At 39.5% G+C, this 128,107-nt stretch overlaps 2 protein-coding genes and 1 long non-coding RNA gene across 16 annotated transcripts; 1 reads left to right on the top strand and 2 right to left on the bottom strand.

Moving 5' to 3' along the window:
• Window positions 1-8,143: 8,143 nt before the first annotated feature.
• Window positions 8,144-91,080, top strand: IPCEF1 (interaction protein for cytohesin exchange factors 1). 12 transcript variants are annotated; one of them, XM_084513132.1, is made up of 13 exons: window positions 31,112-31,195; window positions 40,918-41,166; window positions 45,656-45,704; window positions 48,644-48,746; window positions 49,950-49,986; window positions 50,654-50,823; window positions 59,721-59,794; window positions 62,301-62,372; window positions 65,657-65,718; window positions 68,912-69,000; window positions 74,099-74,456; window positions 83,474-83,664; window positions 87,254-91,080. In XM_084513132.1, exons 6-13 carry the CDS (start codon window positions 50,665-50,667, stop codon window positions 87,452-87,454), a joined length of 1,206 nt encoding a protein of 401 aa, XP_084369258.1. In that variant the 5' UTR covers window positions 31,112-31,195; window positions 40,918-41,166; window positions 45,656-45,704; window positions 48,644-48,746; window positions 49,950-49,986; window positions 50,654-50,664; the 3' UTR covers window positions 87,455-91,080. The 12 variants fall into 12 exon arrangements, with proteins under 12 accessions (XP_084369253.1, XP_084369255.1, XP_084369252.1 ...); XM_084513127.1 differs by lacking the exons at window positions 31,112-31,195; window positions 48,644-48,746 and adding an exon at window positions 8,144-8,178; XM_084513126.1 differs by lacking the exons at window positions 31,112-31,195; window positions 48,644-48,746 and adding an exon at window positions 15,961-16,880.
• A 6,263-nt stretch (window positions 91,081-97,343) lies between these two features.
• Window positions 97,344-98,324, bottom strand: LOC311435283. The gene is made up of 2 exons (XR_014692025.1): window positions 97,608-98,324; window positions 97,344-97,562 (listed from the first exon to the last, which is right to left on the bottom strand). It is a non-coding gene; the product is annotated as an uncharacterized lncRNA (long non-coding RNA).
• Window positions 98,325-104,523: 6,199 nt separating this feature from the next.
• On the bottom strand, window positions 104,524-126,152 carry OPRM1 (opioid receptor mu 1). Of its 3 annotated transcripts, none has more exons than XM_084513236.1 (4): window positions 125,773-126,152; window positions 112,844-113,196; window positions 111,413-111,933; window positions 104,524-106,119 (listed from the first exon to the last, which is right to left on the bottom strand). In XM_084513236.1, exons 1-4 carry the CDS (start codon window positions 126,111-126,113, stop codon window positions 106,081-106,083), a joined length of 1,254 nt encoding a protein of 417 aa, XP_084369362.1. In that variant the 5' UTR covers window positions 126,114-126,152; the 3' UTR covers window positions 104,524-106,080. The 3 variants fall into 3 exon arrangements, with proteins under 3 accessions (XP_084369362.1, XP_084369363.1, XP_084369364.1); XM_084513237.1 differs by lacking the exon at window positions 125,773-126,152 and adding an exon at window positions 114,808-114,920; XM_084513238.1 differs by lacking the exon at window positions 125,773-126,152 and adding an exon at window positions 114,744-114,807.
• Window positions 126,153-128,107: the final 1,955 nt, after the last annotated feature.

Genomic DNA, 128,107 nt, shown 5'->3' with positions numbered 1-128,107 from the left:
TTGTAATATAGTCTATCCCCAAATTGGCTGAACTGTTTGAAATATGTGATGCTCGTTCAGTTCAGAAACTGTGACTTAGGCATGTTATCTAAATGAAGCTCTAAAACGGGCTTTTTGTTCATCTTTAATGTTGCGTTCTCCATGGTTTAAAAATGACTGGGGAATGATACACTTTGGTATACGTGTTTGTGCATGTTGATGTGGAGGAAACCATAGTTCTACTTGATTTCTTTGGGTCCCGCCATTATGTTTTTAAGACAGCGAAAACTCAGACGTTTGATTCCTTTGTTCAGTTAGGTTCTCTTGCAGATTGATTTAAGAGCAGTGAAAGGAGCTTGCCCTAATTTAACAGGTAGATTTCAATCAATTCAGCTATGAGGAAAGAGGAATTTGTAAAACATTTAGAGTGACACTTCTCAAAATGTCTTGTTTCCTTAAATACAAGCTTAAAAGATGGCAGCAAACAGAAAAGAAAAACCTAAACAGTGTCCTCTCTGTGCTCCAGTGTCATAACCATGCTGAGTTAAAGTACTGAATGTGACCTTTTGCCAATCGTCAAGGGTATCCAGCAGTTGATAGCAGGTTCTCTAGCACAAGGAACCGCACTTAATCTCTTGAAGGGCTTTCTGGCAGCTGCTCTGCCTATGTAAGGCACACCAAAACTTTTCTCCTCCACCTTGTGGAATCTCTTACTATCTGGGGTGGTTGTATGTGTCTCTGAGAGGAGATTGCTGAGCCAGGATTTTTCTTAGTCAGGTATGTACAAATAGTGTCCAAATAATTTCTTTACGCAAGAAGGAAGCATGTAGCTCTAATTTCCTTTTATTTTTTTTTTTTTTTGTTACAAAATTATCATAATACCAGAAACGTTTTTTCCAAGAGAAGTGAAGGAGTAGATGGTGGAATCAGGCTCTAATACAAAGACAGTCGGTGTTGTGAAGAGAATAAGTGTGCTGTTGCTACTGGATGATAATTCAAGTGATTGAATCAGCTGCTTCAGATGCATAGTGTCAGCTAATAAAGTCTTGTGTTTTGTTTCAAAGAGACATCGAAGCCCCTTACTACCAAATGAGAGGGAAAATACAAACATCAGTGTAGGAAGACAAAATAAAATGCAAGGAACTAATAGAAAGCAAGTTTTAGTATTCTATGAAGAGCACTCTACTTCAGATGGTTTACTTTCCTATGTGACCTGTCTTCCATAGCCAAGAATAAAGATTAAAATACCCAATCTTTTCCATTTCTGTTCACAACTTGAAATAATGAGAAGCTGATGTTCATGTAACAGCATAGCACCAATCATTTACCATTACCATATAGAAGTGCTGCTGTTGGTTGAGAGAACAGTTTAAAAAAGCAGCAAAGACCCATGGCAGCGACTGTCATAATGTTCCTGAGTGTGATTATTTTTCTTCTTCATAGTAGTGGTTCCTATTAATTATTAGAATAACTTTTTCTACCCACCTATTCTGCTCTACATCTTTGTATCATGTTAACTTAAAAGTGAGGCAAAATATCTGAAAACTCTCGAATCCAAAAGACGGTTACACTGTCTTTGTCCAAGAGAACTAGCTTGAAAGATAGTGATCACTTCTTACTCTGTATAGTGAATATAGAGGGTGCACTGTAATTTTGGAGGGGAAAAATAAAAGGCACAGAGCTAAGAATAATTGCTGGCTTAATCTCAGAAAAATGTAGGCAACAAGTTAGGAACTGTTATTGTGCAGAAACTTGGCTTGTCTCTTGGTATTGAAGGTACATGCATCTGTTATATTAAAAAAAAAAAAAAAAAAAAAAAAAAAGCTGTGCCTAGGTTGACTTTCCTAATGAGCACAACATGATTATGCAGATATCCTGCCATGGTACAGTACCCCACAGTACTCTAGTCTGAGTGCAATAGCTTGGTGGCCAGATGACGTGACTTGTTGGAAAAGATCACAATGGACACAGAAATGAAAATGACTAATTGGTATTTTTGCATATGTGTATAGTGATGTTTCAGGAATGTATACCTCAAAAATATTGTGTGGGCTTCTATTTTAGCCTGCAGAATACTTGCAAGCCAATATCCTGGGTGTTTCGTACATAAACACTGCAAGAAAATATTATTCTAGATACTGATGTGCAAGAGGAAATAAAATATAAAAAAAGAATACTAATGGCTTGTAGATAAATAATTAAAAACATTCTACGTAATCTGGGTGTACATTGAGCTGAAAGAAGGAAAAAAAACCCTAAAACTTTCCAAACCAGGAAACAGATGGTGAAGTTGATTAGCTTTATCGATGGAAAGGGCAAAGAATTTTCATTTTATGAAAATAATTCGTCTAAATCTTACTTCCTTTGTTATCACAGGTTGACAGCAGATAGTCTTCACGAACTGCTCTGTACATGCACTCACATCCTCAATAGACCAAGTTAAACTTCTCATCAGACTGTAACTCAGACCTTGATGCTAAATCCAGCTTAAACTTTTTCTGTAGGATTTACTTTCTCAGGAGTTTTTCAATATTCATTGATTTTCTGAGTTTCTTATGATCTGGGCAGAAAAACTTGTATGCAGAGCTGTCTCTGCAAGCACAGGATTGATGTCATGCAAGGGGGTGGGTGCTGGCTTTGCTCCCTGTGCTTGTGATTTATGCAGTTCGCCAAGTATATCGCACCCTCCCAGCTACCACCGTAAGTCCTTGTGCACCATCATGACGTAAGTCAGAGCACGACTTGAAAAGGCTTATGCCCAAATGGAAGGAAGTACTGGATCATTTGGAGTAAACTGATTTTGTCCTGCTGTACAACTGAGAAGAACATGACTTCTTTCTTCTCTTTAGTCTGAATTTTCCTTTGCACTTCTATGCATGTGGAGCACCTGTTCCTAAGATTTGGGTCATCACATAAACATACTTTTGCTGTCTTGTGGGCAATAAGGTTTTATAAAGGACAGGGGCTCTTAAGAAAGTCTTGAACTAAAATGTAGAAAGAGCAGTCTAAAAAGACTAGGTTTAGAGAATGAAGAAAGGAGCAAGGTTAAGCTGAATGCGTAGGTCCGTGTTCTTGTCAAACACCCTGTCAGCAGCATGGCAGTAGCTCCACGGAGAAAACAACCCACACAAGTGCTCCATGCCCATTTGTTTCTACTGCTACATTTGTGTGGTGGTGGAGTATGAAACAAGGGCAGTCACTCAGCATAGTTATATATAGCTATGCACAGTGCTTGAGCTGTAAGATGCATGACATAAGCAGTCAAGAGCCACTGTCAAAATATAATTTTCCCCAATTCTGCTGCCTACGCTGCTGCTGTTTTAGTTTAAAATAGTAACCCTTGTCTATCCTCTTACCTACACAATGTGGGTCCAGATCCCTTGGAAATGTGTAGCCAACAGTTTTTTTCTTCTTCTGTGACAGGCAGTGACTGCTGGCAGCTTTGTGTCACTTTTTGCTGGGCCTCGCATAATGGTCCAAAAGATTAGCTAGTTTGGGTTTCTCTGGAGTCAGTCCAGAAGCATAAAGTCAAATTTGAAAACCATATTGCCGGGCTGATATCAGTTAAAGAGTTGTTTGTTTTATACATACTAAATATGAAACAGGCAGGAGTTGTCTGTTGCATGTGCTTTGCCAGTAGGAAGAAAAATGAGAATAACATATTCTGTGAAGGAAAAAATGAGACCCTTGGGTGTCCTCCAGTTCCTGCTGGTGGGAGAAATGTGTTTGTTTTAGCACAATGTGGAGTGGATGTAAACATTTCTTCTTAAACCTCCTTGTGTGGCCACCTCAGTCATTGCTCAGGATAATGTAAGCCACTGACTTTCCCCCTTAAGTGGAATTAATCTAATGTATTGTTTTGGGAGAGGGCAAAGATATAGGTGCTTACATGTTTTGTTAAACTGGGGTTGGAATTGGAAGAATTAACCACAGGAGAAATGAGATACAGTGCTAATTTTCAGGGAAAATCCCCAAGGTCAGTTTATGACTAAAATTCCTGCTTGCTCCTCAGCCTCTGGTGAGGATGAGAGCTCCTGGGCATGATGGCAGCTAGACAGACACCAAGGAAGGGGAAATAATCAGCTTCAATGCACAGTGCCACTGTAACAAGCAAATAACCCATTTTGCTCGTTTTTCCTGCTGTAAGCGTAGCCCTCCCCCATGATGGATGGGTTAGAGGGGGAACTGCTGGGCCCAACATGCAGAGCAAGCTTGAAGAAGGCCCGAGGTGGCAGCAGGCCATGCTTGCCGCTGGCACTCAGTCTACTGCCTTTGGAGCTACTCTGGCAGTGCCCTTGCAGGTAATGAGCCTCAGACCCTTGTGACCTGCCCTTAGAGGCTTTTTCATTTGGGAAATATTTACTAAGAGACAGAAAATGCTGCAGTCTAAACTGATATGTGCATTTAATGTCTTTTCCAAGTAACTGCATGCTTCTCAGTGCTACTTATTAACATGTTTCCCTCATCTATCTCCCATTAGCTGTTTCCAGTGCAAATATTTCTAAAAAGAAATCCTCACATGTTTCCAATGTAAGTTAATAATAGTCACAAATGGGGCGTAAAGCTTTATGTGTAAACAGGGAAAAAAGCAAACCCAAAGAAACCCCTTTTTCTCTGTTATGGATAATAACCTCATAAATAATGAGTAAAAATGAAACCTAGGCTACTTGCCCTGCTGAAGATGATCAACCAAACATTAGTGGCTGCGTCTTGGATGACTGTTTTTATTGAATGGCCAGTGGTTCAGATGTGGTAGGTTCTTGCAGAGCAATTTTAGAGTTTTAAATGTTCCTTCACAGAACTTGAACACAGTCTTAGGCATAACATGGCTCTAGTTGAGACTCTGTCCGAAGCCCCCTGAATGTCCCATTGAAGATGCAGAAGTTTTTGAAATATTCTGGCATGGGTCTTCACCATTTGTGTTTTGGTGGGAGGTTGTGTACCTGAGGATGATAGCAGATCTCCAAAATTTGTTTCCCTTCCATCTTCCTGTTTGCCCTCTCCTCCCTAACTTAAAGCCAAGGGACTTTCCAGGAATTTAGTGCACAAACAAATAGCTATAAAACTTTTAATACTTACAGCATGATCTAGCTTGTTTCATTGTCCAAGCTCTCCAGTAAAAATAGCTCTGCCTGCAAGCTATTGGTTCATCTAAGAATTCTTCTCTGCTTATTTAGCTGCCAGCTTCAGCTTCACTTTGAAGCTGCTTAGACCACCCCAAGCAGTAGTTGGCCCTTGAACTGCAAGCACGCAGCTCTCTTACTGCTGGACGGGAAGAAAGGCCTGCTTTTTCTTCCAGTTTTGAATTTCTTAACCCTGGATTTGCAGGTCCTGTTGGGAAGATGGGTGTGGACCTGCCCCACAGACTCCCTCCCTTTTCCAGCCTGTTCCTCCCCTGCTGCCTGTTAATTTACTTGGCAGCACAGAGAGAAGAAAAGGCAAGTAGGAGCCTACCAGCTTACAGCAGCAGCCCCTCTCTCCTGCTGCTGCTCAGCAGCTGAGCAATGGACCTGGCTCAGCTCCCAAAATACAAATCTAGAAAGCTTTCGGTTGCAGAAGAAACAGGAAGCACAAACATTTAGGATCGAGCCCATCTAATTATTTCCCAGTGGGGGGAACGCTTGCCTGGGATGCTGCCAGAGTATGGCTGGGCATTAACCCTTGAAGAGGCAGGCCACTGGTGAGCTCAGTGCTCTCTGCTGGCATGTGGGGGCTGCTCTTGAAGCAGCTCTGTGGCATTTAAAGGAATGGGTTTGTCTTTTTTACTAGCAGCATCTGCTCTGAGAGCTTCCTGCTGCCCTGTGGTCAAGTAGGGGATTTCCTTCCTGCCCTGGTGCTGCTGTTTTGTGAGCTGGCAGCAAGGTGGGCCTCACACCCTGCTAGCAGTAAGAAAGAAGTGATGGGTGTGATAAGCTGGGTCATACAAAAGGTTTTAAGAAAAAGTAGAAAGGCGTTTACTGAAGGTATGGAAGCTGGGGTTGGATAAGTGAGACGCTGAAAAATAAGGCATTGAGGCAGACACCAGGGGGTACTCACTTATGGGTGAAAATTACACAGGAAAATTACTTGAGTTGCTTCTGACTGAAGTTTGCTGTCGTGCTTTTGATGGATATGGTTTGTGTGAGGGAATCCTCCAGTAGGATGTGGAAGAGGCTCAAGTTTCAACATCGTGGCTTATTTCCCTAGTGGTTGACCAAAAGAGGGAGTATGATGGGAAGCTGTGATGAAAAAGTACTATTACTACCAAGAAATGGCAGGGGAAAAAAAAAAAAAAAAAAAAAAAAAAGTTATCAGAATTCTGAAGTTCAGTAATCCTGAAGCAGCTCTTGTGACTGACGTGTGAAATCTCCCTGAGTTCGTTCCTGTGACTGTGAATTTCTCATCAAGTTTCCAATGAAATATTTGACACGTTTTCAAAATTTTGGGCACCCTCTGGTCTCACACAGTGCTTGCTGCTCATATAGCTGGGTGAGATCAGAGATGTTTGGGGGAGGGTGGGTGAGTCTGGTAGTGTTGACTCAGGGCAGGAGCTGCAAAATGAGAGTGGCACCAGCCTGACTAGTTAGATACGAGCTCTTCAGGTTGCACGCACATTAATGTAATATCCTAAAATGAAGTGAAAATTGGTTATAAAGAAAATAAAAAATAGAATTGTGGGTTACAAGCCATTGGAGGAAGAAGAGATACTACCTAAGTGTGTTTCTCTGATGGCTTTCTGGTGCTCTTACCTACCTTGTATTCTTAAGACAATATCCTATACGGTGCCCTCACAGAAAAGAACACATGAGGTGACCCCAAAGGCTTCCTTTTGCTGATGAAAACACCAGGCCAAGTAGCATTTCTGCTCTTTTCTTCTGGGTCTTGAGCTACTTCCAGTGACGACCAGTCTGTTCAATCTTTTGTCACCTTCTCCCTTGCTTGAAGTGCGGTGTCATGGGTGTTGCACGTGCACTCGTGGGTACACTCAGAAGCAATTGCGTGCTTGCCTAGATGGCTTCGGTTGGCTGCCCCTGCTGAGCCCCTGGGGCTGTTACTGCATTGTCACGCTTCTGCCCCTGTGGAAGGCAGTGTTGTGTTCAACATACTCGTGCTGCTTTTGTTCTCCAGGATAAATAAGTGTTTCTCCTGGTAAATAAATAGGGCTCGTCTGGCAGGAGGTTCTTTCCAAGGCAGCATTAGGACTGATTCTTCTTTTTACTTTTTGTGTCAAATCTGTTTGGTTTAATGGTTTCACTTTTAATCTGTTTGGCTCTTGACTTATGACTGCAGGGGTGAAATAAAAATAGGATCTTGTTGATGAAGAGGAATCAAGTGAACTTTTGAACAAATGAGAAAAGGAAATTAGAGAAGTAAAAACAGGCACTATTTCTTCATCTTTGGGCATTGTTAAAACAAAAATACACTAAGTAAACGTGTATGCACTTTGCATTTGTGTGTTCTTTTGCTCTTAGCCTACTGTCTGGAATTTTTAAATATAATTCTCCTACAAGTTACTAGACAATGAGAGCATCTTGAACTTTCAAAACCTAGCTGCAAGTAACCCTGTGGAACACTTGAGAACAAGCAGCTGCTTATTGTGTCGTGGTATCTGGGAGAGCAGGGTGCTTGCAACATCTGGCTTTTCTGTTCCTTCCCAGCCCTCCCACTCTAAAACCAATGCACATCACATCAGGTGGCTTTCAAAATGATGAGCTTGCCACTAGATCCTCTTTTCAATGCCCTGTTCAATGCAACTTTTGAGAACAATTTAAAATGGATATTTAAAGTCCAGAGATAGTGGAGTGTATAGGCACAGGTGGATCTAGTTATTAATAGGCTTGAGAACTGGAACTGCGTTGTAAGATAACAGATACTGCTGCCTTTCAGATGAAAAGTTCTTCTGATAGAAGTTTTGTTGATATGTACTTGGACTGTTAATTACGTGCTTGATTCAGATATGCACAAGGCACCGTTTGTGTGCATCTTCAGCAAAGTTCACGTGGAAAAACTGAATCATCCAAGTCATCTGAATGATGCACACTATTCGGTGGTTGTTTTTCTTCAGCAGGCAGCTGGTGATCTCTCTTCCTGTATTCATGGGGCGGCTGGAGGGGGGGCGGTAAGAAAAGGAAGAGGGGAAGGAGTCTCCGGGGTGGGGGGAGCCCTTTTCATTCATATGTGCAAACTTAATGATTTTCCTGAGCGATCTCTAGACTTGTGGTAAGTTAAAACTATATTCAGAGGATTGAAGAGGCAATGTATGTTACAACTAAGTTATAAAGTGTTTTTGTTTTAAAGTAAATAGTTTTTATACTTTTTTTTTTTTTTTTTTTTTTTTTTTTTTTTTTTTTTTTCAGGCACGATTTGCTTAGCGTAGGTTATGTTTCAAGCAGTGCTTTCTGGGGAGGACATGGGAGTTGTGCTAGGGCTGGGGATGCTTTGGTCTGGATAGATTTTATATCTCCTGCTCCCCTCTCAAAGTCAGGAGATTTGGAGTTTCTTGGCCACCAGCCAGGAAATGGAAGCTTGACCTCTTCCTTGTGCTGACCATGCTATAAACTTAACACTGCGTTGTAAATGTTTACTATCTAAGCTCAGGGGTAGTGAAGGGTTGTTTAATACAGGAGAAACTAATGAGAAATGATCATACATTATTAATGAGATACAAACACACAGATAATTGTGTTGGTTTGGGGGGTAGGAGGGGGAGGACAGTAGTTTACAGACATTCTCCATCCTATTCATAAAACAGTTTTAGCTTTCCAACTGATAGGATACATCTAGTTTTCATGAGATATTTTGTTGACATTGGCAAGCAAGCTGTTTTTTTTTTTTTTTTTTAAATGCTCTATCCCTTTCTTACACTCTGTGTTCCTTATTTAGATCACATGCATTTTGTAGCCTGCAATACCTTAAAGTTGTAGTGTCCAGAGCACACTGGGTCCATGATTTAATTGGCTTCTAGGCACTGTGGTACTAAGCAATAATAATACAATTAAAAAGGCCTAAAGGGCAGAAGTAAGTGCCTTGGTTTGGAATGGAAAAAGCAATGCAGAAATGCTTTGCTCAGAGATCTTCCTGGCTGTTACATAGTCTTAAGACTGATTTGATGTCAGAAGAACAAATATGATGAGGATTTCTGTAAATAAATAAAAATGACAGGAGACAATAGGCTTAAATTACAGTATGGAGCAAAAAGACAGTAGAAAAATCTGTCTACCAGGAGAGTTAAGCACTGGTTTAGAGAGCTGAAGTAAGCTGTGGCATCTCCATTGCTTGTTGTCTTTAAGAACAGGTTAGGCATCTCTCTGTCAGCAATAGTCAAGTCTAATTGATCCTGATGGGCGGGACAGACTTAATGATCTCCTGAAGTCTCTTTCTAGCCTTATGAATTTGCAGAGGCTCTATGTAATTGCATCCTGGTACAGTTCAGCAAGAACTTTCAGGGCATTCTGGATAAAAGCCACCATATGCACATCAAATCACTATAACTGTAGTAAGTTTTGAGGTTTAAAGGAGCATGAGACAACGGAGCAAATGTATTTGAAGATTTAGCTCAGTGGCATGAACAAGAAAAAAGGCCAGGAAACGGTTGCATATATGATCAATACTTTTGCAGTTTTGCAGTTTTCTAGAATAAAAATGTCATCTGCAGTTGCCACTGTTGTTAATTTGGGGAAAACAAACAAACAAAACAAACAACAGCAACATTCAAATTTAATTTGAAAGATTGCTTCCCCCTCCACACCCTAAACAAGATGAAAGTATTATAGACAACTCTATTCTGCCAGTAAGAGCATATTAATAGTTTTTCTTTAAAACCAAACAAAATTAAAATATAAAATAATAGATTTTATAGATCTGTTCTTTTAATATTCATTTGAGAGAACTGAAATGACTTTTTTCCATTGCTATTTCAATCCTTAATTTTTTGAAAAGAAAACTTGCAGAGTTACAGAGAAAGCTCAGCACTTATGGAAGTAGCTTGTTTCTGTGTATGGTAAGTTCCTTGTTCCAACAAACTGAGAAGCAATCACTTTCATGTTCTATCAGCCAACGGGTGGCTTAGGGGTGCAGGATGTGTGGGGTGATGCAGTGATGGTGTTATACTGAGAAATGAATTCCCTGTACAGTGCAAAATGCCAATGGCCAGAGTCTTCAGAAAGCAGCACCAGATGTCCTGTATATTTTGGCATGAGAGTCTGTCAAAAGCTCCAAAGAGAAGGAAGTGAAAGAACGGTGGCAAGTCTCCTGCAAGCAGTTTTAGAGATGTGGGACTTCATTTGCACATGAGTGCGACAGCTTTCTTCAGCAAAAAGCATGGGATGGACTGTCTTATCTGTCTCTCAGAGGAATGAGCCATCTGCTTTCCAGTGTCACTGAATGCTGTCTTCATCTCCTCTGTGGACCATTCATTTTTTCCATAAGTACTATGCATGCTTCTTCAGGCCTGTGACTATTACCCTCACTGCGACCCAATGCACATGGGAAGGCATCAGTTATTTCAGGGAGCAATAGCTCCCTGAGTTTGTGCATCAGATTCCAAGATACGTTCTTGGGCAAGTTTTCAGATAACCCATTTTATATGCAGTTAAAGTGCTTTGAAGTTGTAAGGTGCCATGTTGCTGACAAACACTGATTAGTCATGCAAATAAGTGAAAGTATTTTAATTAGACCAATTTCAACATGACCTGTACTGTGGAAAAGAAACTATATAAAAATATTAAATAGGTAACTTATTAGTGGGTACAACCTTTGATTTAAGGGTGTTGCATTTAAATTTTTTTTTTTGGGGGGGGGGGGAGGAGGAGTAACATACGTAGCAAGGTAGTAATACAAGAGAATAATAATCTGATAAATTAAAAACAAAACAACACAGCAGTAACTAATAACCTCCATTTTTCAAAATCTGTAGAAAACCCCATATGAGATATTTTTGGCTTCTCCTCTCTACTTGAGCCATGCTACAACTCAGGCTACCTTGGAGATGTTCTGACATGTATTTCCTGAAATGGGGCAGCTTTGTCAGCTGGTTTGAGTCTACCTACACGTCCTATGGTGCCATAATGGTTTTGTGGTAGGATTTACTACCACTTTTCTGCCAGGACCCTTATTTCTTGCAAGGTCTTTTTGTGGATGCTCTGCCAGCTTTCTACTGAGAGTAACAGAAAGTGGCATGAATTTTGACACAAGGCTTTCTGGTGCTACATAGGACATACATGTAAAACATTGCTAAGTTATTTTATATAAATTCACAGCCACTTTTACATCTGTATACAATTATGTGTCAGGTGAGCAGAAATGGAGGACCAGAATCAAGGCATTTGTATTATGCTGCAGATGTCGGGGAAGCTTTGGAGAGTTAGATCTTGTTAGATGTTCTTGAATGTTCCTATCCTTTTACTTCCCTAGGAAAGCAGGATCAGGCACCCCTGATAGAGAATGGAGAAGAGCATCAGAATATTGTCATTGATATATGTGTTCATTACCTTTGACGATATATCTGGGCAATGTAAGTGATGAATGTGTAATAGACTGTGGGAATACATTAATGAAGTTATTCTTAGTCTTTTTGTTTCTGGTGCCAGAGTTTGTTTAAAATAGAGTGTGCCAGAGTTCCATTAACCTCCAATTAAAAATCAGGAGAAGGAACAGTTCGCCTCATGGTTTATCAACACCACGTAGTGCCTCAATTTACCGTCTGCCAGTTAGTCACAACGCCCACAATCTATTTAATTTATGAATAAAATGCAAAGGATGGATGTAAAGTGAATCTTCCAGTCAGGCTTTCTGGTTTCAGTGGAACTTGCTGAGCTTTGTATGAGCGCATTTACATGTGTACGTTTGTGGGTATATGTTTGTATACCCATGTGTTTTTGAATCCTACCCAAATTTAAACTACCCTTCTGCAAGATTTCTCAGAGATGGAGTTGCAGGACTTGTTGGCTCTGTCTCTGAGTCACTGTTTCACCCTTTCTACAACCCCTCCCAGACAGCTTGGATTTGTAAAGTCGAAGCACAGGTCTGCCAGTTGCCACATTTCCCTATCATTGCAGCAAGTCCCCTCAACAAGAAAAGGAAAAAAGCCAGGCTCATGTGAAATCTGTTGATGCAGCTCATGTGTAACTTGTGATTTTATGCCTATATGAAAGGTCTGTTTCTCTTGTTTTTTATTTATTTATTTATTTATTTATTTTTATTTTTATTTTTATTTTTCCTCCCTTTAAACTGAGAATATACAACAATATTTTTTTTTCAGTCATTGAGATTATGATGTCTTCTAGGAATTTTGAAAGAATATATTTCATGCCTGTCTACACAAAGTTCAGTGCAAAACATCTTGTTAATCATTGCTATTCTTTTTCTAGTGTAAGGCTTGCACTCCAAATGCAGCTGTGTCTCTCTGCTTTTAAAAAGAGGTCAAATTGACATTTCAAGTTGGGCTTCAAAAAAAGTGTTGTGACTTCATGACCTTTCTAAAACTGATATTCTTTGCCTTTTAGATAAAAACTTTCACTTGAAGGAATTTACAACAAATTTTCCTCTCAATCCTTCACGCTTAGGTCCTGGCTCGGTTCCAGACTGTAGAAACTAGACTTGTAATTGCCATATTTACAAGGTAGGGTTTCTTTTTTTCCCCCTTGTTTGCTTAACTTGACAGATTGTAGACTATCAGGCGCCACTTAACCTTTTTAAAAAATGTTTTGTTTCAATTCCTTTTGTCTGAAAGATCCATTTATCCTCTCAAGAAATCCTCATCAGAATGAATAGAAAAAGTTGATGATTATGGATTAAAATTATAATACTTGAGTGAGTCAAGTTATGGGTTTACAAGAATGGGGTAAACTAGACAGAGCAGTGTTCTGATTTATTAGCAGCAATCTTGACTTAAAATTCCTGTTTATTTTTCCCATGAATTTTCAGATTTTGATAAAACTAGGGTAAAATGATGTTCTGAATTTCCATGCCAAGCTTAAAACAAGTCTCAGATATGGTAAATATTTAATGGAACAAAACCCTTACCCCAAATGGGTCCTTGTTTGAGTATGCCATGGGAGATAGTTGGTGGGTGAGAGATGGTCTCATCCAGAGTTTGGCTATAGAAAAACTCCTGAGTGAGTTGGTTGTCCTCCCGTGTCCATGGGTCTTTGCTGGGGTCCTCCAACCCTGGGAAATGGCTGCAGCAGTTGCCAGACCCTGGCTGCGAGTGTGGAGATGAAGCAGGAATGGTCACAGACTGTCAGAGGCTGGGGCTGGCAGGGACCTCTGGAGGTCCAACCCCAACTCAAGCAAGGACACCCCAAGCAGGCTGCCCAGTACCATATCCAGGATCTCCAAGGAGGGAGACCCCACAATCTCTCTGGGCAACCTGTGCCAGTGCTCAGCCTCCTGCACTGTTGAAAAGTGCTTCCTCATGTTCAGAGGGAACTTCCTGTGTCCACTGTGTCTTTTTCTGATACTGGACGCCACTGAAAAGAGCCTGGTTCTGTCTTCATTGCACCCTCCCTTCAGGTATTTATATACATTGATAGGATCTCCCTGAACCTGCACTTGTCTAGGCTAAACATTCCCAGCTCTCTCAGCATTACCTCACAGGAGAGGTGCTTCAGTCCCTTGATCATCTTTGTGGCCCTGCTCTTTGCCAGGGTAGGAACTGGGCTGCGGCTGTGAGGAGCTGGAGCATTTGTGGGGTTATTCAGTAACCTTGGGTGTGATGCTGTGCCAGGAACACTGGCTGTTGCTGAAGATCCCTGATGAGGGCAGTAGATAGAGCAATGAGGATACTCCACAGCAAAGCATGTTTGATGTCTCCACAGTTCCTCCATGCAGCACTGTCATCATGTGAGGCGAAAGCCAGCGCAGCAGTGTGATGGTTGAAACTCACGCCTCCTCATTCTCTGAGATCAGCACTGGGTGATCTTCCCAGCACTGCTGCCCTCAGGCACTGTGCCTGTGGTGCTGGGCTGGAGTCCCAGCAGGCCCGAGAAGGGTCTTTCTCTTGGAAGCGATGCTCTTTTTTTGGTGTTTGCCTGCTGGAGCCCCCTCACCCTGCCTCCTTTGGAGACCATATGAGGATGTCGGAGGTCCAGATGGAAAAATCTAGTGCTTTTATGCAAATGGCAGCATCTTGTGTTTGTAGCCCTGGCAGATACCCTATGTCAGTCCCTGTCGGTTGAGGCCAAGATGGGAGTTATGTGAGCATGCAGAAAGTGACCACTTAAGTATGCATTACTTATATAGCATACTTTCATATCACTTCCTATAACTTCATTTCAAATGGATCCATGCAAGAAGCTATCCCTCATCCAGAATTTCTGACCGTGTTTTGTTGCTGTTTTATTTATTTATTTATTTATTTTTTCAAATATCACTGTGTGAGCAGATGGTGTTTGCTGTCTCACCGATTGGGCAATTAGGGCTTTATCTACAACTCTGCTGTAAGAAGGCACAATAACAGTTATTGAGCTAGTTCGGCTTTTGAGCAAGTGGTGACTAGTGCTGCTTGGATTTTCTGGTCTGCTCAGCCCTCTCTTGTATTTTATCTCAAATAGATTGCATGAAGTTTCTGAATCTTATAAACTGACTTGTTGTTTGTAACTGTTTAACAAGCAGGTCATACATAAAGGCCTAGTTTACGAGTCCTTCAGAAACTGTTTGCTTCTTTTGTTTTCTTTTTTTTTTTTTTTTTTTTTTTTTTTTTTTGTGGTGTTTGACTGCCTGGCTAAGCTCGGTGGGTATCTCTCTGCTCCCTGACAAACTTCTGCAGTGGGAGAAAGATGAGTTATTGTTCCCTGTGGATGAATGCGTATATTCATACAAAGCACAGACCCTCCAGTCATGCACATCAATACAAATCCATTCAAGATGATAATAAAAATGAAAAAGGAACATAACCATGTAAAGTTGAATAGATCATCTGTAAATCTGGATAATAGTAAGGCTTGTGGAATCTCCTTAATTTAGGCCCTAGTCCTGCAAGCGTTTGTCAGCGTGTGAATACATTTATATAGCACTGTTTACTTCTAGAGGACTGCTAGAGTTCATAAGATTAGTCCAAAGGCAATATCCAAAGTAATTTTGTTAAATCTCATGTATTTTCAATATGTTTAATGTGTTGATGCCTTCAGGCTCTGGTCACATATATTCTGTGTTTCCTAGGAAGGGGAAGGCTATCCCAGAGGTGAATAACTGTTGACTGGGAGCTAATGTTTTAAAAACTGTGAAGCAGTCGAGAGCTAACCATGGCTCTTTATGCTCCCATTCATGGTTGAAAGTTTGACTGACCTTTGACACTCTGGGTGCATGTAGCTTGGTTGGGATAGGTAACTTTATAAAGAAGTGTCTTTGGGCTTGCCATCAGGAATAATTCACAGGATTATTTTTGGCCTTATCCACAAACTAAAACAACCAAGTTAAAGAGCCTTTGGACTTAACTGTTAAAAGCACTTAAGTAGGCAAGATCAAAATCAATAGATTTTTTTTTCTTTTTGGAAAAAAAAGTATGTTTATGGTATGAGAAAATAAATATAATGATAGCAAACTTTGTTAGTTACTTATAACTATACTCCTTTTTGATACATTGAAGACCTGTAAGTGTGGTCTCTCAGTAAGAAACTGACTGAGCAGAAGAATGATGCTCACTCCTGTACCACCATCACTGTTGAACCGGATGAAATATAGGAGTCTTTAGGGGATAGTCTTGTGCTTTATCACATACATGTGTATTATCAGCATTTGTGTCTGAGTTGATTCACTGCCAGTGAAAAATAATGTACAGCTGAATTGTAATGGAAGCTTGGATACAACAAATATCAAGAGAAAGGAGAAAATGAAAACAGGAAGTCTAAGCTTCAGCTTTTCTATATATAGCAAACACCTCAAGGGTAAGCACATACTGTTTTGTATAAGTACATTTAAAATGTGTTTTGTAGGCACATATTTTCAATGTGCTGTCATGATTAGAAACACATGTAGACTGAAAAATTATGTGAGCTATGCAGAGCCTTTGCCCATGCACATAAGTAAAAGCTATGTACATGGTATATGTGTGTAAATATTTAGTTGGAGGAACAGCACCATGAGAACTCCTCTGCAATGATCCACAAGTCAGGAAGCCACAAATTATAGGTCTGAAATTTACCACCCTGACATGTCTACCTAAATAAAACCAACTGGAAAGATAGGAGGGATGAAAAATGCATTTACAAATAGCATTCGATTAGAGAAGAGGAAAAATGCTAAGCCATTTTCTTGGCTCTAATCAGAAGGCAGGATGGTTATTATAGACAGAAGCTTAGAGACTTCAGCTAAACGTCTTCCCAGCTTTAAGTCTTGATTTTTGTTTACATGCACGCTCACATTCAGGGCTTTAAGCACTCCCCTTCACGTAATCATTATTTTGATAGAGGCCAAGAGGGGGCATGGTTGGGTTTGTTTTTCTCCCTTCCAGGCACATTGCTATCATCTAACTCTCTCTTTATCTTCGCCAGGTATTTGGGCTGGGATGATGTCATCTTCTCTATCTATCTAGTATCTACCATGATGAGGCCTTGATCTGGCTGAGGGTGTTGGCTGTTTGATGAACGCTGAATTGGGAAGCAGTCACAGGAAACCTGAATTTCTATTGCAGTCTGCAACACTTGAGCTAGAGTAAATACAACTGATACTTGTAAAACCACCGAGACAACTGCTAGTTGTCACAAGGCCTTATACAGGCATCCGTACGTCAGTCCTCTTCCAGTCCTCCCACCCTTAACCTATGCCAGAGCAAACTCCTAGTGCAAACTCCCTGCTAATCTGTTACATTTGCAACTTGGACTGGGCTGCTTCTGGGCTGCTCTGGGCTCAGAAAAAGGGGCTGCCTGGGACACTCAATTGCTTCTCAGATCCAGGATTTCCTGGAGCTGGAGGAAGGACAGCAGGTAAAATTCAATCCTTTAAACTGAAGAGTAGGAAAGGGCATGTCACTAGGTATGAAGAGAGAAAGCACAGCACCGTCTCTGTCTGTCTGGAGTTGTCTTTTCTTTCTGCCTCTCTGAAGAGAATTGCTGAGCAGAGGTATAATTGCCTCTGGTGTGGAGCATCCCCAGGCGGTAGAGGAAGTCTGGCTCTCACCTCATCTCCCAGCCGGGTCTGGGAGCTTTGCAGCACGACTGGTAAGAACAGAGCAAGGACCGCTGCTCTTCCTCATGCAGGCTTCTTGGGCTTCATCCGTGTCCTCTGCTTCATCAGCTCAGAGGATGTAAGGGGAGAGGAGAAAGGAAAGTGCTACGTGAGTTGGGGAAACTCTCTTATTATCCAGCAGTGCCTGAAATTGCTAAATGGGTGGCAGTGGTGGGAAAAACGCAAGTGTTTTCCTGAGATAGCATGTTGTGAAACTAGAATTTGAACACACAGGTTGGGCTGTGTCACCTGGCTTCTCTGGAAAGGAAACATGAGGAGATTATTCTGTAAATACTTGAAAGTGGGAGGCTTGGTGTGGGGAACTCTCTTGTTAAAGAAGAAGAATTCTCTAGGTTTAGGAAGGTTAGACCTGTCCTTGGGCTCTGCTGTCAGGGGTTGTAAGTGGACACAGCATAAAACCCTAAGGAAAATGACTGTCAAGAATGTGTCTGCATTAATGTTGTTACATGGCAGCTCCTGGGAATTGGAGCACAGGAAGCAGCTGGACCAGAGGGGTTTCTGTGAGAAGGTGCCTTCTGGTCTCACAACATGAGCTGAATTCTGTCCAATTGCAGCTGTGGTGTTGCCATGAGCTTTACTAACTTAAAATCAGGAGAGCTTGGTCAGCAATTACTAATTTTTGCGTCTTTTTAGTTCCTCCAGTTGAAAGGTTAACTGCTGCTATTAATGAGGTAGATTGACTGTGACTGGGGTCTGATAACAAATACTTGCTTTGTGTGGTATCTGGGGACTGTAATCCAACAGCTGGGCAGCCCGAGTTCTTTACACTGTTTAGGAGCTTTATGCCTGCTCTTCTCATAATGTTTCCATGTGCAGGAGAGAACTGCTGTTGCTTTCTCTGGGTGATACAGGGAACTGAGATAGAGGCCAGCTGAGTTTGCTCACCACTTCAAAGCAAATTTGGGTATGGAAGCTCTTGAATCGTAAACCAGTGCTCTTCTACAGCTGGGCTGTCTTCCCTGCTGTCAATCCAGTAACTGTTCGGTGGCTGATGTTCATTCAGGAGTACATGGTGGTGGCAGCTACCAGCTGTTTGGTCATTGAAATGACCTCTGCTTGACAGGGTTCCCATGCCTGCAGATAATTCATCAGAATTGTACTTAATGAAGGACACTAAAAACCTAGGTCTGCAAGTTAACACAGAAAAATAATAAATAAATAAATAAATAAATAAATTGGTTGGATATTTCTCTGTCCAGAATGACTTCTAATTTTCAGCTAAGATTTTAATTCACTATTTCAGTCTGTTAGTGATTCAATTTTCTTTTTGTGGTAAGAGAAATGGTTAGGGTCTAAATCTTATTTCTGTTTAATTCCTGAATTAGAATGCTTTCAGTTCTCCTTACTGGAGAAGGGGAAAGAAATGGTTTGATCTGTGGTACAGAAAAGTTGTGTAGAGAGGTTCAATATTTGTGGTTTGCGATGCTTCCACTGCGTGGATATAGCGCATGGTCTCTCTGAGGATTAGATATGCTTACAGTTGCCTTCTGCTGCTGCAGAGGCTGAGTCTGCAGGACTAGGAGAGGGAGTCTCTTCTGGCTTGTAATCACCAAAACAACCTTTTTGTCTTCTACAGCTTTTGGAAGGGTCTTTGACTTGTATGTGGCACTTCTTTCAAAATGACTTTCTTCTTATTACTGAGAAGGCTTTTAGCTGTATGTAGTGTTGGTTCCTTTTGCTTTTCCCATGTAGATCAGGACTGGGAAAAGGCATCTAAATATTTAATCTGACTACTATTCATGGGATCTAAAACTGTCTATAACTAGCGCTGTTTGAATTCTTTGTATAACCATAAACTCTAACATTTTACACAACTGAATACTGTTCCAGCATAACCGGCTTCTACTGTGCTTTGGTTACATGGATCTGATGGACTTGTGCACAGAAACTAGATGTCTCGCTAGGGTCTGTGCCTGTCCTTATCTTTGCTCAGAGCACCAGAGGTTTAAGGCAGCCTCCCACTGAAACCACAGCTTTCCACAGCATGAGCACCGCTTGCAAGCATAGGTCCCTGCTGTCCTTCTGTCTCTGCTCCAGGAGGTCACTTTACAAGCTGTCATGTCCCGAGAGTGACATCCTTTAAAGTAGCACTTCATCCAGCCGTAACACAGTGGCTAGTACAGGACGTGTGCTGTTGATATAAATCTTCCACAGTCCAGAGAGTAGTTAATAGTTAAATGCTCTATGGCTGGAGGAGGCCGGGTCATATGCCGGTTCAACATTTTTATGTGGGCTTAGGCTAGAGAGAAATCTCGAACTGCTGCAGTTGAGTATTTCTGGCAGATAGCCTAAGGGAAGGGGTGGAAAGACTTTTGTAAAAACACTGCTGCACAAATGTATGCTTAATATGTGCATGCAAACATTTTATTAAACAAGGAGCTTTGCATAGCAGGAGAGGCAAGCAGCTGTTCTGCGTGCGGCTGTGGCACGGTGCTGCTTCCCCTGCCCTCTCCTGCCAGGCAGCCCCAGACAGAGCCCTGCTGCTGCAGGACGTTGTTGTTCTTGTTTATTATTGTTATTAATTGTCCAGTTGAGGATTTCTGAGAGAGCAAACATCAGCACTAAATCAATGGGGATTTTCATTCTGAGGATGCTCTCAATTTTATATGGACAGTTTAAGAAGAAGTGCTTATCAAGAAGAAAGAAAACACACTGATAAAATTTGAATTCCAGATGTCAGAAACAACTGCAAAAAAAGGAGGGTTAGGGAAAGTACCAAAGAAAGTATCACATCTCTCATCTTCATCGGGTTAAACAAGTATGGATCTATTACTGTAGACACTATAAATGACACATTCCTGAAACAATTAAGGCAACCCATATGATGTGAGTTTTCAGGGTGTATAACAACAATGCATGGTGGTGATATAACATGTAAGAACCATATTTTTAATAGAAATTACAGTAACCCCAAATTCATTATCCATCTGGTAGTTAAGAAAGAAAACAAAGTAACTTTAAAGAAGTGGAGCTAAATTATCTGAACAACTTTCTTGAGAGAAAAATAAGAGGAGGAACTAAAAGGATAAACTGCTTGAGGTGGCATCAAGACTGCTTAAACATGCCATTATTACAAGCTAGGAATAAATGCTTATCGTCTATCAAGGAAGATTTAAAAAAATACCAATAATAAAATGAAAAAGACTGTATGTGTAAAGAGCAAATTACAAGAGTCTATTAGAAATAACAAGGCAACCTTCCAAAAATGAAAATCATATTCACTAGAGTTAAATGGAAAAGAGCACAAATCCCAGTAATTAAAGTTTTTTAGTCAAAGTCTTTTTGGTTTGCTTGATAAAATAGTAAAAATGGACTAGGAAAAAAAATAATCAAAATCCTGTCAGACCATTAGAAACAAAAAAGAGAAAGATATTGAGTAGTTTGAGTAGTTAAAAAAAATAAATTTAAAAGGTGGTGGTTGGGGGAAAAGAGATGACAAGGCCATAAGAAACAATGCTAAATGAGCCCTTGTACTAAATTTTTCTAGAAGAGTGCCTTTTTGTGTGGGAGAAATCTCTGGAACTGTCTCAAACTGAAATACTACCAGAGGATCTTTTAGAACAGAAGTAAAAAAGGCTGATGGAGCACCAGGACTTGGCAGCATTCATGCAGAGTTCTAAATCAAGTGGGAAAAGAAAATACTAAATTACATATTATGGTATGTAATTTATTTGCTTAATTAGTTGCAGGGTGCCAAAGGAATGGAAAGTAGCAAACTAATAGCCAGCTGTATTTACACATATCAAGGGAGAGTAATCCTAGTGTTATTTTTTGGGGAGTAAAGAAGACATTCCTCACAAACCTGGAATTCCTTGGATTTGTGAGTGAAGTGAAGGTCCATCCAGTTGACAGAGGATGTGATGCCACAGGTGGGTTAATATGGATTAGGAGTGCACTTAATGAAGCATCTGGTCATCTTATCATCTGATTATCCCCACTCTCCTTGCCATGGTTCACACAGTAGACCGATACCATATCACACAAAATTAGTGCCCTTTGAATAAAATTAAACCAGATGTGTTGCAGGACTGCAGTGCTAATTACTCCATGAGACTATGGCTATTCATCTACAATACTCATCAGATGCTTGGCACCACCTGTTTCGCCCTACAGATTCACTGGCCTATTGCCCTGCTTGCTTATGTACACATAAATACAGTGGACTTGGATTTCTAGAAATCTTTTGGCAGAGCTAGTGTCAAAGGCTTGTGATGGCTTGGCAGCCACAAGACAAGAGAAGTGTCTTATCATGGGTTAGCAGCTAATTAAAAGATGGGGAACAAAGGACAGAAACCAGATATGGAAAAGAGGAGCTAGAGTTTCACTGCATTGGGTCTCCTCAGTTTGAAAAAGAGGAGGTAATATGATAAAGGTCTGCCAGTTATGACTGGCACAAAGATCATTACAGGGCAATGAATGCTCGCTTTTTACATTCAAAAATTAGCATGCACCATAAAATTAAAAAAAAAAAAAAAAAAAAAAAGAAGAAAAAAGAAAATTTGAACAAAAAATAAGTACATTTTCATACATCACGCAATTAAATTGGGAGGCTTGGTATGGATTTTGTTTTGGTAAAAGCAGAAATCTGTTCAAAAAGAAAGAAGGTAAAATTAGCAGAAAGAGTAGGTGTTGAGAGCTAACATGCACAATGAAGCTGTGCCAAACTTCTTTCAGGGTGTCCCCAAACTGTTGAAGGCCAAATGTCCCCATAGCGGTCCTCCCTACACATTTTCTGTGTTCCTTTGTTCTCTACTTTGTCACCTGCTGTTGGCAACTGTCACAGACAGAGTTTGGGATGATTTTGATTTTGATTCAATTCAGAGGACAAAAGAAAAAAGAAAAAAGAAAAAAAAAAAAAACAAAAAAAAAAAAACACGAAAACAAAACAAAACAAAACACATTTTTATTTCCTTTCCAAACTTGGCATGTAAGCAATTCAGAAAAGAAGAAAACAACAAAAACAAAACATACACATGTACCCCACAAAAACAAAACACCACAAGATCTATTTTCTTCAGTTTGTTATAGAAGATACAGGTACTTCACCTCTTCATCTGGCACCCAGATTATCCATAATTCTGTTCACATTAGCAGTCTTGGACCAAGCACCTGAGACAGAAAGTGTTCAGAATGAAATCTGCGTGCGTACCTTCTTCTCAAACAACATCGCATTATCTTGCAATGGTCCAGGAAGCTTGTTTTAATTGTGGAGATCCTGCTGATGTTGTAAAGACCTGTCCAAGGGCCTCTCTGCCTTCCTGCACTGCCTGTAATAATCTTCCATACAGAGTCCTGCTGTCGTGTCCAAGGACTAAGAGGAACAAGAACACCCAGAGGGTACCTGGGTACCTTCTGACTGCGGAGAGCACAAGGGGCTTTGTGGCTGGGGTTACAACTGTTTGAAGCAGGCAGTACATACACAGCAAGGGAATTACTTTGAAATGATGGCACTGGGGAAAACACACAGAGCTGAATTTGGCACACCAGGTATGAGGGTGTCCTGGCAAGCAGAGACTGCCTAAGGGGCAACGGAAAGCTCCTCAAGAGATACTGTGATCCTCCACAGTTCAAAGACCCTTTGAACTCTTCAGCAAAGAAGTGGTGCAGGCTCCTGGAGAAAAGATGTGTGGCAAAGCAGGAATCTGTAGTAGGGGCTTGTGTAATCACATGCTTAATATATAGTTTCTCGCTTTCCCGTTTCCCCTTTTTCTATAATCATTCAGCTCTTGTCCCCATCATCTCTTTTCTGATTAGACCAGAAACTCCTATACAACAGGAGCTACTGGAACCAAAATACGTAATGTGAGCCTGAAGTGTTTGCTGCAATGCTGCTAGGCCCAAAGCCTTACATGAGGAGATGTTTGGGCCTCAGCAGCTGCTGCTGGTGGTGGAACGACTCTGTAAGAGTGGGGTGGTGGGATGGGGGAGCTCTGAGCCCTGCTGGGGTATGGGGTGTATGGGAACACCATTGAGTCACCCTGGCTGTGGGGGTGGAGAGCTGCAGGTGGGCTCCTTGCTTCATTTCCAATGTCTTGCATTGCTGCTTTTGGAGGAGCTTGCCCTAAGAACGATTACTTCTGGTTTAAAAGGAAAATAAACTTCTGCTCGTGGTGATAAGCTTAAAAGTTAATGAGCTGGCTGTAGTGCAGATTACATTGTCCCTTTAATCAAGGAAGATCTGGAGGGCTTTTCTGAGAGCTGCTTACGCAGTTGCCCCCTATTCCTAAGCAAAAACCAGTGGGATATTCTTGGTGTGCCTGCAGAGGAAGCTTTCTGTGCTTTTGCACAGGCTTGCTATCATTAGCAATGCAGAAGTGTTGGGAGGGTTGTAATACAAGTTTTTTTTTTTTTTTTTTTTTTTTTTTTTTTTTCCCCTCCTTGTTTGTTTTGTTTAACTGGGGTACAATCCAGTCATAACATTTCACTTTCCTCATCTATAGCTTAACACAGAGCTGTCTTCCTCGATGTTTGGAGATCTTGAGATGTAATATCAAGGTGAAGTGCCATGTTGAGAGACATGTGAACCTAGAGAAAAATGGCTTGTTAAAAAAGAACAGACTCCCACCTACATGTGTATCTCTTGAAACCTAGTGCTTAGGTACTAGCATAGGAAGCCTACCTGAAATAGAAAGATTTTAACCACTGGACCAAAATAACTCAAACGTTTTAAAAGATGTATCACAAAATACTTACATCACTTTATCTCTCTCCCTTATCTCACCTTATTATGGCTGGCTGTTGATGATGCAAAATGCAAATAGGGTGGGAGAGTGGAGGACGGGTACAAGTCATAGCTAGGTAGAAAGAGTGGCCAGAGAGCATCCTGTGCCTTCCTTGGGCTGACGCCTTGCTGGTCTGGGGATGAGTGCTGCGGGGGAGCAGAAGAGAGGAAGTAGCAAACGTGGCTGCTCTGCAACCTCAGCAGAAAATGCTGGTGAGAAACAACAAGCAGGCAGCTGAGGTCTGTGCTCTTCCCAGTGAACATATCAGCGTTGCTACGTGAACCCCTTTGCTTGGAGGTCTGGGAGCTCAGCGGCAGGCTGTTCACATCCAAGGCACCCGCACGAAGGAAACAAGCTGGGAGGGAATTTGATTTGGGGAAATTCAATTGGTCTCGATGATAGAGATGATGTGTATATGTCTAGTGATGGTACCACTTTTTAAAAGCCATTACTTGAGAAATAGATGTGCAAACAAAAAGACAGCAGTAGGTCAGCCTTTTCTTGCTGCTGTTTCATAAATGGACTTTTTCAAGTTAAATATTCTTGAAGGCAATAATTAAGCTCTGTATTTCAGATGACTGTTTAAGGTACAGTATCTGAATTTAAATGCAACTCAGGTGACTCTAAAGGATGATTGAATTCAGTGCACTCTGAGTGAGTTGCATACAAGGTGATGTCGTGGTTCCGCTCGAGTGGGCAGCCGAGCTCCACCACAGCCGCTCTCTCACTCCCCCTCCTCAAAGAGGAATGGGGAGAAAATATGTGAAAAGGGCTCAAGGATTGAGATAAGGACGAGAAAATCACACAATAATTATTGTAACGGGCAAAACAGACTCGGCATAAGGAGATAGTAAGATTTATTGCCTATTACTAACAAGCGAGAGAAGTGAGAAAACAAAGAAAAAAAAGCAAACCAAAAGCACCTTCCCCCCCATCCACCCTCTTCCACCTCCTCCCCCCGAGCGGCGCAGGGGAACGGGGGAATGGGGGTTATGGTCAGTCTACAGCACTTCTCTGCTGCTCCTTCTTGGTCACTCTCGTCCCCTGTGCTGTGGGGTCCCACCCACGGGATGCAGTCCTTGATGAACTGATCCAGCGTGGGCTTCCCACAGGCAGCAGCTCTTTCAGAACTGCTCCAGATATGGGTCTGTACCACGGGGTCCATCCCTCAGGAGAAAACTGCTCCAACCTGGCTCCCCTAAGGGCAGCAGCTCCTGCCGGGTCACCTGCTCCTGCGTGGGCTCCTCTCCACGGGCTACAGGTCCGGCCCGGAATCTGCTCTGGCAGGGGTCTTCCACAGGCGGCAGCCTCCATCGGTGCAGGGCCACCTGCTCCACCGTGGTCTCCTCCATGGGCTGCAGCGTGGAACCCTGCTCCACCGTGGTACTCCATGGGCTGCAGGGGGACATCCTGCTTCACCATGGTCCTCACCACAGGCCGCAGGGGACTTCTGCTCCGGCGCCTGGAGCACCTCTCCCCCTCCCTCTACACTGACCTTGGCATGTGCAAGGCTGTTCTCTCACTCCCTTGACTCTCCCGGCTGCTGTCTGGCGCAGCGTTTTTTTCCCTGTCTTAAATATGCTCTCACAGAGGCGCAAAACAACATTGCTTATTGGCTCAGCTCTGAAAACAATGGGGCCCTTCCCAAACATGGGGCAGCTTCTAGATCTTTCTCACAGAAACCACCCCTATGGCTCCCTGCTACCAAAACCTTGCCACGTAAACCCACTACAGGCGATTTTTTGATGATGATTCAATTCATCAATTTTTGATGAATTGTCGATATTGATGATACAAATCAACAGGTAGCTTAACTTTTTATCTATCTATTTGTCTTACGTTTGGGACAAGACATCCTTCTGGGCTCTTTGCAGGTAACTAGGTTGGCTGCCCTGGAAAGCCCGGGTATGACTTTAGAACTATTTGAAAAAATAAATTTGAGATATGTGAAAATATTTTTTTTCAAAAGAGTTTCAAACATTTAAAAATGTATGCAGCTCAAGATATATGCCAGTATCATTCTTTTTTAATTTGCATTATTTTTTCTTTTAGAATCACCCTGTTTGAAATAGACTGTCAAATGAGAATGCAAAAAATATGGTGTGTATTTTATTTTTTTATTTTTCCCATTTACGTTACAACCAGCATTACAACTAGCAGCTCCCCTCTTCTCCCAAACACTGTTTTTTTCTAATATGAAAAGTTGTATAAAGATCAGTGTTCCTTTTCCTGTCTGAAAAAAAAAAAAAAAAAAAAAAAAAAAAAAAAAAAAAGTTTGAAAAACTTTAATTTTGGATCACTTGGCAAAAATAGCTGAAATGTGAAAAAAGTGAAAGAGAATGATGTATTGGCCTAAGAGAAAAGAAAAGGAATATAGTTTTGAAGGTGTATAATCTCAGGTAATTGCCAGCTCTTACACAGTGATATTTTGTGGTTGGATTTTAGCATAGATTTTTACAAATGTGCACAAATACACAGGCACTCCTAAGCATATGTTTTTATTGATCTATCTCCTGCTCTTTGAAAACACACAGGGTATTTCTACGTCTCTCTTGTCTTTTAATACCTATACTGCAGTTCTCTGGATGACCTCTGCTAGTCAGAGGTAGGTTGGATCAAACAGGGAACCAGACTCATTGCACCACCACGGGAGCTCAGGAGGTCTCGCTCCAGCTGAGAGCTCAGACCAGGTTACTCAGGGCTTTGTCCTGCCAGAGCTTGCACAACTCTGAGACTGCACAGCCTCTCTGGGTAGCTGTCCTGATGTCTTCATGGGGAAATTGCTTTTCTTTGTATCTGGACTGAAGCTCTCCTATTTAAAGTTCTGCCTTTGTCCTCTCCTTCTCCTGCAGTGCTCTATTGTGAAGAACCTGTCTCCATCGCCTTGCTGACTCCCTCTTAGGTGCTTGGGGTCTGCTCTTAGGTGACCCTTGAAGCTCTTCCTCACCCAGGCTAGACAAATTCTTTCTCTCAGCTTCTTCTTGCAAGACAACTCAACCATCATGATGGCTCCTCCTGAGCTTGTTCCAGTTTGTCAATGCCTTTCCTATTTTTTGAGGGTTCCCAAACTGGAAGCAATATTTAGATGTATTTCAAACTGAACAAAGGGGGATAATCATGTCCCTCAATCTCCTGGCTGTGCTCCTATCAGTACCAGCCCAGGATGCCGATGGCCTTCTCACAAGCCCACCAGGCTTCCAGTGTATCAGGAACACCCAGTTCCTGTCATTTGGTTAATGACGAAATTGTCTGTGTGGAAAGTTATGGTGGAAAGTCAGTGCAGGGTCTCTGACAGATCAGTGCTTTTTGAATGCATGCAGCTGCAACAAACAGCTGTAGCATTAATACAACTGGAGCTGCAAAAGGCTTTTTATCAAAGATGAAAGGAAAGTGGTGGCATAAAGTTGTGCAAGAAATGACTTCGAAGCAAATAGTGGGATTTAGGATTCTGTGCATATGTTAAACTCCTTGATTAGTATAGTGCTGCAATAAAACCACTGTCTAATGTTTAACTTTGGCAACCATTTGTTTTCAAGTCACTTAGGCAATTCTCTGGTCACTTTATAGATGTTCTGTTTTTCTTTGCAAATAACACTGTCATTAAAAAGATGGCTAATATACTGCCCTCCTGTGAAATGTTTATTTTGGGGAACTCCAGAATCTTTAGAGGTATTAATAAGTGAAGTTTTGTAATTTTCCTCTGATGTGAGTAGTTGCTGTGTACATCCTATAAAAGGGTGAAAGTAAAGCTGTGGAAGTGGTGGGTCAAAAACCAAGTGGTGAGTCAGTGCCAGAGCTGAGGCTGGAGCCTCTGAAGGCTTATCTCATTCCCCCTCAGAAGCAGCCAGTCCTGTGGAGGCCACCGGCATTTTATTCTCAAAGTAAGAGGTGAAAACTCGGCTAATTTCCCCTGCAATTTTGCAAATTGTACCCACGTGATGTTGACTAGATCCCAGGGAGGGAGGGACACAAAGCTGAAGCGATGTGTATGAAATCCCACCACTTGCTCAACACAGGGGTGTTTGAGGGCTGGCTAGCTCTCACTGTGTTGTGAAACAACTTAAAACAGAAAGCAAACCTCATAGGAAGCTGGAACATCTTTACTGCTTAGGAGGAAAACTTTTTCGGTAGTGGGAGTCAGTAGCTTTCTATCATAAATGTTAAGTGCCAGCAACTACTGGTTTGCATGTAACAGTCGGGTATGGCAAATATGAATCATACTGGTTGACAGAGACTCATCTCATCCCACTTGTGGTCTCTGAAGCCTGTGGCAGAAATCACACAACCAACAGAATTTTTTTTTTTTGATAAGCGATAAGTAATCTGCTTTCAGTGGCTTTCCCATACCTTTTTGTACATTCATCAGGTACTTATTTGGCTGAATAGGCAAAGAAAGGCTAAAACGATACCTCATTTTCCTACCTGGTAAAAAACAAACTCAGAGCAAATTTGAGTACACATGGTATCTGATGGGATTCCATTACAAATAATCCGTGACCTGGGCCACTTTTTTTTTTTTTTTTTTTTTTTTTTTTTTTTTCTGATTCCTGTGACAACTGCTGCTCTGCTCAAGGAGAAAATAGAGATGCCATGTCTCAAATCATTTTCTTATGCTGTGAAATTTGCCATGTATATTTCAACCTAATGTTCCTGGAAATTACTTTATTTACTGCTTTCTGTACACAGTGATTCACTATTTGCTCTGCTTCATAAAGTAATTTCAATTCTGCCCAAACTTTCGCAGTCAATTTATTGCAGCAGTGAGTTCCAAATACTGTGCTAAAATTCACTACCTTCTGTCCATTTTGTTCATCACCTTTCATTATTTGTTCCTTCCTCCTCCAGTTTTTGTTTTATACGACTAAGAGATTTATTTCCCTATCTAAACCATAATTTTAAATATTTATGTTCAAATTTATGTACAATCCCCTATCAGATATTCCATGTTACAAAGCATTGTTATTTTTTAAATTTATGTTGATACAAAAGATTTTTTCTCCCCCCTGGCAATTCTTGATCAGTCTTCTCACTCTTCATTCTTCACTATTACTTAGTCTCAGAATGTTCTTCCCATTCTTTCTTGGTGGTGATTATTTTACAGAATATTCTACACAAAGCTGTGTCATTGATTCACACAAAAGCATTCTTACACCCATGATATTATTCACCATTCCCTTCCTTATTTGTCTGAACATTCTGTTCTTTTTTTTTTTTTTTTTTTTTTTTTTTTTGACTACAGCTGCACATTAAGCAGAAGCTGTCTTTGAACATGTTGTACACCTTCTCTTTTATGTTGATGTTTGCAGCAGCAGAGCCATTAAGTTAATCAGTTGAGTATTTTCCACTTCAGATGCTATTAATGGAAATCTAACAACAAAGGTTCATGCACTTACCTTTGTCTTACCGTGTATCTTCAAATGATACATTGGAGAGAAATTTTTAGAATCATCACCTTAGATGTAATGTGTTAGAAAAGGTGGAAAATAAGAGAGAAAATGACATTAAAAAAGTTTATTAGTATGTTGTGAAGTGTTCACTAGTGCTCCCCATAGCTGATGCAAAGTTCCATATGCACATAATGCAAATACCAGTCTCCAAAATGCAATGCGTAGACAGATGACAGCTAAAAGGTAATTTCTAATACTTTATTTATTTTTATTATTTATTTATTTTTTATTCTTTTTAAGAAAGATGAAAAAAAGAAAGATCTTGCAACTGTAATGGAAGCTTTCCTCAGACTTGTGTGCTTGAGGGTGATTTCTGCATTGGCTGGATGCTGTTGGGGATGCAATGGTTATCTCCTGGCTACAGAGGTACAAGCTCTAAGGTGGATGGTCAATGAGTTCATTGTTCTGGTACATCTTTATCTCACAAAAGATTCATTTTCACAGCAAAATATCTTCATCTGGCTGCACTGATGTACTGAAAGCAATGCGTTGTTGCTCAGTGTGAACTAGGCTTTCAAGTTAGTCCCTATAGGCTGACATGACTCATTTGTTTTCTATGTACCTATGCTTCTGCCAAGACTACTAGAAAGCCTTATAATTATAACAACTGGCATTCCTGGCATAAGCAAAACCCAAATTAAATTTCTTCCGGGTGTCCTACAGGTGGCACTGTAATTTCAGCGTCATGCATAGTAATGCAGTCAGATCTCTGGATGGTTCCTGTACCTCCCTGGGGACCCTGGAATTTCCCTGCCACAGCAGAGGGAGATCTAAGGAAACACAGGATCATCCCTAGACAGCACAACTCCATGCTGCTTTGAAGAAACATGTCTGTAATATACCAGTGAGTAAAAAATTTCAAAGCACAAAACAATCTGCCTCATTTTTAAGTGTCCGTCACTTTGAAGAAGAGAGAGATTTGAGTGTGTGCTCTGTTCTATGCAATATGTGGAATAAGTAAAGAATTGTGTAGAGAGTGCAAATATTTTTTTTATACTATAGTTAATTGTTGATTCATTCTCAAAGCCTACATGCCTGTGAATGAAACTGTTGAATGCACAGGGCAAAAAAAGTACACAAAGATGTAATTTTTATTTCTTTTTTGTTGAATAGGGCTGTTGATTTTGATTTATCAAAATCAAACAGTTATTCAAAAAGGGAAATGAAGTTTTTTTAGTCAAAAAATGGGAAATAAAGATTGTTAATGTGACCAAGGTGCAGACCTTGCTGTCAGCCTCATTCCTGCTTGGGATTCTGTTTCCTGGGACACACCTTGTAGGTGACCCAGAAAAAACAAACCGGTTGTGCTTCATGCCCCATTCTTCCTGTTGTCCCGAGGGCTTCACTCAGCATGGCAGGGCTTGGGCTGCCCGGAGTCCTCCTGCACTACCGGGTACATGGTTAGACCCCTGAGGACCAAGGAGACCAAGGCTGAAGGGGCATCCTGGGGAGTGGGTCTGCAACTGAGACTATACCGAGGCTTGCGCAGTGGGATTTGTTGCAGGGCACCTATACTGTGATTGCTCCTGTCTCCCACCATCACATTTTCTCAGAATTATTCAATACAAGTTTTTTAAACCACGTTCCATTTGTGAAACAAAAATTAAAAAACAAGCTGAGAATATTTCTAATTTTTTATGTCCATCCTCCATCCTATTCCTACCTACCTCGGTTCCAGTATTAATGGCTCTGGCAGGCATGGCTTTTAGCACTTACTTTGATGCCTGGCTTGTGGTTTGCATAGTTATGACTTGTAAAAGACACACCAGTTTCCTCTTGGGCAATTTAAGCTTTGCAACCAATTTCTGTAAGAGTTTCCTCTCTGCTCTGCAAGGTATAGGAGTTGACAGGACAAGTGTAGCTCTTCGTCAGAATTCCGTGCTGGTAAGGCTGTGGCTTCTTTCTTTCCTTTTAAGTGACAGATGTAGGTGTTTCTGTCTGGTGATATCTATTTTCTTTCTTTTCAGTCTTTTTTTTTAAACAAACAAACAATGGTTTTAGTTGATGAGAAGTGACACTTGGTATGATAAAGGAAGTTCACACTGGCACATAACTGCTATTTTTTTCTACATAACAGTGTAAAAGATCTTATGCTTCCCTTTTTCCTCCATTTTGTTTAAAAAATGCAAATGTGTTACTTAGAAATTATGAATTCATTAGAAATAATGAGGCTTGTTTGTGGAGTGAGGACATGTCGGCATGTATGTAAACAATTTGTATTCTGAACGAGTTCAATTCAGTTATGTTTCAGAAAGATCCAGTCAAGGACAGGGTGACAGTGTAGGTACATGCATCAGGTAAATCAGATCTTTGTGAAGAGAGGCATATAATATGGAAATAGAAGCAGTTCCTTTACTGATGTAGGGTTTTGAAAATGTACAAATCTAGGATCATGTAAAAAGTATTTAATGTGCAGTATGGGGGTAGAATGTAATGTCTTGTGGTGACAGCACTGGGTAGACTGATTTCTGTTTTTAATATGAAAAGAATTTTGGAATACATTAATTTTAATGTTTTTCTCATAGATATGAAGTTTTATTGGTAGAGACACAGCAAAAGTACAATGTGAATGGGCTCATCCTCACCTTGAAAAATAGGACACCTGGAATTACAGTCTTCTGTCTTTTGTCCTGAAATACAAAATTCAAAACACCGACTACATTTCTGGACTCAGGTTTTCTTCCAGCGAAAGCTGAGATTAACAGCTTGTTTAATCATTTTCTTACCCACTGGCTTCCAGTAAGTCCTTTTTGGGCAGTAGGGCAATACCTTTCTTTACTGGGGGCAGTTATATTAATTGAAGTTCTTGGAAGGCTCATTATCTCTGCTCAGGGACTGCAATTCAGGTCAATAGGATTTTCTTGTCTGCTAGTTATGCCAATCTTCAATGATTTGAGACAATTCCTAAAGGGGAGAGAAATTGCTTGGTTCCTTCCCATGAATATCTTTTCTCTACCTTCCCCTGTGGTGACATTTTTACACTTTTTGGAGGCAAAAATTGCCTCTGTGGGAAGGAGAGGCTTCCACAGTGCCCCTCTCTTGGTACTGACTGGTGAAACAGCTGCACACCATTTAAGCAGGTGCCCAGGCCGTGGTATGTCTGGGGCTATGTGCCTCAGGTCAGGGATTTTGAAGCTTTCTGCTTTCAAATGCTTCATCACTTTGACCTTGCCCACTTGCTGCCTCACTGCCACCTCTGAGAGAGCAGTTCACTCCTTAAAGCAGGGAGAGTGGGTACTCCCAGACGGTGCTCCAACAGCTGCTTTCCACTTGCAAGTCAGCCTGATTTCATAGGTAGGAAAGGTGAAATGGCACATTAAAGTGTATACTGTCAGCAAATGCATGCTCCAGGACTGTATCAGCATGGGATACTGAAAGAAATAGGGTGACGGCCATTTATGCTGGGCTGCTAATGTTTTCATGAACTTCTTGTACAAGCTGTCTGCTGTTTGTTCCCATGCATACTGGGAGATCTGACTTATTGTGGGACTGTCAAGTGGCCAGAAAGCAGCATGTGCTTCTCACTTTTGAATGTGTTTCCACAAATGGGTGCAGCACCCTGCTTCTGCATGCTCCAGGCATGCTCTCTGCTAGCATTAGTGCATTTGCCACAAGGCTGCTGGGGAACGCATTGAACTGGCAAGGACTGAAAAGCTTCAGTGATGATTAAGATACTCTGCTCTATTTCATCCTGGTTAATTCCAGATATCAAAGTGTTCCCACCTGCCCCCCAGATCCATCTCTTTCGTGCTCTTGTATGTGTTCTAGCTAAAAAAATACTGTCATGGTTGTGGGTGAATGAGGTGAGGATTTGTTTGGGTAGAGATACAGTGGTAACACACCAAGAAACTGTACAGACGGAAGTGTTGTCCACTCCCTCTGTTAAATGGCGTGGCCATGCAGCCAGCTGTGAATCAGCGTGCCATGTGGAGGTCCCAGCATATTCTCTGTTGTTGGCTCTGGAGGTAGGAGCAGTGACCCAGAGCGTGTCACGGAGGGCCATGCTGCTACATAACAGGTGAATAGTTTTCAATTGTTTCATTTTTGTGCCTGGAGATGTATTCAGGGGATCATTCACTCATCTGCTAATGTAGCTGGTACTATTTATGGGCCAATGTGGCTGGTACTATTTACAGGCCTAGAAAATGGGCCCTCCCTGCCTGCCGCATCACTTACTGCTAATGAAATCATGCTGCGTGTGGTTACACAATTACTGAACAGGGAGACAGGCACTGAAGTAATATTTATTACCTATTTCTGCATCTCAATTTCCCTCTTGGCTAAGATATATTTCTGTCTTTTAAGGAATTTTCTGAAAAGCAATGCATGCAATTAAAGGCATAGCTCACCTTGCTGTTGTTCTCAACGTACCTATATATGTGTGTATTGCGTTTATGCCTTAGTGACATGCATTTCTAAAAATATTTCCCTTCTGCAGCCTCCTCTACCCTCTAATTGTTCACTTCTCTTTCCTATCATCAAGTTTCAGCCTGGCTGCCCTCCAGTGTCTGCTTCTTTTGCTTTTGCTGTGGGGCATCTCTGGCATTAGCCCCATGAATAAACCGAATTCTTCTGCTACGATGAGTGTGTCTGCCCTCCTTGAGCTCCATCCCCTGCCTCTGGCATAGCCAAGTCATGCTTTCTCTGTGGAGATACCTTCAGTTATCCCCGTGCTTGTCTCTTTCATCTCCGAACAGGTCTTTCTGATTGCTTCTAAGGGGAAAAAATCAACGAAGTGACATGGCTTTGCCCAACCAACAAGTGTCCCTTCTTTAACTGCTACTTCTGCAGATACAGCTTCCTCATCTGGGTAGAGCTCACCTTACTTACCTTCCTTTTCCCCAGATCCTCCTCTAGTCTTTCTCCCTTTCCTCAACTAGCATGTTTTTTTTTTTTTTTTTTTTTTTTTCTTCTGTTAAATGCAATAAATCAAGAAAAGCCTCTGCTCTCTGCCATAATTTAATCCTTGATTTTGTCTGAAAATCTCTTCTTAAAATCTGATTTTCTGTGATTCTGTCTGCCAGTGGTTCTCCACCTGTTTTCTGAGACACTTAAAAATTGCCTTTCAGAAGATCCTTGGTACACCCCAAAATGCTGTCTTTGCTCTACTAAAAGATCCTGTCCTCTGATTCATTTTTCCTCTGCACTTCATGCCTGCATTATTTCATTCACAAACATCAGTTCAGCTTCTCCATCTACAAAGGGAGGATCTACTCCTGTAACACAGATTTTATCTATCTATTTATCCATCTATGGATAAATATGTATCTATGTATGTATGTATCTATCTGTCTATCTATTTATTTTCCTGACCAAATGTAGGATTTGTCCTGTATCTCTGATATGTTTTGGCTCAGCCTTTAGGTGGAATCAGCAAGATTAATTGTTGCCTTTCATAAGTCATCTTATGTCACTACTGACAGTTAAACTGTGGTCCAAGTGCCTTTTTCAATTCTCTACATCTTTGCTTCCAAGCTATGTTTATATTTTGCACATGCTTTCAAATGTCTTCATTCTCCATACACACAAATAAAGTGTCATCTAAGTTGTCATTATTTCATGTCCCATTTATTGAAATCTACAATTATCTGGCCTTGACAAAGGCAATTTCACCTCCTCATATCAATTCAGAAAATCACTATAAAGGTAATTTTCTTACCCTGCTGTTTTGTTGAAATCTCTGCCTATCTACACTTCTGGGCAGTGTCAAACATAACTGAGCTTTAACTGTCATTTTGTATTCTCTGACATCTTCCCTCCCTCTCTTATAACACTTTCATATGTTTTGCAGTCTCCTAAAAATATCTCATTATTTTTCTAAGTCACATTAACTTTGATACTGTCTGAGATCCAACAGATGATTCTGGTGACTGTTTCACCATTATTTTGGGCTCCCATCTACATCCTCCTGTTGTAGCCTGCCTTAAACTGGAAACTGTCAGGAGCAGAGTTACCTTCTCTTTTTTAATTTTTTTCATGTTCCTACAGTATGTCACACATGGTCTATTACAATGGAAATAAATAAATTGCAATCTCCATTGCTAATACTTCAGAAAAGTTCCTATAACAATATTATGTGTGATAAAGCTGTGAATCATTTTACATATATCTCTGCTTTGGTACATTGTGTAGCTGCTTTGTTATCCTCATTCCTTCTTGCAAGGTCTCAGGAGAACTCATGTTCTTACTCGTTGGTGTATCCAAGTCTATGAGTTTCTTCTAGGAATAGCTGCTGGGTACAAGCACCATCAAATACCGCACCAGCTGAGTCATATTAATTGTGCTTATTTTCTCTTAATCTAAAGCAAATGCAACTGCTAGGCAATTCAGTTTAGCTTAAATCTCTTCCATAGTTAGTATGTCTCACCTGACACCGAGTAACTTGCTTGAGTGTCTGAGCTTTCTTTATCTTCCTAATACAGTCAAATTATTTGTGTGGATCTCACAAAGTTCAAGGAGAGTGGAAATGATGTCAAATCATCAGGTTTTCTCAGAAAGCAACAGTGTGAAGATGTTTGCAGCAAGTAGGAATCTGCACTTCCAAAATTTGTTGTTGAACATCTCTTCATTTAAGAGCAATTAGGGAATTGAGAGGGGAAGGAAAGGGGGTGGCATTGAGAAGCAGAAAGTATTATTATTATGATTATGTATTAGCAATTTAGTGCACTAGAGAGGTTCTTTTCAGGTGTGATTTTTGCCTTGTGTCTCCACCTGGGATCTTGTGGATTGTACCCAAATGCACAGTGGATGCACTTAAAGCACTTTCCCTCCTGCAGAGGCTAAAATTGAAAACATACCCTAAAGTGACGCATAGCATATGCAGTTGCAGGGGAATGCAAGACTCTCCATAAGCTGTCTGTCTTCTGGATATGTTGTTTGTGCCTGGCATAAACTGAGTTGCCAGTGAAGATGCGTTGTGGAGATGCAGTTCTAAAACAGTGGATGACAGCATGCTCCTACTTTGGTCCATTACATTGCTGTATGCTATATTCTGTTGCATTATATTTGGGCCCTATATTGCTGTCTGCAGATGTGCAAGGACATTGGGCACTCAGTTAAAATCTGTACCATTGCTCCACTGTTTCTCACCCCTTCTTTTGCTTTTAATGAAGTCATACAGTATGAAAATATGGGCTACATGTGCAACACTTTACAAAATGTGCCAAAAACTTGACTGACATCCAGTCTGAACAGCTGTTTGACCTACTGACCTGCCTTACAAAGCCCTGTGGAGTTTCAGCCTTGGCTACCTTGAATTCAACTTTCCAGAATTCCTTTGTTGTAATATTTGTGATCAGCTGGCTTTCTTCTGCTAAAAGCTGGGATTTAAATCTTGAAGTGGCAGACACTTAAGATAAAAAAAAAAAAAAAAAAAAAAAAAAAGGAAAGAGTAAAGTCTTCTCTTTGGAGTAGTCTTATTTATTTATTTATTTATTTATTTATTTATTTATTTTGGAGGAATAATTATTATTCCTTTCTTAAATCTCAACAAATCACATACTGATGGTCAAAACTTTATCCACTTCGTGAGAGGTGGGTTTCTTGTGCTAACCTTCTTATGGGTTTGTCTGTATCTCATATTAATGCTCAATTGTATGTGAATTATAAAATTCCATGTAAAGACTGCAATAGGTTTTGAAATTATGTCCTTTAAACTAGGACATAATGAGCTTTAGCAATTATATGGTTTGATTTCACTTTGTGTTTTGTCACCTCATATTGGGGTACAGGTTTCAACAAAAGGAAAGATAAATGGGGGAATAAAAAGTAAATAAGCATGTGAGAAAATATAAAAGTGAAATTATTATTTTTTTTTCTAGTTAGTCATTTAGTCATTAGATTGTTCATCTTATCTGTGTTTTTAGATAAAACAACTCCCCTCATTTTTTCCCTGTAAGAAGGAAAGACTTTTATTTCAAAGCTGTATATTTTCTTAATAAATTATGTTGCATTTTGTTTTTTAAGATTTCTGGTTTTGGGCAGGAAGCTTATTTTATTCCATTTTATTTTATTTACTTTATTTTTGTATTTTATTTAATGAAAACATTGTATTCTCTGAGACTCTCCATGGAAAAGAAGTACAAACTAGGACTAATGATGACTTAAGATGAGAATTTTTCTACAAAGTTCATAATAAAACTCTTGCACTGGCTGATAGGATTTAAGTTTGTCATCTTGGTGTGTTAAAGCCACTTAAGTGCAATGGTTATCTTGCTTACATTTAGACTTTCTTCAACTCTCATCCCCCAAAAATTAGTGTACTTTTCGATGTTAAGTAACGAACAATAACAGGTCTCCTCCAGAAAGACAAGGTGTTCACTGGTGTTTTAAAGGACTTCCACATTCATATGCTCCTTCAGAGCTATGTGAGTTTGCTGAGGTGTTTCTGGTTGTGCAGGTGTGCCCAAAAAGCTCCACCACTCCTCATGGGGTAGTAACTCAGTCGTGGTCTACCAATGATGCACATACAGGAGTTGTATCCAAATCTTTTGGCACTCTTTGAATCTTTCAAATCATTTCAATGTTTTAAACAGGGGAGGAGGATTATAACCTCGTTGGGCTTGATAATGATTGCAAAAGGCATGAGAAGCTATTTAGCTGCCAACAGAAACAGGATGTGTTGCAGCACTTGAGGAAAGCACAAGAGATCAGCTAGGAAGACAAATACACACCATTGCTTCCCCGTGTCAGAAAAAATGTGTGCTGAAAGTTGTGTCATCAAGTGAATTGATTTAAATGGAGACAATTTAAATTACGGGTGTTTCAAATCCTTGTATTAGCCTCAGACTCTTTAACTGGTATAAATTATAGCTCTGCTGCAATGGGAAATCCAGAGCGCAGGGTAGCTTTTCTCCAGGCATTTACTGCTCATTAATTCATTCTACCATGGGTGTTTTGTTGCCAATATGGCACATGGCATGAGAGGGAAAACTCGAGTAACAATTACAAATAATTTATTGAAAGAGGATCATAAAAGTAAGATTAACTATGCAGGCTGCAATTACCGTGAGCTATAAACTGCCATGAAATAGTTGATAATATTAATTTTATTTTACATTTATTAAAATTTGTTATCACTGAAAAGTCTGTTCGTTTTTTTGGCTGTTTACTTTTCTTCCATAAAACTTGAAAGATATACGCATAGGAATTAGGTTAAAAAATGGAGGTACTTTACATCAGAATACACTGATCCAAATATAAAAGGATATAAACAGCAGGCGACTAGTTCATTAGAAAAACAGAGAGAGAGAATCTCTCCTTAGAAGGAGAGAGATAGAGACTTAAAATTGTTCAAAATATTGGGACAGACACAGCATGGTGGAACTTAGAGGGAAAATGTTTCACGAAATACAGCTTATGACATAAAGTCCAGGTCTTCTGAGAAAACATGGAAATTGTTCTTGCAAAAGAGAAAGTTAATTTTTCAGTTTTCTGTAAACAGTTCTGCCACACTACCTTCTCCTTTAGAGAAATGCTCACTGCTTTGTTTCCAGATTTCACTGCAATGAAGACAATGAAGACAACCCCTCAGAAAAGGAGTTACTCACTTTTTTAAGTTTCAGAAAGCAAGTGTCTAATGTAGTCAGAATCTACATATGCAGGAGTAGCAAATTGTCATTTTTAATGATTTATTTCTGTGTGCAGATTTTTGGCAAAGGCTGTAGTGTTTAAAAAACAAGGATCACAGTAAATCCTGGATGCTACGGGTACTGATGGTTGCAGAAAAGCATTGTAACAATCCTTTGCAACCAGGAACAGTTTTTTTTTTTGTAAATTTTATTTCAGCTTCCAGGGCTAGTTGGTTACACTACCCATCTTGGACAAAATTATTTCTCATGCTTGTGGGAGGATATCTTCTAGCAGATATTTCTTGCCGTGATCTTTTTGTGTAGTATAGCAGGCTTTTTCCTCTTGCTCATTGCAAACATAAAGTAAAAAAGGGGCTGGTGCAGCCAAGTACTGCAGTGGTGAGACTTGAGTACCATGTGCATACTTTGTGTACTGTGAAGGGTGGAAGGAACATAAATTATTCAGTGCTTCCAACCATTTAATGAAAAATCAAACAGGACTCCTAAGAACTCTGTTTTTGGTGAACTTTGAACATTAAGTGGGAATCTTTGATGGAAGAAGCAGCAACTGTCCCAGCTTTCGTGCTTCGTCCTTGCTAATCATCAGCATAACGATTTTGCTTTACTTTTAAAAAGCTGTTCTCTTGATGTTTCTCTAGAAATGTGAATGCTGGCCTTTGTTTAGAGCTGTCAGTGTAGTGAACGTTGCCTGGGTGGAAGGAAGGAGAGAATTCACACCTAATATGCAGAGAGTGCAAATATTAACAACTTTCTGTGGCCTTTTGTTCTTAAACATGGGAGCCAAAAGTGTGCTCCCGTTATCTTGATGTATTGCACTGCAGTTGTGGCCAGCCATAACGGGACTGAATGTTCTCATTGTACCTCTCGTCAGGGTGGGTCATATTGCTCAGGTAGCTCTCTGGTGTTTGGGAATAGGAGAAAATTCCATTCACAGTGCCTGGAGAGAGGATGGCTCTAAGCATAGGAGGGGCTGGTTGGCTTATGCTCTGTTTTAGCTTCATGACCTTAAATCAGAAAACTGGCTGAGTGTGGTACTCTGATAGTACCTGAGTGAGGCTGTGCCTTTCTCAGGAAGCCCTGCAGAGCATCACAGCAGGAGCAGCTGCAGATGTCCTATCCAGTGCTCCTCTCCAAAGCTGGTTTACATTCCTATGGTGACTGTGTGTGTCCCACTGTCCCACTGTGTCCCACTGTGTGTGCTGGGGGGAGGGCCCCAAAGATGGTTTGTCCTTGGGGTGGCGTGGGGCAGAGGTGAAAGCCAGGGTGTGCCAGGCAGCCTCCCTGCCTGTCCCTGGTAGAAGGATGCTGAGGGGATGCATGATAGGGGATGCATGATAGGGGAGCCCAAGGGAACTGGTCAGCTCCACTTGGAAGGTTTATTTTTATTTTTTAAATTAAACTTATTTTTAGCAAATTTGGTTAATTTGGATGAAAATACATTTTATTTTTTCTTTGGTCCTCTGAATCTTGTCCTATTCAGAAAGAGAGCTATTGCTTGCTTTCCTTTAGACCAGTATCTCAGGAGGGTCTATAGGCTCTGGGCTTTTTCTTTTCCTGCCTCCTCTCTATGTTTCATTTTCTGGGCTAACAGGGAATTGTGCATCTTTGGAACACAGCAAAACACCTGGGAAGTGCTCCCCTAGGTTTGAAGCATTTCTTTTCCCCCTAACTGCACTGACTTTTCATCCATTTCTGCAGCCACCTTCTCAGCCTTGCTTGCTTTTATTTGCCTGCCACAGTGAAGGAGACAACTAGGAGGCCACAGTAATTCCAGCACTGTACTTGAGGCTTTTGAAAAATCCCCACTTTTAACTTGGGATTTTGTTGGCCTTCAAAGTGCAGAATAGCACTAAGAATCAGCACAACACTATGAGGAGTCTGCATGCAAATTCAAGTTTGGAGCAGAGGCACTTAGCTAAGCATACCATTTTATTATTTTTTATTTTATGTTTGCCATTGAGACCCCAGAGGCAGCTGGAACATCTCTCTTCTGTTGAACTTCTCCTTTCTTTCCAGCCTCTCTCCTCCGGAAGGTAGCGAGTGTGGGCTCCTGCAGCTGCTTTCGCGGAGCTGTCGGCGCCTGTCACCCGCCACTCCTGGGCTGCCTGGCTGGACCTGGCTGGACTGACTCCCTGGCTGTGATCCCAGCAGAGCGATGTCTCCAGACCCTTTCTGTCTCCGAGGCGGGAGCAGTGAACTTTGTTCCAGTTTTTCCTGGCCCTCTCCCAAACGGAGCCAGAAGTTGTCTTTTTGAATTGCTTGCAGGTGAGGGGATTGAATCGTTTCAAATGCCTTTGAAAATAAGGTTATAACCGATGGGGTTATAATGTGGCAGATGGATTTGCTTGCTGGTAGGCCTGCTATAAGAATTATTGTGGCTATTCAAAGGCTAATTTCTATTTAGTATGCTAAATTTATCCATTGTGGCCAAAGCTTAAGGTATTCTCTGGCAATTATGACTTATATTTTAATGCTTGTACTTTAATAGACTTGATGTTTTCAATCTCAGAGGTGAATTTTATCTGCATTTGGGAATGTGGAGTAATGGAGACCAAGGCGAGTGGAACATAACTGTGGTGACATGGTCCATGAGCTTTTGTGAAAAGAGCATCCATGTCTGTTTGTCATTGCCCCATGGCACAGCACCAGCCCACTACTTGACTTACCTGGTGAGATGGCAAATGAGAGAAAACCTGCAGGTCATGAATCAAATTGTACGAGTAGGACAGTTGATTTAGGTAGTTAATTAACCAGTTAAATAACTGACCAGATCTGATTAATTAGTAGCTAATGGTAAGGTTCTGTCAGATTAAATTGATCTCTAGTAACCCAAAGGACAATTATTAGCTTATAATCACTGTCATTATTTTTTCCCCTGCATTGTTACAACAACCCCTGTTAGAGGTAATGGGATAATTTAGGACTGTTACATAAGGCTGTCTCCTTGACACAGGACAGTGCTTCAAGCACAGCTATAATGTGGGGCAATGCTATTCCTAATGCTTGCAAGTGAGATCCATGATTAAGTAATCATTGATTTTTCTAGGCAAATTTTTGTAACCCTATTGCTAATTTCATATTGCCTGTCAATTCATTGCCCATTGAAGTGCAAATAGTGGCACACAACAGAAAAAGCCAACGGAGATATCAAAGCTGGTGACCAACATGAGGAATGGAGACAGAAGGAAGGCAAAGAGTTTCTTTTCCAGGTTGTCTTACAGCCTTGACTTGGTACTTGGTAAAACAGAAATTTTCTGAATAGTTTGTATCAATGCCATCTGAACAGGATCTGAGCTACACACATTACGGGTGTTTCTGCAATACAAATGATTTGAGTCACGTCACATATCTCAAATATTTTGCTCAGAAGCAGAAGGCATATGCCCACTTTGGATGGCATCTGAGGGATGCTTGGAAGGCATGTGTGGCAGGCTTATACCAATGTCATTGCAACCAGCGTGACAGTGTCAGGCCATGTAGATTTTGACTTCTACAAGAGTATTATTATTAATGGATTAAGATATATATATTTTCCAATGAAAATCATTGTCTCCTACCACCCCCCACCTTTAACATTACCTTTCATCTTTAACAGAGATATTTCTATTTATTTCAGAAAAGATGATGCAGTCAAATGGAAACGATTGCAAGATATTTCTGATAAGTCACTTGCCGTGTTTCCACATTTGTTGCATCAGCTATTACTCATGTACCTACTTGTTAATTATTCTTGAAAGCACGGGAGTGAAGCGGTACAAATAAAGATATGCAAAGTGATGTTTATGGTTCAGTTGTTGAATCAAAACATAGCAAAACAAAAACCTCAGAAATTTGAATTGGAAATCTTATACCTGAAACCACTTTTGACATAATTATTCGATTCAGACTGAAATTAAATGAATTGGTTTTGACACCTCTAAGAAAAGACAAATAAAAGTAGGTTTACAAACTGGTAATCTAAAACCATCTCATTTGCTTTTATCCAATAGATTTGTTGTAGTTTATATTCCAGGCTATGAGAGATTAAAGTTTGTTCTCTCCTTTATAAAGCCATTTGAACTGGGAGAGGTTCCACTGTATTTTATTTTCCCTCTCTCTTTGTTTTATCCCATTTTCCAGTTTTAGAGAATTGAACATCCACCACAGCAGACTGCAATCCTGGTGTACATTTTCAGTGTGAGTGCCTCAATCTGTAGGCTGGAGGGTTTTCCTCTCCTCTTCCCATATCTTATCTTGCTGCAAATGCAGAAGGTTATGGCGAGGGCTGGAAAGCCACATCCTCATCTTGTTGCTTAGGAAGTGAGACCCTGCTTCTAATTCAAAGTCTATCTGAGTCAGGGCAAGGATATGCACATTCCTGTCTTTAGTCTGGAAAGTGAGCTATGAAATGAGATGGTCTTGGACATGTGTTCTCCTGCTGTGGCTATTCCAGTTAGGAATCAGGACACCCCTCTGGCAGTATGAACTCAGATGTTATCTTCTACTAACCTCTCACTGGCTTATCAAGCTCTTGAGCTCAGATGTAGCCTTCATGTTCTGGAAATCTCTTTTGCAAGCCAAAGCACCATCTGTGGGTATGCTCCTGGGCTACTGTGGAGCCTGTGGAATGATGAGACTGCCTCATGTCACACACATGGCATGGGATGGACACAGCTTGGCAGGGGACCCTAACTGCAGCGTGGGGAGGGGAATATTTGGGGCAGGGGGTTACAGTTCCCAGAGACAACCCTGGTAGGTTTGTCTATACCAATATCCAATAGGGTGATTATAGACTAACTCTGCATGAGAGGCTGTATTTATCCAGCTCCTTCTATTTTGTCTGTCTGCTCAGAAAGGATAGACTTGTCCTATTGCACAGCTGTGAAGAATTGAAAGGAAACACTTATTTTACTGTAGTGCAGAGATAAACAGGTCATGCCCTTCTGAAATGTTGGTTTTGCAACAGTGAAGTACACTTGAGTAGGCATAAAAATCTGCACTGTTTCACAGTGCAACTAATCCCACTCAGGTTGGGTTTACTTAGGAGAAATAAAGTCAGTTCATCTGCATGAGAGCCAGTCTGCAGTGAACCTATTTTTACAGCTTTCCATACACAGAGAGTAATAAATTTTACACTTAACTAGAATGAGACAGAAGTCAATGCTGCTTTTGAAAATTGGATGCTGGCTCAAAGACTGCTTAGCCAGTTTCTGGAAACTAAACAAAAGTTTGAGTTAAAGTCACTGAGAAGGATCTGCTGAAAGCCATTGCAACTCCTTTGGCACAAATCACACAGGCGGAAATGTTTCCTTGCCAATTAACTAATGCTTCTCCTTGTATAGTGGCTAATTCAGATCTGTGCAGTTTGTAAAATTACACCCCACCCCCCTAAAAACCCCAAAGCATGCTTGAAATGGAGAATTGACAGGAAAAAAGGCCACATGTCACAATAATTACTATAATTTGGTCTGTTATTTCCTTACTTTTTGGCTCGGCATTTGAAGCTTGATGTTAATTTGCTTGTATATCTAAAGGTGTTTCCTCTGCTTGTTTACACTAGCTATTATTTCTAAACATCCTTGAAATTATTTGCTATAACATCTCTCCTCATCTTTATATTACTTTTTGAGCCACTTTTAGAAAGTGCTTCCTTCTATTTTTGAACAGAAGCAGTTGGGAGCCAGAAAAATATGTTTTTGTTTGCATTTCTATTTTTGGTTTGAAATTGCTGGAAACCAGTAGGTGGGTTTTTATTTTCTAAGACTTTATTTTCAAAATGAAACAAATATTATGCATGAGGAATGCCACATATCTTAAATTACTTGTTTTAGTAACAGGAAAAAGTTCTTGTTAGAAATTCTTCTGAAGTGTGGCTCTATTTCCGGAAATCCTATCTTGCTCACTTCAGCAGTCTTGTACTCTCCCATTTCACTGAGTGATTGTTTTATACATAAAGAGATGAGGAGTTCATAGAAACATTGTAGGCATTCAAAGTCGGTATGTTTTCCTTTACCTTCTGTACTACACAGATTCTTTTGTTATATTTTCATTCTACCAGCCCAAGAAAAATCATGTAGGGAGTTGACTATTGGTTGTGTATATTGAATGAAATTACATAAATGGGTAACTGGTAGTTTTGGATATCCTTGGGATATAATTCCTACCATATGTTATCAGACTGCACAATTTTTGCTCTCCAAAAAGGGAAGAGTGTAATTCATTATAGGGTAGTCAGCTATGAAATCTCATTGTGCTCAGGAGATGGGAGCAAATGAGCTGATTAGAACACTCAGAAAACACTGGGAATATCTCAGCTGAGTGGAAATAATTTCATCTCAGTGGAAATAAAAATCCTATTGATTTCTTTCACAGTAGGGGGAAAAAATGACACTTCAAGATTTACTTATTTATTCTCTATTCATTTCTAAAACAAAGCCACAACCCAACAAGCCAAACAGAAAAACCCTGAAAGCAAACAAACAAAAAGTACCTTCCCCAACTATATCTGTGACTTTCAATATGTTTATTTCATAGAAAAAAAAAGGATAGCTTTGAGTTAGTACTCCTTATCAATAGTTGCCTTCTACATCAGTAAAATCTTTTCACATAATATGGCATTACCTTTGGAAAAGATACTTTTTGAAAGGGTGGAAGAAGATGAGAGGGTGAAGCTGGCAAGTCAAATCACGTTAACACTTTTTTTCATCTATTGTCAGGACTAATTTATGAAAATATAATGCAAAACTCAAGCAAACAACCCTTTTTCTTTTTACAGCTTTCCCTCTAAACTGAAACCATTCATGGAAGCTGATGGCAATGCTCTTGTAAGTATATCTGAAGTTATGTCACAGTTACTGACTAGTTGAAGAGATCATAGAAGACTGAGGACAGCATCAATATCCAGAGATCTTGCTCATGGGTTAGGCCAAGTGGTGAGACTGTTACAGGCTGCCCCAATTCTATTCTTGGGGTGAAATTGAATCTGTTGTATGGACCCACAGCCAGGGGTCCCCTCGCTTCCAAGAGCTACTCTTCAAAAGATGAGAAAAGAGTAATTTAGGATACATGAGCTTAGCAAAGGACTTTTCTTAGACATACATCTGTCTAATCCTTGAGGTTTTAGGAAAATACAGCTCTGTAGAAGACAAACTGATGATCATAGCATTTGGTACCATCTCAGACTCATGAATTGTGAGTTAAACTTCAGGAGACGTGAAGTCTGGTCTTCAGCAGTAGAGCAATGCCTCTGATTTTGCTTGTAGAACAAACTTTTCCTTCCCTCTCAGAGAGCCTCATATGTCTATTTTGCCCTGCTTCTTCCTTCAGGAGCATTTGCAAGCTGCAGTACACCTGGACTCTAGACAGAAGCATCCCAAAGACAAACTCCAGCTGCTTCTTGGCAGCTCTCCAGAGGGATGCTGCCCAGCTAGGTTTCATTCCCAACGATAATTGGTCGAGGCCACCCATTTGAAAGGGAGGCTGGAAATATATAGAGCCCCTGCTCTATGTTTTTAAATCAAACATGGGATCTCTAAGCTGACAGAAGTCTTTCACTGAAGATATCACTTCTCTTGTTCATTTTTGCTTATCAGGGGAGCCAGTCTGGCACAGAAGTGGTTGTGAACAACGCTCAGTTGTACAGCTCTCTTTGCAGCTGGCTCCCAGTTGTATTTGCCAAGTGGAGGAGCAATGGACAGCAAGCTTGAAGCCTGTGTTTTCATGCAGCATCACTATCCCATCCTGTTCAACCCTTAGATCTCACTAAACAGATGAACAAACAAAACCTCCCCCCAAAAAAGATGAAAAGCTAGCCTGTATTGCCAGCCTCACAGAAAAATTATGACCCTTCTAAAGTTAAAAATAACTGTGATGTTTTGCATTTATTTCAGACTCTTCTGAGGATTGTTGTCCTCAGATTTTCCCTGGAGCTAGACACATTTTTTTTCCTTAATTTTAGTTTTTTCCTAGTTGAACCTGTGATATTGAAATACACATCAAGAAATTTGTCTTTACAGAGGAACATTCACCATTATCAGAAGAATAGAAAAGTATGAGCCAAACTGAACATTTTGTTCAGTTTCAGGTTGTTCCAGTCAGTGACTATGTGTAGTAGTTACGATATGTTCACATCTGAAACTGCTGTTATGCCCGTGGTCAGTGCCATTGGTTTTACTGGTAATAACTATCTTCCACAGTCAGACTTTTCTGTTTGTTCTGCACTGGTGCTGTAGTCTGCTAGGTCTGAAAATTAAAAGTATTTCTTAATCAGTATTCATCCAGGCTCAATGAAATGAAAGATTTCCAACTTGCATAAGCCAGTTTTCAGAGGAGGAAACTTAAATTTACTTTTTGAGGAAAGATTTACCATTGGAGATGTGTTAAAGTGTTATATTCTTGTGGAAAACTGAATTGAAATCCTGCTGGTGAGGCATTGCATGAATTTTATGGTAGATTAAAGTAAATATAGGTTTTTCTATTGTTTTAAGATGAAAACAGTCTCATTGATTTTTATTTTTATTTTTAAATTAAATAATTTCATAAAATATTTGACTGCAAGCACTGGTGCTGAGGGGAAAGAGGTTTCTTTTGTTTCTTCAAAGATCTGCAAAATTTGGGAAACCAATTTGTTGAACAACCCTGGATTTCTTGGCATATTCCATTGATGTGTTCTGTTACTAGAAGATTTTCTTGTGAAGAACAAACAAATTATTTTTTATGGGTTGATATTGGGCTTCTGTGCAGCACTAGAAACATTTAAAAGTTGTTGAATTCCTGTTTGAGAATTAATTCGATGGAATTTATGTCAGCTTTCAGGAATCCTGGAAAAGAAAAACAGAAATGTAACTTAATTCATGAAATCTCACTCAGTGACAATTTTATTGTGGGTTCATCACTGATATTATCCAGGCAAACTAAATGTAATGCTGGCTTGGGAAACTGCCGTTCCTTCTCTGATTAGTTTCCCAACTCCTCCTATGAAATATGAAGAGATGGAGATCCATCACCCCTGTCAACCTGCAGCAGGAAACAATCATTGCTACTGAATAATAAATGCAAATTTGTGAATTATTTTTGCTACCCCAAGCTCTTAGTGGTTAATCAGTTCCCACCTCAGTCTGTATATAGAGCAGGCCCTAATAGAGAATTTAGGTAATATGGATATTAACCCTCTCTTGACAGATGAGCCATAGGCCATAGATACTATGCTGATCATCAATAAGGTTAGCGGAAAGATCTACTTCTTCCTCAGCTGTTTACAGAGCCACATCCTGTGTCAGTGTTGCTTTTGTCATTGTACAATTTTATGTTGGGTAAAGGCAACATGACCCCACCACATTATCATGGCAAAGATGCACTATCACCCTGCTTTGCAGTTTTTGCTTGTGGGTAGCTGACTAAAATTTGCTTTCCTTAACACCACTTTGGTAGCACTGAAGGAAAGTAATGAGTGTGATTACATGACCCATTGATTCACTGTGGCTGTCTGTTATTTCCACGTGTCCTAAATAGGGTGTTACTTTCTTTGGAATGAAGATGTGAAAGGTGGCCTGTACAGGACAGGGAAATCTTGGAGCTTCAGTGTAGCTGATATGTTTTCTCATTGCTTTTCTTTGTCTGTTGTCATGGAGAATAGTCAGGGAGACTGAGAGGCCGTGGTAGAATTTAAAAAAAATAGTGTAGAGGGGGGAAGAATACATGATGATTAAGAAGGAATCTGGGATTATTCACTCCTGGTAAAGCCACCCACAAATGTGTTGCTCAGGTCATCTCAAATAAGCACCAGATAAGCCCAAGAGTTACGATATGCAGTTCTGCACTCGGATACATGCTGCAAGGATAACTGGCTAGAGAATGCTTCAGCTCTTGTAAGTACTGGTGGCAGTGGTTTCTTGTGTTATTGTTTCCAGATGGTGTAGCTTTACTCATCTTTAATTTACCTGTGACAAGAGCCATCAAATCCTTCAAGAATAACATGAAAAGGGGTTTTGTTTTCATCCAAAGCTGCCTGATAGGTCCGGAGACTGCATTAGTAATGTTTCTAGCGTAGCTCTGCAGCGGATCAGGTAGTTACCAGCTTTGCATAGCAACATTGTGGCCGAGCATATTAAACCATACATCACCTTATCCAGCGTTTGTCATCTGGAGGTTTCAAAACCTTCCTAAAAAATAGAAGGTGAATGTTATTGTTCCCATGCTAGAGATGGAAAGGTTGAGGCCAAGAGAAGTAAAGTGCTTTGTCCACAGCCAGCCAGTCTGGGGAGGATTTACTCTAAGACCTGGACCTTATATTTCTGATGACCTCTTTCTCAGTCCCTGGTCTTCTGTTTTACTTTCATTTTCTGTGTGTTAACGTGGGATGAATGCACACTGATAATGAAAATATAATTCAATTATGTTATTTTTGCAGAGACTCAAAATTCTTATGTATGGCATGGCAAACTTCTGGTATATTTATATCTTAGTGTTTGGATAGTCTTCCAAGCTTGTGTGATTTATTTACCTTTCTTTAAAAAATATGAAACTCTTACTTATGTAGAGGGGAACTGTGTTCTTTTGTACTTTAAAAAAAAAGAAAAAAAAAAAAGAAAAAAAAAAGAAGAAAAATATTTTTTTCATTTTCAGGGGTAGGGGTGCTTAGAATATGCTAAAGGACAATAAAACATCTGCCATGTATTTTAATCAACCTATGTTTGTAAACCTCCCTCATGGAAGCATTAAAATGTTGGATTTCTAACTTTTATTTTTTAACTTCTGAACACAGAATATGATTCAGGGAAGCAAAGTAGAAGCTGCCTGTGGGTGTGAAACAGGAAGCACTAGTAGACAGGCACATGTATAATAGTTAGATTTGCCCTGGTTCAACTCCACATACATCAATTCTAATTAACACGTTTTATGCTTCAGCTACTAACGTCCCTTCAGCAGTGAGTGGGTTATGCATTTCCATCCTGCATATACCACCAGCATCACCACCACGTCCTTCTCGAGCTTCCCCCTCCCCTTTCTAGACAAATGTTGCAACACAATCTGAAATTTCCTCTTTTCTTTCCTTCCTGCATTTCTTACAGGTTCCTTTGCGTCAGAAGACAAAAAAGAAAAGTCAAGGTAATGAGAGATTTTTTTTCTTTTCTCTTCCTCTTTTGTTATTTTCTTAGTATGTCTTGATCTTGGGAGGGTGAGGATTTTATACTACTGCTGCTCAGCTGGTGGAAGGCTGCTTTTTAACTCCACTGTTTCTTGAAGCAATTCTGAAAAAAAATGACAACGTGCTGTTTTTTTGGACTAAATCCTTGTGGTATGTTAATTGTTTCAAAGCTGGAAATCAGTGAGGTAGAATCAGATGCATGCATACACATACACTGACGGTTTTAATGTACTTGGCATAATAATTTTCTTTAGCTGACTTAAATAGATGTATTGTTTTTCAGTGCAGCTGTGTGAAGAGAAATACATGCATGCTTCTCTTAAAAGGTTTAAAGGATATATTTTTAATTCACAAAAAAAAAGCTTGTGTATGGCTATCTAAATGATAACTAGTATCTGCATTATCTATAGCTTACTATTTTGTTTCTGCACATGAGACTGGCTTTCAAAGGCGTGTATGTTACTGTCAGAGCCACTACAAAATGGATTGACTTCTAAGTATATTTTAAGATATGCTTGGATGACTTGTTAAGATCACAAAGTAAGGTTGATATCTTTAATTGACAGCAACATCTTTCCTGGTAATGTACTTTTAAACAAGCAGAACACTGTATTTTTAATGGCACAGGGTTCTTCACAATGAGCCGACGAAGGATATCGTGTAAGGAGCTGGGGCAAGCTGATTGCCAAGGATGGCTCTACAAAAAGAAGGAAAAAGGAGCTTTCATTGGCAACAAATGGAAAAAGTTCTGGTGTGTGCTGAAGGAGTCATCGCTGTATTGGTACAGCAGTCAGCTGGTGAGTACAGCATCCATCCAGCCCCAGGGATGGATGAATGGCATCTGCTGGGATCGAGACTAGGGGAGCTGAGGTCACAGTTTAAAAGCACCCTGGAGAAGTACTAATGACTGGCTTTATTTCTCAGCCCTGACATTTCTTGTAATTTGGAAAGTGTCTATTTGAATGTGAAACATGCAGAAAACTGTGTTTTCTAGTTCAGTAAGTACTTGTGAAATGTTAACTTGTAGTCTGCTCTGCCCTTTGAAGAGCTCCTCTTCACAGACTCTGCTGGCATTTGAATCTGGTAAAGGTTTTCCTGGGTCAGGCAGTTTGCTATCAAGGCTTGAAGCAATACTGCCTCCTCACTTCTAATTTGCTTAATTTTTAGAAGTGTCTCTTCTGCTTCTCTCTTCATTCCCTTCCACACTAAGATTCATCTGTTTATTTGTTTGATTTTGTTTGTCTCTCTTCCATTTCCCCCCCCCCCCACTTTTTTTTTTTTTTTTTTCCCCTGTTTGAACTGGTAGGATTGCAGGTATGTGCACTGGCAATTCATGATGATTTTATTCGTCTTTTGGCTGATGTCTCATCCATAGCATTGTGATTAAAGTCTCTCACGTTCTGCTGATTTTTAACTTCCTGCTTTGATGAGTCAATGCTGAAAGTCAAGTTTGCAAGAGGAGACAGTGTTTTGAATTCAAGGTCCAGCTTTCTGTTCAGGGGATGAGCTTTCCTCAGGACAGCTGGCATAGATGGCATTCCTCTTCCTGACAATCCAACCCAACTACTCCACTTACAGTGTGAGTGGGAAATTGTCTGAGACAAAGAACAGCAGGTCCTGGATTTATGTAATCAGTCAAAGAAGCTAAGAAGTAAAAACTGAAGAAGGGGGGAAAGAATCATAGTGAGAAATTCAGAGTAACCCTGGAATCCCCTCTGCATATCACTGTGCTCTGCATCTGGCAGCTTCCCTCTGCAGATGTGCTACCTGGGTTTTTAATGGGAGGTTATGGCTGAGTGCAAAGAGCCAGTGGTTCCTAGGGAACAGCTGATTTTTATTACAGTCTGTTGCTACAGCAGAGACGGTGTCTTGTGTGTCCTAGGAAGATTCTAACATAGTTATTCCCTTTACTCTCTTGCACTGCTATTTCTAAAAAAGCTTCTGTTGTATTATAATGATGCTGGCAAAGCCCAGAACTGGCACATGCAGAACATTAGGGGATGCTAACAACATCAGCTGAAACTGAACAGATTCAGTGTGGGATTGCAAACGGTCATCAGGCTTCCTAAATGCAAACATGTTGCTCCGGAAATCAGGATGTCTCAAGGCCAGCAAAGGATGAAAGATTAAAAAACCAAAACTGTCTTAATTATTAGAGCATTTGAACAAATTAAATACAATTTGGATTTTTTTCACAGGATTCTTTTTATTGCAATAATCCTTGTTAAAGCTCTTGCGGTCTTCTTCAAGTTACAAATAAAAGTAAAAAATATACAAATATTTAAAAAAATATATTAAAAAAATAAATTAAATTTGCCTATGTGGCAATGAACTCTGTCAGTGATTGTAGTGACAGAACAAAGAGAAATGGTTTTAAATTAAAAGAGAGTAGATGTGAGTAGATTTAGGTTAGATATAAGGAGGAAATTCTTTACCCTGAGGGAAGTGAGGCACTGGAACAACTTGTCCAGAGAAGCTGTGGATGCCCCATCCCTGGAAATATTCAAGACCAGGTTAAATGGGGCTTTGAGCAATCTGGTCTACTGGTCTCTGCGCATGGCGGGGGGGTTGTAATTGGGTGGTCTTTAAGGTCCCTTACAACTCAAACTGTTCTATGATTCCATGAAACAAATCTTTATTCTGATGAGGAGTGTATTTCCCATTTTCTCTTCAGCTACAATTTTAACATGATAAAAACTTTAACAGACCTTTCTTAAATGACATTTTAAAATGATGTTAGATATTCTTTTTTAGGCAAAAGTGAAAACAACTGTGCTGGTCATGGGTTGTTATTTTTTTTTGTGTGGTTGTGGTAGTCTGATTTAGCTTCCTTTCAAAACCAAGTTAAATACACACATAAAAAGTAAGAAAAGAAATAAGAAGAGTAGAAAAATAGGAGGAAAAAAAAGAGTGTTTTTTCAATGCTTGCCATAATTTTGCTTAGAAGACTTGGTTTGGTAGGTACTTCTCAGTGGCGTTAATATCCTGCAAATCCATTGACTGTTCTAAACCACTGCTTGTAGTTGTTCCTCTGGCTGAGCATCATTAAGAAAAGTGTGCTGGACAGCTAGCAGGCATTTTAGACATGAGAATTGTTGGAAACAAATTATTCTGAGGAGTAATCAACCTGAGAAGAAACAAAATGAGGCAAGATAGGGGAAATTTTGCATTCTGGAGAATGTGTGTTGGGGGGTGGGGGTGGCGGTGGGGGGAGAGAGAAGGTGCAAAGTTGTCTGCTTCCTTTACTTCAGTGGTCTGGCTAAATTCCTCTCTCAGGATTCAGAGAAACCATGGTCATACAGATCCCAACGCTCCTATACAGCATTTGCCATGTGAATGAACTTGTCATTTTAGTCCATGCCTCCTTTCCTATTGTCACTGACTGCCCCAAAACAAACAAGGTTGAAGAACAGGTGGCAGCCTCATTCAGATTCATTTCATATACTCTGAAGAGTTCATGCAGCTTCAAAATACTTCTGGCTTATATCAGTCCTGACTTCTCACCTATCACAGTACTTCTTGTAAACATGCTAGCTGGTAGCACCTCTTCGCTTTCAACTTCTGCTGACTCCTCTACACTATTTTATGTTAAAAATCTGATGTTTCTTTGGACAACTTAGAGTACAACTTCTGCATAAATTTAGATTCAGGTGACATTTTCAGAATCACAGTAACTATAGGGTGTTAAAAGGAGGGGAGGTGTCCTTTGCTAAAATATGCTTGCTTAAAATGATGAGACCAGAACCATGCTTAGTACCACCACTGGAGTTACATCTGAGATGAATTTGATCCATTGTATTTTCACAGATATCTTCACCTTGCTATTTATGAAGAAAAAATATCAGTAACATACTCACTGGCTTACTTGATATTTCTTTTTACTTCTGCACGTGGCCTGGCTTTAATACTTCCATCTTCAGTGGAGTTAATGGTCACAACAGGGCATCCAACGTGACAGTTGAGTTTGTGTGTGTTACAGGAGACGGAGTCTTGCCTCTCCCACGCTTGAGATGTCCCATGATGGGCCTCTCAGAGGCTGAAGTGAAAGGCGGTGATGGAGGACAGGGACCGAGGTCAAATGAACTGGGTTATGCTGACTGCTTGTAGCTCGGCCTGACTGGTTTTGTTCTTGTGAGGAAAAAGTATGTTTTGTTAGTGGCTGCGTAGAAAATGCAGTCAGACAGACGTTGGCAACTGTAACATAGCAACAGGGTGCTGGACCTAACCTTTTTTTTTTTTTTTTTTTTTTTTTTTCTAGCAGAGCTGGAGAAAATAAGGAGTGGGTGGAATTTGTAACCGAATGCGCATTATCCCAGATTTGGGGAGGTAACCTCAGCTGACATCATGTTCTCGGTGAAGTCTGTCTTGAGGCTGCCTCTAAAGCTCTCTAAATTTCTGTTGCTCAGGTTTAATTTGCCTTCAGGTCACTCCAGTTCTGGGTCTTTCACACCAGGCAGATTGGAGGAGGCAATGTAGGTCACTCTGGCTGACATTTGCAGACAAGTGTTCCTTCAGTTTAACGTAAAATACCTTGTGAAAGTAACAGCTCAAAAGTAAAAATAATAAAATACTGAGAATGGCCAGCAATCAGACACTTTAGCAGTCAAGCTTCTCACCTACTGAAAGCAAGCATGAGCAGATAATTAAATCCAAATTAGCTTTTTGACTGGCTAGATGAAGTACTGAGAGACATAAGTTAGGGCACCTGTGGTTTCAGCATCTCAGCACATTTAGACAGACTGCTCTGAAACATCTTCCCATACATACTTGCTCTTTTTTTGACACACGGATATCATATTTGGCAGGGAAACTTATTTGTAACAGGGGCATTCCCCCCCAGTATGGGGAAGGAAAGCTGTTTGGAGTAGGGGGAAAAAAAAAAAAAAAAAGAAAATTTTTGCAATGGAAATAGAGAAAATTTCAGAAAATGCATTTGAGCAGTCAGACTTTTTGAGTGCATTTGGGACACCAAACTCTTTGGAGAGTTGCTCTCTCATAATGTTTGCTTCCCTGTTTTCACTACTGTTCTCCTTAGTCATGTGTCTTGAAAATATGTTGAAGAGGACAGTGTGTAATCCTGCCAGACCCTTTACTGGTTTTAGTTCTTTCCTGCCCCCTCATACTGAAACCTTTGAGGGAATCGGTACTTCTGCATAAGAAGAGGGGTTCAGGGGGAAGATCAGCATGTATAATCCTGGGCTTCTGGCTCATCTTGTGCTTGTTGCAGCTATGTGAATAATGTCATCTGGAAAGGGACAGAGGGCTAAAAGCCTCTGTCATGCTAGGCCTTTTGGGATAGCTTGGTTGGTTTTCAAAGTAATGTTGAAATACAGTTTTACAGGATGTGTTAATGATGGTTGTCATGGGGATTCAGCTGAAAAGAAATATAAGTATAAAATCAAAGGGTTTCAGGCTGTGATCTACTGTCACTATTTGTCTTTGTATTTTTTTTTTCCCTGCATTCACTGCATTTAAATTGGTCCTCACTCCAAGAGCTTTGCTAGGAACCATATAATTGCAGTCTTTTAAAACAGGAATCTTTCACCTTTGAGTTATAGTAACTGCTTGCGTTCATGACACAAATTCATCGATGTTGGTTGATTGTGTCAAGGGTTTCAGAGACCTCTGATCTAATATGCTACACAAATTATTCAAAGCTCTAGAGCTCTATCCCCACTGGTGTACTTGGCAGAGAGAAAAAAAATAAAATAAAAATCCTAAATAGGCTTGAGGACTGAACTGCTCCTCCAGCATCCATGAGGTCTTTTGCAGGCAGCACTGAAACACCGGGATGAAGCCATCAGGCATAACTTGAGATGCAGAATGGAGCTGTCCTGCAATAAGTGGATATTTTCATTTTACAGCACTTTTTAAAAAAACAAAAACAAAACAAACAAAAAAACTTTTCTGCATCATTACATCCACTTTAAATATTGAAAAGGATCAATTAAATTATTTATTAAGTTTGCTAAAGTTACTGAATTTGTACAATATATTGAGAGGCAAGCTGAAAAGGGCATTAACCTTTTTCATTGTGTTCCTTCAATATGTTTCATTAATATATTTGATTTTTGGGGACAGAAAAGGGTGTTTTGTTTGTGTGTGAAGTTGTTGACTGCAGTGACACTCATAAGCTCATAATGTTTGAGTGTTAAGTTTTGTTTTCCTTTTTTTTCCATTCCTTTTTTTCTAATACTATAAAATGGAACTACATGTCCATCAAACATCTGTTTTCTATTACACAGATGACACATCTGAGTTGCAACCAATAGTGCATTAAAAACAACAACAAAAAGTTGTTCCTAAAATTCACATTATCTTCCTTCCTTTCACTTCTACATAAAATGAAACATTAAAATTTTATTGTAAATTAATGTGAAATCACTGACAGAAATGATGTAAAGGCAGAATGTGATGCATTGAACATGATCTTCTACTAAATGGAACAGGTCAGATACTGCATAAGGTGAGATTTCTCTATGGTAAAACTGGTAAATGAAATCAAAGCCTACAGATCTGTCTCTCTGAGAAATTTAGAGACTGATCCTTTAATTTGCATGGTCATGGAATACATTAGTCCTTCAAGTTTAAGTTCCATCTCTGCATGAGCACTCCAGGTGAGTGTCCCCATACTGAGTAACAGCATCCTGTTGATTCTGTGGCCCAACACAATCTGAATGCTCAAATGCCTGTATAAAGTATTTCTCTAATGCTAGGTTTTAATCTCCTCATGAGTGTCTGTGCAGCGTCCTAAACAATTTACAGGATGCGGTCTTGCCATCTAGACTAGTGCTCCAATAGTAAAACTGGCTGAGTGGTGATAGCATTCATAATATGTCAGCTCTTCCCTCCCCCCCAAAAAAAACCAACCACCACCACCACCAACAAAACAAACAAAAAACAAAAACACAACAACTAGTCACCCAGTCTCCCACTGGATGCTTTATTGTGGGTGAGAAGGTGGTTCAATATATTCCTTTTCAAAGTGTCTTCTGGATCTCCTGTTTTGCTTTGTTTTGTTTTATTTTATTTTATTTTTTATACTGGGCACTATTGATTGATACTATAGAGAAGCATCTAGCATTGTAGAAGTTTCATATCCAACAGTGTGTGTAATAACAGGTTTGATACCACATTAACAGTTTTATTTTAAGGTCAGTCTCTGGTGTTTCTAGACTGATCTTGGGGATCAGATTATAATTTCAGTGTTCCTGCTGCACTTGGCCTAGTAAATGACCACTCTTAGTGGTACAGGAATGCAGGACAGTACATTCAGTATCTTCAGTACAATGCAGCCCATGAACAAAACTCCTCATTTGTATCATCTGTATATTTGCTGTACTATGGATCTGGGGTAGAAATATGAGCTTAAGGTCTAATTGTTTGAAACACACATATTTTAAAAACAAACATTTTATTTTTAATCTTGTAATTATTTTTTTTAGTCAATTATTATTATGTCTCCATGACTTTAGCCTCACTAAATTCAAATCTGTGGAATGGAAACAAAAGATCCTCAGACAGGCTCTGAACAAATATGACAGGTAGAAATACAAAAAGAGAAATTTAAAAACCCATAATAACAAATAAGGATTTTTCTGTACAAATGAAGCCACATTGCAAAATGAAAGATTTTTCAGCTCAGATGCTGATGAGCATTACTGTTTCTCCTGTACCAAAATAAAATATGAAAAAAATATATTCATTAATAAAAATACCCATTCCACTGCTTTTTTTTTTTTTTTTTTTTTTTTTTTTTAAAGCAGGCAAAACCATTTACTGGTGAAGATGTAAAATATAAACCTCTGATATGAATATTTAATGCTTGTAAACTGGAGGAATGATGGTTATATTGTGATTTACCATATACAAAAGAACAGATATGCAGAGGTACAGGGAAGCCACCCACTGAAATATCCTTTCTGTATCCATATTTCAGTTCTAAGAGATTTATACTTTCAAGCATTAAAGCTCAAAGACTTGTCTTGATGAACATCTTTTTATAGTCTTTTCATATTCATGCATAATATAGCTTGAGGTGCTGTCAGTCATCTATCTCCATTTATCCCCTGTCTTTGTAATTATTGTGTATATTTTACCTGCTTTAACTCAGTGTATATTTTCAGAATTGTAATATGGCCAGGGATAAGACCTAGGAGCTGTAAATAGTTGATACCGGAATTAATGTTTTCTGTATTTTGAAAAGTACATTTATATACATATGTATATATGTATATATATATATCTGTGTGTATTTTTTTTTCCTGATGTTATATGCTACAGGCTTTTGCCTACCTTATTGCTTCTCTTAGGAGCAGTCCTAGTTTCTTGCATCTGATCAGGTAAATGTAGATAGATATAGTAAAAGAGTTGTTTCAGCTGCAGGCAGGAAGAATGGGGATTCGGGGCCAACTGGTAACTTCAGTATTACTGAAGCCACTCTGGTACAGAGTCCAGCTGACCTGGAACAGAGATGTTACTGCTCAGTAAATGCGCTCTCTTACAGAAAGGGGCGACTGTGTCTAAATAGTGTACTTGAAATGTCTGCCTGGCTTCTTCTACCTCCTGAACTATGGTAGAGAATTTTTGGAGGGAGTGATTTCTGTGTGGTCAGAGTCATCTGAGTCTGGTTCACAGCCTGACAAAGCAGCTTGTCTGTGTGGGAACATCCAACAGCACTGGTACCTTCTCACTTCCTGGCATGGGAGCAGCCCCTATTGCCTCTCTCTGCCTTGGTCATGTACAGGAATAGACAGGTTACCCAACAAAATTGTCTATATTACAATTACCCAGGGTAGACCCTCCTCCATCCTCCTTGGGTCATTTTGGGTAATGTTTGAATTCCTATTACTATAGACATTTAGTTTTTGAATATGCATAGATTATTATGCGTTGCTGTTAAGCGTCTGTGTAACAGACACGCATGCTGTATAATGGAACATATGCTTGCTTGTTTGAGCTTGCATTTAACAGCCACACCAGAAATGATAATATAACACTTATTCGTTCTCTCTTTAGTCACCCATCTTTTCTGTGTAACTTCTGATTTTGAAGCTGTTTTTAGAGCTGAGGTTCAGTAGTTTCATTTTCCATGCTATGTGCACAAAGCTTGTCTGGTCCCTTTATTGAACCAGGTTGTGTGATCATGGATGGCTGCAGAGGAATTGGGTTCCTCTACCTCCCTGCTACTTTTCCTCCTCCAAACCTAAATTTTGCCCTTGACAAAAAATTTTAGACTGGACATGACTTATGACTTAATCATGAATCTTAGAAAAAGATATTCTGATTTTAAAACAAATAAACAGCAACAACAAACAACTCTGAGGTGAGGAGGCAGGTGAATCTACCTCAGCGCTCTTATATGAGCTGAGGATCTTTCCTTCCTCAGGTTCTGTGCTATTTGGAAGTCTACAACAAATCCTATGCTCACACTCTCTTGCTTACACAGACAGGAGTGCAAGCTCTTGAGCTTTCTCGCATCCAGGACTTGCTCAAATAATAGCTTGTGTAGGAATAGTTCTTGTTTCCAAATATCATCCAAAACTTTGGGTGTTAATATGTCCCCATGGTGATGAGAATACATTTTACGGTATAAAAAAGCTGTCAAAAACAAGCACTTGTATGTTAAATAACATTAAGCATTGGAGTCTGGTAGTTTAACAACTGGTTGATCTGATTTATTTATTCATTGCAGGCTGAAAAAGCAGAAGGATTTATCAGGCTTCCAGACTTCAGTGTGGACCGAGCAACAGAATGCAAAAAAAAGCAGTAAGTTTATCTCTTAGCCCTGGTTTTGCATGATTTTTTTTACAGTGTTGCAAAGAATTGGATCTCAGTACTGCCTGACAATGGAGCTGTGGGGAGATCTTCTGTGTTGTACAAATAATGGGATTTTAAATGTGTTACTCAAAGAAAACCATACAGTAAATATGCTTTTGCAAATTCTCCATCAGATGTCCTCTACGAAAGCTGCAATTAAAAAGTAAATCAGTATGCTTTTTTTTGCTGTTGTTATTGTTCATTGCTTATGAATAAGTGGCAGTCTATCTTAGATGCCTTCTCTTGTCTGGTGAGTTCAACAGTGATGTAAGTAATACTGCTTCCCTTTCAGTTGGGACTATTCCTTAAACTGCTGCAGTGCAACTTTGGGCTGTACAAGCCTCTGGTTGTGCAGGGAGTGAAAACCTTGTTTAGCAGAGTACATATCTAAAAATATTATCTCCAAACTCCATGTACAACATTGACTTCCAGCTGCTCCTGAGCACACTTCAAGGGTTTGGAGGGGTGTTGCTGCTGTTTAAAGTTATAAAGCTCAGCATGATTTTTATTTTGTCCCTTAAGAGAAAACCTTCTTTGTCCTGTTTGCATGCTGTTCTTAGCCCTAGGAGTTCTTGAGATTAACTGTGCATTTGAATCCTCCAAAGAAAGGGGGGGTAGAAATTTTGAATATGGGGAGCTCCAAATTGTTTTCTCAGAAGAGTGGTGGTTGACTCATTAAACACAGGACCAGGAGAAAGTTTTTAATTGCTGCAGTTCATGATTTCTAGTGACAAACTGGAAAGGGTATTCTTCTGGTTATAGTCATTACACATTGAGGATACTGTTGGAATTGCTTTTTCATATAAATAAAGCATATTTTACTATAGGAAAGGTGCATGTAATTCAAAAGTAGTATTGTCTTAGTGAGGTGACATACTGTAGTCGAAACAGACCATGTACCAAGGGAAATCCAGTCAAAATAAGAAAAGTTGATGACTTTTCTTTCATTCTGCATTTCTAGAATGTTTGAGTTAGCTAGTTCAGTTTCCAGTGTCTTGCATCTTCCTTTGTTTTTGATTATTATTATTATTTTAAAATATAGGCACAGTAGGCAGTCAAAAATCACTGATGTTTACATATTTTTACATATTACGTTTTTACATACTGCAATAAAGAATCAATTGGTTTTATTAACTGTCAATCATTTATGGCAGTTTCTACCTCTATGGACCCTGTTGTCCTTTACTCAAGAAAGTCACTCTTGCACTTTAATAGAAGCTTGAGTGTTGTGGCAAAAGGATAAAAGGACTATGGGTAGATTCCTGAGATATGGGAAGCTTGTTTCCTAAAGGAACTCAAACCTGTATGTTCACCCCCACCCCCGCAATGTCTCTGCTATGACTGTCAACCTCTGCTTCCAAGTATGTTCAGAAGCTGGTGAACTACAGAGTTGTTGATATCATTGTAACAGCATAAGTAAATTTCCCTTTTTCATTCCTCTTCTCCATTGGAAAAGACAGCTTCAAAACACAGATAGTCTGCTAGAATAACACATAAGAAATACACGTGGGTTGGTATTTAGGTAAAAGTGTTTTTTCAAAGTTGGCGTTTCCTTCTCAAGGCAGCATTAAGAACAAGCACACTAGGTCAGACCAAAGCAGTCTAACCTTATATCCTGCCTACTAAAGTGGCCCAAAGTGGGTGCCTAGCAAAGATTAAAGAAGAAAAACATATAGTGCTATTTCCTTAAAATGCTCTTTCAGACTTCAAACAATTTACTGGTGAAGCTTCCTGAGTTAGAAGTATGTCAGTGTATTTACTAACTCATGGTAGATTTCCACCAGTTTGAAATTATTAGCGCTGAATTAGCAGCACTCATGAGGATACCCCTAACATCCTGAGGTGGAGTTGCAGAACATAATTGTTGGCATGTCAAGACCTCCATTTTTTTTCGTGTCAAACCTAATTGCCTCTTTGGTGCCTCCTAAAACTTGTCATGGAAACAACGGTGAAGAATCAGTCCCTATTCACCTGTTGCATGCCACGTGTGATTTTATTGTATTATACCTTCTTTTTACCATCAGTTCTCTATGCTGTGGGTTCTTAGCCTGATTAATCATCCACAGAATCTGCCCCTTACCTTGGGTCATCCCTGACACTTTCGCTGAACCTCTTTCAAGTTTGTTTATTTTTCTGAGCTGGGGAGAAGAATAAAACTGCACACCGTATTCAAGATGTGGGCACACAGCAAACTTATGGGGTTGCAAAATGAAAAACTTAGTGTTATTTCTTTTTACATCCTTTTTTAATTCCTGTATTTTATGTTCTCTGAATACTGTGTAGCCTCAGAAGAGCTAAAAATAATCTTGAGTTTTAAGGAACTAACTATATGGATGGATAAGCAGATCTGGATTAATATAGTGGAGTGAATAAATATTTTAAATAATTAATTCATCTATTTTTTCTTATGCAAACTAGTTTTCTTCATCTCTCTCTTATTTTTATTTTCTTAAAGTGCTATTAAGATCAGCCACCCACAGATCAAGACATTTTATTTTGCGGCAGAAAATGTTCTGGAAATGAACACGTAAGTAGGGAGCGACTGGCCATGTTTCATCCTGTCTCACATCTGAGAACACTCTGAAAGTTCATTCTCTTGCTGTTAAGCAGTTGTTGATGAAATTATTCTGGGTATTACCAAGTCTGGCTTTTTTCTTTCTTTTTTTTTTTTTTTTTTCTTTTTTCTTTTTCCCTCTTTTTTTTTTTTTTTTCTTTTTCTCCTGATCATTAAGTAGAAGGAAACTACTTTTATTTATTCACTAATGAAAGTTGGTGAATCTCATTATTAGTGCAATTCTGATACTAGTCTTCCTGAAGTTTGTAGATATAAATCCCTTTCCATTACAAAAGTGAACTAGCAAGTTCATCACCATGGGAGAAGTGAAGGAGGAAAGGAAAGAGAGGGAAAAGCATTACATAGCTTCATTCCAGAAATGATCTAGGATTTGAATATAATATTGCTTGCTTTCAGAATAGCATGTCAATTATCAAGGAGGGTTAGAGTGATATAAATAGCTGCTTTTTAAATCTAAGCAAGCATTTAATTCCCTGCCAAACTATACTGCAGTTAAACAATTCTTATGCCAGGTTAGAAATTTTCTTTCCACAAATGCCTGTAGGACCAATAATTCATTCATGCTTTTTTTTTTTTTTTTTTTTTTTTTTTTTTTTTTTTTAAAGAAATAAAAATGGGTACTAATACTGCCATTTTAGAAACCATCAAGCTATCAGAAGTAGATATTACTTGCTATTGGTCCAGTTTGGACCTATTTGTATATAGCTCTTATTTTCTTTGTCTTTATAACTTCAGATTGCAGTCTGTTCACAATGCTATTTCATAAAAAGGCCAAAATTCAGATAAAAAGCAATAAAATTTAAATGGGAAGGGAGCTTGTCTGATAGATAATTTAAGATTTTAGTCATGGCTGTACTAGTGACCTTTGTGTTTCTTCATAGAGCATTGACTGTTTTTCTCCTCTATAAGCAGGAGACCTCATAACTATTCAACACAACATGAAAGGAGAGATGCTGAGAAAATGTGTGAGACCTTCTGAAATGGCTATAGAGACAGAAATGTACTGTAGTACAGCAGTGTACATGCATTTATTTACTCATAAATCTGTACTCTGTAGGTATATACATGTAAATATAGATGTAAAAATGTGTTGCCCTTTGTAACTTGGAGAAGTCCAGAGGCTGCTGCTGGGGAAATAACCATCTATTTCTATATGGTTACATTTCCTACAAGAGCTCCTCAGCACAGTAACAGGTTCTTGAGGCAGGTGGGCTGAGGACTGAGAATGGAGGACTGCTGGCCAGAAATACGTCTGTAGAGAAAGTGACTGTCTGAGAGAGAAGAGGAAAGGATGTAGGGGGAAGGTAAAGGAAAATGTAGAGCTAATGGGGGACATATGAGTGTTAACAGCTAGTTTGGACCCCAGCTGGAAATTCTCAGTGTCTTAATGACACTTTGGAAATGTTTAGTCTCATGTGAGTGAGTGATCGAAATCTACACAGGTGTCCCAGCTCTTATACCCCACAATGATTTTCTTCAAACTCCACTTCTGGAGTAAATTTCATTTTGGCTTAAAGCTAGGTAGCCTAGTGTTAGAGCAGCTTGCACTGTACTGCACTAGTCCTGATTCCTCGCTGTTGTAACTGATGATGTTTTGCTTGGCAAAGTATAAAATACATGCATTTAATACAGAAAGTACACGCATACTCACGCATATGTCGAAACAGACTAAAAGACATCTGTTCTCTTGGCTCCAGTCCCACACATACATATGCGTGTGAGTGGTTCCACTGAACTCACTGGGGCATTCGTGTGTGTCGAGTTACTTGTGTGCATAAATGCTTGATAGATCATGACCTTTTGCAACTCTTCATGCATATATATCTATTAAGTCAATGGTGGGTTTATTAGTATAGTCATTTGCTTCATTCATTTAGCATGTATTTACCATAGTAGTGCACATATGAAAAGCAGATTTGTGCTGGCTAGCTCCATGAACTTACCTGGCCAAAATGTACTCAATTACTGGTGTCTGACCTTGTATTTAATGAATTCCTGGATTTATTAGCATTTTTTTCTTTTGTTTAGATTTTTTTTTGAAAAAAAAAAATCATTCTCTTACAATTAGCTGCTACAAGAAAGTCATTAATCCACTCTTATAGAAACGGTACTTCTTTCCCTTTGCTATGTATCTCTATTATTTATATGACAGTCTAAAAATCCAGTTCTGATCTAACAGACAAATTCCCATTTCTTGAGTAGAATCAAGATCCAACATGATGTTTTATCGGAGTTATGAATCTTAATTCATGACCTTGTTACATTCCTTATTTATGCCTTGAGTTTTAATTTGAAGGGCTTGAGCTTTTTTAGTTCTTAGTTTCTTAAAATCTGGATAGATCTGAATGACTTATAAGGAAGCATAGCATACAAAAGGTATACCCAGGGATAGTTTCTAGCACTAGAAAAAAATACAGCTACCTAGGAAGAGAAATAAATTTAAAGGAAAAAAAAAAAAAAGAAAAAAAAAAAGAAAAACCAAAACCAGAAAAAAACAACCCACAGTTAATAGCTTAAAGCAACACAGGAAGTGAGACTTACTAAAAACAAAAGTAATAGGGAGTTGAACAGAATGCGATGGTCAGAAAGTCTAGTTCTAAATGGCTTAGATTCTTAGGTTGTGCGATGATGGCTTTGGCCAGGGCAGCTGACATCATCTCCTATGGCTCCTATGCTTTTTGCTTTACTGTGGGTGAAACATAACAACTCAACAGTGGGACTAAGCCACTGATATTGTGTTATAGCAGTAATACTTTGACTTCCAGTAATGCAACTCTTTCTTCATCAGTAGTGTTTTTTTTCAAGATCAGGAAGAGAAATTGTCCCAGGCAACTAGTGCTTCTCACCATATACAGTCTGAGAAGAGCATAAGGGCTGTAAAACTGGGACTATGAACACCTTGCTGTTGTACCTGATGGACAGTGGTTCAGAAATCCGTGCACAGAAAAATAAAGTTCTAGGTAGTCTATTACATATTACAAAGTGGGCTTGTGAGCTGTTCAGTGCATTTCTCCTATTGGCAACTGAGTCCTCCACAGTTGTTACAAGGAATGGGAATGTTAGCATCCAGGTAACTGGTGCATTTCTGGAAAATTCTCTGATATAGAAACTCTGACGTTCAGACTTGGGGTTAAAGAAAATAGTCGTGGTAATGTGGAACACATCTGAAAAGTGAGAAACCGTCAAAACAGCATGCAAGTATCATTAACAATGTATTCTCTCTGTTCTGAACATAGGTGGCTAAGCAAGCTGGGGATGGCTGTAGACCCTCAGGCACCCAATGGGAAGAATGAAGAAGGTATGTTTCTAATCTTGGTTTTAGTGTGTAACTACAGAATGTCCTTCACAGTTTCTGAAAGGCCAAATTTTTGTCAGATCTTTCCTTTCTTTCAAATTGTCACCTTGGGTCTGTCTGCCTATTGAGCTCAGCAACACCACACCAGCACAACGCAATGTAGCCATAGTGAAAGATACGCTGGTGAGATGTAGTGTCACTGAAAGATGCTTGCTGTTCTTGCGAGTGATGTGTAACTACCAACTGGCAGTTTGCTGGCTTGCTAAGCCTACAAAGAACATAGAGAAACATCTGTGCTACTCCGGGTTTAGAGCTGGTAAGGTATATGAGAGCAATTGTGCAATATTTCTAGCTTGGCCACATCTTGTGCAAACCTGTCCCTCATATCTTCTCCATTTCTGGGGGTTTCAACAGCAGTAATATTGGGTGATGGTGGTTGTACTGAAGTTTATGATTTTCTTTACAGTCAAGCCCAAAAGTTAATTGTGGAATGAATAATTTTTAAAGTTCCAGAGCAATTTATTTACTGTTTTAATTTGTGCAATGACATAACAGTACTTTTTGGTGGGAGGATATCTGCAGTCAAATCATGAATCTAGGTAAATAGAGAACAAAGAAAGTCCCTTGGAGTTGGAGTGCTTGTTAAAGCTGCTTTGTGAGGATGTGTGCATTGGGAACTGATTTAAAATGAGAAGTGCTGTGGGTAGTATTGTGTTAGCAAACCAGGGGCGGACTCTGACCTAAGGAATATATATCTTCTTCTGGGCTTTTGACCCTCCTTATTTTTGTTTGTTTGTTTTTGTTTTGTTTAAGAACAGGTTGTGAAGGAACAGGCATTATGAAGAAGAAACTGGTGTTTAGAGTAATATGAATCATGCTTAGGTGATGCAGCATATTTTGTCTAAGCACTGAAATGCTCTTCTGTACATTCCTTCTACTATTTCCCAGAATGAGGTTGTGGTTTATGTCCAGGTTTCAGGCTTGTAATGACATTATTGATTTGCCTCATCTGGCTCTATTTTCACTCTGCCAAAAGAAGTAGCTTTGTACTGATAAACACAGATACCACTGATTTGAATACAGCAAAACTCATAATTTTATTTGTTTTCAATTTATGGTTCCTATTTTGTTCTTGTCAGGAGACTTTTTAATTTCAGGAGCATTTTTAATTTCTATACCCCAGCACTCTACCAAAATGTTTTTGTCCTCCTTTAACCTAATTTTGCATAAAAAACAATCTGTGATAATTAGCATAAGGGGCTGTATATCATATTGCACAGCAAGGCCTGCATAGATAATTGCACTTGGGGAAGAGGTATCCAAACATTGTCCATGCAAAGGAAGAGTTTGTTTGATGGTGCAAGTGATCAAAGTACTATACAGAAAAACAAATACATTTTTTTTTTAAGCCTCAGAAACTGTAGTGGATTGGTTGCATGGGCTGAGCTGATAGTTATAAAACTTGACACAAAATTATGACTAATATTAATAAAAACAAAACACTGCAGAAAGATTACAAAATAATTTATCAAAAACTTTTGCTGCAGGTTGTCTAATTATCCTGGAATGAACATAGCCAAGATTTCTTCATTTTTTGAAGCTGGTGGGCCATCTCTCCTTAAAGAAAAGTGGCTCTGATTTGGGTGATCAAACACCTGTTTATCTTACCATGTGTTTTGTCACATGTGCTCCAGCATCTGTCATGAGTGGGGTTGAAAGCCCCATTGATACCTCTGTGTGGATGTGCCCTTGCAGAGGCACTGTTACATCTTGCATCTCAAAAAATGCTGCCATTAATGACAGTCACTTCTGTTCCCAGCAACCTGATTTTTCCCTCTTCCACATATTGTAACTCTTCAGGAGGGTCTTTAGTGTATCAGAAACAGCTGTTTTGTTTTGTTTGTTTAGTTTTGTTTTCCCAGTTCTTCTGCATGCCTGAAAGGGGAGCCATAGAAAAATAAGCTCTTTACCAAGAGTAATTCAAGAATGCATTCACAGAGCTTTAGAATTTGATATGGGCTGTACTGCAGCCAGTCCTCAGTGCTAAGATATGCCAGCAAGTATTTTCAGTAAACAGAATTGCAGCTATGCTATTACAAATCCTATAGTCCTGCAAAGAGTACTGGGAGAAAGCTTCACTTTCTTAACATCTTAGAAACCTCTCCCTTGTATAAAATTGCTCTCCTACAACATTTTTTTTTTCCTTTCTCCTCTTGCACTTTGGTTATTAACCCCCCAAAATTACATGCATGAAAAGTAAGTGTGCTGGTATTAATTTAGTTAAAAGATGTGGTAATCACAGCTAATTGGATAATAATGTGGGTCTGGAAAGCTGGTACATGCAGGGATATTTAGTAGAGTGAAGTGATCTGGTCCAGTTTTTATAACCGGGCCCCAAGAATATGATCCAGCAACTTGCTGCCTCCCCTCTTGTGTCATTTTATCAATGATTAGCACTTCATGTAATCCATTGTTAAAAAGCATCTGAGAAGTGTTGGAAAATACCTCCACCTGCTACACATGTAGTTAAATAATGTGCCTGCCTCTCTACCTCCCAAGAGTTACTGGGGCTCCATCAGCTTGCTTTTTACTTGAAAATAAAAAAATGAGTGGGGTGTATAGTTGTAGAGTCCTGTGTATATATTTATTGCTAGCTCAGCAAGTGTACCTCTGTGCCATGTGGCATGCGGGTGTGAGCTATTGTGTGGTGGCAGAAGTCCCCTGAGGGTGCTTTATGGTTTTCAAAGCACCATACGAGCAATCTGTTTTTTCCAAAATCGTAGCCAAAGCCTGTTGCCAGCTCCAGGACAACTTGCTGGTTACAGAGACTATGGACAGCATCAGCTACTTGCAACATGTCTCCCTAAATATGCACAGGTGATGTAGCCTTTCTTTTAAAGGTTTTTAAGGGAGGAAAGAACCCAAATTTATTTGTGAGACTATCTACTGCACTGCCACCTAGTGTATTTTGTTTGTTTTGTTTTTACTTAAATGAATAATTAAAATGATAAGAGAAGGCTGCTATCAAGCAATGGAACATTACCATAAGTGGGTTAATTTTCAGTGTCATAGACACTGGCATGTTACAATATGGTCCTCAGACCTCTTGGTGACCTTCGATGACCACAGTACCCTGAGGAATAAATGAATGTTGTTTTAACACCTTGTTTTTGCTCATTTTCCATGTCTGCCTCAGAATGCTATAGTGAAAGTGAACACGATGATCCAGAAATAACAGACACGCCACCTCCCCCCTACATGGCCCAGTCACAACCTCCTCAGTTGGTAAGTGTTGTTCTAATTAGCTTTATTTGGTACCTGGTTGGAATAAGTCTTTCTCCACATGGTGGGATATTGCCTAATAACCTAAACCAGAGTCTGGAGACATCCACTCTCTGTGTCTGAGATGTGGATGCACCAGCCGTGATGGTCACTGCCCTGTGATGTTCCCTGCAGTTATTGTTGCCTGTGCTGTTAAGAGCTGTGCACTAACAATAATGTCTCCTTCTGAAGGAGGCATATTTACTTTGTTTGAGAAAGAAAGGTGTCACTTTACCTCATACACGTGATGAGTCTTCTCATTATGAGATTTTTAACACACTACTGTAACCTAGTTTTTCACTATATATATATATATATATATATATATTTTTTTTTTTTTTTGAATCCAATCCAAAATCTTCTTTCTTTTTGTGACCCTGGTAACATCATCCGACAGATTTGCATTTATTTACTCAAGTGAGCTGTTCTTAAATCTGCTGAATTTAAAGCTGCTTTTGTGCCAATGAGAAGTGAAGAGAAAGAGGCATCTTCTAACAGTAATAAAATCAGTTCTTCTCCTGTACCTCTGAAAAAGAGATTAAAAAAAGAAAGCAGCCATCCTTCCTAAATGTACTCGTTCTCCCTTGCTGTGAAACATTTGTCCAGAATATTGCCTCCTGCCTAGCTTCTTTGCATGAATTAGAATAAGTTGTATGCACCTTCATGTGTCTAATCATACTGCCTCTCCTATTTAATAGCCACTTATTGCCCTATTAATCCTGTTTTACTATTGATGTTCTTTACGGTGATCTCATCTCCACTTATATGCACTTCAAGGTACGAGGTTTACCTAATTCTGTGTTTGGAAATGAGTAATCCAGTTGGGGATGGTAATACAGCTGAAATATGAAATCCTGAGTTCAAGCCTTTCTCTTCCCTAGCTGAGAGTTAATATCTAGTGGTATGCAGTAATATGCTTGTTGCCAAATTATCTTATTACATCTCATGGTTGAATAAAAAATGCAACAACAACTTTGTTGCTGTGACCCAGGCTCCTGTACTGATGCTTCGAAACTACATCTAATAACTGCAGTGGTCAGATAGGCAGTGAAGCAGGAACAAATTTTAAAAATATAGATGAGTTGGAGCAGCTTGCGTGGCCACAGTCAATAATAAAAGGAGATGTCATGCACAGAGCTGCCTGTCCAGCAATCTTTAATTAGCTCATGTAAAGCTGGGAACGTATGTCACGCTGTCACCTATTTGCCTCTGTCTGTTTCAGTCAGATAAGTCAGCCTTCACTTCCTCTCCTAAAACAGTTGTGCAGCATTAATCACCGTGAAACAACCCACCTGGCACTCAGGGGATGCGTGGCGTTCATTGCTGTATAAAATGGGATTCTTTATTGCTTGTATTAACTGAAAGTTAAATGTGGCCAAGTAGCTATAAATATTGGAGAAAATAGAAACCTTGACAATACATCTCCAGGAGTTATTCTGGGCTGAAGGCCGATAATGAAGCGTCTTGAATTTTATGCCTCAGTGGCTTGCCTTTAAGAGGCGGTAGATGTCTTTCCCGTCTGCTCACCTCTGAGCAAATGCCGGCATTATTCCAGATGATGAGTTTTAAACAGGTGTTATTTTTTTTTTTTTGTTTTCTGTTTTTCTGGCTTCCTGCTGCTTGTCAGCCTGTTGCTGCAGAGGCCATCTCCAGTTGTCTTCCTCCCATATGCTCTTCTTGAGTGCTGGCCTCGATGTTTTAGCAGGGGACACGTGGGATACAGGCAAAAGCGCAGGTGCTGAGGTCTTGTTTCCTCAGCCTTTCCTCTTGAAGGTTGTCTTCCCTCCAGCCACTACCTCTATCTGCAGATTTCCCTTCTCCCCACCCCCATCTAAAAATCTCTTCCACATGGACAAAGGTTAGTGTCTCCTCAGCAAATTAATCAACTTTTCACCTTAAGAGCTGCCACTGGAAAAAGCTCTAGCTGCCACTGCTCTGCCCTGTGCTCAGATTGCTCATGTGGTGGGTGGGGAGCTGTTAGGCACTGCCAGAGCTGCATTTAACTACAAATCAGAGTCTTCTTTTAACTACCTGATATACTCCCCCATTCCTTTCAGATAATTACTGGAGAAAGAAAACCTCTGGAAATACTATGGAAGCACTGCGTTTACTGGGAAGTGAATTCTAGGAGTGGAGCTCTTGTTTGTTTCCGGGAAGGCCTCCACACTTGAAATCAACACCAGATTGGAATATATTAATCTGGAAACTAATAGCCACTCAGGTGCAGGCCCTGTTACATGTTAGAGTAGCAAACATTTCACTGTAATTCTTGCAAAAAATTTCAATTGCTCTGCTGACCCAGATTGTTTTGGAACCTGAAAAGCAAGAGTAGTGATCATGAGATTTCTATGTTTATGAGTGCTTGTGGGTATTGTTGAAGAAAAAAGCAAGTGAAGAACAAATATATTTTGACATCTGTAGGACAAAAGCTTAACTGACCGTCTGCATTCATTTCTCCACATGTGAATAGATTTATTACTGAAAAATCAACAGCTATATTGAGTTAATAGATTGCAGCAATCCCAAAAGAGCAGTAGAGGTGTTTTGTGGTGATATTTTTTTCTCTAAAAAATGCCTAGAGACTCATTGATCTCCAATGGAATCCTTATGATCTCCTAGCCCAAGCATCTACTTTTTAAAATGTCCCCAAATAGAGATTTATTGTTATGTACATTAATGCAAAACTTCCAAAGGAACCACTCTAGTACTTTAGGTAAACATTTTTCATGCCAATAAAAAATATATATTCATATGTAGAGAAAGAGAAATACATTCTGGCATTCTGCTTCATTCTCATCCTAATTTTTTATTCATTGCAAAATGGAAATGAAAACAAATATTTATTCCACTCAGTGAGATACAATTTTCATGTCAACAGCACTTTCTTTTGTATGGACAAATGCCAGAAAAATAGAGGTGAGATGTAACATCCTCCTCTCAAGTCTCTAAATAATTGAAATTAGACCATCAACATGAGCAACAGCTTTCATTTATTTTTTTCTTTGTTTTTCTGCTTGTCTGTACAAACACTTCAACAATTTGTCTTTGCAATATATCTTAGACAGATAAAATGCTTCAGGTCACCTGTATTCCCAAGGGCTTTTTTGTTATTCACACGTATAGTTTATGGCAGCATCACCTTGTCCTTTGCTTTAGGGTGTATTTGTAAAGGTTTCATTTTAAAAAACAAATATGCACTTAGAACACAATGTTTTACTTGTAATGGAGATACAAATAAGGTCCGGTCCTCCAGTGTTTGTAACAGTCTTGGAGGATGGACTTTGATAATTTACAAAAATGAAGAAAGTGCTGCAAACAAATGGTGACCTACAGTCTCCTCATCTTATGAACTAATTAGTAGCTTCATGAGACAACTGGATTAGAAACACAGGAAGGCAATCTTACATTTCTTAATGTAAAAGGGAAGTAGTATTACAGTAACACTGAATTGCAGAAGTTTGCATAATCCAAAAAATCATCACTCTTGTTTTAGTTTATATGAATACATCTTCATTCTAGTTTACCAGTGGATTATTAATAGGTATTCCAGGCTAGTCTCTCTTTTGTGTTTGAGCTCCTCTGGGTTTCCCTAGCAACACCATTTCTGTATTTTTCAGTGCTTCCAGTTTAGTTATCATCTATTTTAGTCCTTACAGAGATCTATTCTGCATATGTATTGAGAATATAAACTTGCTAGAATTGTGGTCCATCAAGTCTGGTATTCTGATGCTGACTCTGTCCAGTAACAGATGATTTGCAGAATGAATACATTTCTGCAGTAACAGAAATGCAAGAAATCTGGCTGTTATATTATGTCTCATTGTGGTTTCTGCTAGGGGCTGCAATCTGAAGTTTTTTCTCCCCAAGCCTTCAGTTGCTTTATTTATTATTGTTAATTAATCTTCTGGGTATTTGTGTGTATATTTGTGTGTTTGTGTGTGTATTACTTGTGCATTTGACTCTCTTTCTCGGTTCATCTTTTCAGTGGAGTTTGGTGGTTAAGAAGCAGAGTAGTATTAGTTCTTGTTTGAGCTGATTTTGGTGACCAGACAATAGTACAGCTCAGCCAATGCAAATGCCTACTGTAGACAGATGTAAGCATGTATTTGCTCATCTGGGAAACTACGTACTTCTCAAGACTTTGTTTTTCCTCTCAATCTTTCTTTATATGTAATTGTGCATCTATTGCACCCTCTCTTGCTCACCTTCTGGTTCCTGAGGATGACTGTTAGTTGTCTCTGAGTCTGCTCTAGTTGCATGAACTCATGTTGAGGCAGGGTGACAAGTACAGCATGGAGAGCCCTAAGATATGGTGATTTCTGATGCGTCTTTAGTGAAGTTTGGGTCCTTTTTCAGACTCATGTGCTCAAGTATGAATCTTGGCAGGTGAATGAGCAGCACCTCTTGCACCATCAACTTTTTCATGCCCTGTGCCCAATAGCTGCCTGTGTTTTCTTTTTATCACTAACTTGCCAACATATTACTTGTCGGCCTTCTTGGCACGGTGAATGATTAGTCCCCAGAATGGACTGGGCAAAATTCCTTTGGCTGCTGAGAAGGTCACTTCAATGCTGCTTCAAAGCTGTTTGGGCTGTCTATCTGTGGCTATGTCATTGACAGATTTATTCAATGCTTCAGGACAGCTTCGTGTTCAATGGCTAAGTCAGGGTTTTGCTTCTTCACTCTTGATTAAAACAATAAAGTGAGTAGAAAGAAAAGAGTGAAAATGACTGTGAGATCTAGCATGGAAGGCTGCATTCAACATGGTATTTTTCATTATTCTGTTGTTTCTAAGCCTTCTAAGCTTTCAACTTGTTTTACCTCTAGCTTCCTTGTGACGTAGTTTCTGAAGTTACTGCTCTGTGAGAGATTGGTTACCTTATTGGTTACCTTCAGGCTTGCTTGGATGGATAATCAATCACATTACATCAATTATTAATTACTTTGCATTTCAGCTGCATGTCTATTGGGTGTAGGGCCTAGGAACAAGAATAACTTGGAATAACTTTTTTTTTTTTTTTTTTTTTTTTTTTTTTTTATTCTCCCATTTGTTTCTGGAAAGCAGGATCAACAGAAGTCTTCTTTGACCTCAACTCTGTCAAGTGAAGCATCTTGCTCTCTCTCATCTCCTGAAAGCACTTTGAACTCCCAAGAGTCATCATCTTCCTTGACGTCCAAAGTGGTTTATTCTGAGAGGCAGTCCTGGCTTGACCTTGTTAACAGCTCAGCTGTGGAAGAGAGTGATCAGCCTTTAACTTTCTGTGTACAGATTCACTCTGATGAGCAACCAGAAGCAGACTGTGGAGAAGCAGAAGAAAGCCAGATCTTGCCCAGTGGTGGATCCCAAAACACTTCTTTAGGTCTGGATACACATTGCCTAACTGTGCCAGATGCAACAGGACAGAAATCACCAGCCAAAGGTGAGCTATTGAGAAAGGAGATTTTGTTTGCAGAACCATAAAATGAGAGTCTGGGGTGTTCCTTAGCTTCCTTTCCTGTTCCTTCCTTTATATTTTTTATTGAAGAATTTTCAGTTATAACAAACGTGGTTTATTGTGCCTTAAATATACATCCTAGAATCAAATTGGTAAGTACATTTAGAATTTTTCTCATATGTTAAGATCATAGACTCTGTATAAAATCATAACATAGACATATTTTTATTAGCTTTATTTATTTTATTTATAATGCAGCTGTCATTTACTAGTTAGGGTTGAATTCAGATTTTAGGAAAGTTTCATGACATGAGGGTGGAGTTTCATGGAGTTTCATGGTAGTATATCTAGTGTAACAGAATTGACACCCTAAGCAAAATGCTGTATGCAAGATGTAATGAATGTGGAATTAGGTCAATCCACCTCTAAAAATGTAAATTGTAGTGTTTACTTTCACTATGTATTCCCTATTCATTTAATTGAACTTCATTGTAAACAAGGGAAAATAAATGTGATCCTGAATCAGAAGTCATTAAGGACTGTATTTTATTTAATCACATAGGTATCTGTATAGTCATTCTGCTATAGAAATATACTGCTAAATTTATAAAGATGGTGTAGTCCCAGAATTTGGTTGTTTTTACAGTTAATACAGCCATAGCAGGCAACGTATCTTGCCTTTTGAGCAAAGCTTCTCTTCCTTGCATTAAGAGCAGTTGAAGCATAAGAGGCATTAAAAGAAGATGTTCAGTCCACTACCTAGAAAGGTAATACATAAGGAAAGAATGATGTTCTTGTTCAATAGCTTTGCTCATGATTCGATATCCTTGAAAACAATTGAAGAAAGTACTGTATTAGAGAGAGAGCAGTGTTGTCTCAGTCGAGTGCAAAACAAAGATGCATCCAAAAGCTTAAGCTGAAGGAAATGCAAAGATGGAAACAAAGTTCATTGGACTCATAGGGTTTTTTTTTTTTTCTCTGTGGGTGAATAGAGCTGAGAGCTGAATCAAGGAAGTGTAAGTGTAAGGCACATTAGTTTCATCGTCACATGTTGTCACTGTGACAATTTCAGGTCATTTTGCACTCAACTTCATTATCGCTAGAAATCGAAGGTGCCCTGCTAGAGAGTTCTGTGGCAATGAAGATCAGTAAGAATTAAAACTGAGAGTGAGCATATGTTTTAAAAGTCAGGGTTTTGATTCCCACAGGTTTTGGCATTGCAAGTAGTTAAATAGCTGGGCATGGCAGAAATGGAGTCCCTAATGAAATTGTCACATATATTTTACAATATTCTGTAATTTTACCTTTAGGGTTAAATTTGACCAAGTGATTCCTTTGGGAAATATTCTTTCTATAGACTGAGGGATACTCAGGTTACATTTGAGCCTATATTAGCCTAATTAGCCTAATATATTTATATTCAGGTGGATTGTTGGACTGTATGCCATATAGGGCACAGTAGCTTATAGATCCCATTGAGAAAGATTCAGTGGTTGCTTTCTGCAACCACATTCTGCAATAATGCTCAGGCTAACACTTTCCAACATAACTGTAAGGATGACAAGTACTTTTATGGATGTTGACAGATCTAGCATGGCTTCATAATCATTTAAAGCAGAGTTTTATAGGCTCATACAATGATATAGTAATACTTACGAACAAAGCTGCCTTGATTTACATTTTAATCCTCATTTTTGTATATTCCTGCCATTTGCAGGGTGGTTTAATTGTCCCCAAAATGTTCCTGGTGAAATTAATTCATTCACTGCTCACTGCTTACCTATTGGGTGACCCTAATCACAGAACACATCCGTGGTAACCACTCTGCTGATCTGTGATGGAATTCCAGAAATAGATCATTTTAACAAGACAGTCACTATAGAAACTGTTTAGCTTCACTAGTTACTATCTGCATCATAACCACTGTTGAGTGAATAAAATATATACTATACATTAATTTTTCTTTTCTTTATTGCTCTGCAAGATATGAGGAGGGGATGGACAGTGTTTGTTTTTCTGTTTGTTTGTTTGTTTTTGTTTTGTTTTTCAATTTACACTAGAAAAATACATGAAATAATTTGCAAAGAAATTAATGAAGCTATTTCAGTTTGTGAATGAGGTGAAAAATAAAAGCAAAAAGATTAGAGTAACATCAGTTCCAAATGGAAATTATCAAAAAGGATCCAGTTCTGGTTCTGTGTCTTATCCCCCAAGAATTTCCATCTCCAGCTAGTTGATAAGGATGTACACAAATACCCTGATGTAATTTCTAATTGTGGGATGAAAACTATCTGCAAAACTTCATAATTTGCAATACATTTTTAAGAACACCATTGTTATCTGATGTGAAACAAAAAGGTATACCTCAATGATTTGCTAGTGCAATGCATCTTATTTGCTTTGCATTGCTTCTGAACAGTGCTTGCCTGGCAGCTCTTTGTGTTCCAGAGTAATGGAACTGCATCCAGAAGGTGCTGGCTCCGCCTTGCAGTGGCATGTAATCTGAAAGCACGTGTCCCATGCACATAAAGCCAGCCCTACTATTACCAGAACAGCCCCGTAGTCTTTGAATGCTCTCCCCACAGAGCCTTCACATGTGTACATGCTCTCCTTTTCTTTATGAGGATAGAAAATCACCTGTCAGACAGTCTGCTTTGCATCTGTGTTCTGCTTAGCAAAACCCCAAGAGGAACTCATGGCTGTAGCTGATAGAAGCTGAGAACTGAGGGGAAAGTTTTTCAAGAACTGAGGAGCATTTATGTTGGCAAAAGTCAGAAATGGAAGCCAATGTGAGAAAAGTTGTTGCCTAGAAGGAAGAAAGAGTAGCTGTGGCTTTGTTGGAAGAGCTTATTATGTAAACAGAAGAGTAAAGAGATTTTAGAGATGAAATAAACAGTGAAAGAGAAGTTTTTCAAAGAGGATAAATGGGTTAATCTCTGTAAGAAAAACAATAGATGCAGCCAAAGGATCATAGATTATTTTGTTAATGAATATTATTTAAAGAAAAACGCTAAGCAACTTTAGGTGTCTTGTGCAAGATGCACCAAATGATATTTTAATGACCTTTTCAGCAACTCTAACACTATGAACAATCTTAATGCTCAACTCTTGGGAAGAGGTTATGTACCAGAGGGTAGCACAAAGATACAGAAAATGAGAATTTAACATTTTTCTCTTTTGAAGGGAAATCAGCATTATATTGAAATTTACTTAGTGGGAATATTTAATACTTCAGCATTAACAGCCTTTTACATGTACAATGATAAAAGGAATCAATGCTGACATAAAGGAGCTGATAGCTAAACAAGAAACAGGAATACAAACAAGTATGTGACTACGTGCTTGGTGTCCAGAAGCTGGCCGTGTCCTGTCTAGGATGACTAGACACATTCTGTATCCAAACTCCATCCTTTGTTTTTCTTCTGGCAACCGCTGGAACAGAACGTATCTGACTATGGCCCACCATTACCATCATCAAAAACAACATTAACAAAAGGAAACAGTAGACATGGAGAGGTTACTGTAAGTGAACAGGAATGTGTGTTTGTATTTATGTGGGGACCTTCTACTGTGGCAATAACATCCTTCTTCCTTGCGGTTCCTGAGTGCTTTATGATCATGGCCACATGAAGTTAATGCATCTTGGCAAGATATTTTTACAGTACCACTTCTGGTTTATTTATTTTACTTTAGCTTATAGTAGCTAGTAGAAGAGCTGGAATGTGCTGATATTTTGGGAAACCTGGAAATCTTTTCACACACAATTTGAATTTTATCTGGGTTGGTTTTGTGGGAAGAAGTTGGTTAAATAAGAGATGTATGTAGTCAATTCCTTCTTTTTTGTGAATTGACATCCTCTTCCTCTCTTGAGTCTGCCTGTGCCAGTAATAGCCAAAACAGATCCTCTAGTGTGCTCTAGTCCCTCTGCTCCTTCTGCAAAAGTTACAGAAAATGGATTGTGGCTGAGGCTAGCTAAGAAACATGCTTATAGAGAGCATTATTGTGTCGAAGAATAACTGTATTTGAATGATTATTTTGCTTCTGATAAAAAAAAAAAAATATGTTAGGGATCACAGTGAAAATTATGGTGTTAACATTCTATGAACTTAGAACAAGACATATTTATTTGTGTTATTACCAGTTTAGTCACAGCTTGTTAAAAATGACATCCTTCACTGCTGAATTCACTATGCTATGTAGTCAAGAGTCTCTGACTGTTGGTGGTAATGTAATTTTCTCATAATTTTCTGCCACTCTATCTTACTTCTTAGTTTTGTAGTTCTGCATTTACCAGTGAGGAGTTTGCCCTCCTAATTCAATATTTCCTGTTCTGTGTAGTTCAGTGGGAAATGTGATTTCCCTGAGGTGTCATCATATTCACATTAGAAAGTCCACTACGACTATGGAAAATGGGTAGAGAATGTGAGCGGGGGTAGGTAAGGGCAAAAGAGGGTTATTATGTTTTCCTCTCCTCTCCCCAGCGTGGGTCTATATGCTGCCCCATTGACATCAAAAGGTTTGGCAGAATCAGAAATAGGGGTATTAGCACAGCCACACTAAGCTTGTAAGTGTAGCAAAGACAGGAGGAAGAAGCACATTATATATTTTTTTTTCCTTAGGATTAATACACAGCTGAAGAGTTATCAGATCCAGTTAGAGAATGGAAGAATACTTAAATTTCTTGGTTTTGGTTTAGAGTTGGTAAGATATGTTCTGCTGGAGGTGGATTTCAATGCAAAATGCTTTTTCTGCAAAACTGCCAATTTCTATTTTTTTTACCACTGAGAAGCAATCAGCTTGATTTTTCACAGCTGCTTCTTGAAAAGTTCTGGATAATTTCACTTTTGTGAGCTTAAAGAGCCTCACAGTTGAGAGTTTTCAAGCAGGCTCCCGTGTTGCTGCTGCAAGGTGGGGAGTCTTGGTACTGTAATGTCTCCCACCTGTGGTAAGTTGGCTGACATGAAGGTGGAAGCTGAAAGCTGTGGAGGTACAGAAGTGGTGTGCTGAGCCTCTGGCAGCTTGCTCTTGTCTGTGATATCTCCTGTTAGGTAGAGGGAAATTCCAGATAGGTGGCATCGAGCCACCAAGCTGTGTTTTACTTTTCTTGAAACAGCTGGTAAGAAATTTGGGTCAGCCTGAAGTATTACTTTATTTTCATCACCTGAACATAGACAGTCTTGTTCTTTGCAGCGTTAAAATATCGAAGAGCAGGGCTTCCCTTTTCTTGGGTCAGCACTGGTTTCTTTCCACTTTCCCTGCTGTGGAGTCTGACAAAGTTAAGAGAGCTATACAGTACTACATGATATGTCCAGAAGTGCTAGGAAACTGACATAAGTATTTCACTGATCTTTCCAGTGGAATCACCCAATGGAATCACTTATGGTTAATGTTGCCAAGGGATGGGAAAAATGTACAATGTATGGTGATGCACGTGTTCCAGTGTGTATATGCACACTCATAAATGCATACAACATGTAATAACCTTCCACTGCTGCTGTTTGCTCTTTACCCTTGATCTTTCAGTAGCCCTGAGAGAAAAATGAATGTATTTTATCTTCAAAATAGGATGAGATAAAAAAGAGTTGTAGTAGGGCATAGTAAAATTCCTGACTTGAATGCCTGAAACAGAAAGTGTTCAGCTTGAAGTGTACAGGTGGAAGAGATAATTTGCAATAATTTGAAGTGATTGTGAATGTGCCTGAAGTAAGCTGTATCAATCTGGCTGAAAAGGCTCACTTCAGAGCTGTACTAGTTGGGCCCGACCTTTCCATTTTATGTATTTGTTTATTTGATAGCAGAATATATACATCATTATAAACATTCTGAGCTTAGCAAAACTCAGAGAAGGGGTGGCTCTTTTTGCAAGGCTGACACAGACGATCTGTTTGGTTTTTATACCAAGGCCTGAGCTTGATCGCTATATGCATTTTGCACGAATTTTTACTTTGTGATGCAAAGCAAATATTTTGTAACAATTCAGTAGCATGGTTTAGACAGGCCAGGCTTCATAAGGGGAGCCAAGTCACTGAAGCCTGGAAATACAGAGCTGGTGGATGCCTGTGCTTGCATTAGAGACTTGCTCATGTGCAGGTCAGTGCTCTGTCTGCAGGTACAGAGAGAAATAAAGAGCACAATTTTGTGGGCAAATGTGCTACAAATGTTTAAATTTGGAGAAAATATCCAGTCTATGCTTAAACCTTGAGCCACTTTGCTTTATCTCTGTCATCCAACCTTAATTTTCTTTCAGACATCTGGTGAAGAAAACAAGCAAGCAAACTGTGGGTATGGCTTCAGTGACTTTCCTGGCATAAAGAGGCTTGTAAAATACTGTAATACACCATTGCGTGAGTGAGGAGAAATATGACTTTTTTTTTTTTAAATTATTTTTTTTTAATCACTGATCATATTATTGGGCTTGTTAATTGATTGCTAGACATAACGCCTCTTCCCTTTCTCCATTACCTCTCCCCCTTTCACATTTATAGCGTGAATCTAGTAGGTTCACTGACAGTTTCAAGCCAGTGGAAGATGATGGGCTTTGCTTTCTGAAGCTGGCTCAGGGACACTAGGGATAGTGGAGTTAAAAGTCCAGATGGTCTGGCTTCAATTTATTGGCAGACCTACTCTCTGTCAATAGCAACAGTACCTGCTTCAGTACAAAAGCACAATATTAAAGTACTGTTTAGTTATTTTATTTTTTTTTTACCTGTTGTGGGAGAAGGTTGTTGCTCATCAGTGTAAACAAAGGTAGAGACCAGAGTGCTGTACAGCTAGCTCCACACAACCTTGTAGATTTACCCTTTTTTATTTTTCCTTTTTCCCAACTGTTTCCTTTCCCATTTAGCTTCTTCCTTCATCTGCTCCATATCTGTAGAATCCCATGCTTTCTTTTCCCTCTGAAATTAGCTGGCCCTGATCAATCCTTCTGGGGATGGGTTGTTGGAAGAATAAGAAATAGGAGAGGAGTTTGAAGATGCAACCTTGAAAGGATAAAGGAGCAGAGTGCACAGTGTTGATCACGTGCATGGCCAGGAAGCATTTTGCTGGGCTCTTCTGACCCCAGATCCTGCTTCTTTTTCTGTGCTGAGTATTTCTGTCCTCCTTACCTTTACCCACAAATACACAGAAGATATTGGAGTACTCAGCATGGAAGAAATGTGTTCAGAGTGGTGTTTTCTCAGGCTTGATGCTTTTTAACCATTTTAGATGTAGCACCATGAGTTAGGTGCAAAAAATATCTGGAACAGGGACTTCACATTCCCCTGGGCTTGTTTGTTATTTTTTTTTTGAAGTTGATGGACAGGGTCAGTACGTCATTTTCTTTTGGTATGTTATTTCTTGGTTACCTGAAAGAGGTTAACTTATCTCTGGAAGTATTACTGTGTACAGTCCTGGAGGGTGAGGTCTTCAGCACAGCTGAGCCAGTCTTGTGAAGGAGATGGCTAATGAAACAAACAGATGCTTCATCCCAAGTAAGTAGGCAGGAAGCTAGTTATAATTACAAGCCTCATGGCATGAGCTGACAGTTTTCAGGAAATACTACTGCCGTGTATTATGTCTTACTCTTGCATTTTTTTTTCTATTTCCCACAGCTTGTTAAATATACAACAGCTCTCCTTTCCTCCCCCTGCACTGTACCAATGAAGGAAGCTATATTTAGTCCTTGTCAAGTTACAGCAGCTTTTTTATAATCAAAAAGTAGAGAAAAAAAGGCCAGCAACAGAGTGAAGGCAAATATTTGTAGCATATCATAAGCCTTTCTTGTAACCTAAATATTTAGAAAGAAGGGGGATGTAGGAGGATGCTGTACTTTTTAAAACATGGAAAAGATAAGGAGCAGACTCCTTCCTAAGTGTGCTGACATGCTGGAGGATTCTTTTTGCTGCACCGTAAGAGAGCAAGAGGACTCCTTCCTTTTGTTTGCCGACTGGGGATGATTTAGAAAAGTCAATGTTTAACATTCAGTTAAAAGAAAAAATGTACTGCAAGTTCAAACAGCACATGGAGGACTGCATTTGAGAAGAACTGCCACTGCTATCTCCAGTAAAATAAACATGAACGTTATCCCAGTGGTTCTTGAGGCATCCCAAAAGCGCCAAATTTAGGAAGTATTGAAGTAGAAAAGCTTGCAGTGTGGACTGTGGAAGAAGTGAGTTGCACAGTCTGTTGCTGAAACTGTCCTTCAGTTGCCCCCATATGTCTGGTATATTTTACATTCCTTGACTGTTCATTTTTAAGTTGTTTTATTCATAAAAAAAAATGTATTTGCTTTAATTTTTATCTTATTTTATCCCATTTAATTCTTAGCTGCTTGCTAACTTTTTCTGTCATATCTTCTCTGTCACAGAAGATGGTGCTGTAGCTTAGGCCCCATCAGAGCTATTAAGTGGGATAATCAAAGCTTTTCTGCGTGGCATCACATGCAAATTCTGTGTTGCAGTCTGTGAAACTCAAGACTTAGTTATCAGGTACCCCAAGGGTTTCTGCTTTAATCTGTTTTCTAGGGACCTTCTCTTTTGGCTTCTGACATATCTCTGTGTTTCATTTCCTTTCTCAAAATTTTTTCCTTGTATTTTCAATAATTATCGATGCCTGACAATAAGTTGGTACACCAAATAGAATCTGACCTGTGAAATACCATGTAGAAATGTAATTAATCATGTGCAGCTTGTAAGGGAAAAGTGAATAAGCGTAGATGCTATTCTAACGTAACGTTACTGACAGTTGTTCAAAGTCTGTGATATATTTAGATCATTAAACCAGCACTCGATCAGTGGAAACATATGCTCATATCTGCTTGGATCATAACCTGATTCTTAAAAACGTCTGAATTTGGTAGTACATCATTCTCACATGCCTAATTACTCTAAAAATTACCCTTGGTTTTGACTCTAATACCATTACTTTTTGACTTGGCTAAGAGTCTGACAGATGAATGCAATGTTTCTGCTATCTGCTGCCATATTCATATTCTCATACATACTTTATTCTTTGCTTTGCAGATCAGGAAAAATGTGATGATGATGAGATGGAGCGACTTTACAAGTCATTAGAACAAGCAAGCTTGTCTCCCATTGGTGATCGTCGGCTGTCAACCAAGAAGGAGCTTAGGAAGTCATTTATCAAACGCAGCAAAAACCCTTCCATTAATGAGAAACTCCACAAAATTCGAATGCTGAACAGCACATTAAAGGTGAGGTCACAGAGTGAGCCAAGGAAAAGCCTGAGAGAAAGAAAGAGTTTGGCTGAAAAAAAAGCAAGCCTAGACATCAGCCAAATTCTAATTACATGTTTATTTAAAGCCCCAGAGAGTTTGGTTAAGTATTTGAAATTGTTTTCTACTTTATTTGGAATAGTGATCTGTGTTTTGTTGTTAAATTTGAACAGAGGCAATTGTTCAGAAGGGACCCTTCTTGCAAAAATTCCTGCCCGTTTGGAAAATTTAATAAAGAAAGCTCCTTTTAGTTAGCTGGGAAACCTGCAAACTCAGCTGAATACACTAAACAGGGGAGCCTTAAAAAAGGAAGAGCAGAAAAAGGACATCAATGATAAAGCACATGAAAACGACCCTGAGCCAAAAAAGTTTTCCTTATGTGATTATTGGGGAATGTACAGGATGTGCCAAAGCTATTGTAAAGACCTCCTGTAACTAAAATATTTTTAATAACAAAAGCATCCTGCTTTTATGTTGGAAGCATATCATGAACTGGAGGAGTGGAGGGGTTCAGGGGACATTCCATGAAAGGGCCAATAAATTTGTCTGGAATATGGAGATTTATGAGGCTGTTTACCTGCCAGCATCGTTTTGAGTGTCATGGGATTTCAAAACCTGCTTCTGAATGGTACTGAGGCAAACAGAAATCTTAACCATAACATTGAAATTGTAAAGAGGATAAAGAACAAATCCAAACATGGGTTTTCACTTGATTATTATTTTTTTTTCTTTCATTATGTTTATTGCCCAGAGAATTTGTGGATGATATTTGAGGTCCCTTTCAACCCAAGCCGTTCTATGATTCTTTTTGTATGCATTAGAAGCAGGAATTGAGTATCATGTTTCAAGTATGTGTATTTGGCTTCAGGAATTGTACCCTGGAGAAATACATGTAAAAACTTCCATCAGCACAATAGTTGATTTGATTATTAGTTGCAATGTGAGGGTTGGCTTTGGCGCCCTGGCCTGTCTTAAACTTCCTGAAGACACATTTGAAAAGACAAGTTGGAGTATAGGCATCCTGCCTGTTGCAGGGCTTTCAAGCTACATATGAGACCCAGTGAAGTCTCTCCTCAGTATTAATGAGTCTTCAGTGAAGTGGCACTTACTTCACTGTATTATTCTTCTGCATCAGTAATAAAGTGAGCCAATCATACAGCAGAAATTTAGTTTAAAAAGTATGTCAATTTTATGGCACAGGATAATAAATGTGGAAGCGTACTTTGATGTTTTTCCCTGATATGAGCCTCCCTAATAAATCTAAGAAGCGGTACAAAATGGAGCTGTATCTTCTGGGATAATCCATTTTATTAGTCTGGAGCTGAATGCAAGCCTACAAGCCTTTCTGTCAGACATGAGCAAGGAGGACAACTTTGCATTGATTTAACCCAGGAGTATTGTATAAATTGTGATTAGCAGTGTTTATAATCTTAGGCTTGTCTAACACTTGTATTTAATATGGAAAAACCATTTTTGGAGTGTTCATAATGCATAAAATGTGTTGATTTTTTTTTTCCTTCTTCAAACCAAGGAATTGGAGAATTGACAAGACAAATATAGCACAGACATTTTCTCACAGACACGAACAGAGTTCCATGCACAGCAGTGTTTGAGTTAGCCTGTCTAAAAGGCAAATGCTTTCAGTGGGAATGTGCCATATTCTTTACATCAGTGAGATTATGTTCTTTTAAAGTCAACTTTTTTAACATAAAATTTGAGACATGAAACAATTGGAAATTTCAAAACCAGAAAAGTTTTGCATCTGATCAATATTTACTCTGCTTTAGTTAAAACCCTCTTAGTTTTGAAGCAAATGATTTATGCAAGCTTCAGTGCAATTTTAATTTTGGCCTTTTGACTCCACATCTTTAACAACAGATTAATGTTCCTGCCATAATATATCATTAACAAAACATGCTTAGGATTGTTTGGAAGAGAGTGAAGCTGTGTGCAAATGCATCACAGGCTTAATGAATGTGGGAAATAGATTTAAAGCAGAAGAAAAAATCCACAACATGGCATTTTGCCACCAAGTCTATGCATTGCAAATGCTTCCCTCTCCCTTCTACTTCCCTATCTCCTCTTCTGCTCTTAGGCTATCAGTGTGTTTCTGCATTTATGCCAAAAGCCCTCTTACAAGGATTAATCTTGAGGGTTAGCAAGTGTTCTTTTTTTTTTTTTTTTTCTTTTTTTTCTTTTTTTTTTTTTTTTTCTGTTTGAAAAGTGGTTCAGGCATCACAGGGCTTAGAGTAGTTGAGTGTTGATTAGGGTAGCAGTGGGATATGGATATGAGGGCAGCCTATTGCTACTGCCAGGAAGTGTTGTGGATGTGCGAGTGTTCTCACAGTGTTTTGAAGGCAGCCAGTAGCACTAATTGTTCTCAGGTGTGATGAAATTGGTGGCAGTACAGAGGATGGCAAGAACAACCCCATTGCTCTCACACAGAGACCTGGGGGGACAGAGCCAGGCAAAAAGAAGTAAAGGTTTATTAGTGCAGCATGGTGCCTCCATTAAGAAATTATAGTTGCTAACTGGAGCTTCTCTATCCTGTGATGCACTGCATAGATTGGCAATAAGAGCTAGAACAGCAAAAAGATGGATTGCCTTAGAAAATGTGAGGACATGACTAAATACCTGAGAGGGGCATGCAAAGAGGATGGAGAAAGGCTCTTTTTAAAGGTGCCCAATGACAGAATAAAATGCAATAGGCACAAACTGAAGCATAGGAGGTTCTGTGCAAACACCAGGAAACACTTCTTTGTTATGTGGGTGACTGAGCAATGGCACCAAAGAGGTGGTGGCGGGATCTCCCTCCTTAGAGTAGTTCAAAAGTTGCCTGGATGTGGTCCTAAGCAACTTCTGTAGATGGTCTTGCTTGAGCCAGGGGGGTTGGACCAGATGACCTCCAGAGGTCCCTTCCAACCGCGCCCATTTTGTGACCTCAAGGTTCTCATTTTCCCTATATCATGACATGACCGTTCCTGTCTTACAATTGAACCAGGGTCCCTGCAATATACAATCTGAGCTGCTCTTGTCTACTAGTAGAGACCAGATTTGTTAACAGTATCTGGTGGTAGATGTATTAACACCCACATATGATCTAACTACCCATGAGCTATACTGCTGGTGCATAGATTTCGTCCAAAAATATTTCCTGTCTTGCTCCCAGAGAACAGGAATTTATAATTGTGCTCAGGAGGGCAAGTATTTTTTTTTCAGAAAGTTAGGATTTGCCATCATCATGCCTAGTTTCATGCAACTACTAACTTGTGAGGCAACATAACTCATGTCTAATTTTCATGACTTCTCATTCATAAAATTTTACTAAGTATCTTATAAAAACAAAACAAAACTACATGCAATCATAATCTTGCCTTCAACTGGGAGGAATTTCTGCTGTGGACTTAATTTTGATAATCTTGGTTATAAAAATAGGAACAAATTGCCAGGAGGATGGATAATTGGTCATCTCCTTGTGCCCTAGTTCTGCAAAGTTCCCAGAATGTTATTGTTATGGACAATGACCTTGACTGTGTCTGTAGGAAATAACCACTTACTCTCTTCCTAGTGTAAAGAACATGACCTGGCCACTATTAACCAGTTGTTAGAGGACCCAAAGTTGACAGCAATGAAGTACAGAGAATGGAGGAACACAAACATCATGCTGGTCCAAGATATCTATCAGCAACAGGAGGTCCAGGATGTGTCCACAGAGAATAGTGAGGAACAAGAGACAACACCATTGGCTATCACTGAAAGTGCTATCTGAGGCTGTGTATCAACAGCTCACTGCAAGATTTTTTCCCCACAGGTCTTCATGTAAAGACACTGTTGGGTTCTGATTTATTTTTTCTGGAGTGTTCTTCATAAGGAAAACAACCCCTTCTCCAAAGCTTTAATTCCTTTTGCAAAACTTATTTCATGTCAAAAGAACAAATCCTTCAAATTAAAACAGCATGCTGGAATCTGGGCTGCATATCTAAGAAGAATATTTTATGAAGCATTGAAGAAATGTTTTTCCGTATTGGGAGAAGTAACTTGTATATGTGCAACTTCTGGATGTCGCAGTGCTATATAATATGAACTGTATAAACGTCAGATCCTTGCTGTTGTTTTAATCATGTAACTTGCTTGTAAAGGAAGCTACAACAATTCCAAAAGGATGTAGTTTACTCTCACTTTTTGACCATGCAAGGTAACCTGATATATATATTTTCATTTCTACATTCATTCACTTTGACAGCTCTACCAGTTGGAACTGAGACAAATCGAGTAGCAATTATGTATGAATTTATACTACAAACCATTGTCAGGAACCCAGTTTGTGTCATACCTGATGTTTTATGAATTAGACATTTATTTACAGACCAGACCAAGGTACTGTCATTCTATATCAAGAACAGAAGGTCTCTCAATATGTTTGGTAAAATGTAAATTGCTCTTCAGTGAGGCAAATAATATCTCAACAAGTTTCAAGCTTTTCTTATGGACTTAACAGAACTTCCTGGAAGGCTATTTTCTTCCTTCATATTTTTGAACAATCATGAATATATGAGGTACAAGTTCACCCCAAACTCCTAGATAGCAAGGTGATCAAGTTTGCAAGGAAGAAGCTAAATACTTAAATTCCTGATGTGGAAGTGAAAGTGTAAAGCATAGCTGCAAATATTTTTGTAAATATATGTCATTTTATGGCTTATATGAAAGTGTTTATGTAATGTATATATGTTTTATTTATATATTTATATATGCTGAATTTCCTAATGTAGATAGAAGCACATGAACCAGACCCACTTATGTGAGTGTACTTACACAGTGACTTGAAATACTTCTCTGTTCTTTTTTTTCCATTATGAATCACAGTAATGGATCTTGAATGGAGAGTACCCTGGGACTTCTGCTGTAACTTCTGTCATTCAACCTAACTTTGAGATTTTGATGAAGAAATTCTGTGTAATTTAGGGCAGGAATATAAGTTTGCTATAAAACTTTGGAATTTCTCTTTGGACAAACAAAAATGAATATATTAAGAGATTTTGCTACAGGATCATTACATTTTAGCATCACTATTCTCAGTACAGTTTTTATTTTTTTTTTCCCCATCTTCAGCATGTGTGCAAGTATGAGGAACTTTGCAGAGTGCCAATTTCTGAAAAGCAGGAATTAACCCACCATTCTCCAATTAATGCCACTACAAGTACGGGGGAAATCTGCACTTCTGTTGGCTATTTTGTGAAGATATTGTGATTGGTATTCAACAGATTTTATCTTTTAAAGTAAAATACACTATACAGATGCAGCCATATTCACTTGTCTTTATACATGATATGTTTTATTGTATCGAAAGCAAATATTAATAGTATTATTGGTAATGTGAAATCTTTTTCACCTGCCAAGTGATATATCTGATTGTTGAGATGGCATTGTTGACATTCAACAACTTTCCCTTGCTACAGGTATCACTGGGGAAAGGTCAGGGAAATGTGGGCTTATTGAATGCAGAAGCAGGACTGCACTCAGGATAGCATCACTGCCTCAGGTATAAAAGGGTTTAGACTTAATAATTGGAGCTGGTCTTCTGGTGGGGAACAGAAGTTAGATGAAACTTAGAAGTGAGTGACAGTAACTAAATGGGGAAGCAGACATAAAAAGCAAGGTGGTTAAAGAGCTAACATTTCCAGGAAATCTTCATACAAGTGGTGCTTTTATCGTTTCATTAATTCTAACTGGACATTGAGAGAAATTAAGCAAGCTCAACACATGGTATAAATTGGTTTCTAGTAATTCCTCATTAAAACATGAGCCCATTTTAAAGTCTTTTATCTTTGACTATTCTCAGAAGACCCTCTTGACAGTGGGCATCTGCAAATACCGTGTTCCTGAATGCAATTTTTCAAAGGTGAGAGAGGGATACCCCCTGAATTTGACGTGATCAATTATCTGCTGAGCACACACTGAAAATTAGGAGAGTGAGGACTGATCTGCATAGTCCTTCTCAATTTTAACTACCTGCTGCTAAGTAATTGATAAATAATGGAGATCAAGTTGCTTGTACACTTCAGATTTATTCTTGCAAGTGTGGGCCCCGCAGTTTGTCACGTAAATTCCATTTCTCTTCAAAAACATCTTCACTACTCTAGATCTTAAAAACAAGCACATGCTTAAGAGTTCTGTTGAACTGAGCCAGACTAGTCAGTGCCTTGCAGTTCTGAGCAAAATCCCAGCTAGCCAACTCCATTTGCTGCAGTAGATTTGCACCCTACAAAGGAGAGCACTTTGCAGCCAGTATAGACTGTCAGCTTTTTTTTTTTTTTTTCTTTTTTAACTGTGCTTGTATCAAGATATACAAAACTGGTTTCCCAAATGCATAGACAGACAAACGTCCTAAGACTGCCTGAACTCTACTATTTGTTTTAATGAGATTAAATAGCCTAAAATAACTTTTAAGTTACTTTCTTTTCAGATGGTCAGTAGGTAATTGCTGTTGATATTGAGCCTTTTGGAATTCAGTTGAGGATGGATTGTATCACGCTCTTAGAGCAGAAAATTATTGAACAGGGTTCTTTTAATTGAGTTATTTCTTCAGAAATTTCCTTTCTGTTCAAGAAAAATGTATTGGTTTTATGGAAGTGCAATGTTGGTAGGCTATCCCCATTCTCTTCAGCTACTTTTTAGACCAAAACCAAATAGAAAGCATGGGAAACGTAAAGTGAAAATAGTAGTAAAACAGGATTCGTTTTCCAACATTGCTAATTAATGTCACAGTTTTCACCTGGATTCATCACAAAGGGCTGTGCAGCCATGTGAAAGACACAACCGGAGAACAGTGCGCAATCTGACAGCCACAACTGATAAATGATATTGGAGGGTGCCATGTCAGCAGGGGAAGCTTGGACTCTGCTCAGTCATATATAGGGTAAATGGTATTTGAACATACACTCTGTTGGTCCAAATTTGGAAGGCTTCCATTATTGACTCGTAGTGTAGGGGAACTGTGTCCCTTGGAATGTCCAAAAATCTTTAACAGCCTGCCTCATGGGACTTCTTTTGTGCTTTTCAGGAGAAAGTGTGCATGCACACAGCTATTCCTCTATCAGTAAAACCTTTTTGCATTAGTGCAGTAAGTCTAGCTATGCAGACTTTGGAGTAACTAATTATGATATCTAATTTCAGCTGTTTCTGCAGCCTGTCTCTGGTGGCTTTTCTGGAAATCAAATCTCTCTCTGTTTTGGTGGTGTAGATCTCATGAGCTACCAGCATGAGATGGGATCACATTTCCTTTTCCTAAGATGGGAGAGGTTTCATGCTGGGTTACCAAATTGTTTCTGCATGTAGTTCTGATAATTTACTTAATCCCGAATTTCACTGAAAACAGGAATAAATGATGTTATACAACCATGTTTTACAGATTATTCTCTTTTTGAAAGAAAAGTTCTTATGGGAAAAAAAAGCTCTTTTAGGACAGCAGGGGGAGGGGGAGGGGAAGAAAAAAGGTGATGTTTGATTTAAAACTATGTAGAATTTTGGAGTTTAAAATTATTATGTAACTAGAAAAAATTATGTATCTAATAGGGAAGCCCATGAGCTTACATGTCTATTACTGATTTAATATAAAAATGTTATTTTGTGTCTCTTAAAGTAACAAGGAAGTCCATGTAAGCAAAATTTTATATGAAGAAATTCTTATGCTGTGGTGGAAGTTTGGGTTTGGGGATTTTTTATTTTTTATTTTTTTTTACTGTTTTGGTGGTACAGGGGTGACCAATTGCAATGAGAGCTTGGGCTTGCTTCATTTATGTGAGAAATGTCTTTCTGTTAACAGGAAACCAAAGTGGTTTTCTTGTAGTAATAGACACAAAGTTTTCCTGTTTCCTGTTTTGTGTGGGACATTTTGAAGCAGCAGACATTTTAAGATGTCATTCAGCAGTTACTTGCACGCTTGAAAATTTATCCCATTTTGGTCTTCTCCAAGCTGCCACATTCCTGCATTTTCAAGAATCAACTTCTCTACTAACTGAAACAAAAATTGAGGTAAAAAGAAACAAAACCAAAACGCTCTGAGATATGATCAGTCTGAAATTTTTCTCTGTGCATAAGAGTAACAGTAGCTAAGCTTGCCAAAAGTTTGACATTTCAAAACTGAAAAAAAAAAAAAAATTGTCAGGTGTTGAGGAGAGTATTAAATTTCTCGAAATTTGCTATGGGTGATGATCCAAAATCTTTCTGTTCTGGAAAAATAATTATTTTTCTATGTTATTTCTTCCTGGTAAAAATCTAAAGGTAGTGGCTTATAAGCTGGCGTAAAGTTAAAAATGAAATATGCGTATAATTCCTTGATAGTTCATCAGCCGTGATGCATTAACATGAAATGTTGGCTTTAGATGACTGACCGACAATGCTGAAAATCCATTTCCTTGGGAAACTATTCTAGTTACCACAGTCTTTTATACCCCACCTGGCCCATATGAGATCCATTTTGAGGATGTAGATATAAGGCATTTCTATAGGGAAAATATATCATTACACCATAGCTTAGGAATCACATGAGTTCTAGTGCTCACTTGGTCCTTGATGCCTTGAGACCTAAATACATTATTCTGGCTTTTGAAGTTGCATATGATTGCTTTACCTTCTCCCACCTAAAAATAAATAAAAGAGAATACGAAAACATCAACTCTCATATAAAGACAAACAGTAATCAAGCAAAGATTTGGGTACTTTGTTCCTGAGTGCTTAGCATAATAACTCACCTGATGAAATAACTCACCTGCCATATGTGCATAATAATAGCAGTGTTCTTGTGTAAAACTTTCAATGGTGAGGACTGACTGAAGAGAGGATTGGGGGTTTATATTCCATTAGGCTCTGTGTAGACTGAGAAAGATGTGCCTAGAGGAGTATTTCCTAGGATATCTGCTATGGAGGGGCAGGACCTGCAGCATCATGAAGATATACATAGTACCAGTTTGGTATTCTAGCTGCTAAATCTATTTTATCACCAGTTGCATACTTAAAGCACAGTGTTTGCACTCAGCGCTGCCTTTTCACTGCTTGTTGCCCACACGTGTGACTCTCAATTTTAATGGAATGATGCATACATCATGGAGAACGAGAACCTCATGTTTGCACTTGTCAATTAAAAGCTGAAATGCAGGAGCATTTCGCTCAGCCTTTTAAATTTTTCACTGCTTGTTTATTTATTTATTTATTTATTTATTTAATTTTTAGTTTGCTGGTATACAATAAAATAGGAACTGTTGGTTCTTAAAAACAAATTCTCATTGGGACTATTATTAATAATTGAGTAATCTGGAACCAGGAAGAGCCAATGAGTGGATTGACTGAGGAGTGCTTTCCACTGTCTGGCAATGCAGTTTTTGAAGCTCTGCTGTTAAATTACTTAATTCTCTTTCATTGGTTCCTGTAGCCACCTTTAAGGAAGGATACCCTGTGCTTTATGGTCTCTTTCAAGACGTGGGATACTGCTTGTTTTTTTCAACTCTCAGAGAATTCAGCTTCAGTTAAAAGAGGACTGGGGTCTTTGTCAGGAGTTTCAGTTTATCTGGCCAAGCCAGGCAGCCAGAAGTACCTTAGAGGTGTGTTTCCTAAGAAGTAAGCTTATCTGAGGGCTCAGCTGCCCTGAAAGACGTGTCCCTGTCCCTCTCTGTTCCCTCAACCTCCTACATGTTCCTACTGCTTGTCTCATAGTATTCTGCTCATCGCTTGGCACCTCTGTCAGCTAAGTGGAGCCAGCCAGCAAGAAACAGATGTAGCAAGCTGGATAATTATCTACAGTGATGGTGAATAAAATTGGCTTGTGGAGAGATTTGGTGCCTGCCAGAGCCGTCACAAGAGAGGCAGCTGGTTTGTGTGGGAAGAGCATAAAAAAGAGGGTGCTGCATATGTGGGAAGAAAGAGGGGGACCTCCTGTGTTTAGGAGAAGGGCATTAGATTGATGTAACCTCCCACAAAGCTGTAGCGTCACTTACACCAAATGGTGCTTTCATTTTATCCTGCAACACATGCTTGTGAAGACAACTCAACGGACAAGTTTTCATGTCTGGTTTGATGTGATCTCAGACTGTGTTTTTGCTTTCCCTGTTTCATGCAGAGCCAAATATTACTGCTTCCTCCTTTGGTCTTAAAGATAAAATCCTGCAAAAACCCTACAAAAAACAACACTATACTTCTCTAATATCCTTCCTTGCATGCTTTCTGCAGGTATGCCGGTGTAGACATATGAGAGAAAGTAGTTTGGAGTGGTGGACCAGTTTACACTAGGTCCACCTTATGGGCTTGTAAGACCTCTTGATTTTGCAGGTATTTGATATACACCCTCCTGTGGTAGCATAAAACATAACCATTTCCAAAGTCTCATAAGAATAGGAATAGTTTCTCATCATGAATCAGATATTTGGTTTTTATGTGCTTAAAAATAATAATAATAATAATAATAATAAAAATATCTGTAAAAGTGCTGGGCTTCTCTGGGCATCCAGGCATTCCCAGTCAGACTGAGGATGATGTATTTGCTCGTGACACAGAGGGGATGGGGCCATCCAGTCCCATTCCTGGCATCTGACCTTTCCTGTTTCATTATTTCATGTTTTGGAAAGTGCTCGTCATTCTTCTGACATTTTCTTGGTCTGTTTCTTATTGGTAGAAGAAAGTACCTAATGATAGCTGTCAGGGTAAAATTCCTGAATTATCTTCCTGTGCTCAAGAAATAACCTAGTTGTCACTACGAGGGGATATTTAAAGTTGTGAGATGCAAGCCATGATAATACCCAGAATACTGTGCATAGTGACAAACTGCTCTTTTATTTTGCTGTGGAAATATATATCTTCCCTCTTCTGGCTCCTGGGTAGAATGGGTGCCAGTGTGGCAGGAAACAGGTTCTCTGTGTAGCACCTTTGGGGACGCACGCTGTCTTGAAAGCAGTTCTCAGCAATCTTTTCTGACAGAGAAAACTGATCTCTTAGCACAGCCTGCTGGCTGTTAATGATACAGCAAGCAGATATAAAATTACACGCGAGTGGGGAAGTGATAATAATATCAGGCTGCAGGTGTGATGGTCTCCGTCTACAGGAGAGTAATTTCTAGAGTGAGGGGAGAGTGGTTGCTTCAGGTAGGAAGGTAGAGATGCTGTCTGACACACCAACCTGCTCTAGATCTGAAGCAGCAGCAATAAATCCAAGCACAGTACTGTCTGAGGGGCGAAAAAGTTCTGCAAGGCAAAGGAAGTTAACACCTGTGATACCAAGGAAGGTGCTAGGAAGAGAGCAATGGTAAATGTGGGGGAAAAAGGTAGTTATTGTGTGCAGACTAACAAGACATGGGAAATCAGAGGAAATACATAACTTGCCATTAAACTGATGTCTCAGAGCGGATGACTTTTAGTATCTGGTTAGCTAAAATCCATGAATTTCCATGAATCCAGTAAATTGTTCTGTTCTGTAGACAACCCTGAAAGATCAGGGCTGAAAAGCCAGAGGTTGTTCTGTTGAAAATACTTACATCTGATGTTAAGGACAGTGGCACATTTTGTACTCGGCTCTGGTGAGGCCGCACCTCGAGTACTGTGTTCAGTTTTGGGCCCCTCACTACAAGAAGGACATCGAGGTGCTCAAGTGAGTCCAGCATGTCCAGAGAAGGGCAACGAGGCTGGTGAGGGGTCGGGAGAACAAGTCCTACGAGGAGTGGCTGAGGGAGGTGGGATTGTTCAGCCTGGAGAAGAAAAGGCTCAGGGGTGACCTTATTGCACTCCACAGGTACCTTAAAGGAGGCTGTAGCAAGGTGGGGGTTGGTCTGTTCTCCCACATGCCTGGTGACAGGACGAGGGGGAATGGGCTAAAGTTACACCACGAAGTTACACCAGGGGAGGTTTGGGTTGGATATTAGGAAGAACTTCTTTACTGAAAGGGTTGTTAGGCACCGGAATGGGCTGCCTAGGGAAGTGGTTGAGTCACCATCCCTGGAGGCTTTTAAAAGACGTTTAGATGTAGAGCTTAGTGATATCATTTAGTGGAGGACTGGTAAGTGTTAGATCAGAGGTTGGACTTGGTGATCTTGGAGGTCTCCTCCAACCTAGATGATTCTGCAATTCTGTGATTTTTGTGATTTCCATCATGAAATGTCTGTGCAGTCTAATAAAACCCAGAAGCCACCATCATGATGTGACACAGCAAGACAGCTGAAAATTGAGGGGCATCTCCAGTGTCCTAGTCCTTGCAGTGGCAACCATATCCCAGTCATCTGCAGGCAAATATCTCTTTAAGATCTCTTGCAGAAGTAGAGGCTGCATTTCTAAGGTGTGTGTTTCCTGATTTTTTTTCTTAAATTCTTATATTTATTATAGACAGTAAATTCAGTGCACCTGGGCTAGCACTTAAATTCATAAATTACAGCAGTGATGAAAATGGCCGAGGTGGTCATGTCCTTTTCTGTGTGATTGGAGAATTTCACTCTACAAATGCCAGAAGGAGCCATGAATAAAATTCCATACCGCTGTAAAACACACTCATCACTTTTCCAGCTTGATGTGATATTTCATCAAAAGGATCTTTTTTTTTTTTTTTTTTTTTTTTTTTTCTGCAGCAGAATAATTTCTTCTGCTTATTTTGTTGATGACAAGTTGAAGCAATTCAGGGAGGTGTGCTTTATGTGCTGGTTTTAAAACAGGCTTTCTAATACAAGAAAAAGGATGAATGATGATGCTGATACTAGTTGGAAAAAGCACGTGAAAGTTTTCAGGATTTCAGCAGAAAACAAACATCAGCACTTTGGAGACAGTGACACAAATGATATATACACCCTGAATATGGGGTGCAAGCATATCCCTCATTAAACAAAGGAAGGAAGCCAGTCCTATGGGGAATCAGAGGGGTAATGAAGACAGTGTCTGTGCAACAGCACTGTTCATACAAAAATCTGAGAGTGAAATTATCTCTGGGAACAAAGTCCAGATTTAGGAAGGTATTTGGGTATCTCTTGTTGGCTGGTCTGGGTGATTATTTTAAAGTTAAGATGAGCTTTTATTTCATAGAAAGTCTGAGTTAACACTGGGTATAGAAGAGGTCACAGAGAGCACTACATCATGCACCTATCTTTGCTTTCTTTCTAGCTGTGGCCTTGGTATGTCCTAAGGGGATACTTATGATTGAATTTAGGCTTAGACTGTTTCAGGGTTCAGAAGAGAAATAATTTAGGATCTCTGTTATTAGGTCCTCCATGAACAAATGGGATCAGTTCAAGAAAGGAGATGCAGTGATATACTAAAACATTTATCTACTGTTTGATTTGGTTTGGCATATTGAGAGATAAAAGTAGAGATTATTTTTTAGGCATCAGAGAAAGCTCAGTGGATAATGTTGAATGTACATTTAAGGGACCAAAGCTCATTTTCCAGTCACAGATAACATGAGATTTTGATTAAGTTGCCCCTACACGGTGACTCAGACCCTTGTTTGTAACATGGTGATGAGAAGTGCATACTACAGAGGGCTGTTAATGTGAATTAAGACCAGCAGTACCACTCCACTAATTAAATAGATGATAACATAGAGTTCCCAACATAGGCTGTGACAGTCAATGGTGTAAAATTATGAATTTTTCTTATCTTGAGTACTGACAGTGCATATGTGGGTTGCTGCTGGCAATATACTTGCAGAAAGGGTGTGTAAGGGAAAAGGAAATTTAAAGAGATTTCTTTCTTAAGCATCTCTTCTGACTTGAGAAATTATGTTCATCCTGGACATGATGATCCCCACAATGAACTAACTGCAGTTAGACCCCATGAACCAGATTCTCCTTGTGTGACTTTGTCTCTTTGGAAGCCAGAATATAGCTGTATGCAATTGAAGGTACAATTGCAGAACTGGTGTAAAGGTACATTCAATACCAGAACTGGTATTGAAGGTACAAGCAGCTGAACTGGTATAAACCCAGTCGTGACTCATGAATTCTTTACTTCATTGCAAACTAACACTTTTCCACAGGTACTGTGGAAATCAACTACAGTGTGCCATCTGCAGTGGTCCAAACACTACTGTGGTGGTCTCAGTTGTGTCCCTGCCCAAGTGTAAGTTGCCTGCAGCCACAGACCCTGAGGGATGTGTCTGTCCCTTTTGCTACTTATTATTCAATGTTTTTGAACTAAAGGTTTTTATATAGAGCTAGTGCTTTGGTAGATTAATTTGAAAAAAGATTAGCTATATTTATCCAAAGACAATTCATTTTTTTATATATATATATATATATTCTTCAGTGACTCATGGCTAAGTTATTTGATTTTCTCAGAACTACATTTTTTAAAGTTCTGCTGAGTTCTCTTGAGAGCCTTTTCCTATGAAAAACTCGTTCCAATTTTTATTTATTTATTTATTTTGTACAAAGCTTTTAACCATGTCACCTAGGATCAAATTGAGTACGTATGTGGCAGGACCAATAACGGATTGTAAAATACATTATATTGGGAATGTTAATACTAAAATCTCCAATCCAGGAAACAAGACCAACACTTGATCCCTCTTTGGTATGAAGCTTCTAATTTGACCCTCTCTTGTTTCTCTTGAACTTTTAAAAATTCCTTCCTCCTGTCTGCCTTGTATTTTATCAAATAAAATGAAGGTGAAACTACTTGTACTCTTATACATTTTTGCTGAATTTGAACCAAGCAAAGAACCATATTTCTCAATCTTTTTGGCCCCTGATTTTTTTTAACAATTAATGCTATTATATTATATTATATTATATTATATTATATTATATTATATTATATCATATTATATTTTTAAAGCAATATATTTGTGGATACATAACCCAAATTTTATTTCACTGTTTAATGGGTCCGCAAATACATGCAATCAACCTCTTGTACTGAATATTTGTTTAGATTAGTCAATAGTGCAGACATGATGCAGGTTGTTTAAATTTAATTTTTTTTTTTTTTTTGTATTTCTAAATTGGAATATTTCCTTGTATCTGACTTTCCAGAGAGCAGAACAGGAGGTGCTCAAGGCCCTCTTGTTCACATGTAAGTGATGCATCCTTCAGGTGTTTCTGCATTTATGTTTTCCCTCATAACTTCTTTTTATGTAAGTCTCTATTTTTCTCTTGTAGTGTTGTCAGTATGCAGCGTCAGAAGAAAGCATTCCTCCCAGTTCTCTACACGTTCAGTCAGAGGGGGAAAAAGGTGGATATTTTTGGTGTCTGATGACTAGGACAGTCAAACCCTCTTACTCTGAAAGATGTACTAATTAAGAAGTAGAGAATGGTGGCATCAACTTGCGATGAATCAGGATTTCATGCACTGATGTTAGTTTCTTGGTAATGGAGAAGACAGGTGTCATCACTACATGAACTCTGAACAGGAGGACTTCTATTAGTGATATAGAAGGATTAGCAAGGAGGTTATATAATTATAACCTCCCTCCGTGCTGATGGCCTCTGGCTTAATGAAGTTCATTACAGAGTAACAAAGACTAATTTTTTAAGTACTTCATAGAGCATTTACATTATATTTTTATATTGCCATCATTATGTCTGTCATATGAAATTCAGATATGAGAAAGATTATTGTTATTATTATTATTATTTATCCTAAGAAAGCTATTCCTTAGAGTTGGCATAGAAACTCCATGAAATTCCATGTTCATTGTATAATACATCTGTAGGAGAAGGAGCAGCAGAATTATACCTTCACTGTCAGAATGTCTATATTTCTGTCTACTGGATATACTGCAGTAACAGTTTTAAATTCAAATGTGAATAGATAACAGAGGTTTTTTTAAACTTAAATAATTTATTTTCTCACTATTTAATTTTCTCAAGTTAGTTTTTAAGAGATTGAAGAGTTTGCTTCAACTTCATGTTTAAAGTCTTGTTTGAATGCTTATTATTTTGGCTTGATTGATCTTGGTAAGGTAGATTCATTTGAACTTTGTTTTTCTTAATACATGCCACTTAATACATTTCCAGATCCACTCTGTGTATCTGAGAAAAACAAACAAACAAACAAACAAACAAACAAAAATAAACCAAAATAACTGTGCCACCTTTATAGAGAATAGCAAAAAATTACATGGGTAGGAGCTACTGGTGTGATGCTGATAAAGTGAATTAAAGCCCTTGGGGAATAAAATCCCTGGATGAATATAGCTCCCTTCCAATCCCCCATGATTTTTTCAGGAAGGACAGAAGTTAGTATATGAATACATTAGTGAAATGACATGCATATGGATGAAACTTTGGGTCAAGTTCTCATTTTTACACCAATACTGACACTGAAAACTAGCTAGTTGACAGTAAGTGATAAATCATGAGTGTAAATTTGAAAATTGTGTCTTCTAGGAAGTATATTAAGAAGTTTAACATGGTTCATTTAGTTTATTAATAGAATTAGGGAGGTTTTGCAAGTCTGCTTTTTCCTAGTGAGGCTGAGTGTTATGTTGGTTCAGATGAGGCACCCAGCTTATAAATGCTCTGGACTGCCCTGGAGGAACTTGCCTCTCTGCCTTGACTCAAGGGAAAGCTGGGAGAATGAATATTCATATTTGATATATGAATATATCAAAGCTACCCTGTAACAATCGTATTCTACAAGTGCAGTCTAAAAAGCTTCAATAAGCAGGGAAATGGTTTATAATAGCAGGGAGTCATTGAACAAGGAAAAGGCATCAGAATAGATAGGAAGTGAAGCATTGGACAATTCAAATAGCTTAGTTGTTTAAAATATATGTAGCAGAATACATGATTTGGGCTGAATTACCATTGGGATGTAATGGGATTTCTGTCCTCTGAATTCATTCAATCAAGAATAGCACCCCTCCCACCTCTTAAGAAATAATAGTAAAATAAATAATACATAAAACAACAACAGCAATAATAATAGATTACATCATGCAGTGGGATTATTTGGGATTGGTAAAAGACTAGCAGAATGGTTATGCAAAAAGTCCTAACTGAAAGTTATAGCATATATCAGATCTATGTATTGGTACGTCTGCCTGTAAGGGATGAGCAAAATCCTGTCTGAAAAAAACCCTCAGTGTGTTTTTGCTTAAAAATAATAATGCAGGTCACTAGTAGCAATAGATTTTACATAACGCTGCTAAACTTCAACAAATGTCTTATGGACTTGAACAAACATACATCAACAACAAAACATAATTTAGAATTAACTGAGGAAAAGAAAAAAGAAACACTAAGAGAAAAAAAACAAAACAAAACCAAAACAAACAAACAAACAAACAAACAAAAAACAACACAGAACAGAATATGTAAATTTCTTATGCAGGAAAATTCAATGAAAACAAAATTACCTACACTGAATTAAAAGCCATAATGGCAAATTTTAAACATGATGGAGGGAGTTACCTCTGCATGCTGTTTTACTAAGCTTCCCCCTCTCCTCCACAATTCCCCTACCCTATTCCTCCTTCTTCCTTTAACATTGCTGTCCTTGTTTTGTAGTTGCTGTATTACTTCCTGTCTGGTGCAAGCTCAGTTAACCTACTGCTGCTTTTTGCCCAACACAACAGCAATCTTCTGCTCATTACATAAAGCTTCCTTTCCATTTCTGTTCCTTTCTAGAAATGATTATTTTTTTTAATTGTGTAGTTTCTGTTAATGTAATTGATGTCTGTTGCTGGGATTTTGCAGAGAAGTTGATGAGTGTAAAGAGAAACATTGCTTTTTTCCTCTGTCATGATGATGAAAATAACAGTGGAAATAAAACATGTTATCTAGAAAGTGTTATGCAGAAAAAAAAAAAAAAAAAGAAAAAATAAATAAATAAATTTCAATAATTTTACAGTCTTTACCACACCTTTCTTCAAGTCTGATGTGTTTTGCTCTCTCACAACCAGTATGTGCACATTAATAAGTGAATCTGTGGGTATGTGCAAATTTGTGTGTACTTTAGAAAAGACTGTTGGATTAGAATGAATTAATTGGAGTAATACCCAATAAATGCCTATCTTTCATGTTTAAGCATACTAACTTTATATTTCTCACTAATATAGCATTTAGGAACTTAACCTGAGATTTAAAATCCAAAAATGTCACTGAACTGTCCAATAACATCAAAAATATGTTTTGCTTCTTCCTAAAATCACATTTTAGGATGCTAATGCCACAGGTGAGTGTGTTGGTGTGAAATTAATTTGATGCTGCATCAGAAGTTGAATTGTTTGTGTATAGTTATTGTGCTAATCCTTACTGTAAATTTTAACAGAGAGTAGGAGTAGGGAATAGTTGTAAAGATCCCTGTGATAAGAAAAACACCATGTCCGGCCCCTAAACTGATGAGTCATTTTACCGTGGGTCTTTGGGGATTGCAGGTGGCTCTGCATCCCAGAGGTCAGCTGTGTCTTACTGGGGAGCTGAGCAGTGTCTGTACAGTCTGTACCTAGGATAATAAACAGAATATAGTGCTTCTGCCTGTCTGGGCAGTAGATAGTACATCAGGGAAGCTCTAAGCTCACGTGGTGGGGTTCCTTTTCTTTCAAGCTGACAAAATCATTGAAAGATTGAAGGCTGGCTGAATTGCCAGTGCTGCCCAAACTGGCATCACAGTTCAGGTTGTGCTCCACAATTCAGGCCTAGTGGACTGACTTATTTTAGCTGTCAACTACATCCAAATATATCTTTGGGAACCAAACCTACCGTGGTATCTCCTACATTGCCTCCTAATTCTTTTCTGACACCAACACATATATGGTTTACTATGCCCGTAAAGCTCATTTATTTTCTGGCCAGATGCTGTCTTTGAAACAAACGGAACATAAGTATCGATGCGTGTTTTTTTTTTTTTCTTTTTCTTTTTCTTTTTTCTTCTTTTTTCTCTTGCTGTGGGATCCTGTTGCCTTGTGTCATTAGGATGGTAGGATTGTTGGTGTCAGCTGATGTGCTCCTTGAGGACTATGGGCTAGTCTTCAAAGGACTGCAAAGACATCACAGAGTCATAGAAATAGGATTTTGAAGGAATCTCTGGATATAGTATATTGCTTCTCTGGTATTTGTGACTTTTCCCCAGATCATGCTGTCTGACTGACAGCGCTCATAGATAAGTTAGCATTTTTTGCTATGGCCTTCCACATAAAAGTGTTCAAAATGACAATGAGCATGTTAGGGAAAAAAAAAACAATTGCAATAAAATCTGTAAAATCACAACTGTCATGGAAATAATGATGCTCATTATTATTCCTTATTGCAGAGTCATATTTATATTGTCTTGCTCAGATGTAATTCCTAAGAGTCATTATTCACTATTTTTCCTCTCCAGGAAACAAACAAACAAAAAATATGTAAGTTTTGTTCAAATACAACCTTCTGGCAGAACTTTTAAAATCAATAAAACAAGAATACTTCAGCACAACTCAAGAGCCCAGGAAGCCTCTTAGTCTGCCAGGAGCTAGCAAGAGAGTTTCCCTCTGCTCACCTTGTCTTTCTGTTACTGGAGTCAGGCTCCTGCACCAGCTGGCTCCTGGAGCTAAGCCTCTCAGTACAAGAGGAAAATACACAGTTTATGTCAAAACATAATTCTGCCCATATGCCTTTTATTAAAAAAGAAAGAAACAAACAAACAAAAAAGCAAACAAATAAACAAAACCATGAACAAAACAACAACAACAAAACCCACAACCACCACTACCAAAAAACCTCAACCTATCTGGATGTCCCTTTTTTAAAATAAAACATAACAAGTATTTAAAGCAGTCAGAAAATTAATACATCAACCTTCATATTGATGTGTTGGCATTGGTGCACTAAATAACATTTTCTAAAGCTGAGCTATTAAAAGAGGGCATGACATGTTGATCAATGTGTACTGTGTTTTGAATATAGTATGTGCAAATATACAGAAAACACAAACTATTTTTTTTTTTTTTTTATTAAAGGATCACAGCAAAGATACATAACTTGTGTAATATGCTACTTACTCCACAGCATTCCCAATGACATTCATGCCTTTTGGAAAACAAAAACAAAACCAAAATAAAATAAAACAAGACATTTAACTTATTTTTGTTAATGCTCTGCTAATAAAATTTGCTTCCTCATATCCTTAGGCCATTATGCCTACAATAACATTAGTACTGCTAAAAATATTTACAGTCAGGTTGCTCAATTAATTATTGGACTGGAGAAACCTAAAATATCTTTGAAAATATTAGGCTGTTACCGAGTCATAGGATTTTACCAGTGAGCTTCATTATATTCCAAATACAGAAGAAACAATTGCTTCAATTCATTATGTAAAGTCTGTGACAGCTAATGTAGTTTGGGCTAGCCACTAAACTATGAGCTTAGGTTTAATTTAACTTATTTATCTTCCTGGTTTACCATTTAAGGCTTTTCCAATAACCGGTCAATACATTTCAGTTTGCCATATGTGAGCATGGCAGAATGCTCAGAACCTGTCAGACTGCAATGACTTTGGACGATGCTAATTTGCTTCCATTTCTAGTGTAACGTTCTTATTGTTAGCTAAGTAACACTGCTGTGTAGAGCAAAAGAGCATGCCCAGTTTTTCTGAGTGAAATCTCTCTCTTGTACTTTAAAAACTTAGAGGAAAACTCTCTTTCTTAAGATGATGACAGTTCTGGTTTAAACTTTAATAATGGCTATGAAGAGATCTTGCTAGACTAATATAAAATTAAATATTAAATCCCTCTGACAGCACAGTTTGTTTTTCAACAGAAAAAATAATGATAAAAAAGGCACTTCTGCTATGTCTGGTTTCATATTCTGCTGGTATAAATGGCTACATATTGAGCTGTAACACACTGATGAAACTCCAGTAGCATTACTACAATTTACAACTTGAAAGGATTTGGCCTTCAATCTTTATTACACAGTCCATGGCAGAAACAAAATATTTTACACTAAAAGCATATTCTGTTACACAGATTTGAACAATGAAAACAAGAAATACATTTTTGCTACAGAAATTAAAAAAAAAAAAAAAGAAAAAGAAAACAAGACAAAACAGCAACCCCATTCCATACAGTTGTATTTTAGAATATGCTTAAATTCATCAGTGTTCCCCCCCATTACCCCCAGTTAGCTATTGATGATTTATTTACAAAGCAAGTAACAAACAATGGCTAGAAAATACCATTGCACCACAATTATCTACATAGATATTTCTATTTTTCATACTAGAAAACAGCTAAGATGGCATTTACTTTGGTACAATGTTTCTTTCATAAATCTTAATGTGTTTTAGTAGCTAATACAAAATGGAGATGCGGACTGTACTACCTTAATTAGAAAAGCAAACATATGGGTTTGGTTAAGAAAAAAATAGATTTTTATCAAAATGTAACTTTATTTTTATTTATTTATTTTTATTATTATTTATTTATGTATTTTTTAAAGCAGCTCTAATGTGTTTACTCTTCCAAGCACTTCACACAGGGACTGTTGCTGACTTCCAAATTTGAGATGTTGCTGACAGGGCAGTTGAAGTTTGAGAAACTAGATGAAAGAGAATTTATCAGCTGCCTGTGCCAGCCCTGACAAGCTTATAGCTGTGCATCTATTTGTACTGGAACTTATAGTAATAGAGTCAATGCTATCTTGGGGATCATTCTACAATCAATAACAGCATGGAATACTTCCATTTATTTATTTATTTCAGAAGTACTGACACTTCATGGTTTTCATTGTAAAAGTCTAGTTCTTATGTGAGAAATAGAGGAGGAAGGTGAAACTTAGGGGTTGTATTATTTTCTTTAAATGAGCACTGAAAGAAATATTTTCCCTCTGAAGCTGTGGAACATGCAATACGAGACGACCTCTTGACTTGCCAATGTGTTATTCTAGATGATCTTGTGAAACTTCACCACACAAATAACCTGCACAGAAAACACCTCTACAAAGAAATTTTAGATGTAAATTGAGTACCCAACAGTATTTCAACTCCGTTTCCCATTATTTCCTGTTATTAAAAACTCACCTTCACTTTTCAAATTATAGTAGTCTGTCCTTTTAATTTTTGTCTCCAATCTGTTTAACACCACTGTAACTTGTCAGAGCACGTCAGATAGCTACAGATACAGTAGTTTTGCTGTAGACTAACATATGTATTCCTGGTTAACATGACTGTTTTGAACACTGGAAGCTGGAAAGCCCCTGTATCTCTTGGCTCTGCTTACCATTAAGTTTCATGTTTCTGTTATGTGCAATGCAGAAGTGCTGCAGAAGCAGGTTTTGACAGACTGGAAAAGCAGGCACTTTCCTCTGTAGTTTTTTAATTTATATTTACTTATTATTTATTTATTTATTTAGAGGGAAAGTGTGTCCTACACCTTCCCATAGCATACTGCACAGAAACACTGTGGCACTGGTTTGTAATTACTTTGAGAGCTATGCAGCAGGAGACCCTGTCACGGCAGTGGGGTGGTTTCAGCTTCTTGGAGTTCCAACTGAAAGGAAAGAAATTGCAAACACAATGAGCAGTTACTTGATTTCTGCCCTCCCACCAGTTTGCATGTGTGTGCGTTTTGTTCTTTTTAAAGAATAATTCACTTATAATTTGCAGCTACTGCCCTGTAAAGCTGAACTGGTAGCCCAGGCAGCAAGGCAAGAATATGCCTTTGTCATAAAGCAACAAAGGCAGAGTAAATGATTAGAGAAAAGTTTTGTATCTGAGCTTAAATGACAGAAAAACATTAGATCAGCAGTGCTGTTGTATTTGAATTAGTCTATTTCATAGCAAGCCAGTTGTTTTCTTGCTAGAGGGAAACCCTCAATGAATTTCACTTGTATTGGATTTCACTCCCTCCCTGTATTATTTCTGCAGCAACCGCAGGTAAGTTGGTATTTTACATGCCTATTAGTATCTTTTCTGTGTTCACACTCGTAAATTGACTAACTTCTGGATTTGAATTTAAAGATCCAGTTTGCATTTTGTGTGAGATGGAGTTACATCAGCAAACAAACCCAAGCATTCCCCTGTTCCACGCATCTATGGTATCCACACCAAGTCGTATTCACAGACAGGCATGATAGCACTACAGAAATGGTCAGGCAAATCTGCCTAGGACACATCATGTCCTGAAAGTCTGCAACCCGTTTTACCATTCAGCAACCAGAACATGTTGAAAATGGGGGAGACAGTGTCATTGAAGTGTTTATGGTATGGAAAGCAGAATCACAGATGAACCTTGATGGACACAAATGAGGAGAACATGTTATACATGGGCAAGGATTTTGAGGTGGGGAGAAGGTGCATTTTCTAACTGGATTGCTTTCCCGGAGCCTTCTGCAGTCATATCTGTTAGGACTACTGACTGGAGATAAATTTTTCCAAGGCCAAAACATAACTCAAATGCTCATTCAGTTCAACATGCTATATTTAGGGATTTTCTTTATTCTGTATTAGAAATGTTCCTCCTCCTCAACTTTTTGTCAGAAATTGACCTGATTCAAAATCTGAATATCCCTGTCATTTGGAGAAGTCTAGATCCAGAAAATATTTTTGAAGTTCATACTCACTTCTGAATTAAATTAATAGAAATTTCATTTCAGATAGCATTTGAAAAATGTCTCAGTCATGTGGTTTAATTTTTAGGTAGTCCTGTGGTCTTGTGTATGGAGCTAGGAGTTGGACTCAATGATCCTTGTGGGTCCCTTCATTCAAACTCAGGATATTCTATTGTTCTTTTGTGGATTGGATACAGTTTTTTGTTTGTTTGTTTGTTTTTGTTTGTTTTTTAACGGTGAACTTTCTTCTTCTAATTTCTTATGGAAAAAGTGAAATGTTTTTGTCTCCATTTTTTCTAATTCACAGTTCAAGAAATGCCACAAACACAAACAACCTTACAATGCATCTAACTAGTTTCAGTGCTCATAGCATTGTTTATAGTTGCTGCCTTTAATGAAATTGTTCAGCAAACACATTCTGTTTTCTTTGGTACCTAGAAGATTCACAAGGATCCCATGTCAATGCAAATGTTCAAGACTTTTAAATCTAGCAGAGATTCTCCATGCATCTGAAGTAAAAGCCATTTCAAAATTTGTTAAAGTCTTTGTTATGAACCAGGTTAATATCAATGACATCAAAACAATTCAGACATTTGCAAAAGCTAATATTTGGTCCTTTTATTAGCATTCCCAACTAATATTGAGTCATGCAGAGAAAAATTTGAAGTAAGCAGTTCTGTTCTGCAAGATTTTTTCCAGTGTTCTGTCATTCCTATTTTCTTGCAAATGCACTTGAAAGATTGCACATGCTTCTCTGAAAATTAAAGTGAGTCAAACCTCTAAGCTCACCCTGAAACAATGTGACCTGAACGTTCTGACACAGACATTAGCCAAGTAACCTGGGATACATCCCCCACAGATGTGAAGCATCTAATTCTTAAAATTCCAGATTCTGCAGGCCTGACTAGCCACTGTCTTTTCTCCCTCAGAAATCTGTTGCTCCACTGGACATGTACTATTTTTCATAAATGCTCACACCATGTTTCACACAGTGTTTCATTTCTGGGGGAGGTCAGAACTTGTTTTGCACTTTTCCTAAATGTTGATAAAACAATAAACAAATTCTTAACCAAGAAGAGCTTTTCTGTAATGTCAAAGAGCCATAACGGATTCCAAATGATAGTATCTTAACTCAGAATAATATGAACATTTGTATCTCTTGTTTTGCACTGATAGAAAACACAGTTGTTGTTCCCACAAGTGAGTGCTTATTTTAAGTGCTTCAAGAGTGTGAGGCCCCAAGCAGTTGAGTGCTTGCAGCTCTCATTAACTTTAGCAGGAGTAAGAATTCTCACTTGGGAAAAACAAAACAAAACAAAAAAACAACACAACTTGTAGAACATCTGTTTCTATGAAAATAGCTTGAACTGTGCTGAGCACTATACACTGCACAATTAGGATTCATACCAAATGCTCTCCAAGGCCCTGTCTATACAAGAAAGAGCTTGTCAGTATACTTAGATCAATACTGATATACTGGCTAGACTTGCCTGTACAGCAAGCACTTACCTGTGAAAAGAATACCCTGTGAATAGAATTTACAAAGCTCCCCAAGTGTTTGAGCAAAGTGTTTTTTTGTTGTTTTCTGAGAATAAAAGATGAATTCACCCAAGGGCTTTCTCTGTCTAAAATAAATAAATAAAATGCTACATTTGTAAAAACTTCCCAGAAAATCTTTCCAGAACAGATTAGTCCTACAACCCTACTGTCATGTAGATAGTAAGAGACACCAAAAATGTCTTTTACAGAAAAGTTTTTTGGAGAAGAAAATAAGTAAATGAAGTTTAATATTCTGGTTTAAACATGGCTTGGTGTGAATGTATTTCATAGCTTCTGAGGAGGGTGGAAAGGACTGCACCTACTAGCTGGTGTGCTGCTCTCTAGGGAGCACAGCAGTCAGAAGGTTCAGGTCAGCATCCATCAGGTACATCTGGCTGAAATAAACCAGCGGCAACAGCTGCTCAAGCAAGGACTGCTGCAGTGATGGTGAGGGAAGTGAAAATGGGCCCATTAAATTTCAAATTCTCTCAAATACCAGACCATGCAAACAGACCTGTCCACACATCTATGAGGACAAGAGTTTCCAAGTGATGGCTTCTTCTCCCTAGCCTCGGGGGAAACATGCCAGCTAGCTGCTAGGAAGAGCTACAGAAGTAGTGAAAGCTACGTAGTCACACAGTTTCTTACAGTTCTGAGCACATTTATTTTGTTACATGCATATTGGCTTTTTGCTTCAATTTCCTCCCTTGCTTCCTCACTCTGACCTTATTCCTTATGTTCTCCTTTCTCCTCTGCATTCTTCCTGTCACCTATCTTTCTCTTCAGCATCTGTCCTGTCACTTCTCTTTACCTGTGCTTTAACTCTTCTTAACTCATTCTACCAATATCTCCTGAAGGAAACTAACACAAAATCTCCAACTATGTGATTAGCTTGATCCTTACTTACATTCTTACTTCCATAAAAAAGCTCACTTCTATCCCTGCCTCAACTAGCTTTCTCTCTTGTTGGTGTAGGTTGAAAGATCTTTGTGGGAAGGATCATCTTCTGTCCTGTTTGCTCAGTGCACAGTGAAATAGACTTTATCTCAGTCAGACTCTAGGTGGTACCACAGTAATCTCTGCTAAGGATAGAAGTTTAAGAAGCCATGGCTCTCCTAAAATTAATGTAAAGAAGTATAAGTAAATGTAGAAAATGTGTTATTACACACTGCGCTGTAAAAAGCTGAAAAAGCTAGACATGAACTAGATAAAGATACAACCCCATTGTCAGACACATGCACAAAATTGACTCCATTGAGAGTTGCAAAAGCCTTAGTGAGAGCTGAATCCATCTACTAAACTTTTGCTACAAGTGGTGAATACTACACGTATATACATACATACATGTATGTGACCATGCCAAGTTTGGCAGTTCTGCTCCACCACTGAAGTGTGGGTAAGACTGAGCAGACACTAACTGATTTCTCAGCCTGCAGCTTGGCATGTGCAAATCATGTTCTGGTGAATAACACCACTAGCTGCAGATGCTCAATAGACCTTCCTCATCTCCCTTCTGCTTTCTCCTTCCTCTTTTTCTGGTGCATTTACTTTGTATGGATAAGGTAATATTCTGATCTGGGCTTCCTGATTGCCCGTGTGACAGGTAAGCTATTTCTTTCACAAAAAGCCACTTTTCTGCATCTCGAGAAAGCAGCTAGCTTGTGGGTGAAGGGCCAGCAGTGAGAAGCTCATGAAGGAGCAAACTAAGGATATTGCCAATGTTCCAATGAAAGATGAGGTGGCAAAGAATAAATGCTTCTACCTTTATTTGTTCTTTTTAATGAGAGAAGATTCAAACCTTTTCTAACAATCATTAGGCTTGTATATTAAAATTGCCTTTGTGTTTTGCTTATGTTCACCGAGGGATATGCTTTGGAAACGGGAATAATCACAGATGCATGGATGCCAAATATGTAACAAAAATTATTTTTTTTTTTTCCCCAAAAAAAGCTAAGCAAAAATAGCCTGAATAAAAACAATCTTTCTCCTGGTATCTGCTGTGCCATAAAATTCCTACTCTGTAAACAGGTAAATGGCACAATACTCCTTAATATGTGTGTGTATACAAGTATATTTATATATTTATATATCTATCTATCAAAACCTACACTAGCCAACACAGATATTGATCTGATACAAGAACTGCATGCAGATGACCTTTGTTTACTTCTTGCATCTCTTCCAGGAGAAACAGGGCCTTGTAGGCCTTTCTTGTACATCAATCAGAAAGTGTACATGCAGTTTATTCTCTTTTCAGTTTACTGATGAATTGGTAGGAGAGAGACATATATATCGGCCCAACCCTGTCTCCCTCAACAGACAGAATAGATTTGATTATTCTCTAACCCATTCTAAATCGGACACCTGTTGTAAACCTTATGTGAATGAAACACTCTGTTTTGGGTGTTGTGTATATACATGCACGGGTGTTGTGTATATACATGCACACTGGACCCTATCATGCAAGGTACCTTTGAAAGCCCTCAGCTTTTGGGCATCAACTAGAGTATAGAACAACTTGCACCATGCAGGACTGGGGTCTCTGTGTGTGAATACACCAGCTTCAAATGTAGCCCTGAAGGTGTTCAGACTTTCAAATAGCTACAAATCAGTATAAACTGTAACTTCAGAATACATGTCATCTCCAAGCGGGTGGCCTGAATCCAGAGATGACATCTCCACTGCTAGTCATACCTGATGGTTAGTCCTGTCCACAGTGTTGGCAGTGGAAGCATGGTCACGAGTGTTTTGGCGGACTCGGGTGGAGTTTTGCTGCTCAATGGTTGAGGAGGTGGGGATGCAGAACTCTCTGAAACATCTTTTGAAATTCTCATCTAGAAATGCATACAGGACTGGATTAAGGCAACTATTTGTATACCCTAAAGCAATACAGAAGTGCCAGGAGACAGTTTGGAAAGTAGTTTCTGGGATGTTGACCAGGGCTTTAACGATGACATAAATGTGGATGGGAGTCCAGCAGACGATAAACACTGCCACCACTACAAGAACCATCCTTGTGATTCTCCGCAAGTTCCTGTCCTTCTCCTTGGAGCCAGATAACATGCGAACACTCTTCAGGCGTAAAATCATCAGCCCATAGCACACAGTAATGATCAGGACTGGCATGATGAAAGCAAAGATGAAAACACAGATTTTCAAGAGGTTCTCCCAGTACCAAGCAGGGTGAGAGAACTTAAGTGTGCAGTCAATAGAGCCTAGAGATAAAAAAAAAAAAGAGTAGAGAAGAACAAGCTGGTCAGTTTGGCACTTGCTTCCCTTCAAAACTTTTTTGTTATATATCATGAGCAAATACATGAAGATTTACTATGTAAATAACAAAAAGAAAGCAATCTGTGATCTGTCATTGGCACAAATACTGATAGAACACAGCACTGCAAAATATGTATGAAGCCTTAGAAAAACAAGAGCAAAAAGTAACGTTCTTTGTATTATATTGTTTGGAATTCTGCATATATTTAACAAGAAAAATAGTTGAATTGTCATAAATGTTCAAACTTTGGTTCATTTTCACTTTTAAGATAAAACCTGGTGAAAATATGATGATTTCAGCACTGTAGTTTGGGCATTTAAAGGCAAAGGGGAAAAGGATGACATGACACATGGCAACTGTGCACTTTGGAGTGTTTTTGATTTATGTTGAGATGCTGTCACTTGAAGGGCACCACTGAGCACCAGTGATCCAGAACGTGCTCTCAGTTCTGTACCACGTTCTGCTAGATGAGGTAGAAAATGAAGACCAGCAACTTCAGTGGGAATATCTGGGGTAAAGCACAGGCTCCTGTGCTTTAACAGAGTGCATATACCCCTATAGCTGAAGGTAGGCACAAATGCTTTTCCAAACACTACAATGGCTGTCTAGGGCAGCAAGACTCACATGGATCCCGCTGGAGTTGCTGGTTGTCAAAGACTGATCACATGAAGAGCTGTCTCTCTGGTCAAGAAGAGCCAGCTGCCAAATTTTTCAAGATGGCTATTTGCACTAACACCTGATTCATACAGCTTGCAGGTCAAAAGTTAGTTCACTGTCTCTACAATAAAAAGAAAGAATGCAGAAAGGAGTTTAAACACTGAAATATTCAATTTAGGAATGAAAACAAGACTTACCATGCCTGTATTTAGTAGTTGCCATGAACATAACTGGCAGTCCAATGGCAGAAGAAAGAATCCAGTTGCAGACGTTAACTATTTTTGCATTTCTGGGGGTACGAAAATCAAGGGCCTTAACTGGGTGGCAGACAGCTACATAGCGATCCACACTCATGGTGCAGAGCGTAAAGATACTGGTGAACATATTGTAGTAGTCTATGGATATAACAATTTTACAAAGGATTGTACCAAATGGCCATGTTCCCATCAAATAATTCACGCTCTGGAATGGCAGAGTACTTGTTGCTAATGCATCCGCCAATGCAAGATTGAAAATATAGATATTGGTGGCAGTCTTCATTTTCGTGTACCTAGAAAAAAAAAATCAGCAAAGAATGTGAATGATCACAACTATCAATGTCAAACAAAATTGAGGCCAGAACAACACCCCATAATCAGCCCATAAATCATGGTAAGTGACTTTCAGATTAGCATGCCAGAGGATGGGTAGAGAAAAACTCAGAACAAATGGAACACCATCTCTTCACTGACACTACGATGGGCCTTATTCCACTTAAATATGAAACAATTTTTGGTTTTGGTGTCTTGTTTTCATTGTTGGTTTAAGCCTAAAAGTTCTTGGACTTTCCATTATTTCATGTAATGGGCTCTGTAGGCTATTCTTTGTTTTTCTAATCACCATTTTCTTATAAAGAAAGGAATCCAAGCTTTTGCAGTGATAGAAAGCATTTACTTCCACAATTGCTTAAACAACAAAAGCCTACTGAAATTCACAATATTCCTTTCAGTGATTTCTATGGGATTTGAGTATTGCTCTGTACTGAATATTTAGAGATTTTATAAAGAGCTTATTTCTAAAAAGCACATTTTGTTAAAGGTGTATTTCTCCAAATAAGTAGATTATCAGTGTCCCCAGGATTGTATTTTTTATATGAACAAATAAATACTGAAAATTGATTAAAACAGATTTTTATCAGCATGAAAAATAATGGTCCTCAAAATGGAGCTCTTCAAAGCCTTGATCTTAGCTGTTATTATATCTGTTCTTAAGGTATCCTTAAGTCTACCTATTTGAAGAAACCATACAAACAGTTCTATCAAATTCCTATACTTCAGAGGACTGGATTTTATATGTAATTAAAGTCACAGGCTATCTATAGAGCTAACTTATAATGCTGAAAGCACTGTGTTTATAAATGTGATCTTTTAGCAGATATTGTTTTCACACTTTCATTCAAGGCCATTAAAGAATCTTAAACCAAACAAATGTGTAAAGAAAAAATCTTAAAGGCAAGCCCCAGAAAATGTGAATGCTGGTATTTAAATTAGACTGGCAGTTTAGTATCTGAAACACTGACTACATTAAGTTTTGCATTACACTGAGTAAGGTTGCAAGTGAGGACAGAAGTTGTCTTTGAGCAACATTACTTTTATTTTCACAGCTCTGCAGTGAAATATGAATACAGTAACATGATGATTCAACATTTTGGTGAACATTTAGCTCAACAGTGCCATGGATAAATACTCAATTTATTTATGCTCATTATAATACTGACACCCACCAATATGCTTCTTCTATCTCCTCATGGCAGGTTTTGTACCATAAAACATCAATTTTTATACAGTGCTTTTTGTTGATATTAGGAGATGATAGATCAGATTCACAACTTTAAGTCTGTCTAACTCTGTAGGCAGCACTCCATCTCGCTTTTATCTGTTCTATCCAGCAAAGGTTTAAAATACACTTGGAATAAGCAAATGCAGTAAGGAAAGCCCTTTGAATCCTTCTGAAATAGCCACTAAGTTCCTAGCACTCCAGGATAAATAAAAACCTTCAACTGCCAGGCCATGGGCCAACTGTAGTTTGCAAACCAAACAAAAGGTTCATCAAACTAACCTAGATAGACTCTGCTTCCAGTGTACAAAGTGTAATAGCACCTTGAGCAGGGAAAAAGGCGCACCTTGCCATCCACATCCTTACATGCAAGAAGAAAGAGATGTGTTCATGCCTGTGCATCTCTCTCTTTCTGTAAGATGTGTGCCACAGCTCTGTTTGTGGTCCACTTCAACAGGGAAGTCTCCAGATGATCACCTCTAAATATTTTGAAGAAATGTTTTAAGTCTCAATGGCTCAAATAAAGAGCAAATTAACATGAATAACATAACGTACAGAGGGAGGGAGGGAGGGAGGGAGGGAGGGAGGAAGGAAGGAAGGAAGGAAGGAAGGAAGGAAGGAAGGAAGGAAGGAAGGAAGGAAGGAAGGAAGGAAGGAAGGAAGGAAGGAAGGAAGAGAAAGAAAGGAAGAAAGGAAGAAAGGAAGGAAGGAAGGAAGGAAGGAAGGAAGGAAGGAAGGAAGGAAGGAAGGAAGAAAGAAAGGAAGAAAGAAAGGAAGGAAGGAAGGAAGGAAGGAAGGAAGGAAGGAAGAAAGAAAGAAAGAAAGAAAGAAAGAAAGAAAGAAAGAAAGAAAGAAAGAAAGAAAGAAAGAAAGAAAGAAAGAAAGAAAGAAAGAAAGAAAGAAAGAAAGAAAGAAAGAAAGAAAGAAAGAAAGAAAGAAAGAAAGAAAGAAAGAAAGAAAGAAAGAAAGAAAGGAAAGGAAAGAAAGGAAAGGAAAGGAAAGGAAAGGAAAGGAAGAAAGGAAAGGAAAGGAAAGGAAAGGAAAGGAAAGGAAAGGAAAGGAAAGGAAAGGAAAGGAAAGGAAAGGAAAGGAAAGGAAAGGAAAGGAAAGGAAAGGAAAGGAAAGGAAAGGAAAGGAAAGGAAAGGAAAGGAAAGGAAAGGAAGAGAATTTAGTCCATAGCATGCTTTTTCTAAGCCTAATAGACACAGCTGATAGACTGGCACCTGAGTCTTGTCCAATGGACAAACCATTTCCATTCATGTGTGTTGTTGAAATATAGACTCCTCCAGACCCTTCAGCCCTTTTGTAACACATCAGTCTTACACCATCTTTGTACCACTGTCTGGTGCAAAGACTAAACACAGACTAGCTTCTCTAGCTTCTTTGCATATCTTAGGAGATAGAATGGCTGATGGAAGATTGGTAACAACTACTTTCAGCAGCACGAAGTCTACAGACAAAGCTTTTGTCCATAGAATGCTAATTTGGAGACGAAGGCTGCTTCAATTGATCTGTGTTTAAGTAAAATGCAAAATATATGAAAAACTAGCTTAATTAGAAAAGATTCATTGCAGAAAGCAGCCATTTGTGAAACTTGCTTGGCTGCTCAAAGAAACAACAGACAGCAATTACGTCTTGCATTCAGACAACCTCACATAACTCTTGTTGATGCTGGAGATTTGGTTAGCGTTCAAATTCATGTTCTTCCTGCATAAATGACTTGTTAAACAAATGAAGAATCATTATGTGCATGCATTAGATTAGTTGAGGTCTCCTTGGGTGGGAAGATTAAAACATGTGAAGCATGCCTAGTTGAACCAATTTAAATGAACATTTATTTTCATGGCTGTTCTGGTACATCTTGTACATGCAACCCCCCAAAAAAAGGATTTTTTTTTTGTGTGTGTGTGCTTTCCTAAAACATGAGGTATATTCAATTTTTATTGAGCCCTTGATGGTTTGACAAAGGTTTAGTCTGGGCTGGACAACCCTTTCTTCTCTTTAACAATCCAGTAAGCATGTTTGATGCTGAAATGATGTCTCTCTGCTAGGCCATATCCTGAAAAGTACCTTTGGTCTCAAGTAATAGAATTAACTGATGGCTATCCTTTCTAATTGTCCTTTTCCTTTCTTTGCATTGCAGTGGGTCTCTTTCTAAAACGTTAAAGACCTGCTCAGTATCTCAGGTACAACTGTGGTTTTGTAGGAGGCTGCTACTGATTAACGCTTTGAAAGCTTTAAAAGTAACATATGTTCTGTAAGAGTCTAATCTACCTGTCTGGGACCACATGGTTTCATCAGCTTAAAGACTTGGTATTGATTCTTATATTCATAAATACTCCAGGATACTTATGCTGTAAAGCCATTAAACTCAAGCTCTACGTACAAGCAACATAAATTTGTGTACAAACCTTACATGTTATTATGTAGTCAGGCCATCTGGATTGGAGGTGACATACTGTGGTTAACAATCAACTCATCCTTTTGATTTATGTTCCCCATAGGAGATTACATATGTGGATGTAATTCAAAAATAACAATCCCTCAGGGAAAGGATGCAAAAAAAACCCACCAAAACCAAACCAAACAAAACAACAACAACAACAAACACAAAAACCAAAGCCAACTCCAGCAGGTACAACACTATAACAGAAAATGTTCATGCTTAATCAAAGTGAAATTCTGCACATTTGCTTACTTCCTGCACTGACCCTGAGTTTGGGGGCAAAAACTGAACTGGGGAAGGGAACAAAATGTACTGCCATTAAGACAGACAACCGTTTGCTGCCATTCAAACCTTGCCAGTCACTGCTGTGAAGGAGATCAGAGTGCAAATGCTGAACTCCGTTGGTGAATATAGGGCACCATGAAGTTATCTGTTGCCTAAAGATAAAATTAATCTGGCTTCTCTCTCAGATTTTACATGATTACAAGACAGCAAAACCTAACTAAGCTTTGGGGTTGTGAAGTGTGTATTGGTGGTTTAATTAGAATCATTAAAAATTCAAACAAATACCAGGCATCGCTTTAGGTGCCAAGGCATGACATACTGAGTGTGATAGGCCTAAGAGTGAAAGGCATAGTTATTTGATGTACTTGGTGGGGAATGCAGCAAGTCCTACAACCACAGGATGCCAGAAAAGCTGTCCTCTAACTTCCTCACATACCAGCAAGTGGATGCATGTTTGCTAAAGGAGCTTCAAGGTATGTTCTCAATGTGGATCTGAATGTAGGACACACAACTGCTTCAGCTGCTACCTCTTTTCTCCCTCATCCTTTGTTTTCCCACTGCTAAGTCCATTTTTCACTTTATTCTTCTCCATAGCACAAGTGAACTGAATCCAGAATTTCACCAAAGTTTACTTCCCAAGCTATCTTCCTATCTTTGACTTCCCAGCTTGATTTTTCCCCATATCTAGCTGTATTAAGGCATGTGCAGACCCACCACTTGGTGGCTTTTGCTCACACAGCCCAGTTAGGAGAAGGAAACAGAGCACACCACTTTTCATGGAGGAGCATCTGCTCAGGTCCTCTTCTCCTGTACTCAGAACCAATTAGCAACTTCAATCAGGCCTCAGCTTTGGGGCAGGGTGAGCTAAATGAAAGCCTCTGAGGCAGACATGACTTTCTTCAGACACCATTGCTGGTCTTTGCAGGAATGTTGTTGTGCCAATAACAGAGAGTCCTGAGGGCATCTGACTCATCCTGTTTTCAATTAATTACAATAATGTGTTGAGCTTTGGGCTAAAATTCTCTTGTTGCTGTTCCTGCTTTCTTTATTTTTTTTTTTTAATTTTTTTTTTTGTTACTGAGAGGGATCATATGGTGTTCCTCTTTCTGCTCTTTGGTTTGAATTAGTAAGCTTAGTCTTTTCCCAGGGGAAAAAACTTCCACCCCCCCCCCCCCCCCCCCCCCCAAATAATAAATCAACAACAAGAACAACAAAATAAGCTTCTATCTTTGGGAAAAATAGCTACTTTGCAGGGGAAGGCTGGTCCTTTCCCTTCCGGTCTGAATGAAAGGATTAACTAGCAGGAAGATTAATCCAGACAGAAAACAAGAAAACACACACTCCACAGTGACCAACAGGTAACTATTTTATTATCATATTTCTCTCATTATTTTCATGCCTTTTTAATTACATGTATATGCAAAATATACTTGGAGCCAGCTAAGGACAGGTCTTTAGATATATATCCACATCAATTTGCCAGGCAAACATTCAAGATGTTGCAATGTCTTATAACTCCTATCACCCTAATTTATTTTTCTTTTCCCAGACACCACCAACAGCTATTTAATAATAAAAAGAAATGACAGCAATATGTCTGTTCCAATTCCCATACAGTCAACTGCTAGTACACTGAACTCTTCCCCTCAGCCTAGTAAGAAAAGGGAAACATTATCCCCAAATTATTCCAGGACTTATTCTGACCTGATTGTTAAGCCACCTTTAGCTCAGTTTCTGTGTGCTTGGAAGTACGTATGGGTTGTCAGTAATGGCTGTTGCTTTCACAGTTATTGTGTAACACATCTCTGAGAAATAAATCAATGGTGCTAAAAACAAAAACTCCGATATATTGTCATTATCAGGCAGCAGGTGCTTATTGCTGAAGTTTTTTGCTTTGCCAGGAAGACGTGCAAGGAAAACTGTCAGCATCTTTAACTTAACTTTCTCCCCTGTGCATTCAGGGAAGTGAAACCACTGACTACATCAATGATAACCGAGGTGAAATTTTTATAAGAGGGACAAGTTAACAGCTATTTTCCCTATTTTCAGAAGATAAGAAATCTTCCAGGTGCTGGTTCCCTCCTCCTGGTTTCTGTTCTTATCTCCTCATGTGAGGACTGTACATGAGACATCCCCTACTTAGTTCATAAGCTGGCAGGGAAGCTTTTGAAGGTAGTCTTGCTGCTAGAAGATATAAGATCCACAAAAGACTGATAAGGAAGAGCAGTTGTTATCCTCCCTGGTAAAAGGCTATCATAGTGAATATACAGAGTCTTTTCTGTGCAAGAGACAAGAATTTTCTTGTGAATGTGTTAAGTGTGACCTGGAAAGGAGCAACAGAGGTGAGATAAAGAGACTGGAGAGACTGGAGAGATCGTAAAGCTGCAGGAAGATGTGCCTGTAAAGCGAGAGTAATGGGGAAAGCTGGAGATGATGGAGAAAGGCATGACAGACAGATGGAGCAAGACTGTGTGTTTTGAGAAGACCAAATGAAAAGTACAAGAAAATATGGATTTGGTCCCATGTGACAAGGATGAGATAGTATCTGATACTAGAGCTCTAATGGAGGAACTGATTCCATCATTTTAGGAGGATTTGTGAAACTGGTTTCCTGGATAATTTTTCTACAGAGGCAGCAGATCCTAGGGCTGGAGGTCAGCACTGAGCAAGGGGAGAACAGCACAAGGCACCTTAACCGCTGCTCCTTGCTCCGCTTCAAAAAAGACTCCTGTTACACTGGGATTGCTCTGTACCATGCAGTGAGGAGGAGACGCCCCATCCTACACAAGCAGCTTTGTTTTGAGGTTTTATTCCTGATCTGAGGTACAAGATCTTATAGCTGATAATTGAACACTTCTCAGTGAGAAGGTGGAAAACATATGCTATTTCATGTTCTTCACAGTTACGCGAGTAGCTATAGTCTGTCATCTTTACTTTTTTTCATCATGCAAATTCAAAGGGAAATATGAATAAAATTTAAAAGTGTTTATCATTGAACAGATGAATGAGAATGCTTTTTAACAGTTAGGCTAAGCTGTGGAACTCCTTGCTAGTGAATACCCTTAAAATCCAACTTCCAAAGGGGAGCAGGGTCTTTGAAAGATAATGATAGCATCCCCACTAATACACCAATAAAGACAAATTCCATTGTATAGGCAAAGATGATTATGAGAAGAACTTTGAGATAAGCCTAATAGCAATTCACTAAATATCTGCTTTCAGGTTTTTCCAAGATATAGTTATAATGAATGGATTTGTGTTTTGAAGATAATTATCAAGGACTGAAAGCTTATTTTCACTTGGAATTGTAATGAAAATAAATTGTTTTTTTTGAAAGTATCCATTAATGAGGATCTCTAGAAAATGATTTTACTTCAGAAAATGATTTTTGAAAAGTGGTAATAAAAACAGCTTTGTTGAAAAGTGGTAATATTTGTGACAATTTATTTCCAACCTTATTTTAGATTCTGTTTTATTTAGGATTGCTGCATGGAAATGTTCACAGAAAATGAAAAAAAAAAAAGCAAAATGTTCACAGAAAGATGTTGAAAAACATGCTGATGCAAACTGCAGCTCAGAAAGTCTGTCCACAGTGTAACAGACTGCTAGAAGGAGTATCACACAGAGATGCTGCTATTTCTTCTACTCTTTGTCTAAACACCAGCTACTGGCTATGGCTGGAAAAGAGGTCATTAAGTTAGAATGATACTGAAACATTCATAATGTTTTGTCTGAGATATTTGTAAGTATGTCATCTTTTCATCTAGTTGCCACAAAAAGTCAGTAATATTACACTGTTTTTTACAAGGAAAGTAAAAACATTTTGGAAGTGTTTAACATTATTTTTCCTGCAGGCCATCATCAAAATGATACTCCAGAAAATACAGCAGGATCAGAACAGTTTTTCCAAGAGGAATTGAAAGAGAGGTGAAGTTTTATGTCCACTTCTGCCCAGGATTGCCAGGGGGCAGCTGCTGGCTAAGTGTAGGGACCTCCCCTGTGGGGTCAGCCCCATGTCCCACAGGTGAGAGCTGGCTGGGGCCAGGTGCCAGGTGCCCGCGGTGCCACCAGCTCTGGAGAGGCTGCTGGATAGTATCCTGTACCTGCCTCCTGCTCCTGAGGCAGACCAAGGCCATTCAGGGGTCTCTGACCATGGTCCTATCAATATAATTTAAACAAAATGAGAATACAAAGGTATCAGTGGTGTTTTACCTATCTGCTTCCCTTGATCCTGGGGGAGGGAGGGGAGCACCTCACTAGTCAAACATTTACCCATTAGCAAAGGTTAGTAAACTTCTACTGCAAACAGTGTGCAGAGACACCTGCCTTTCTGTAATGCCAGATGCTAAGGCTCACCCTCTCACTGTACCTCTCATTTAACTCGCCTTCTGTGCTGTTCCTGACCAGTCAAGCTCCTTCAGTTATGTTCACAGATCTTCTCTGACTTGTACCAGTGAGCACCATGAATTCATAATAGACACTACTGGTTAAGGCTGTTGGTAACAACATGGAGGTGGAAATATTTGTTTTCAGACAGCTGACAGCATTAGCATACACAGTTACACAGTATTACCCAAATGCAGAGATGTTCATGTGACTGTGGGCAGGAAAGAAAAGAATTAATTTTATGGATTTATTGGTTTTTAAATTCCCTGATGTATGTTGCTACAAGACATTCTATGGGCCTTCTTTCACACTGCTTCTGTGACTCCATGTTGCCTTGCAAAGAAGAGCTCTGTTTTTTAGAGAAATTGTCTTCATTTCAGCCTCTTTCAAGCTTGAGATCACTTTCAGCTTACATGTATTTCTCTAATCTGACTCTCCACTTCAAATGCTATAACCTCTTTGTAAACTCCCCAATTCTCCCCTTCTTTACACGTGTGATAATACTTATTCCTCTGGAGACATCAATTCTTCCTATAATTGAAATTTCACCCCAAATTCCCTTCTTAATAAAATACTTTTCCTGAAGCTTGAGTGAGCCAGGTTGTAGTAAACAGAGCTTTCAGTACAGTGTAGTCTTTCCAAATTAGATGATGTTTCAGTCACAGCTTTTTTGTCTTGTTTTGTTTTTGTTTGTTTTTCTTTTCAAAACATTGTTATGATGTTGGTTTGAGAAATGGAAAAAGCCCTTTGCTTCAAAGAGCGTTTCTTTCCCTATTTAAATATTGTGGGCTTTTTTTTTAAAACAAACAAACAAACAAACAAACAAACTTGAGTAATCATTTACTGTAATGAAATAAGGCATTTCTCTCCTCCTGCGAAGGACCACAGAGTACCTCAGGCCCCTTTGTTTATGATATGTGACAAAATTAATAGCAAAGCAATCAAGGCATCACTCTTGACTTGAGTGGCGCCAGCAGCTACTGATGGAATCACAGTCCTCTCGGGGCACTTCACATGGTGGAGTGCTGGGGTCTCAGAGAGCTACTCCACTCTTCTAGACCGGTGATGCCAAAGATGTTCAGCAACAATCTTTCACAGCTTTCCAGCATTGTGCATGCGGCCTTAATCACAGGGCACATTCTTCCCACTCTGATGTGTGACTAATATCCCACTGACTTGACTAGAAAGCAGGAAAAGCCTATAGATTACTGTGCAAATTAATTCAATACCATGTGGTACTAATTGTGCACTGTCTTGTTGCACTCTGCAGCAGCTAGAAGTAGCGTTTGTTGTTGGAACACCCGTAACTACACTGTGTTGATATCAGCAATTCACACTTACACAAAACACATAAGGAAAACAGATAATAAAAATTATCTACAGATTTTTCAGATTACTGGAAATTCATAGCTGGCAGTAAAACCTGACTATTATCGCTGTCACTCAGAAGGCATATTTTATACTTCACAAAGGGAACAGCTCAGTGTTAGTAACATGGGGTTCAGCTTCACACACTGCCGATCTAACATGCTGTAAATATTAATTCAAGGAGGAAAATATTCAGCTGAACAGAAAGCATTTGGAAGAATAAGGGGGGTGGTTGATGTTGCATTCTTTATAAAGAAAGAGTTATACAAAGCCAGTGTCACTGTGGATTGATAATGACATCAATTCCACATCAGGCAAGCACTTGCATGGCTCCAGCTCCAAGCCCATAGGTCTGCTTCATGTGGAAGAGTTGGAGTGACTGGATGGAATTTTAAGGTCATCTGTTTATAAGAAGAACATTATAGTTATTACAAAACATATTTCTAAAAAAGCTAAATGTCATATTAACACGCAGCACTCTGAATAGGAAGCCATTGTTGCTTTCACTGGGGCTGGAATCTGAGAGGTGAATAAGGACAGAATTTCAAAAATCTAATCATTTACCTCCCAACTGTTAGGATTTTCAAGGTAAACTAGGTACCAATATCACTTTAAAATCTTCTTTCTAGTAGTATTAATTCTTCTCAAAATTAATACAAACTTCAAAACCTCCTTTTCCTTGAGTTGGCATGGTGTGAAAGGTAGATAAAGAAGGGGAGCTTTATGTTATGTCAATTGCAATTCAGTGAAAGGTGTGCCTCATATCCTTGGCTGGATCTAAGGATACACGAATGTGAGCACACAATCTCATAATTTCATATGCACATTTAGTATGACTGCAAATGCTGTCATGGTAGTATAGTTTTCAACAAGAAATAAATCAAAAAGTTCCCTACTGCAGCTCAGGTAGACTAAACCTATATAGAAGCATAGAAAGGAAAGGCATTTTGTGATGCTTAAACAACAGATCCTATTCAACCATAACATGCAAGCTCTTTTTCATCCCAGACTGGTAAATAAGTGTATGGTATTAACTTGGAAGGAACTCTGTCATATGGAAAGCCGTTTTTGTTGTGAAAGCACAGGAGACCTGGATTCAGTCCTGTCTTTGCCACAGAATTCCTGGGTGGTTTTGGGGAAGCCACTTAATTGATTTGTGTTTTCCTCTGTAAAATGAATATACTTTTTTTTTTTTTTTTTTTTTTTTTTGTCTTCTCCTATTACTTCCAGCTTTTGTTTTTAAGCTATAATCTCTGGGAAGGATGCTCTCCTAAGATAGAAAGCTAAATGTAGGTGCCTTGTTCATTTTAGCTTTGTGGTGTAAGTGTAATTGAATTAATTAATGCAAGAAATATGAACCTAGAACAGGTTATGCCCACTATAAATACGTAACTCCAGGGACGACCTGCAGCATATGCTCTGCTGACAACCATCCTGGCTCTGTTATACTGTGTGTCTGCTTTTTCTCCCAGAGGAATGCATTCAACACTTGCTCATACAATTGCAGCCATGAGCACTTCTGCAGTCGTACCTTCGTACAGTCTCCAGAGAGAGCTTGAATCTCTGGCTGACCAAAACCACACACCAGTAGAAGAGCTTCCCAGCTCTGCCTATTTAAATCATAATCTCTAAACTATAGTTGTAGTTTGAGCCACTGATGCACACAATGTATGATCCCATTAGGTTTACGAGCTGCACAGGCTTTGCAGTGACATCCCCATGACATGCTGCCACATGCAGAAGGAAGCATCCTCCACCACGCCGTTGCACCCTCCTCAGCTCCGGCTTTTTATGGCCAGCACTGCCTCTAGCAAAACCGGTACGGAGCCTACCGGTGCCTGCGGGGCTCCTGCTGCCCGCTGCCCGCCTGCTACCCCGACCCCTCGGCACCGCTCAAAGGGAAACGGGCTGCTTCGCGGAGCCGGAGAGACCGGAGTCCCGGGGCGAGAAGGGAGCGCACCCCGGGGGCACCCTCCAGCAGCTCCCGTGGGTGGTTCCCACGGGCAAACACCGGTCCCGTCCCGTCCCGTCCCTCCCCGCCGCTCCGGGAGGTGGCAGTGTTCCTCCACGGAAGCCGCCTGCCCCGACCCCGGGCAACCAAAGGAGGGCCCCCCCTCCGCTTTTTTTTTTTTTTTTTTTTTTTTTTTTTTTTTTTTTTTTTTTTTTTTTTTTTTTTTTTTTTTTTTACGGTTTACGGCAATGAGATTCGTCACGCGTGGAAGACGCGCTTGCGAGTGACCTTGTAAAGCGCGGCGGCAGCTTGCGGGGGAGAAAGTCGCGACATGCGACAGCGCGGCTGGGCTGCTGGCAGAGGTCTCGACCCCGGCGTTTTTACACACGTGCACATGCACGGAGGTATATACGCACATACAGATACAGACGGATATAAACATGCACAGCAACACTTGGGGGAGCGCATCTATACATCCTGGCGGAGAGAGGCGTTCAGCCGCGATGCCATTTGTAATTTGCTCCTGCCTTTGGTCTGGGGTCAGCTGCGGGGATGTGCACCGCCTGTCTGTGAGCGCATCCTCACACACAGCGACCACAAGCTCTAAAACGCTCCCTGCCCAGCGGAGAGGTGCAAACTTCAGCCCTGGCGGGGCAGAGAGCAACGGGGCCGTAGCACGGCGGGGTCGCAGCGCATCTCCTCGCAGCGCGGCGCCCAGCCCCGCCGCCCCGTCGCAAGTTTCCTACTCCCGGTTTTTCTCCCTCCTTGGCCCCTTCCCCACAGCCCCTTTCCACTCCCCTCCCCTCCGCCGCCCCAGCGCGACCCCCGTCCCCCTTCTCGACGGCGGCGGCGGGCCGGGCGGGGCGGCACCCACCTGACGATGACATACATGACCAAGAAGTTGCCGAAGAGCCCCACGACGCACACCACGGAGTACAGGGCCATGATGGCGATGGCCGTGACCACCGAGGGCCCCCCGCCCGTCGGCGCGCAGGGCCCGCCGCCTCCTGCGCTGCCGTTGGCCCCGCCGCAGGGCTCGGAGCGGTTCCAGCCCGCCGCCGCCGAGCCGTTCCCCCAGGAGCCCGGCGGGGCGGCCGCGCAGGGCGGCACGGAGGGGCGGCAGGCGGCGGCCGAGGCGTTGGAGACGAACGGGTCCTCCAGGGCGCCGACCAGGAGCGGCGCCGAGCCGTTGCCCAGCAGGTAGGCGACGGCCATGGTGCGAGGCGGTGGCGGTGGCGGTGCCCGGACCGGTGGCGGTGGCGATGCCGGTGGCGGTGCGGAGCGGGCGGTGCCGGGGAGGCGGTGGCGGCGGCGGCTCCCGCCCGCCCCGACGGCGCGCCCCGCCGCTGGGTGCAGGCACATGTGTGCGGCGGGCGGGACGGGGAGGAGGGGCCTGCGGCGGCGGGGACGGCAAGGGGAGGGGGGGAGGTGGGGCTTGCCCCCCTCCTCGGCACCCCAAAAAGGCCCCGGGGGGGAGCGGGCAGCCCCCCGCGGCGGCCGACTCCCGGTGGGAGCGGAGCGGGGACCGCCCGCTGGAGGGCACGGGCAGCGGGGGCACACCAAGAGGTCTCCCAGTCCCTGCTGAGCCGTGGTGGCGCTTGATAGGAAAGGGTTTAAAGCGCTCCCTTCCACAGGGCATCGGCAGCGAACGGCGGGGGGAGAAAACCTGGCGACACGGAGTGAGGGGGCTAAGGAGCGGGGCAGGGAGGGGATGGGTATGGCACTGATGAACGTAGTGAATCAGGGATCGTGACAAAACGGTGCCCTCTGTGATTATATAGCTCGAGGAAGATGAGACTAGGAATAAAACGTGGTGAACTGTATGGCACCGCACCGGGAGGTGAGTGTGAGCCGAGCTGTGCTTTGGAAATGACTCGGATCTCACGGATCACAGAGGAGTTTCTGCTCCAAAGCTCTGAGCATCCCCTCTCCCAGACACCGGTGCAATTGTTATCGGATGTGATTTAATGGAAAAGGAAAGCATCAACACCATGCTCTGAACTGGAAAGCTGTCCGTGCGTTGTATGGGCTGCTTGAGTGGCCCGCTGCTTATTTCCACCAGCACATTTCTGTGATCAGTTTGTTCCAGATGAGCACAGAGATGCATCTCCAAGAGTGCCTGCTGGGTGGCTGCTCATTAATTACTGGGACCCAGCTCTTTTATTGTCTCTCATCAATGAAATCAGAGGGGATCCTTCGTAAGGCAAAAGAAAAAAAAATCAAAACACCTCCTAGTGAGCAGGAAGGAGACAGACAGGGTGGTAATTGCTCCTGCTGCTGCATCTCATGCTTAGTGCATCTGCTTACCACAGAGCACCTCCTGCTACTTCAAGAGTGGTAATGGCAGAAACAGAGAAGAGGAGGGTTGCACCTTGCCAGAAAGATGCAAAAATACAGCCGTTTTAGTCCGAGTTCCTGTGCTTCCATGTCAGAAGCAACCAGGCAACCAGTGCTGATTAGGGCAGGGAGGAGAGGAAGGGCACACAAACTCTTCAAAAGTCTCTCTCACCATTAACAGTGGGGAGTAAGAAGAGGGAAAGTGAAAGGGGTGTCACTGGACTTTGGGAGGGACATGGATCTGGGTAATAGGTGTTCTTTTTTTTTTTTTTTTTTTTTTTTTTTGAGTTATGTACTGATAAGTCTTGTCAGAGATACAGTGGAATGGAGGAAGAAAATCAGGCAAGCTGTTTAGGGGAGCTTTTTGTAGGTAGCATGTATTGCTTCATGGCCAGAGAGAGTATTTTTGGCATCCTTTATTGATGGGAGAGAGCCATTTAGCATCATATTCAGAAAAAGAAAAAGAGCTTTAGAATAGGAAAAAATTGTGGACAAGGGGAAATGAAAGCAAGAACTCAGAGATATCAGATGGTGAAAGTCACTGCCTCTTTATCCCTTTATGAAGTATAGCCTGTTTAGTCATAGAGCAGGAGGAACAAGGCTTTAAAACTGCACCATTCTCAGACTTCTATCTCTGGATATGTGCATAGGGCAAGACCCTCTCTCACTGCTTCCCCTTTGTTCCACCAAAGCCATCAGAAGAGTTTAATGTAAGCCCAGACACAATTAGTGCTTAGCCCTATCGATACACCTGTGCCTGGCTGGGTAAGATGGGTGACAAAAATCAAGGCTGCTAGGGACTTTTTGGTGTACCCTGTGTAATAGCCCGTTTTGTATCATTCTAGATTATCAGAAGGGCCTTTAATGCATTA

The sequence above is a fragment of the Aythya ferina genome, assembly GCF_964211825.1.
Source record: "Aythya ferina genome assembly, chromosome: 3".
In the NCBI taxonomy this organism is placed as follows: Eukaryota; Metazoa; Chordata; class Aves; order Anseriformes; family Anatidae; genus Aythya; species Aythya ferina.
Note: the sequence above shows the minus strand (reverse complement) of the source record. Positions and strands in the feature narration are given on the sequence as shown.

Bases quoted from the DNA above. Each gene is read 5' to 3' on its own strand.
- IPCEF1 (XM_084513127.1), top strand. From the start codon at position 45,681: ATGGAAGCTGATGGCAATGCTCTT. The intron at 45,705-49,949 runs GTAAGTATATCT...CATTTCTTACAG, and splicing joins AAGCTGATGGCAATGCTCTT to GTTCCTTTGCGTCAGAAGAC. The intron at 49,987-50,653 runs GTAATGAGAGAT...TTAATGGCACAG, and splicing joins GACAAAAAAGAAAAGTCAAG to GGTTCTTCACAATGAGCCGA.
- OPRM1 (XM_084513236.1), bottom strand. From the start codon at position 126,113: ATGGCCGTCGCCTACCTGCTGGGCAACGGCTCGGCGCCGCTCCTGGTC. The intron at 111,934-112,843 runs GTAAGTCTTGTT...TTTTATCTCTAG, and splicing joins AACTACTAAATACAGGCATG to GCTCTATTGACTGCACACTT. The intron at 106,120-111,412 runs GTATGACTAGCA...CTTTCCTTTCAG, and splicing joins TGGACAGGACTAACCATCAG to TTGGAACTCCAAGAAGCTGA.